Source organism: Eupeodes corollae, chromosome 1, assembly GCF_945859685.1.
Source record: "Eupeodes corollae chromosome 1, idEupCoro1.1, whole genome shotgun sequence".
Lineage (NCBI taxonomy): Eukaryota > Metazoa > Arthropoda > Insecta > Diptera > Syrphidae > Eupeodes > Eupeodes corollae.
The window spans coordinates 35572908-35717086 of NC_079147.1; the positions used below are offsets into that span (position 1 = coordinate 35572908).

General features: G+C 33.9%; 4 protein-coding genes, 1 non-coding gene and 1 pseudogene across 6 annotated transcripts; 3 read left to right on the forward strand and 3 right to left on the reverse strand.

Annotated features, from left to right (window-relative positions):
- Positions 1–4202: 4202 nt before the first annotated feature.
- LOC129942517 (uncharacterized) lies at positions 4203–4764 on the forward strand. Its single transcript, XM_056051498.1, has 2 exons — positions 4203–4298; positions 4379–4764. Exons 1-2 carry the CDS (start codon positions 4289–4291, stop codon positions 4660–4662), a joined length of 294 nt encoding a protein of 97 aa, XP_055907473.1. The 5' UTR covers positions 4203–4288; the 3' UTR covers positions 4663–4764.
- Positions 4765–21338: 16574 nt separating this feature from the next.
- Positions 21339–21443, reverse strand: LOC129943622 (U6 spliceosomal RNA). Its single transcript, XR_008781334.1, has one exon. It is a non-coding gene; the product is annotated as a U6 spliceosomal RNA (small nuclear RNA).
- A 2-nt stretch (positions 21444–21445) lies between these two features.
- On the forward strand, positions 21446–21523 carry LOC129943603 (small nucleolar RNA U3; annotated as a pseudogene).
- A 12894-nt stretch (positions 21524–34417) lies between these two features.
- Positions 34418–35943, reverse strand: LOC129942108 (cilia- and flagella-associated protein 161). 2 transcript variants are annotated; one of them, XM_056050907.1, is made up of 6 exons: positions 35758–35943; positions 35377–35696; positions 34941–35139; positions 34781–34882; positions 34641–34713; positions 34418–34543 (listed from the first exon to the last, which is right to left on the reverse strand). In XM_056050907.1, exons 1-6 carry the CDS (start codon positions 35839–35841, stop codon positions 34434–34436), a joined length of 888 nt encoding a protein of 295 aa, XP_055906882.1. In that variant the 5' UTR covers positions 35842–35943; the 3' UTR covers positions 34418–34433. The 2 variants fall into 2 exon arrangements, with proteins under 2 accessions (XP_055906882.1, XP_055906881.1); XM_056050906.1 differs by having other exon boundaries at positions 34424–34565; positions 34627–34713.
- A 9494-nt stretch (positions 35944–45437) lies between these two features.
- LOC129940606 (pro-resilin) lies at positions 45438–63532 on the forward strand. The gene is made up of 3 exons (XM_056048994.1): positions 45438–45589; positions 60596–60660; positions 60737–63532. Exons 2-3 carry the CDS (start codon positions 60631–60633, stop codon positions 62999–63001), a joined length of 2295 nt encoding a protein of 764 aa, XP_055904969.1. The 5' UTR covers positions 45438–45589; positions 60596–60630; the 3' UTR covers positions 63002–63532.
- A 41196-nt stretch (positions 63533–104728) lies between these two features.
- On the reverse strand, positions 104729–138311 carry LOC129939360 (high-affinity choline transporter 1). Its single transcript, XM_056047345.1, has 10 exons — positions 137104–138311; positions 123203–123425; positions 123030–123137; positions 122809–122964; positions 122442–122740; positions 117618–117747; positions 117178–117499; positions 116822–117094; positions 116644–116755; positions 104729–109982 (listed from the first exon to the last, which is right to left on the reverse strand). Exons 2-10 carry the CDS (start codon positions 123366–123368, stop codon positions 109758–109760), a joined length of 1791 nt encoding a protein of 596 aa, XP_055903320.1. The 5' UTR covers positions 123369–123425; positions 137104–138311; the 3' UTR covers positions 104729–109757.
- Between the last annotated feature and the right edge of the window lie 5868 nt (positions 138312–144179).

The following is a 144179-nucleotide window of genomic DNA, read 5'->3' on the forward strand; positions in this document are numbered from 1 at the left end:
ATTCACTTAGTCCATTAAATTTGGTTTCGGATATAAACCATGATGTACATTTATTAAGGCTATGGTTTGCGGGCCATAAACTTTTAGTCAGTAACAAATCCAAACTTATGATGGACTAAATGACATACAATTATTGTTCCATGCAACGTCTTGCTCTAGTTTTAAACTCTTCAATAGCAAATGTCTAGTATCTCATTTAATAAATACCTTTTATTCTGAAGCAAACTGCTGCAGTACATGCTTCAATATAGAAATAGTGAGAGATTTTAAGTATTTAGGTGTCAAAATTGACCAACATTTAAAATGGACTGAGCACATTATGGATATTAAGCAATATCTTCTTTCAACCGTAAGATGCTTTTATCGGTTAAAATAATATTGTTCATTCTCCCCGTTAAAAAAGGTTTACTATGGTATTTTCCACTCGAAGTTACAATATGGTTAAACAAAATCCAACAATTAACAGTTCTTCAAAAAAGTGTCCTAACAAAAATATGCAACGCTGCTCGCCTCACTCACTCTGCAGATTTATTTAGACAAACAGGTATTCTACCAGTAAGACAATTGTTTTATTTTAAGGTTTTGAAAATATTTTTTATGAGGAGTGATTATTTGGAAAGCCCTATGAGTAATACATATAATATGAGAAATTCTAACTCGGTACGATTAAACATTTTTCGAACTACACTTTTTAGGAATTCTTACACTATTGTGTCTCGCAAATTATACAACAGTCTTCCAGCTGAATTACGAAGCATTAGAAACCGTCCACAGTTCTTAAAATCAGTTAAATTATGGCTTCTTAATTTCGATACTTATAACATTAAATCTTTGTTAAACTACGTCATTTGATAATATTTATTCCCTTTGTTTATTTACGTATATAATAATTAAAATTTTATTTATGCAGTTCAAATCAATCATAGTGATCATTTCATAAAAAACTTTTTTCTCTGTTTCTGTTCTTTAATCATATTCGTTATTTATAATCTGTCCACCACACAATATAAAAATTTGTAAATGTGGCATTAATTCAATTTTAACTTAAAATTCAAATGCTACAACCTCTTCCCTCTAATTAATTGTACAAAATACATATATTATTAAATTAGAAATAAGATATCTAAAAATTGTTAGGAGATATATGATATTAATAAATAATAATAATAAAAATGCTTTTGAATTATCATGTGCTTACTTTCTCCTAAACGATGGAAAGATTTGTTTCACTGTTCGGTGAGATAAACCATGAGATCACCAGTGGACCTATTTCTACGAAAGCCATACTGCCGGTCATTAAAAAGCTTCCGTTCTTCAAGATATTTCTTAAGCTGATAATTAATCAGCGTTTCCATTAACTTGGAAAGAAGGGACGTGAGTGCTATTCTCCGATAGTTAGAGGGGAGGATGATTCGCCTTTTTTAGGGACAGGCTGTACAAATGCTGTTTTCCATACGTTCGGAAAGAGACCTGTAAAGTAGAAAAGATGGAAAAGCTTACGCAGTGGTTTTGCCAGCGATGAAGATCACCACTTCAGAACAATTGGGGAGATACTATCAGGGCCAGCGGATTTGTTTGACATACACAATCCGCTGGCCCTGATAGTATCTCAGTAGTCTTACAACTGCACGAGTGCCTAAGAAGATTCGTCCCATAGTTTACGCTCTCAAGAACAGGAGGACTCATGACACTCTCCGGTAGCGTTGAATTAACAGCAAGCTGTTCTGCAAGCAAATCGGATTTATCGATCGAGCTTACATAGGGAGTGTCATTGTGGACAAGCGTTGGAACCGAGGATGACGTGGTGTTTCGTACGTTTTTTACAAATGACCAGAAATGTTTACTACCTTTGGGACATTGCAGTATTTATTGCCTTAATTTTTGGTCATGCAAAAATTTGGTTCGTCCAATGTGGCCGTTACAAGTCTTTCTAGCTAGTTTGAACTTATTCCAGTTTTCCTCAGTTGGATTGGCTTTGTTATTTCGGAAACTTACATTTTTGATCCTAATATCCTCTTTACAGCTCGAATTTAACCATGAGTTCTCTTTAGGTTTGATAAATTTTACCCTATTAGAAATAAAATTTCTCATTCCACAAAGAATTAAATTTTAACCATATCTGCGCTGGAATCCACGTCACTATCGAGGAAACATAGTGACCAGTTAAAGTTCCTGAAGAATTCATTGAGACCGTCCCAGTTGGCTTTCTCATATTGCCAAACGGTTCTCATAGGAGTTTTTTCTTTAACTGGGTTTTTTACACATGACAGATTTACAAATAGATACAATGATCCGATGTGCTTAGAGGTGGTCATACACTGATTGTGTATTTATTAGGATCAGAAGTAAGAAACAAGTCTATGGTGTTGGCGGTTTGACCTGCACTACTTTTATTTTTTTTTTTAAATTGTTATCAACACTCAGTTAAATTTTGATTAAAATCTATTTAAAAAAAATAATAAACTAACAAAAAAACAATACTAAAACTTGGTAAAAATTTACTTTCGAATCGAAAAGCTTTTTTAAAAATCAAAAATATTGTATGTTTTCGATATTCAGTAGCTATTTTTTTATAAAAATTGAACAGTCCGTTTTTTCATAACAAAAATTAAACCTACAAAAATAGTACGCAAAAATTGATGTTCGGTTCTTGATATCTCTCAAATTAATTTCATTTATCCAATTTGCACAAATTTAAGAAATGCTACTAAAATTTTTAAACATTTGTTTTCGACTAAAAATCTATTTATAAAAACAAGATTTTGAAACTAAAGTATTTCTTGATATGAAAAATATTGTTGGTAATTTTAAAACTTTTATGAATAATTCAACGGACGACTTTTTTAACCTAACTCGAAAACCTATAAACTTTTAAGCAAGACAAATTGACAGACGAAATGGGAAGTTATCAGTGTGGGTCGCATCCCACCCTCTTTTTTTATAATAAGCACACACTCGAGGGGATGTTACTACTAGAGAGGGTTTGAAAGGACATGTCGGTGCACATTGGTTTTTAATTCCTGAATATTGCAATTACTAGGATAAACAGAGTGTGGTAAGGCATTTCACATTCGCGTGGTACGGCTGAAAAACGAATCTGTGTATTTGACAGTACGGCCGAAGTTATACTCGAGGGTAGACTGATAAGCAATCCTAGAAGCGCGAGTATTACGGTTGAACAGTTTAAGGGGAGTATGGATGAGGAAACAGTTCTTCACCTTCTCTGTACATACCCTGCACTAGCTCTAAAACGCAAGAACTGCCCAGGAGAATTCTTCTATGACGATATAAATCTTATAAGCATAATCTGCCTTTCATGTTTCGTAAGGGACTTAAACTGGTTTCATTGAGCTTAAAAGAAAGCATCAAGATTCATGTGGTATGACAAAGGGCTATTAAACTGGCCTAAGAGTGTCCTACTCCATTACTGACAGCCACTTTAACCTAACTTAACCTATTCTGAGAACACAGAGAAATCGACGAGGCTTAAATTTGTATTATATATGAATATGTATGTGTCAAAAATATGCTTTTAGTCTCATCTTGGTCTAGCCTTTTATGGTTATCACTCCAAACACCATTTTTCTGCAGAATTAAATCACAAAAGGTTAACATAGCTGAGAAAATACCTTAAAATCCTTTGATTGAGGAATTGATTTCTAACTCCATTTGACTTAAGAATCCTATGAGTAAAGGATCCGAAATTCAATTATCAATAAATTCTAAATGATTATCACTCTATTCGTCGCATGTCTCATGCAACATACAAATATTTGTTCTTATTATTTATAGTAAGTTTTAATAGAAGGAAAATTGTATAAAACAAAAGTAAACAATTTAACGAGGACAAGAAATCAATTATCTTAAATTCATAATTAAGGTGATGGTATGTTTGAAATGAGGTTACCAAGGACGAAAACAACAAACTATTAATTTTTTGTAGACTAATAACATTTTTGAAACAAATATTTAATTATTTTCTGGCAAATGCTTTAATTTCCTTAACAAAAACCAATAAAAAGGAGTGGTCTTGTCAAATTTTGTTCTAAAATGAAAAACCTCGAAATTTTTAACATACTCATATATACGCAACACAACTTCTTATCAATTAAAATCTTATTGATGTACCGTCTTTAGATATGTTCGTTAAGAAAAAAAAAACACGATAAGATCTTATCAATTGCTGATTTTATCTTCAAGTATAAAAAGGTCGATCAATTTTTTAAAAAAGCACATATCAAGTTTTGTCATCTTAAAACGAATAATTCAAAACAGCTATTGAATCATAATGAAATTCGGTAAACCTTCAATTTTAATTTTTACATCTTGCGAGTAAATTAATTGTTATCTAAATAATGTTTATAATTTATCATTTTAGCAATTGTTCTATTTGTTCTTGGCCTCTTTGTTGTAACCATTGCCGCCGATTACACTCATGGTCATAATGGACAATCAGCGTGTGAAGATTCAAGAGAGTACAATCAAAAATTCCAAAACAATAATGACCCTACAAAATACTGGGTTTGTGAGGAACCCAATGAGCCTGCAGTTTCGCACAGCTGTGATGATGGCACAGCATACCAGCAATCAGTGAGAAATTGCATTCCCTGGGAACACTGGAAGTGGACTGCTCCCCAAGACCCAATAACTATGGTTATGTAAAAATAACTGCAGCTTAATATTCTAAATATGACAAAACAAGTTGTAAGGTCCAAAACAAAACTTATGAAGAAATAAATAAAAACATATTTAAAGCAAGATAAATATTTTTTACTCCATAAAAACCCGCCTTTGTTCCAATTTCCCATAATAGTCAAAACCTCTCTTTAATTAGTTACCGTATGCATGCAATTATATTTCAATACCATCCTTTTCAATCAATCAATCGTTATAGAAGCTCGAGGCAATTTTATAGCCCAGACAATTCTTTAGATATTTTTGATCGAAATTTATGCTTAGTAATTATGGTATAAAATTTTTTGTGGAACATGGCTGCAAAAATAAATCACAGCAATTGGTTTTACAAATGCTTGACCTTGAAATGATCAACACACATTTTTGGTTTTGAAAATATTAATTTAGACCGAATTTCTTCAAATTAAAAGTTATGAATCTGAAAGAGTGCCACTTCAACACACAAAAGTTGACTTTTAATTGCTTCTTTAAGCAGCACTAAGCAGTGCCGCCACCGCCGATAGCATCATACCGCTCGTCTTTATTCAAATTCATTTAACCATTTTATATAGATAATAGGTTAGGTTAGGTACTAAGCCGATATTAAAGCCTCTTATACGAATTAATCGGCTGTATTACGTAAAAATTAAATTACCACTTTGCTAATTTTACCTAAAGGCGTTGCCGGGTATACGAAGTTGTTGAATCTTCACGTATAACGGTTCCATAAAGTCTTCTTTTATCTGCCCATTTTATATATATTTCTTTTAAATCATCTTTTAATGAGCGAAAGAAAGAAAAACTGACGAAATTTATTTGAATGTGCCAAATTTGAGTGTAATTTATTTTGACGGTCCGGTCGGCAGGTAACATTTGATACGGCCTTTTGAATTATTAAATTGCCTTCATCTTAATTTATTATCCGAGACTCAGACTCAGACTGAAGCTTAAAAGTTGTAAAACTAAAATTGCGAATTAGATACATAATGTTTACCTTCTTAAGTTTAATTTTAGATTAGGTACTTTAAGTATATAATTTTTACAACTCTCGGACAAGAAAATAATAATAGGTATTGAGACGAAGAGCAGATGACCTAGCATCAGGTAGGTGGAGAGCTGACTTTCGAATCACCTAGACCTAGGTCATGAAGTTAGAGACTTTGGACACATTTACTGCTGCAAAACATAAATCTGATACATAGCTAAGTTCCATTTAAATTCTATGTGATATATATTAATAAATAAAACTTTCACGAAAAGTTGTATGTTCAACATAGTTAAACAACTAATTTTAAATTCTAACGAACTTCAAGTCAATTTATTCAAATGTCAATTTATTATGCGTAAAAGCCTATTTTAGCATTTTAAAGTGTCTTGTGATTGAATAATGTCGGTTAGCAAAAAAAATCCAATTTTTCACAAAATTACAGAATTGTTCAATTACATTGTGCGTAGAAAAAAAAGAAGTTACCTACCGCAAATATAAAAAAAACAGGTGGCGCTACTTGAAAAGGAAAACGCTTGGCTCAGAATCGAACAAATTTAAACTGATAATTCGGTAATTGTCATCCAAGAAAGACCTGAAAATAATGTTAAACACAATCTTTATTGAAAATCCAGTCGGGAGAGGACTTTACTTCTCAATTGCCTTCTAAGTCCAAAGAAGCAGCGATTTGCAAGAGTTATTCTTCGTTTGATTTCAGCGCTGATGTCGTTGTCTGCATTAATAGCGGTGCCTAGGTAGACAAAGTCCTTAACTACCTCAAAGTTATAGCTGTTCATGGTGACGTTTTGTCCAAGACGTCATCGTTCAGTGTCCTTTTTTGATGACAGCATACACTTGTTCTTGCCCTCATTGATCACTAAACCCATCTTCTTCGCTTCCGCGAATGCTCAAAAACGCTCCACTGACATCACGCTTTGATCTTCCAATTATGTCAATATCATCTGCGTATCCAAATAAATGGATGGACCTTTGGAAGATTGTGCCTCTAGTGTTGACGGTTGAGTTTTGCACAATTCTTTCCAGAACGATGTTGAAGAAGTCGCATGACAGTGCATCACCTTGTCTAAAACCTTTTTGACATCAAATCCATCGGTAAGATCTTTTCCGACCTTGATAGAGCAGCGTGTATTCTCCATCTTCATTCTGCACAAACGGATAAGTTTGAAAAGGATGCCAAAACTAGACATTGCTCGGTAGAGCTCTTCCCTATAGATGCTGTCATACGCGGCCTTACAATCGATAAAGAGATGGTGGGTATCGATTTGAAGTAATGGGTTTTTTCCAAGATCTGCCGTAGTGTGGATATTTGGTCGATAATGGACTTTCCTGGTCTGAAGCCACACTGATAAGGACCAATCAGGTTGTTGACGAATGGCTTCAGACGTTCACATAATACGGCAGAGAGGATCTTATACGCAATGTTAAGGAGACTGATGCCTCTGTAGTTGGCGCAGTTTAGAGGGTCTCCTTTCTTATGTATCGGGCACACTATGCTGAGATTCCACTCATCATCATGCTTTCTTCAGACCATATTTTGCAGATGAGTTGGTGCATGCTCCGTACCAAGTCATCGCCTGCTGCCTTGAATAGTTCGGCAGCGATGCCGTCAGCCTCAGCAGCTTTGTTTGACTTCAGTTTAGATATAGCTATCTTCACTTCGTCAAGGTCGGGTAGACGGGATTGTTGATCTGCGTCGCCGAGTTTTAGTGGTTCTATCTCCCTTACAGCGGAATTCGGAGAAGTGATCTTTCCATTTTCTCAGCATCGACTGCGGTTCTACTACGATGTTCCCCTGGTCGTCTTTACAGGCTTCGGTTCGTGGCTGGTACCCTTGGGAGGTTTTTTTTACCTTTTGGTAAAATTTACGAACCTCGTTCCTGTTGTGACATCCCTCTATCTCCTCGATCGCGCGCTTCTGATGCTTCCTTTTTTTCCATCTAAGAAGCCGGTGTTTCTCTCTCCCTTCACAATGACGTATTTCAAAAGCTTTTCCAGACAGGAATCTCGCTTAAGTTTGATACAGTGTTTCAAAATGTATACAACGGGGAAGAACTTGTCGACATGCAGTCCAAGCATTTAAGAACTGTTACTCCACTAATTATTCCGAAATAGCAACAGATGACCCAACATTTTGAATATGGAGTGATCTCCACGGTTAATTTGTTTAGAGAAACCGAATCTGAAAATTTGACAACATTTTCATCAAATAACATCGCCCGTTCCCCAGAAACATTACCGTTCACTTCTCCAAACATTGTCAATGTCTATAGATCATCGTTCAATAGTAAAAAGTCATCAGGCATTTATAACATTTCAAATTTTATTTTAAAAAATGCCCGTTCTCTCTGGACACGGTGTTATCAATTGTTTTTAACCAGTGCATTAATAATGGTTATTTTCCGACATCATGGAAATAGGCAAAAGATCTTACCAATATCAAAGAATAAGGCAAGTCGAGAGGTTGACAGCTTTCGACCGATCTCGCTTCTCTCAAACATCGGTAAGCTTTTTGAACGGGTGCTGGCTAACCCCTTAAACACGTTCTGTGAAGATGAATACATCATTCCAAGAAAACAATTTGGTTTTAAAAAAGGCAACTCCACTGACAATGCATTGCCTCTTTTTCAAGATAAAGTAGTTCACAATCTTAGGAAACGTGTACAGTGTACTTGGATATGACCTTGAAAAAGCGGTTGATTTGCTTTGGCACTTTGGTCTTATTTTTAAACTCATCCAACTGAATTTTCCGAATTGGCTCATTAAGTTGATATTAAACTTTTTCACTAACAGAACTTCTACAATATATATATGTTCTGTACACCCCTTTTTCCCCGTTCAAATTTGTCCAATCTGACATCTCGAGGGGGGAAGGATTGCTGCATTTCATTTATTCTTCTTCTCAATCATGTCTTCTATGACAGAAGACGGTCTTCCTCTTTTTCTTTGAAACGATGGACCACACATACAAAGACTTTTAGCGATTTCCAGTTTAAAATCTTTTTATTTAATCACAGTTGGTTCATTCCTTTGCTCTCCCACCCTCTTGTGCAGTAGCCAGCTATTTATGGTGGCCATGTCTAGAAAATGCTAAAACAAACGCAGATACCATTTTTTAGTGCGCATTTTTATTTTGTACTTCCAAAGAAAAGAGTCCAATAAATCCACTCCCCCCTATGCTTATTATAGATTTTTACTATTTTGGGACAATCCACTTCAATATATTTTTTGTGTTTTTAGCAATATCGGCTAACCTTTTCAATGGGCTGTTGGCCTACAAAGGACGACGACAAAACAACACGCTTATTATCATACCACTTCACTGTGCCAACTTCCGTGCCTTCTACATCAGCTACCCATTCTTCTGAATGCCCTCGTTCTGTTTTAGTACTCTTCAGGTCTTTTAGGAATGGGATTTTCAAATCTTTGCCTAGTCGACTTTTGTTGACCGTTCCCAGTGACTGGATACCTTGTTTCGAAAGGAAAGAAATAAGTTCAGCTGAAGTGTAGTATTAATCGAAAAATTATTTATATTGTTGGTATCTCGGGATAGTTCATGCTAGGCGGACTACTATATTACTACTTGCACCCAAGTCAGGCTCATTAGCATAATATCACAATTCAGAATTATTTTCCATTCCAGAGTATATCTCGAAGTCGTACGCTATGCCTCTATCGTCAAATAGCACGAGAAGCTATTTATGCGGTTTGTTGGGAAGATATTGACGTAGGAAATTTGCAGCTTTCGTTGCGCATACATCTGTTCGTCCACTGATAAAGTCTCCCTCTTAGGTATAGTTTGGTATTTCTTTTTTAGCCTTATTTTATGTAGGCGATCATGTCTTGGATGACATGATGGTACTTGAAAGAAATTGTCCTTGAAGTGCAGGAACTGTCTTATCTTCTCAAAATGATTCACGGTCATAGTCTCTCTTACTAAAGGTATACCTAACTCAGATTCCCAGTGCATCCGTATATTAGACAATGGAGCACAGCGGTATTATTATTTGTAATCCGATTTCTGGTAACTGGCATAGTGAATGAACTTCTACTTTGGCGTGATGATGTACTTGGCTCTGAAATTCTGGATTGAGGATCTGTTTCGGTGGAGGAGTGGTTTTCGGAGAAGAGAGTTCTATAGTAAATAGAAGATAATGGTGGATGCCTGGTAGGCTCATAGAGTCACTACGCCATGTCATCATCACTTTCCGCACTAGAAAAGTCTAGACCGTCTTCGCTCCCCGTATATCTAAATGCTGCTCAATCAACTCATTAGATATTACCTTCTTCGCCATTATCTGTAATAAAATCCAACCATGCATTAGTTCACTTCTAATATGTTATTTATTAGAAGTGAACTAATGGTGTACCATATCTGGAACGGAATAATTAAAAAATAACTTTCCTCGTTAAGTATACTTAATTTCCAATGTTAACTTATATTTTTTCACTTAGAAATATTGTTACAACTATTTTATTTAGATTTTTCAATTTCTGTAAACCACGAATTCAAGTCGATCGTTAAACTTCTGTACGAAACAATATCAATCGACAGCTTGCGCCATCTAGTGCATACATTTGTCATTAGTAATAGTAAACCGGTTAGGTTAGGTGAGGTTAACGTGGCTGCGGATTAAAAATTCACATACTTAGGCCAAGAGAAAGGCCCGTTGTGATACCACATGAATCTAGAGAATTACTTCTAACTAGTCGAACCATTTTGAGCTTTTTATAAAGCGAAGAAGATATTTGATATCCTTTTTAGCTAGTTTACTGGGATTATCAAAAGAGTAGTCCCCCATATGAAGTTTGCATCTGAGTGAAAGAGCAGGGCAAGTGCATAGGAGATGAGAGATTGTTTCCTCTTCTTCTTCGTCCATGCAGCTCCTAGTAAACCGGTGCTAAGAGCTTAAAAAATATTCCGTCGGTCAATAGATGTCGCTATGTATCTTTAAATAATCAGGAGACTTGTTTGTTTTGTCTGTACCAGATATGGAACAGTATGCATTGTAGAGTTAAGTCGAGCAAAACTGAATACTATTATAACTGAAAACTGATTAAATATATCTCAATAAAAAAAAAACAACCGAAGCATCAGTTTTTAATGGCCAATACTTATCAAAGTGGTTCCAAACGAAATAAGGAATTAGACAGGGCTTTACACTCAGTCCAAGCTTGTTTGCACTCTTCATTGAAGATATAGTCAAAGCATTACCAGCAGAAATCGAGTACGCAGGCGTTAACGTTAAAGCTCTTCTTTTCGCTGACGACATTGTCCTGCTAGCGTATACCTCGCAGTCCCTTCAATTCAGCTAATGATAAATAAGTTTGCTAAATATTATAACAGCTAGAAGCTAGTCGTAAATTCAAATAAGTCCAAAGTGATGGGTTTTTTGAATAGCGAAGGAAGATCGTGTGGGAGTGGGTAAGTAATGGCGCTATAATGGTGAAAGAATACAAGTAACTAAGAGTCTGATTTACAAAAAAAATTAGCATGGAAAAAGATCTCACTGACAAGCTTGTCAAGGCAAAAACAGCATAAAATGTTGCATGGGAACAATGCTTTAATAATCACGAAATTCCGCATACCAGGTTCTTCGAATCTGTATCGAAATCAGTTATGTTTTATGCGGTGCAAGTGAAAAAAATACTCAGATTTTACATACAACGAATTATTCACCTTCCTTTTAAATACGCCAAACTACATGATCATGTTGAAAACAGGTCGATCGCCTTTTTTTATAAAAACACTCAACACACATCTCCCAAAAAGAGTAGTTTTTCAAACAATCCAATACCGAAGTGGATAATTAAAAAACTGAATAAAACTAGCCGAGCAGTACAGCCGATTTACAGTAGACTAGACTACGATCCTCGGGAAAGAAACTACTTTCACTACAAATATACCATTGAACAACTTTCGTGCATGTTCCGACTAAGATGTGTGATATTGAGAGAAATAAGAAGACTTATATAAAATATGTTTTTTTAGTTGGAATTTTTAATATTTGTATTCTAAATATATCTCGGGATTTTCAATAATGCTTAAATCATTGTAAAATAGCTATTTAAAGTTTTTTTTTGCATAACCAAGTTCAAGCTAAGTTTTTGGTTTAGGGAGATTTTTCAGCATGTATTTATGTATCCATCAGTAACAACCCAGATCTTCTTCACTGAAATCAAAACATCAAGGAGCGCCATCATCATATTGTCTAACGCACATGTCTTAATTTTTGAGAATCCAGTACTTACAAAATATTCTTTTAAAAATCCCAAAAGATTTTTCGATTACACCTCAAAAAAATTGCTCTGCTGAACTTCTTGGATAAAAAAGTGGTGTCATCAAATAAGATTTTTAAGGACAAACCGAATCACATAGTTCCTCCACAAAACCAAATTTGAATGAAACCTTTCTAAGAGGAAAAGTTCTGTGTTTGCATTTGTCTGTGTCTCCAATTATTGAAAATGTTTGCATCAGATGTTGATACATGGGTATCTTGACATTTGCAATATTTGTAAATATTATTTACGCAGGAATAACTTTTTATATCTCCAACAACTTTTCCATCGACACCACCTAAATGTAACAAGCATTAAGACAGGACATCATCATATTTACATTCAATCTTTTAATCATAATTAACAGGAGACTTGATTTGCAAACGACTCTATTTTATGAAAATCTCGTTTTTTTCTTGAAATACCAGCTGAGCATTTAGGAAATGTTATATAACCGTTTGAAAGTCTAGCAATTGCTTTTGACACCTTAGAAACTATTCTAGAAACTGTCGAGACATGCATTCTACCAAAATCAACCAAACTTAGGAGACAGTTTTCCGTTGCAAAAAAATAGAGAAGCGATTGAACTATTAACAAAAAGGAAATATTGTTTAATTGAATCTTATAAAGTCAAGATGTTCGTAGAATACATTCCAAAAAGCTTTCTTTTTTTCCCAAACAAAATTATTGTTAATTCTCGTGTTAAACAAAATATGTTGTAAAAATAAATCTCATGAAAAGTCTTTTTTGATACACTCTAAGACTTCTTTCCGTTCCACTTTTTCTATAAGCTAACTAAAATCTATCTACGTGCAAAGTATAAAAAGTTTTCAAACGACTATAATAAGGTCAATTTTGTTCAGGCCTTTGAGTGCCATCTTCGTCACGGGTATAGGTAGACAGACTTGATGGTATTTATTCTCCACCTCAATTAAGAGCTTAAGTTTTCAAACGACTGCACTGTTTTGTTGTCAGTTTTCGTTCCATTGACAAGAAATATACCCAAAAGTGTCCCACATTCTGACTTTGACCCTTAAATTCTTACATAAATTACATTTGGAATATCTTAGGTCACATAATGGGTTCATTGACCGATTTCGTATTTATTTTTACTAAGTTCTTGATAGTCCGTTCTTCTTGTTCTCCTCTCACGTAAATATTGTTTTATGTCATGAATTCTCACTTCCGAAATTATCAGCTTTTTTATATTGCGAACATTTTCTATATCCCCACAAAAACGATATAACTATCAACACTATGTGATAATACGAGATAAGTCTTTTATGAAGAGGTGATTAAAGTTACAACTAAGATTACAATTGTTACCTTAACTGTCCTTTTAATGGTTTTTGTTTTTAAGTAGGAATTTTAATACCCTCTTTATGTGTAAACAACAAACTTATTTTAATCATGCGATTAATTAATTATAGTAATAGTAACTATGCAAGTTTTTATGTTATCTCCCTTCATAAATCTTTTTTGTTTAATTATTTGGTTTGTGGTTTAAAAATGAAAAGAAATTAGCTCAAAGCACAAAAATATACTCTTTTACTTTTGGTAACAACGACATTTTGACATTGACCATTGGAATTCGTGACGAAAAACCAATATGTCATAAGGAAAAAACATAATATTGTTCATTTAGACGATATTGTTTATTGCCTAACACCTAATCGAAATAATGTTAAATATATAAAAGAATTTTGATAGCAGGAAGGTCACATATCACATTAATTATTATATTAGAAATATCTTCCTTCTTCTTTAAGGGCCTTCGTTTTATAATGGTACATCACTCATAAGTCAAAACCCTTGATGATGTTACACAGGTGTAAACTGTACGTACATACATACATACATCAAAGTAAATTTTTAAATCATTTGCGGCAAGAAATAGGTAACCGTGTCATTCTAGTTCAAGAAGACAAATACATATTTGCGTTTGATGATTTGAATTTGTAAAGGGTAAAGATTTGATTTGCTATATGAGTTTATAACCTTGGGTTTATTTAAAAAAGTTTTTTAATTTTCTTTAAAATAAACATCAAGCAGTATTGGATTTGGCGGTTTGAAGTTACTTTTAATTTTCAACTATTTGTTACAATTTCAAAAGGGGAACATGCTTTGTAAACTTTTCAAAACCTGCCACTTATTTTACTAGTAGAATTCAAAATATTCTGATTGTTTTTTTAATTTAAAATATTTAACTGACTATTTTGTTTAAGTTGGTATTTCATAATGCACAGTGAAATATTTCATAAACAAAATTTCAGATACATTTGTAGTAAACCTACAGTAAACAAATTTCAATGCATAACTCAAGCTATTTGAAACAAATTTGTTTTCTGTTTTTTTTTAGAAGAATTCATGAAAATTATCGTTTATGTTACTTAAATGACATGATACTTATAAACAAAACGTTCCGTTCTTATTTATATTTTGTGTCCTTACCAATATAATATTTAGTTTTACAAACTTTTTGTTGATGTTTCCTATCGAGGTTTTATTAATTGATAACTGTTCCTGCAAGTTTTAAAAGGGCAATTATATATCCATTGCACAAAAAAGGATCATACGATAATCCTGAAAATTACAGAGGCATCTCGTTTTTGAATACATCGGCGAAGCTATTTTGTGCTCTGTTTTTTATTAGGTTAACGCAGTGGGTAAATAACAAGGAAATACTATGCAAATTTCAAGTTGGGTTTAGGAGAAACTACTACGCCTTAGATCAATAATTCTCCCTCTTTAATATTGCTGAAAGCTTCAAACGAAGGAAAAAAAACTGTATGCTTTTTTCGTCGATTTTCGTTCAGCTTTTAATACAATCGCACGTGAAGTACTCTTTTATAAGCTATATAAAATATAAATATCTTCAAAAAAAGTAGTTCTATTAAAAGAAATGTACGAGAACAATGTGGCGTATGAATAGGATGGCGAGTATGTTTCCGAGGAGTTCACTATGACTTTCGTTGCAATAGGTCCACTGGTGATCTTGTGGTTTATCTCACCGAACAGTGGAACAAATCTTATTATTGCACTTGATATTTCAAAAGCATTTGATAGAGTTTGGCATCAAGCTCTTTTATCGAAAATGCGTACATTTGGTATTGATGAATCCCTTCTTCGTTGGTTTAGAAATTACCTTTCGGACCGTTCAATTCAAGTAGTATTGGACGGGTTAAAATCTGATATTCACAAAATAAACGCTCTTGTGCCCCAGGGCTCCGTTTTGTCTCCAACGCTCTTCCTCATTTTTATAAATGATCTTTTGTCTGAAACTTCTAACCACTAAATTGTTTAGCGGATGACAGTACCCTCAGCTTTTCATATTCATTTTTAGATTCTCATCCTTGTTCTTCGGATGTGGACTACCAACGGCAGCGTATGATAAGCTCATTAAATTCAGATCTTGACAGCATTGTTCAATGGGGAATCAAAAACCGTGTAGAATTTAATGCTTCGAAAACTCAATGCTGTCTACTGTCGCAAAAGCGTAACCCTACCCCAATGCCACTATCCATGAGTGGTACTTGCATCGAGGAGACTGAACAGCTATCAGTCCTAGGTATGTGCATTACAAACCACTTGTTGTAGAGTGATCACATATTTGACATCGCCAAAAATGCTGCTAAGTGTTTAGGTTTTCTCCGACTATGCAAGAAGTTTTTTACCCCTTCTGATCTGCCTATATTCGTCCAAAACTTGAGTACAATTCCCATATTTGGGCAGGTGCTCCTATAACCCACTTAAGTCTCTTGGACAGAATTCAAAAGAGGGCTGTAAAAATGATAGGTGACCATTGTATAACTGAAACTTTTGCATCTCTCGAGCACTGTCGTAAGGTTTCATGTCTCTCATTATTCTATCGCTACTTCCGTAAGCAATGCTCTAATGAAATAGCCAGTTGCATTCCTCCCCTCAAACAATTCAACCGTAATACTCGTTCTTTTAGGAATGCCCATCAGTTTACCCTTGAGCCCAATTTCGGCCGTACTGTTAAGTTCAGAGATTCTTTTTTTACTCGCACTACACGAATGTGGAATGCTCTACCAGACTCAATATTTCCCACTCATTACAATGAGCAGGCATTCAAAACCAATGTGCAGCGGTATCTCCTTTCAAATCCTATCCTCACTTCCTAATTACTCGCACTGTTTATAATCATTATAAGGGTATTCATATTCCCTTGAGTGCGCGTAGAATTAAAAAAAAAAAATATTCCGAAACATGGAAAAAAAATGACGCCACTACTTGCGGGACATTCTGTCGATGGCATACCACAACCGTTGTACTGTATCACAGTCTTGAGACAAGCTACTTCAGTCGTGTGCCCATTGTGTTCTATTTATCCGTCTTCGTGAGATGTAAATAGTTAGTTTAAGAACATAAACTGTTTTTTATTTTTGCTTTTCCACTATAGAACTGGATTTTTGTATCACTGGACCTGTAATCATCTTGTCCGTGCTTAGTCCTTAATCTTAATTTTTGTAAATATTTGAGAATTGTATTGACAGTCTAACATGCCAATATATCGACTTTTCGCAAATCGATTTATAAAGAATAAATTGAAATTATTTAAAATAATTATCAAAGAATACTCTATTATATTTAAATTTTATGTTTTTGAAAAATTGACTAACAACCTTTCCAGTGGGATTAATTTTTATTTAATAACTTCTTTTCCAGTGTATATTTAAAAATCTAAACAATATCCAGACTCAGAACACTCAATACACACTTTGTAACTGCGTTGAAATTCCTCAGGCGTAGAAGGTGTATAAGTTTTCCCTTTTTGGGTACCGTATAGATTCGTTTAAAAGCAAATTATCAGCTTTGGTCCCAAAATCAAGTGAACTGAAATCAAAATCGAATTTTGAAAATCGACTGAAATTGTTTTAAGGGTTTTTACATTGTATTGATTTCATGACTTCGAATACTTTTCGGAATCACTTATCGATAAATAATTTTGTTCATTATCCCTTTCTTACCATCTAAAGTTCAAACATGTCTAAAATTTCACAGGGCCCCCATAATCAAAGTTTGTACCAGGTCGTCCGTGAGAATTTTGAGAGCAAAATATTATTTTAATCCAAAGTTTTTACTCAGACTTAAGCCCACAATCTCGAGCTTGTGTTCTTTTTTTTATAGTTTTGGGTAAAAACTGTTATTACATACATCATAAATTTAAAAAGTGTGATAATATTATGAAAGGTAAGTTATTTTGATCAAAATAGAAAAATAATCATCAAATAAAAGTGGATGGTACAATAGTGTACCATTCGTCCTGCATGTTGGTACAAAACCGTTCGGAATTTTTGGCTACTGCATTATACTACCACGAAGAAATTGAAAGTAAAGACTATTGAATGATGAAGGGAAAAATTCGGGTGGAGCAGACTTTTCTTCTGATAGTAACGAATTGTTTCGACAAGATCCAAGTAATGGATCCCAAACAGAACCTCTGGAGAACATTCAAATGAAGAGATATCTGTTCCTGAAATCGGTAATAAGAATCTCGTGAAACCGGTTCTACAGGTGATACACAAGCTGAGGATGTAATTTGGACTATAGTCAACGGTGTATTTTTTCCAAAAAAAAAAAACAATCTTTCCTTCACTACCATGTAATATATCACAGACCATTCACCGATCGTTCTCACTCCTTCAAATTTTCCTCAAACTTTGGCCAAGACCTCTCTACATATTTTTCACAATGCACAAACGAACGCTTATATATTTCCAACCAACGCTGATGAAATAAAAGTAATCATTTGTTGTATGTTTACAATGTGCCACAGCCGGGTGCCAAGCCTAAAGGATTATTGGGAAACCTGGAAAAAATGCAATAACTCCCGAAAATGTATTTCACGCCACCCAAAAAGCCAGCTGACTAATGTAAAACTTACTATGTCAATGATCTAGTTGAATGCTTGAAAAAAAAAAACTTTCAAAACGTTATCTTGCATCTTGCATCTTGCGCTTATCAGAGCATCGACAAGTCAATGACTAAATTCAAATGCAATGCCCTAACTGGGTATGATTTCAATATTTATAGTGGAAAGAGTTAGAAGCACTTGAGGGAACATTGGTCGAGAGAGTCGTTAATAAATTGGCTAGCACGATAAATGAAGTAGATGCAAATGTATGTATTGACCACTTTTTTACATCATCGGTCAAATTATTGGAACCTATTGGATATTGGTGGGTTTTATGCCTGAAATGGCAAGATACCAAAGAGGTTCAAGTGCTTATCAACTGTCAAAACAATGATATGGAAGTTGTTACAAAAACTGGTGAAAATATTAAAGTTCCTTGCCCGAAAATGATTAAGTTTTATAGAGAGATAATGGGAGGCGTTGATCTGGCAGATCAAATAAGCGGCCTCTATGTATACGACCGAACATCTGATAAATGGTGGAAGAAGATATTTTATCGGCTGATAATGATGGCAACAGTGGTTGCCGAGGACTCAAAAAACACCGGTACGAAGGTCGGACCTTCGAGGTCGTCAGCCAACGGGAGGAGTAAGGTCTCGACATTTGCCAATCGAGGGCACTTCCACCACCGTTGCTTAAATTGTGCGAAGTCTAGACAACAAACGCCCACCAAAACAATATGCAAGTAATGCTCAATTCCATTATGCAAACATTGTTTTGCAACATATTATACTTTCTCTATCATGCAAGATGACAAGGGAGAATTCGCCCTGCTCCATGGAGCTTGACCGAACCTTTCGATTTTAAAAAAGGGCAATGGGGCTTTTGTGAGTGTTGAGGCAGCTGCGGCAAAATAAATTGTAGCGGATAATGAGGGCAAAACGTCTCGGTCAAAATGTCACCATCACAGATGTAACTTTGAAGTAGTTTAGGACTTTGTCGACCAGTAACTTTGAAGTAGTTTAGGACTTTGTCGACCAGGTCTGCGATGAATGCAACCAACAACGAGATATTTTTTCGGCTAAGAATGCGATTTTGTAGTTAAGTTCTCTTTTAAGCTAGCAGAGTGTTGCTTTATAAGATAGTGTTGCTTTATAAGACAGAAATGTCTTCAAATCCACGCCTAGAGGACAACACAAAAAAAAAACACGCACAGGACACGCACGAGTTGAAAGTGACCGCAACCAACTTGGATTTTGCATTTGGAGAAATCTTGTTAGAGACCGAGAATTTATTGGGTAAGGCCCCACTTCATAAAAGATTTTAGTACCAACTTATGTAAGAAAGTAAGCAAGTAATTAGCGGACAATGTTCGTTTATAAATTTAATTAAGCTTACTAAGCTGTTATATGACGAATTGCTTTCTTGAGAAATTTACTAATTTCCATACTAAGAATTCAATAAACAGAATCTTTAATTTTTAGAAAAAGTCATCACTTCATCTAAATGTATCGATATTACTTCGTCAGATCATTTTAAAATTAAGCTAAAACATCTTAGGCAGTGCAACTTTATTGCACGTTTTAAGCATTTGCGTTAGTCTAGCATGACCTTGCATTCGCACCGTTTGAATATTATTACTGCGCAATTACATGCTTTAAATTGCTGAAAGAAAAACAATGCCAGAAGTCGTAAACACATTTGGTAAAAAAAAGTAGGTAATTTTAAGACCACCTATCCCCAACATTTCATCACGATTATAATTACTCAACATACGATCTTGAAGAATATTGAGATCATTTATATCATGAAAATACAAGCATAACAATAAAGATCAAGTATCACAGAAAAGAAACCCTTCTCAAGACAAAACTTAAACATTTTTCTTTTGTGTCAAAGCCATGTTTTTGCACCATTTGTACTCAAAACACTTATAGATATGTAATGTAGGTTGATATACAAAAGATCGAAATCATAACTATAACCAATGTCTGATGATGATGATCAAACTGATTGTCTTCGAAAAAGCCTTCATTTCATGCCAATTGTACAAAGTTTATGTAGTTATAGATTGTAGCTTTCATTATAATAAAGCAAAGCAAAGCTAAAACCAAAATCCAAGGTTATATCAAATCATCAATCATCACTCATCAATGAGAGCAAATTTCTTGCATTGATTGCACTTCAAAAGATTATAATCGGTTTTTGTTTTTTGTGTTTTTTTTTTTTAAATCGTTGTATCTTACTTTGAGAGATACAAAATCGGTATCGCTTTAGGTAAGTAAAAGGCACTTGAAATATTTGTCGACTGCTGCAATGTCATCATCATCACAATGCCGGTGGTATGCGCCATCACCATCACCAATCACAATCACTATCTGTGAGGCCAAACGGATTGTCATCATCATCAACCTACAACTTACTCCATCCATATTATTGTATAACACTTCTTCTTCTTCAGTTTCAGGCTTAAGCTTGAGCTAAGTCGAATGCAGTCTAATCGACAATTAAATTAATTATATAGCTTCGTCATCGTCGTCATGAGGCGCATTAAACAAGAAATAGACATAAACAGAACCCGCGTCGCGTTCGCCTTCACGTTAGCTTGAACAACTTACATGGAAGGCACTTACTTACCTTATACTCGTACCTACTCAAGCTACTCGAAGACCGAATTAAATGGCCGCTTTAACGCAAGGGGCGTACTTTCACTCTCAAGAAATGTTGTATCTTCTTCTTGAGGCTTTGAGCTCAAGTGCTGCTTGTCGCTTTATACACTTGGTCGCATTACCTACAAATAAAAATGATAGCAAAGGTGGTGTTAGCATCGTGGGTCATCTTCTAGCTTCAAGTACCGTGATTTAAGTGTGTTAAACAGTTTTATTTTGTAACAATTTCAAGTACCGTACCGCGTACCGACCAAACTGACTCTACACTAGATTAAAGCTTATGCAGGGGGGTTTTGTACATCTTCTTCTCATATTATGTAGATACTCTTTTCAATTTTAGTTCATTAAAAAACTGCAAAAATTTAGACTAAAACGTTAGAAGATATGGCGCAGTGGATAGCGGGCGCATCTTCACGTCTGAAGTAGTGATTTTTTGAAAGGCACCAGACCAATTCCCCTCATCAGAGTCGCGTTCACTTATTGTTAATAAAATATTATTGCTCTTGAGTGTGCACCATAACCATAACTATAAACATAACCATTATTTTGTGCTTAAATTAACAAATCCAAATTATATTCCCAAAATGAAGAAAACAAAATATATTTATGTACATTATGCAGCTAAGCATCATATATTCAAATTGTTGCGGTGTAATCGTATATACGACTAGTGAAGATGATGGTGGCAGCTGCTGCTGCTATAGCTAAGCTGGTGCCAGAATCGCTGCATGTAATTCGCAACTTCTATATTACCATTATTCCATATAGTGCAGTACATCAGTTCATACTTTTGGTTTATGGTTGCCAAGAGATGTTTTTATATTTTTGTAATAATAACATTGTGGAACGCTTCACGATTTTGCGTGTCATCTTTGCGCAGGGGCCATTCTAATCTTCTCTGTACCGTTCCAGTTTTAGTATATGTTCTGCCGAAGCAAAATTAAGACTATACTTCACAGGATCATTTCTGTAGTCAGTCTTCTCTTACTTTTGAAGAAAGTACGAAATTAATAATAAAATTAATTTTATAATTAATCGTAATGATCCTTTATTTATTATTTATGTAAGTATAACTTGATTCCTAAATTTTACTCTTATACACAACTAGAAAAGAAAGCTTCGTTTCGGGTTATTAAGAGATGAAGAAAAATTATTTGTTTTGTTTTACATTTGCAAAGGAAAAATTTCATTTCACAACAGTAATGAATTTATTTCGATTACAGAAATGAAGTGTAATTAAGTTAAAAATGAAAGCAAATCCAAAATAAATACTGAATCGAAGCGTTATACTTGTCTGCAAATTATCCGTTTCATTGAAGTGCTCTTTGGTAAACCACATTGTCATTGCGAACGCAAGGCGTACCGGAAATTTCAATCATTTGAAGTTAAACGGAAGATCAGTCGAAATCATTGGTATTCGAAGAAACGGCATAAGTCTTTTCACCACAAGTCGAGTACCATTGCAAACTCACAGAGGATTCAAATTACGCATTATAGGATTCAAATTACTAATTATAGGCCAATTTGTAAAATTTCTGCAATGCCAAAAATATTCGAGAAGCTAGTTGGTAACAAACTGTCAGTTTTGTTTCGTAGCCACATATCAGTTTTCCAACATGGATTTGTTTCAGGTAAATCAACTGCGACAAACTTAGCTTTATTGGCTCCTAGGTATTCACTCTTCGTTATTGAAGTGGCTAAAATCATACTTGACAGGTAGAATTCAAAAAGTAAAAATAGATTGCTCGTTCTCATATGACATCATTGTTCCATCAGGGGTTCCTCAAGGAAGTCATTTAGGGCCATTACTGTTTTTGTTATTTGTAAATGACATATGAGTACCTAATGTATTTAATGATTCGAATTGCCTTCTTTTTGCGGATGAAAACTTTATCGTAAAATAAGCAGTGAATCTGATTGTTCCCTCCTTTTGAAGGATCTAATAAGATTAGATGATTGATGCTAACGGAATCGCCTTCTTCTTCATATTTCTAAATGTCAAGTCTTGTCGTGTTTCAGGAATTACAACCCAATTTTGTTTGTTTATAACATCAAACACATAAAACTAGAAAGAGTGAGAACAAAGAAAGACCTAGGAGTTATCTTAGATACGAATTTGTCATTTTTACCTCACTACGACTATATGATTAATAAAGCTAATCAAATGCTTGGTTTTATCAAAAGAAACACCCGGGAATTTTCAGATCCCTATACAGTAAAATCACTATATAATTCTTTTGTAAGGTCGGTTCTAGAGTATTGCAGCATAGTCTGGAATCCTTATTATAATAATTCAAGGGATAGAATTGAGAGGGTTCAAAAGAATTTTGCTAGATATGCTTTCTTTAAGTTGAAATGGAGGATTCCAAGACCGTCCTATAGTGTTCGGTGTTTGCTGTTTGGAATACAATCTCTTCAAGATCGTAGAGTATACTTTTCAGTGATGTTTATTTGAGACATCATAACGTATCATATTAATTGTCCCCCGTTACTATCATTAGTAACTGGAGGAAATGCTCCATCAAGAACATAATTTAATTTGTAGCAGGGCTGATTTTTATTCTAATTGTTCAAGAAACATGTTCAAATCTCTTGTATTAAATAATATTTGAGTAATTTTTTTCCTAATTGTAATTAAATATGTTTTATTTAATGTAAGACAATAAAACATTCTATTTTTAATAGTCGTATGTGTATTAAATACATAGTTCCAACCAACAATTAAATTATGTACTTTTATCATAGTCTAAGAGATTAACTGTAATCTATTTGATGAATAAAACTAAAACTAAAACAATATTGTAATAATTGAACCAACTTTGAGTTGCTAGTTATGTGGTGGAAATCCTGTTAACCACAGAGAGTTCAAAAACTCCGTTTACTACATCATCGGGATGTGTTATGGAACCAACTGATTTGTGTGTCACCAAATAGCAATTGAATGGTGAAGTTCAGTGAGTGTACATCATATTTCCTTGCAGCGAGAATTGCTCCTTGACTCAACCAAGCATAATTCTGATAATTCTCACTAATGTTCCGGAAAACATTTTCAATAAGAACTAATTGATAGTCTACAATTCGTCAAAAGTCGTTGGTAAGAGTAATAATCCATCATGTCGCATCAACTGGCCCTTTTCCATTTCCAACAGCTAACAATAGTTTGGAGAATTGTGTGGCACTTTGATCATTTTTATGTTGAACTTTCATATTAGTTGTTAGCGATAATGTGTTTACGTTATTCCGCAAACGTATTGCCTTGAGGCAAGCATTATTCATCTGCAGGCGTTCCACGGGGAATTACTGGCAACGTCTGCCTGAAATCGCCTCCCAACTATATCATCAAGCCGCCAAAGATGTTGTTACTTCGACGAAGATCCTTCAGTGCGAAATTAAATGCTTCAAGTGATTTCTTATGTGCCATTGTGCACTCATCCCAAACAATGAGCTTGCATTGCATCAACATTTTTCCCATTGCACTGGATCAGGCCGTCTTGATCGAATAGTGGCCATAATCAATTAAATAATAAATGTTTTCCCTGTTCCTCCAGGTGCGCCCAAAAAGAAAAGACCACCAATATTATTGTCCACCCCATACATTAATGTTTCGTATAATTGTTTTTGCTGTTCATTCAGCAACGGCACATTATTTCGAACGAATTCCTGCAATTTATGAAAATTGTATTGCAGCTCTCTATTTATTTCTTGGTTCTACCACCTTACAAAGTCTGGTGTAATTTAAATGTAAATGTATTTCTTGGTTCAATCCATCGTGCATCGATCGATTTGGCCCAATCATTCCTACTCCAATCAGTAGCTTGTCAAGCATTGATCTTCAATCAGAATCATTCCTTCATTGTAGATTTCATCGGTTATTTGCATATCGGGATTATTTGTTCGAATGCGCAAGCGACGTTAGATATCTTCACATAATGTCGCCTTTGTGTTTGTTCCCTAACTGAATTGGTTGTAAAGAGAAACATGTGTTGATGATAATTGCGAACGGAGTTCGTATTTGGCACGCATTTGATGAAACAACTGAATCCGCAAGTCTTAAATCCCAATGAGTATCGTTCTCCAGCCTCCACGAGACATGCTTCTCGTTATGTTTGACACCAGTTGGAAAAAAAACATTAATCATTTCTAGGATGAACAGTGTACATGCGATGTACCCTAGTTTAAATATACTTAAAGAAAGAAATAAATTAGATAACATAGCACAGTGAGTACCATCCTTCACTTTCCCCTTAACTCGTACACTAGATATTTCAAAAGCATTTGATAGGGTTTGGCATCAGGCTCTATTATCGAAAATGCGTGCTTCCGGTTTGAATCCCTCCTTCATTGGATTAGTAATTACCTTTCGAATCGTTCAATACAAGTTGTATTGGATGGATTCAAGTCTGAAAACAACAAACTAAATGCTGGTGTGCCCCAGGGCTCCGTTCTATCTCCAACACTCTTTCTCATTTTTATTAATGATCTCCTGCCTGCAACATCTAATCCAATACATTGTTTCGCTGACGATAGTACTCTTAGCTTTTCATATTCGTTTTCAGATTCCGAGAGATAAATTCCGACCTAAACAGCATTGTACAATTGGGAATAAGAAAACGTGGAATTTAATGCTTCGAAAACGCAATGCTGTCTTGTATCGTTAAAGCGAAATATACCCCCCCCCCTGCCATTATCCATAAATGGCACTTGCATCGAGGAAACTGAACATCTCGATATTCTCAGTATGTGTATCACCAACCACTTTTTGTGGAACGATCACATACGCGATGTCGCCAAAAATGCCGCAAGATGTTTGGGTTTTCTAAGGCGATGCAAGAAGTTTTTCTCCACCTCTGATCTGGCTGTTATTTACAAGACTTATATACGTCTAGGTCTTGAGTATAACTCCCATATCTGGGCTGGTGCTCCTGCAACTTACTTAAGCCTCTTGGACAGTATTGAACGTAGAGCATTTAGACTGATTGGTGATATAACCATCATAAGATCATTTACGTCACTTGAACATCGACGAAATGTTTCTTGTCTCACCCTGTTTTACCGTTATTTTAATGGTTTATGCTCTAGAGAAATAGCCAGCTGCATTCCTCCCCTTAAACAGTTCAACCGTAATACTCGCGCTTCTATAGGAATGCTCATCAATATACCCTCGAGCCCATCTTCGGTCGTAGTGTCAAGTACAGAGATTCGTTCTTTGGCCGTACTATGCGAATGTGGAATGCCTTTCCACACTCTGTCTTTCCCAGCTATTGCAATATTCAGGAATTCAAAACCAATATGCACCGACATCTCCTTTCAAACCCTCTCTCCCTTTCCTAGTGCTCACACTGTGTCTACATAATAAGGGTAATATATCCCTGTGAGTGTGCGCTTATTATAAAAAAAAAAAGATAGAGCTTGGTGACTTTCAACTCTCAAATATTTTTGTGTACGAGTCATTCCAGGGACCTATAGTTTTTTGCCGAATCGAAAGCACTTTTCATGACAAGAATCATTCTTGGAGAATTCCTCACAAGAGGCAGTACCCGTGAAAAAAACTTTTCGGTGCCACAGACAGAGATTGTATCAAAGGCATGCCAGTCATATGTTAAAACCATCACGCCACGGGTACTACCTTAGGTTTCTTTAAGGAATGTCAAAATTGCAATTTATCAATTTAACAACAAACACAAAACAAGACCCGGCTATCAGCATATCAATAAGTTTTAGTCTGTGCAGATCCCATCCAAACCTCCTCAGAGCAAATCTCAGTTACCTTTTTCTAGTGCGGATTTGTGACAGGCATAATTTGGTACTCAGACTGGCAGAACAACTCTCAAACAAAACTGCTTTACAACACAATGATGAGAAAGTTTTTGCGATTGCCACTTAATCCAACCAAGAGTTGGATTATTAGTAAAGCTTGTATAGTTATTGAGTTAGTGCCTTGTGAAAGTTTAAATTTCCCATTGAATAGCATATCAAAGAAACGCATTTCATTGACACAATATAATGATTCTTCCACAAACAGATAATTAAAAGAAATTACAGAAGCTCTCTCGTAAAGCTCATGATACTTAATTTAACAGCGTTAAGAAGCAGACAATTACGAACACACCAATCAAAAAAAGATCACATTGCAATTCTTTACAATCACGAAAACTAGAAATAGTAATGAAAATAGTAAAATGGTCGGCATAAAAGATGCACTTAGAGTGATTCAACAATCAACATACATGTTAAATTATTTATAAATTAAATAAAAAGAGAACAGGGCCAAAATTACTACCTTGTGGAGTTCCAAAGTTAATTAAACTTGTTTGAATTACAACCATTAAAAAGTACAGCGTATGAATTATCCACTAAATTATATTGAAGCCACCTTACGAAATGTAAGGACGACTTCCCATGGCCTTCCAATTACTTTCCCTTTCATGGGGAGCACAACGATCCAAAGTGATCCAAGTGAGAAGTTTTCTCGAGCCCTATACAGATGCATCACCCCATACAACTTAACTATTGACTTAACCTCGGAAAAACACTATCTCAGCTATTTTGTATCTCTCATTTTCAAAAGACTTATCAGGAGCAAAGTTAATCTTCACAGATAATCTTAGTATTCTAATTTACCTTACAAGTTTACTTAATAAATTCCAGTACCTCACTACAAAACATAAGAAGTATACTGAATTCCTACGAAGATATTGTTTAGGCTTGGGTACCTGTACAATGTACATGTTGGCATTAAGGGCAACCAATATGCTGATACTGCAGTTAAAAACACTTTTAATTTCCTACTAGAAGTTGAAATTTCGGACTACCTTCATCTAAAGCATAGAATGCTTCATAATGCCTTAGATAGTGAACTATCTCGTTTATAAAAAGAATAGCCAAACCTTATCAGAATCATTATAAGCGAGCTTCACACATTGAAAACCTAACCAAGGTGATCTGAATAAAATTTTTCTACGTAAGAGAAAAACACTTGTCAGCAGTAGACGTTAGTAGAGCGGAGATAATCCAGAAACATGCAATTTTGGTAACATGGAATTGTCAGTCTGGCACGTTCTAATTACCTGCCTCATTTCGAAACTAACCAACTAAGGCAACGATATCGTTGTATCCTTTAAAATATAATAACATATAATTATTAAAATATAAATAATATAATAATAATTAACCGTTCATAAAGTTTTACTAACCTGGCAACAATAACACCAAAGAGTTCAGAGTATATTTTGGCATCAGGTGCGATGCTTCTTTATGATAATAGCTATACGATGCGACTTTATGTCTGTTTCTGTTAAGCATCTTAAGAATTACAAAATATTCAGATAAGTAATGTCTTAAGAAGAACGACCGACTGACTATAAGTCGACTAGTAATGCCGATGCGACTTCAAGACGCGCAAGGCAAGCACGCAAAACAATAATAATTATTATTGCATGAAACGAAAACTTCTTCAAACTCTTTATTCCTAAGAATTAGCTCAGGAACTTTAAGTTTAAGTTATACATAGAAGTTCTATTGAAGATTTAAGTACATTATGTTTCTATGGATCTGTAAAACCTATGTTAATCTATTGGGATTGTTAATTGTTTGCTATTTATTTTATGTTGGCTAAGTGTATTTTTATATACCCACATATGTACCTATAAGACATAGGTTTGTTACCTTAGTTACAAAATTTATTTAGTTGCTCGTATTATTGAAGTACAAGTAAGGTACATGATGGGAATTTTGTTTTAGTAGATGGAAAATGGTAGTAATATAATACATTTAGGTTAGAAGCAAACCAAAAGCAGATATCTGATGATGTTTTACGAAAATAAACGCCTTTTGCAACATTATATTGACAGGATGTGTATTATGTTTATTACTTTTACATAAGACTTCCATTTAGGAGAATAAAATTTACGACTTGCTAATATTAACACAAATTCGTACTTCTCTTTTTATGTATTAGGCGACTACAGCTCAGACTCAGAGATATCAAGAATCAGTTCTCACATAAATTTATATAATAAAGTAATTTGGTGTAAGACAATCGAGACATATAATAAGTAGTTAAGGTCTTGACATCCACGCAAAGATTTGTATCAAGACCGAAGTTTACAATGTATTGTGTTTCTGGCAGAAGCATTGAAGTCAACTTGAATTTCTTACCTGTAACTAAACATAGATTTTGTAATTTTCAATTTTGAACTTTCGCTATTTTATGTCCAACATTTGTATTAAATGACACAAATGATAGACGTGTGGCTTTTAAGAAGAAGTATACTGAAAAACGCATAAAATGTAATGTTATTACCAATAATTTAACTTTATTATAAGGATAAGGATTTGTTATTATGCTTTCAAAATGATTTCGAATAAATTCCCTATTTTTCGAACATTTTTTGTAGCAATTCGGGCCTAATGTCAGCAGTAAAGCGTCAATCATCTCGTCGTCATTGCGCGGTGGTGACTCTAGATAGTGCACTCACCAAAAGATTCGTTCAATTCGTTGGCTGGTAACCGAAGACCATTATTTTGGCACGATTTGCAAACGTTTTTCTGAACAAAGTTTTTTTTTATATAATAAGCGCACACTCAAGGGGATAATACTAGCTGAGCACTAGGAAATGGAGAGAGGGGTTGAAAGGAGGTGTCGGTGGACATTGGTTTTGAATTCCTGAATATTGCAATGGCTTGGAAAGATGGAGTGTGGCAAGGCATTCCACATTCGCATATTATGGCTAAGAAACCAATCTCTGTACTTGACAGTACGACCGAAGTTGGGCTCGAGGGTATATTGATGAGCATTCCTAGAACTGTTTAAGGGAGGAATGCAACTGGCTATTTCTCTAAAGCATAAACCATTAAAATAAAGGTAAAAGAGGGTGAGCAAAGAAACATTTCGACGATGTTTAAGCGACGCAAATGATCTTATGATTATTCTAAATGCTTTTATTAATCTAAATACTTTACGTTCAATACTATCCAAGAGGCTTAAGTAAGTTGCAAGAGGACCAGCCTAGATATGGGAGTTATACTCAAACTTTGGACGTATATATAAGTCTTGTAAATAACAGCCAGATCAGGGGGGGATAAAAACATCTTGCATCGCCTTAGAAAACCCAAATATCTTGCAGCATTTTTGGCGACATCGCGTATGTGATCTTTCCACAAAAGGTGGTTGGTGAGATGTTCAGTCTCCTCGAAGCAAGTGCCATCTATGGATAACGGCAAGGGGGTATATCTCGCTTTAACGATAGAAGACAGCATTGGGTTTTCGAAGCATTAAATTGCACGCGATTTCTTATTCCCCATTGTACAATGCTGTTTAGGTTGGAATTTAATCAGCTTATCATATTGTCGTCGATAAGCTAAGAGTACTTTCGTCACCGAAACAATGTATTGGATTAGAAGTTGCATACAGAAAATCTTCAATACAAATAAGAAAGAGTGTTGGAGACAAAACAGAGCCATGGGGCACACCAGCATTTATTTCGTGGTTCTTAGACGTTAATCCATACAATACAACTTTATGGAAATATTCGAAAGGTAATTACTAATCCAATGAAGGAGGGATTCATGAAAACCAAGAGCACACATTTTTGATAAGAGAGTAATCATCTTACTTTCTCCAAAAAGATGTAAATATTTTCTCCACTGACTGTTCGGTGAGATGAACCATGGGATCACCAGTGAACCCATAGCTCAGAAAGCCGTATTGTCGCTGGCTGGACAAATGTGGTTTTCCATCCACTCGGAACGGGACTTAAGGAGTAGGACAGATGCAAAAGTGTAAGAAAAGGTTTTGCCAGCGTTAAAGAACACCTCTTCAGAGCAATAGCGGGGATACCATCCAGACCAGCGGATTTATGTGTGTTTAGATCTCTAAGGACTCTTGTTACAGTACGAGTGCGAGAAAAGATTGGCCCCATAGAATCACTAACTCGCTTAAGTACAGGCGGAGTCATAACACTTACTGGCAGCGTTGAATTGGCGGCGAACTGCTTAGCAAAGCGAATAGCTTTCCTAAAGAGCTATCAAATGGAGTGTCATTGACAACGAGCGTAGGAACCGAAGAAGAGGAAGAATTCCTCATATTTTTTACAAATGCCCAAACATTTGTGGCCATCCATAGTTGCGAAGCACCAACAAGCCTCGGATACGGACAGATTTACTGGTGACAACCTACACAAACGAATTAAGGACAACGATCTTCGGATATGCACTTGGAATGTTAGGTCCCTTAACAGACCACGTGCGGCCGAAAAATTAGCAGAGGCACTAGACTGCTATAAAGCAGACATCACCGCCATCCAGGAAATACGATGGGATGGGCCGGGTAAAAAGAGGATGAAAAACTTCGATATTTACTATGGTGACTGCCGCCATGAAAACCAACAGCGCTTATTTGGATGAGGCTTTGTCATTGGAGCCAGACTTATTCGGGATAAAAGTTCTCATTCCCAGGGGACTCAAACTTGTGATCATATCAGCGCTGGCGTCAACGTCGCTATCGAGGAAGCATAGTGACCAGTTTAAGATCCTAAAATAGTTATTGAGACCGTCCTAGTTGGCTTTCTCGTATTGCCAAACGGCTCTCTTGGGAGCTCTTTCTTCAACTGAAGAGCTTTTACACGAGAAATTTGCTGATATGACACAATGGTCAGATGTGTTTAAAGGAGATAGAACACTAAGTCCTTATTTATTATGAAACGGCAAATCAAACTGGGAATAAATCAAGTGACATCTGTCAAAAATATCAACTCTGAAAAGAGTATTGCCAGAACTTTAAAAAAATCCTTTAAAAAGATAAAAATGTAATTATTACTTTGTTTATAATCTCTTATCTCCGAAAGTTCTAAACTTCTTGACGGAACTTTGCATTTGCAAAAAGAAATGTTAGACATAAAACAACACTCGTTTTAAGTAGATAACAAAAATATTATATTAAATTTATTACAAAAAATGTACAGCTTTGTTTGTTTTCTTAACATATTTATCTTAATAATTTACTAAATACATTTTTTACTATTTATTTCCAATACTTCGGGGTAATAAAAGCATTCTAAGTAATATTTTAATTTGTTTGATTTTATTATAAAGTTTTGATCTGGCAATATCATATTAAAATATCCATAAACTGCAGCAAAGCGATTCCGTACCGGTAGTTTTCAACAACAAATTTGGTCGCACTTTTTGGACAATAACTCGGCTATTACTTAAGTTATTTTTATGTTCAATGCGTCTTATATGCTGCTCGGGAATTATTTGTTTAAGAACAATTTTTGGTGTAGCCCCAACAGAAATAAATATAATAGTGTCAAATCGTTTAACCTTGTTGGGCAATCGACGTCCCTAAAACTTTATTAAACAACCACGAAACTTTTCATGTTATAAATTCATAACAATCGTATTGTGGGGCATGTTTCCCCGTCTTGTTGAAACCACATATCGCCCATCAGTAACATTTACACTTCCAGCTTTAATACTTTTGATTAAACGTACATTACGATTATACATACTGTCGTAAAAAGCAAGCATGCAACAAATATTATATGTCATTTCAAATGGCAGCTAAGTTTCATAGATGTCAAATTCCAGTTATACTTATTTCAAATCAAGAAATTAATGACCCCTACCATTTCGTTTAAAAGGCAAGTAAGGTTATTGCATTTGTTTTCTGATAGGTTTTACAGATTCTCAAACAGAACGAATCTTCTATTGAGCATTAATGCTATTGTTCAAAAAACTTTCGTGCAATATCAAAAACTAATCTTTTAATTCCTCCCAAATGTTTTTTGATGGGATTAATCAATATCCTTCTGGAATATATATTTTCTTTGATGTACGCATGGAAGCATGGTAAATAAAAAGACCCAAATACGTGTTGTTAAGCATCCATCAGCAGACCAATGTGTAACAGAATGTGACAGTCTAAAAACAGCTGAAAGATGTCAATGTGAAATCGCTGACCAGTGGCAACTCTACCCGTTATCAGCAATAACTCGATTACATTCGCCTAGCATTCCAATAACAAACCGTTTAATATAGTCTTATCCGGAATATTTTCATTGGCACCATGACTGAAGAAGAATTTGATTGAAAATAAAAAAAAAAAATGTGTTGCATTGCCTGAAAAATTTAACGTGTTCTTAGCTGAAATATGATGGTAAGGATCGGGCAAGTATGAGTAACACTGTACTTCTCTATTCCGAAAAGAAATCTGAGAGCGCTTGGGAAGCTGGACACACCTCGCCGAGGCATCATTTTTCAAATTGGAGACATGAATGCTAAGGTTGGAAAAGCATAGAGTTGACATTTGCAACGACAATGCAATGGTGAGAGGTTTGTGGGCACAAGAATAAATAAGCTGGGTATCGACGGAAAGACAAGCTTCTCCCAACCGAATTGATAATTTCACGAATCGACGCTCCAGAAGCAGTCTCTTGGATGCCAGAAATTGATCTGACATGGGGCTTGCCCAGATCATTATCTTATTGTAACTTCCATAAGATTACGTACAACATTAGTTTGGAGATCGAATTTCAACAACAGAATGCCCAAGTTTCACACCACCCTACCACTCACCCACAATTTAGGGACCACTTCTCACAACATATAACAACAATCAGCAGAACTAAACCCCAAACAATAGAAAACCATTACCGTGCTGTGAAAAATGTTTTCATATCAGGTGCTGAAAGAATAGTCGGTCGTGTGGAAGGAGAAACAACACCCAGCTTTGGGAGGAGACTTGGGTAAAGATTAACGAAAGAAGACGGTTAAAAGTTTATTTAACAGCTGCTTGACTTGAAGAAAGAAACGAGCTAGAATACTCACACGGTATGACAATGAAAGAAGTTTTAGGTAGCGTAAGATGCGATAAACGCAATGACACCAAAGTTTGTTAAGTTTTTGACAGCAACGTGCACTTTACACCTTTTGAGTTGCCCGATGCAAACAGATTTCCGAATACGCACCAAACCCCCCAGGAAAGAAGAGACATGAGACTGAAAAAGAACAAAACTGTAGAGGTAGACGGTACTACCACAGAATTGTTGTACACAGCACCAAGTTCATCGAGCGAATTGCTACAGCAGCTCGTAGAAGCTGCATGGATCTCTGAACCCTTCCCGAAGAGCTGAAAAAGTAAAAGCTCCAAAAAAATTAAACCTGATGAAGTGCAAGAACTGTAGAGCTATTTGTGTTTTGCATGCAGTGGCCAAAATAGTTGTGAAAACTATCTTAGAACGTGTGAAGGAATACCTTGGAGCAATACTCGAAGATAAACAAGCAAGATTCCGCACTAGATCCTCTTGCGTGGACTATCGATCACTAGTTCACGTGCAGTTCATCAATTTTGATATGATGATTTTTATTTTAAGATCTCCATCAAACGGGCGGAGAGAAATTGGAGTCTCGAGGCTGAAAATCAACATGGGAAAAACTTAGATACTCAGCCTTCAAACCTTCCACTCATCCTCTTTGGTAAACATTGCACAGCAACAAGGAGAAAAATCAAAAAGTTTATTTCAGTACCTGGAAAGTATGTTCTCTACAAAAGCCGGAAACGAAACCGAAAACAAAAATATGAAGTGCTCAAATTGTAGTTAAATAAATAAATAAAATGGGTGGCGCAACAGTCCATGAAGAACCAGGGCCTAGTGAATTACAACTCTCAACCATTCCTGTGTGCGAGTAATGTTGTCAGAGATAGAAGGGACCTGCAGTTTATATACCGAATCCAAACGGCTAATTTGAGAATGCGCTTTTCATGACAAGAAGGGGCAATACCAGCGGAAACTTTTTTTTGTATTTAAGGCATATGAGGAATTGAACCCAAGACCCCTTGCATGAAAGTCCAACACACTAACCATCAGTCCACGGGTATCCAAACTGTAGTGAATTGAATTAAAAACAAAAATATTTTGCAGTTTTCAAATTATTTATTTATTTCATCAGGCAATTTTTCTTCCTCCGAATCCTTTTTATTTCCAATTGAAATAATCCATAGATTTTTAGGACTTAGTCTTCTAGAAAAATCGATATAATTTTGAACCGAAACAAGAAATTCCTGTGAGATAAAAACAAAAATAATCAAATACTAATTGTTTACTATATTTATGCAAACAAACCGGTCCAAAAAGTGTTTGAATAAGAATATTTTCAGTTGATAAATTTCGATTTGTTGCCAAATGTGTTATTATAAGTGGACAATTTTTCTAAAAAGAAGAAAAAGAAAATATTAAATTTTCCATTTGTTTCTAAAAACACAGGATCAAACCATACCGGTACAGGCTGACCTTCTGTTTCAAAACGCTTATTAGGATCTGAATGATAGCAACGCCATTTTGAATATGCATATGGGATATCTTTGCCGGGACCAATGTTCTTAGAAAATAAAAAGAAATTCTAGATTATTGTTACACTAAATCAATACAGTATGAACCTTTTTCAAGCACAATGCAACTGAAAGATTAATTTCACCACGCTTACAAGATTCAAAAGTAGTCTGGGCCATATATGTCAGATTAGCAGACTTCTGCATGCTTAATAGCAAAAGGGGCTGTTCCTCCGCATCAACGCATTGTATTATAAAATGCTCACCAAATCTCAGAGGTTCTCCATTTCGATCTCGATTATCAGCGCTATTTAGAATTAAAAGAAAATATAACAAATACAACAAAAGTAACCCGAGTGAAACCCTAGAGATTTATATAAGTTTAAATAGCTTTTCACTTGAGATAAAACAATTCATACCAGATAACCAAAAATGATTTAAAATTTCTTTTAACGAAAAAAAAGGTAAATATACGCACCACTGCACCACAAAGTAGCTTTCTTTACCTTAGTGTAGTCAAGTTCCATAAGACTCTTTTTCTTACCTCATAATTTTGAATGTATTTCTCACACAAGGTTGCACAGATGGCGCAACAGTCAATTCACATAAATCATTGATTTTTAGACGACTTTTTCGTACAACTTGTTCATTGATAATGACAGATAATGCCGATGGAAAATTTGGATCACTATTGTCAGGACAAGACTTCATACATGACAGAAGCTGAACCACTGCCCCAAAACGAATATGATTAGGTGAACTATCTATATCGACTTTGGCATGAAAATTAACAAATAACAAACGAGTCTTTTGGATTAGTAGTTCACTTTTATGACGTTTACGAAGAAATGTCTTAATTTCATCCTAAGCAATACAAAAGACAATAAATATAGTTATAGAAATTATTAAAGGCTGTCATATTTACCTCTTCAAGAGAAAAGTCTTCATACCAATTACCAATACGCACATTTCGCCCATAGTGGATGTAATTTTCAGAAGCTCTTCTCATTAGAAATTGATATTATGTTGATTTATTTGCTTATGCTTATTTTCGAAATAAAAAACATTCAAAACTCAAACATACAGAACTGACAAATATTAAGAAGCATAAATCAAATGGCTATGTTTTTAGAAATAATTCTATAAGTATTAAACAAATTGAGTTGGTTCACCTTTTGTTTTACTGAATTCTCCATTTTTCATTAAATTAAATTTTCATTCAACTCAATGGTATCAAAAGCTCAATTAAAAAAAAGTATAAATTTCATATTTTTATTCAAAAACTTTAGCAGAAAAATTGGTGTTTATACATCAATATGACATCTTCAAACTTACATAATTGTTATTTGGAAAGAAGTATAATTTTTCATTTGCGTGATGAAAGTATTGTTTATATCGAAAATGTTAAACAAGCGCAGGACTTCAGGAGCCAAACAAATAAAATAATTGCACCCCATATATACCCAAAGATTGCAATAAAGTTCACTTAAATTTAAAAGTATCACATTTAAGTCTGAAGACTTCAAGTAATAGATAATAAATGAACGTACATTTTCAGGTAAGGAGCTGGTAGCAGAGTTTTATGTGAGAATTTTTTTTAATTCTTATGGCAAATAAATATCTGTTTGATAAATTTCTCATTCGATAGATAAGTAATAAGTTTTGCTTGTTGAATTAAGAAAACTGCGGATTCAAGTGAACATTTCGTATATTATACTTTTAAATAGTTGCGAATCAAACAAGTGCAAAAGTTAACTCTGGGATTCCACAAGGTAGTCATTACGGCCCTATTTTCTTTATTTTATTTAAAAACGATTTACAGTGTGTGTTGAAGCACTCTAAATGCATTATATATGCCGACGATGTAACAATTTTTAAACTGGATTCAATTTCTCGTGATTGTGAAGAATTGCAACTAGATTTTAACTCGTTTCTTGATTGGTCTGTTTCTACTTGCTTACTAAACAAACTTCTCAATCTAGCTCGGTCCCTAGCTTGATGCTTTCAGGTTCGCGCTCCAGGTTGGGTGAGGTCATTTTCACTTGTGCGCCCCAACTGATCCGCGGTCTTCCTCTACTCGGCTGTCCTGTGGTTGTGGAGTCGAGGTGGCTAGTTCTTCACGTTTATAAATGTAAAACTATATGAGCTTCATGAATTTTAATTTTGTGTTTGAGGAATTGTCAGTGTCACGAGTTAATGAAATGTCTATCTTGTCTGGCTGGACATTAGATTATGCTTGTCATAAATCTAAATTTGAACTGGTACAACAAATTTCCTTCAGATTTGTGCTGACGAGCTTAGGATGGCTAATTCCTTCTAATCCTTTTCAGCACAGACTAAAACTTATTGATATACCGAGTCTTGAGAGCAAACGTTTCTACTTAAGTTTTGTGTTTATTTTTAAATCAATTAATGAAAATATTGACTCTTTGCACCTTTTGCCTAGTATAAACTTTAATATTTCCCAAAGAGGATATGTTTAATTTTGATAGCCATAAAATAAATGCTGGTATATCATAGGGCTCTATACTATTTACAATACTCTTTCTTACATTTTTTATTCTCTCATATTTCACAATTCGAATCCACTTACCTGCTCATGACAGTTCACTCAACTTTTCTTATTCATTTTCACAAACCTGCTCTTTGGACGTGAATTTATTTTGTACCTTTTGATCAGAATATACCCTTTAAGTCGTATGTATATACGCCCTTCGTTCCTAGCTTGCGTAGAACTCGCATTTCTGAGTAGGGTATAGAACTTTCCTTTAAGTTAATTTTTAATGTTTCAATGATTTAATCGTTTTCAATGAAAAACTGATTTTTGATTCATAATTTAGAATGAAATCTTTCTACTAAAAGCGTTCCATTTTCTTTGCATTCTCAACTGTCAGTTTGGATTTCAATGATCATCTCTGTTTGACATTTGTTATTGTTTTGTTTAAAAAAAATTAAGTTTATATGACGAGATTTCGTAAACAAATACAAAACTAGATTTCATCTCCTATTTGCCAAGAAAAATTTGAGATTTTTACACAAAAATATCAAAAGCAATTAGAAAACAGAGATTTTGACAGAGTCAAAATCTTGTTATTTTGATATTTAAATGATTTTTTGGCAACACTGAAATAGGAATTCAATCTTAGGCAAAAAATGGATAATTTGATGGCACAGTTATTTTATTATAATTAAATTATTGAATAAAAATAAAAATCCCTTTTTGTTATGGCATAATTACTTTGAAAGTTTTATTTTAACTTAAAAAAAACACAATTTTTAGAACTTAAAGTATTGATAAATTAGTAGAAAATGTAGCCTCCTTTAGCATCTATGACATTTTGAAGTCGTCTTGGAACTGATACTACAAGTTTCTATATCATTTTTTGAGGTATTTCTTCCCAAAGAGTTTTCACCTCAACAATAGTCTCATCCCTCAATGATGAATTCCTCTTTCCTTTTATATAAGCCCATACGTCATTTTGTATGACATTTAAGTCAGGGCTTTGGGGTAGCCAGTTGATCTGATCCACCACCATGGGACATGGTCTGCAAGACTCTAGCAATCTTTTTATGCATTTCTTTCCGCATTCGAACAGATTTCTTTTTAGGTGATCCATGAAACTGAAATGAACTTTCATCAGTCCATAAAAGTTTTATCCAGAAGCTAAGAGGCTTATTTAGATATGTATTCTCTTGCAAAATTTCAATCTTTTTAATTTGTTCTTAGAAGTTATAAATTGTATCCTTCTAACGGGATACGTCCCAAAATTATATTCTTTGAGACGTAAGTTCTTTGCATATTTGTTTAATAGACACCGGAATTAAATCTTGCGACAATAGATGCACTAACCTCTGCCGTTTTAACCTTTTTTGCACAAATTGGAGCCTTAGTGAATTATTTTAACTTACCAAACATACAGAAGATTATTTGTAAACATTTTGACAATTTTCGCGGCTCCATGAGGACCCCTACCTTAAAAATAAAAGTTCGAAAGACTTCCACATTTCACAATTTTGATCTTTCAACCATCCATATAAACTTCAATTTCATGAACGGCGACTGCCCACATCTACCAACATACTCCAATATGTCAAAAACTTATCCGAAAGCGAAACCCAAATAACAAATGCAGATCGATGCACAAATGGAAAATCAGGAAAAAAAGTTAATGAGCATTTATTTCAAATAATAAATCAGGTACATAATAAAATTCTTTCTTAAAATATGTAGCATTAAAAAAAACCTGGACAAAGTAAGAGAGCAAAGCTTGCTGGACTTTTACGCTTGTTTTGTTTTATTATCTGACAGTTAGACAAGTCTACCAACTTAAAAATAAAATAAAGCAGCTGCAGATGTGCAACTTCGGACGTTTTTTTAGGAAATCAAATTTGGCTGCCGATAGCTATTGCCAAAAAAACACACCTGATGACAGAAATTTTTAATGAAAGTTAAAACCAACCTGTCGAAAAATGTCAATGATTGGTTTCAAGTAGATATTATCCATTATTTATGGTTTTAAATATTCCTTTAGTGGATATAATCGATATTTTGTCCTAAAAATATTGAAGATGTAATATAATATGTTAAAGAAAGTAAATGAAGTTTAAAACAATATTTATTTCCTGAGACATTAAAAACAAATTAAAAAACACCAGACGGACATTAGAGCGAGTTTAAGTGATATGCTTACTAAATATTGTTCTCTTACAAAGTCTTATAAAGGCTCCTTACGTTCAGTCGCTAATGAATAACTGCCAAGCCCTTTTCAATCTTAACAACGAAGAGGATGATCTTCATGAGCAACGAGGCTCATTTTTATTTAAGTGGTTACATCAATAAACAAAATCTTTGTTTCTGGGAAAATTAAAATCTGTAAGTCATGCACGAAGCCATTTTTTTTTAGGGCTCCATCGGAAATACGGTCACTGTTACTTGTGAACACTACGGGGTCGTCATAAACGTCTTTTTATAGGCATTGTTGGTTGAGCGGGGCTTTGTGATGTTTCAACAAGACGTTGCAACTCTTCATACATAGCAAGGGTTCCAATTTATATTTTAAAGGAACGCCTGATTTGAACATCTCAGACTTTTTTCTCTATACTACTTGAAGTCGGGAGTTTAAGTTAAAAGAAAAGACATATCTACCAACTGTGTTTACAAAAGTCCAACATTTCTTGTAACTGCCACCATCACCATCATTACATCAAGTTCTCTTAAATTTTATTTTGTTATAAGAATTTATAAACACAAGATGCAGTCTCTAATGCAAAATGATACATGTGCGGTGCATGTGCAATATGGCAATATGATCATTAGTTTTTAATTTATAGAGATTACCAAAAGATTTACACAGATTACTTGAAGATTTACAGCAATATTTAGTGCTGGAGAATGAGGATGAGAATGACTGATGAGTTTCGTAATTTGTGGATATTGTAAATTTAATTTATATGTACTTAGTCTAGTCTAGACACCATACGTATCATCAGGTAATACTTTCTATTGTGATATAGGTTAAGAGACGATATCACCAAGAAAAGTAATAGTTGACCCATATTATTTTAATAATATTATTGGATATTTGTTTAGTCTGTAGAACAATTGTAACGTCCATATTTTACAAATCGTTAAGATGAATTTTAAAGTGAACATTTAAATAAATATACAATCTACATTTCTATTATAAGATTACAAATTTAATATGATTTCCAACAAGAGGTTTCCTTTTAAATAGCCAGCTGCTTTGACAGATATCACTTTTAAAGCTTTCATCTCGTGTTAAGTATTTGAACCAGTCAATCAGCAATTCATTACCGTAATTGAAGGATTGAAATGCGGGCAATGTGATGACAACTTGATTGTATGAAAATGCGACTATTAATACGAATTGCGAATTGATTCTCAGCATTTGTCTTAAAGAATTATATATACCCTTTACAAACATTTCAAACTTCAAACACTGGCACCTCCTGCTGGGAACCTTAATCTTTCGGGTTAATAAATAAAGTTCTATAATCGTAAAGTGGTTTGTTCTTTTCTCTTAAAATAATGGCGCTGGCCAAAAAAAAACATCGCGAAACAACACAAGCGGGGAAGGCTAAGCAGACTAAGAGACATCTCTTAGGCAGAAAGAAGTTGTAAGAAGATTACTGGACAACATTTAATGACGCCCACTAAATAAACTCATCAATGGAATCAACAGAAACCAACGAGAAAGATTTCCAAAATCTCCTAAAATGAACTCACCAGGAACGATGTTCGCTTAAAGGTTCCTTGAAATGAATCACAATGCTTCAGATTTTCATGAGAAAATCACTACAGAAATGAAACCCGAGCTGCTTACTATGAAGCAGTTGGGAGCCTCAATGACATAATCAACGAATTTTTCACAGCTGTCCATGAGACCGTAATGTCTCAATCAGCACAATCAAGTGAACGTTACCGACGCTGCAAGTACAAACCTTCAGCGGATAGTTTGACGAGTGGCTGAACTTTAACGACATGTTCAAGTTGTGTTATAAAAGATAAAATACTATCTGATGTGCAACGGCTACACTATCCTAACTGAAACCTAGAAGGCAATGTAACAAGTGTACTGAAAAACGGGTCAGCAATAACTATTAGATTGCATGAAATATCTTAATAGGCCTCTTTGACAACCTTAATGACGTTGTTAAGAAAGCCTAACTTATGACCTACGTCATGTTCTCGATGGAATCATCGAAGCCGTAAGCTCTCTACAACAGATAGGATGGCGAACAGGCCAATGGGAATTCTTAAAAAACCGGTGTACATTTCAAAAACTTAAGAAATATCTCATTGGTCCTATGCGGGCGCTCTAAGTTAATCCAATATCTTATACCTACTGCCTTACGGCCTAAAAATAATTATAATACTAAATAACAATAACTTAATCTAAATAAAAGAATATTAAAAAAAATTGGTATTTACCACATTATAATGCTTAAGCTTCTTAAAACTAACCAAAACCAATAACATACTACTTGAAAGTACTTAAAAACTAGGACAGCCGCAGTAAGCTTTTTAGGTTTATTTTTATTTTTTATTTTTGGTGCCACCCTGACTGTTCATAAAATAATCCTTAAACCTATGTAAGCCGGTCAAGACCAAACGCAACATGGCCGAATAAGGGCCATGTAGCAAATTCCCTTCACCGTGATGTCATGACGGCTGCTAAATAACAACCGTTTTGGCTGCCCCAGCTCTGGCCAGAGCAACACTCATATGTCTGTCGAAATACAAGTACTGATCCAACCAGATGCCAAGGTACACTTTTATTCGCCAGTGACTGTCGATTTGGTCCAACGATCACTAGACTTTTCCAGTTCTTTCTTGTATCCCTTTAGGCTACATACAGCGTAGTCCTGAACAGAATAGTTTGACATTTCTGAATGTTGATATTCAACTTCCAGTCATTGCAAAATTGCTGAATCTTTTAGAAGTCACCCTGCAAAAGTGTTTTGATAGCCTCAATTTTTGGGGCGGTTCCGTACGCAATCAGGTCGTCGGCATACGCTATTGCCTGAGTCAGACTTGCTATCAAATCACTGGTGTAAATGCTGCATAAGATCGGTGAGTTAACCGGTCCCTGTTGAAGACCATTTTAAATATCAAAGGTTTTGCCAATTTTAACAAAAAAAACCGCATACCATCAAGCATGTCATAAAGCATATACAACAGTGGACAGAGCTCTATTTATAATCTTCTCGAGTACCTTACTAATACTCGGCAGAAGACTCATCGGAGTTTCACTGGATTGGAGTTGTCCTTCCCCTTTTCCGGTACCACAGCTGTCTTCCAACGGACCGGATAGTATGCATTATTCAGAACGTTGTTAAACAGAGTGGTTTAAATGTCTACAGCTTCCTGAGGTATATGTCGTAGTAAAATCGACAACTCCTGATTTCTTTTTCTTTAATGAATCGAAGATAAGCAAGAGCTCTATCTTCGTGATACAGCTTTGTTCGGCGAAGATATCGTTTGACAAATTTTGAACAATTTGAACCTGGTAGAACCGAGGTTCTCGAATCTCCACTGCGTTATGTCGCTACGCAGGTAGAAGTGGTGCTGCAGGGATCTATTCTCCAAGTCGCAGTAAGGGCGAATGCTAGAATTCATTGTACACTTGCTGGAAAGCAGCAACCACCTCCTCTGCTTTCTCCCGTGGATATTCGACAACAAAGAAGTCATCGTCCAAGACGGCGGCGGCGGCGCGACGTCTCCTAGATTTATTCCTGCTTTTAGAAGTAATGCCTCTGTTCTTGTCATCCTCTGAAGCTTTAGACAAGAAAGGTTGTTCTGATCATTCCTCCTAAAGATCTTGTTAATTTGCGGACACATACTCGGGTCACTAGAATTCACAGCCCGACTTTTCTTTGATCAATTTGCTTACGTTTTTTATCGACGACTCCAATGTCCTAATCTCCAGACTGTTTGGGTCCATAAACCTCCGGTACAAGAGTTTAAGCCTTGTCAGGGTTCTACTTTAGTACCTGTGCAGTGCATCTGTATTCGCGTTACGGTACAAGTTCGTAGTGTATCGTTCCTTATATTTCGGTATAGTTCTATCCATGGTTCGTATGCCCAAATCTACTAAGACCTTAAAGATAGAATTAGTGAACTTATCCAGGGCACACAACCATGCGAAATGGTCTTGGAAAATTAAATTGTCAAATGCATACTTATTGTATGCATTGTTTTTTAAAACGCGTTATTGGCTACCTTTGCAGGACATATGATATCAGCGAGTCAGATCCAATTTCGTCCCTATTTCAATTTTCGGAAAAGTTGTACTTTTGATGCACTTTTTCTCAGAAACGCTGCCACTACGTATACTGACAGACGAACGTTTCTGTTTTCACCTTTTTTAAAACTACCTTTAACTTTAAAATCAATTGGTTTCTTTCACACCAAAAAACAAGCCCTCAGCTATCGGTCTATTTAGGCTTTAAAAGCAAAAGGATATTTCTCTTAATTTGAAGAATTTTCTAAAGGCTCTGAGATAATTAATAAAATTTTTTTTTTGCAAATGAAAAATTAAATGCTTCATATTCCATACACTTAAATGGTTTATCTTAATTTTAACACTCTAAATATGTACAATAGAAATGCCACCTCTTAGTGGAAAACCGCAACTCTTTGCCTCTTGGAATTTATAATATAAGATTTTGATAATCCAAAAGCCGAACAATTTCAATCCCTTTAGAGCTTGTCTATCAAGAATTATTAATTTCATAATTTGGTTTTTTAAAATAATTCTGAAAAAAGCCTCAACGAAGAAACACATTCTCGTACATAGTTGAATTGAAAACAATTTGTGATACTAGAAAACTATTCTTTTATTAACTTAATTTTACTAAAATACTGCATAACTTGCTCCTTATTGCAAAAATTAACATAAAATACAAAACTCAAAGTTAAATCACATTCTTAAAATCATTAAAATTCGTCTAAATTGCAAAGCACACATGAGATTTAACAAATAACATGTCTTAAATCTTGTTTACAAAAATCCGTTACCACATTTCCTTATTTCTATTCAAATAACGAACATAACGACCATAAGCACTTTGTCAACTTATTGCACCTGAAGATGAAGCTTAAGCTAAAGCTAAAGCTGAAGCTGAATTTAAAACTGAACCTAATGATTTATGATGACAACGACTCGCCACAAAGACCCCAAAAACTTATTCTCATAGAAGAAAAAGAAACAATTAAAAAAAAATAAGTCTCTTCATTATTATCCACATTATTATCCACTACACAACTATTACTTGGTACACCAATCGTACCTCTGCTGGTCCTCTCATCTTCGCACATAAATATTCAATTAATTCAAACTGCACTAAGCCACGAATTTAAACAACAGAAAATTACTAATTAACTGTCAAACTTTACCCAAGTACCTTACACCTTATGAGTTAGGTATAAAGTTGGTATCTATACGAATTACAGCAGCCGAACTATCTTTCCAATTAAAGTCGCGCTAAAGTATCTTAAAAAGACTCATCATCTCAGCTAGCGTTATGGAGTTAAAGATGCGTATAGTCGCGTGGTGCTATCTGTTATATGTCTTTCTGCTCTAATGCTCTTTGCCAAAATAAAAGATAGTTTATAACAAAAGTATCTGATAGCTTGAGTTGCGGTTGGTGGATTACCCCCATCCCATCATCATTGCTGGCATTCGTTGGTCATTTTCTCAAAGAGTAAGAGACTAACTTAAGGTTTAAGCTAAGCTGAGCTTTTTTCCCCAACTACCAAAGCTATGCTCGTCTTTCGTCTAACTATCTCAAACCGTTGTTGAAATTCAAAAAAGATGCACTTTTTTCGTTTTTCTTTTTCGGTCTCTAACTCTCTTCAAATGATTGAGGTATGACAGAAGATGCCTCCAAAGTCGCACATTCAAATAAACACAAAGCAAACAAACAAAAAGCTAAATTAAAAAACATAAACATAAACAAAAATATAAGATACAACAACAATTGCAAGAAATATTACTAAAAGTTTTCATTGTATTCAAACAAAAGTAGGGAAATATGCAATTTTGGTATAAAATAGCTCGATGCTCGGTGTAGGCTATGTAGTTTGCATTTAACTCTATCGGAATAAAAACCAACCTTTAAGCCTTGTTTCTTATTAAGTTTTCTTATATCCTTTTTATTCCTTTCTTCAAATCGAATTGAATCGAATCGAAACGAAACGCTTAAACGGAGCTTGAATATAACATTTATTTCTGGTTAGTTACGTTGTTTTTTTAACATTTTCTTAATATTCGAAAAGGGATACATTTTAATGATATTTGAAAATGTGCGATCAATGATCCTGATACTGTTGGAATTAAGTGAACTTTTATTTCAAATATTGTGTTATGAACTTTAATTACATAGTGTTTTGAGATTATGATCTTTTGAGATCGAAAATGTGCATAATTGTGTTAAAAAAGTGGAAAGATATTTAGATTTTATCTACGCATTGCGTGTCAGAAATTAAAATTGTCTTAACATCGCTCGAGAGTTTTTAGAAACTCCATGAAAACGTTTGCATGTTGTTAGGATCGATCGGTGATGGTTCTTAAAATGTTGTTTAAATTGTGGTCTAGTTTTTAAATCCAATATTTTTAAATAACCTCTTTTTATTTAAAAAATTTAAAATTGAAATAATCAAAACAATTAAAGTGGAATTTGATTTAAGTTGGGAAATTTCCTTAAGATTGGTTAACGTACAAAGATTCTATGAATTGAGAAAACAATTAAAACGGTTTTTTAGTTGTTTTTTTTTTTGTTGGTTTTGCAGTGAAAGTCATAAAAAAATTCTGATTCCAAAGTATTGAAAGTTAACTACTTTTAATTCTTTTATTTGTTTCAAATTGATTTAATAATGATAGGTACTAACCGAAGTATTGTTTTTTAAATGTCTAAAAAAATGTAAACTTTCATTTAATGCGGCCTTAGACTTACCAATTTTTTCATAGTGAGAGTTGTTTTTCGATCCTTTCATTGGAAAATTTCACTAAGAAATGTCCTTTTTTAATACGACAGTGCCTCAAGCTAAAGCTGCTTGAAGATCAAATTTTTGTTTGAAAATGTTTATAAAGAAGTATTTAATAAAACAATGAAATGAAACAAATTATTAAAAAAGAGGTTCCCGTTTGTCTTTTCTTCTAAAACTTTAAGAAAATATTAATACCAATTTTTTTTTGTGTGAGAAAATTTTAAATCAATATTTTTCTTTTTTTTTGCTCATAATACTTAAGTCGAAAACCATTTTTATCAATTTTTGTTTTTTTTTTTTGTAGGTGTTCGTTTGTTTCAAAAATAGTTGTCAATTGATTTATTCAAAAAACTTAACTTAAAATTAGCAAGTATATGTTTTTTTACCAAAATTTTTAGTCGAAAACCAATTTTTAACAACTTTAGTAGCATTTTTTTAAAGTTTTTATCTAAGAAAAAAGGTTTTAAGAAGAAAATTTACTATAAAATGAAATTTTGAAGTCAATGTCTTTTCTATTCTCAAGATATTCGAATCGAACATCATATTTTAAAAATTTTGAGTATTATTTTTTGTATATTCTTTTTGTTTATAAAAAAAACTGGTAGTTGGATTTGTCTAAACATTTTAAGAAAAAACAATATTTTAAGAAAAAATTGGATTGATAGCAATATCTTTAATTTTTGAGAAGGTCCAACATCAACTTTAACCAACTTTTATTAATGTTTTATTTAAGGTTTTTATTTTTTATAAAATAAACTTTCAATTCGATTTTTTTCAAAAATTTTACAAGAAGTCAAAAACGTTATTCTTCGTTGCATACATTTGATGGAGGTAAAATAGTTTTTAACTTCCCATAAGAAGTTATTGTAATGGGTCCTATTTGTCAAATTGAAAATTTTGACCTTCCTCGACGTTTCAAGGGCCCTAGAGTCGAAATAAAATTGTTTTAGAACCTACGTCCGTACGTTCGCGACGTTGTTTTGTTGTCCCTAGCTCAAGAACCAGAAGAGATATCGACTTTAATTGTATTTTGTTTATACAGATAATAATGTAGAAAGATGCAAAAAGGGCTCTCAAGAAAATTGCGTTAACATTTTGGTTAACAATAAATATCTCACAACTAATGAAGCTAGAGACTTGAATTAAATTGTATGTTATATATAGTAACATGATACCAAACAAGTATATTTTTTGACAAAAATAAAATTAACTGTTTTTTTTATAAATCAAAAAAACTAAAAAAAATTTGTCACCTCCAAAAATTTGCGAATGAAAAATGATTTCATTTCCAAAACAATTTTGTGTAACGAAAAATAACGTTCTTAGCATCTGATAATTGATAGTTTTTTTATAAAAAATAAAAATCTAAAAAAAACATTACTCAAAGTTTGTAAAAATTTAATTTCGACTCATATATCTTTTCGCAGCTTTGAAATATTGGCTTTAATCTACTTTTATCTTTTAAAAAATATTGTTGCTAACATTCAATAAAATTTTGAGAAAAATCGAATGGACAGTTGTTTTTACAAACAATATAAACCCAAAAAAAAATTAACAATAGTTGGTAAAAATTTTATGGACGACGAACAAAGCTTCTTGAATGTACGTACACACGCATTCGCAAAAACTCTCTAAAAATCTTTGATTAAGATTCTATGAACCTTGAAGTGTCGAGAAATGTCAATATTTTCAATTTGACAATTCGGACCGTTTACAGTAACTTTTTATAGGAACTTAAAAACTTAAAACATATAAGTTCGCTGAAATTTGTGATTTGTTTTATCCTTTTTTAAAAACAAATTGATCCAAATTTATGTAATCATTTAAAAAAGTATTTTTTTTAAAAAGAAAAATGTAGATCAGATTTTTTTGTGTATAGATCAACTATTATACATTTCTAGGTGCTATAAAAAACTTTGTTTTTGAATGGAATTTCAATCATCTTAAAAAATTGAACACGAAGTTGTGACGAAATTTGTAAAATACTGTTTAGGCTTTAAGTTAAGTTTTTTTTTCATTGAGTATCACTAAATATGGTTTACAATCATTATCACACTTTAAATTTTCACGTTTTTCAAATATGCAATAATTCAGTTTTTTTTTGAGAATTATGTTCAGTTGGATTTCAGATATTGCTGAATTTTTGGTTTAAATTATATGTTTTTAAATTTAAAACTATTTAATTTGTGAATTCATGCAAATCAATATTGGTGATTCGAATAAAAAATATTCGACAATAGAATCATTGGAGCATAAAACAACGTTTTTTTGATTTGAAAATAACAGAATAATATTACGTTTGCCGTTTTAACTATGTTTGCTTTATTTTTTAAATTAGTTATTAGTTTAAAAAAACCTTCATCCGGTTCTGAGTCTTTTAAATTCCTTAGTCAAAATATTAAGCTAGGTTTCGAAAATCAAGTGAAATTAAATTTAAATCTAAATCTAAATTGAATATTGATTTAAATTGTTTTCATGGTTCTATGATTCGATTGATTTCAAAACTCCGAATCCTTTTCGAAATCAATTCAAGTGGAATTAAAGAAACTGACAGTAATATCACATCAGACGATAAACAATTTTGTTCACTGCTATAATTTGTATAATTTCTTATTTCTTATATTTGTTTTGTGTTTTTTAATAAAATAAATATAGAATATCATTGTTTATATTTGCACCGTCTTGATGTACATTTGCTGCAGATTTGCGGTTCATTGCGATAAGCAGTTTTTAAATATCGGTTAGAAAAGCCTCTAGTATCAAAGTATAATTTTTGGATGTGCCTTCAAAGCTGCAACTTCTCGCGAATCATATGCATTTATAAAAAAAACTCAGCGTTTATTTCCTTAAAATGAAAATATTGCAGTCTTAAAATAATTTCCTCTTGTCAAATTAAAGTAAAATTTACATTACACACCAAAAATGTTTACAAAAATCATTATATGGCAATTGCCGTCTGCCAGATTGACAACAAAACACATAAATGTAAAAAGTCCTTAATATAATTACTTTTAAATATTAAAATGGTTTTTATAATTATTTAACTAAAAACAGTTCATGATAGATTCAAAATAATTTAAAAAAAACAGTGAATAAAACACAATCAAAAATTGACAACATCCATTTCATTCATTAAACTTATCACTTGATCTTCCGATAAAAAGTCCTTTCTAAACACATTCCTTTGGTTTCTCTGAGAATGAGGCATTTTCCCAAGAAGTGGACAATATCCTTTTTTTCTGATAAGTTGAGCATATTACACTCTAGGGGTAAGCCAGGTCTGTGTGGAATGAAATTTAAATCTATTAGTTCACTACGTAGTCTGACCATCATAGAAATCACACGGACATTATTGGAATCCTTAAAATAGTTGTTCTGTGCAAGGTTATGATTTAATTTGATGTAAGTAATTAGACACATCAGCAATATATTCAATTCTACATTTCTCATCAACCTTTAAAATGACTTCATACAAGATGTTTTTATCGGATTTTAAATTCTCGATGGGTAAACTAAAATTAACTGTCAAATTCAAATCACACCGACTTTATCTAATCGAATTCAAATCACTTGAAAATCGCAAAATATCGAAATTCACTTCGTTTTAAATTTGAAAATGAATTCAATATCGAAAAAAGTGAATTTCAGAACTCCAATTTTTTTCAATTTCATTTCGAGTGAAAGTGAAATGTAGAACGTAGCTGATAGTTGACTACTAGAGCTAAAATTTTGCACTTAAAATTTCGACAAAACTCAAGTAATTCATTCAAACTCTCAACCAAATTAGGAAAGGTATATTAAGTATTTTTGACGAAAAATCTATAACACTATGTTTGCCATTTAGTTGCGAAAGTCAATAAAAATCGACGGAACGGACGTCTCGATTCTGTTGATGACATTTTAAATCACTTTTTTGTACATTAAGTACAATTACTTGAGTAATGGGGGTTCTTACACGCCTAGAGGTCAGAGAATACTCTCGTAAGCCCAGTGCTTTACAAAGTACAAAAAAGTAAAATTACCACTACATTAAACTTCTTGGCAATAAAAAAAGTCATGATCTTCATTAGATAACCAAAAGGTTGTGGTTGACTACTACTACCTTTTTACTAAGTTGTTATCAAAATAGAGTGTTATTCAAATGCTTGTTTATTTTCGTAAATGACGCACATTGAACTGAAATTATGGCAGTCTATATAAAAACTGAGTTACCCACGCTATCAAATTCGAAACAACGACAAGAAGCCATAGACAAATTATCGCAAGTACAAGCTTGGATGACAATTTAAGCTTAGAGCCCTGATTTCTTAAAGTAACTCCTCCTAGAAGAATAACTAAACCACTTACCAACTAACAAACAAGATGCAATGTATTCATGGTTTTCTTAACGTCGTCGTCGGCGGACTTGTAACAAAACAACAAAACACCAAGCAAGGTTCATGATTATACCATAAGTACCATTTGTAATCTATTGTATACGTTTATGTTCAACACTTCCTCTTCCATATAATAATAAATTTATCAAACTGACCTGTCTATCTTTTGTTATTGAGAGTTGTGTTGACCTCATCATTACTTGAATTGTATGATTGACTAAATGTCTATCATAAAAGAGCATCAAAGAAAAACATAGATGTAATCAAGTGATTTATTATTTTCTATTTTTCTTTACTACTTAAATCTTAAAAGGCTAACAAAGCAGAAAATAAATTGATTTTGATTTATTATATTTATATCAATTTTAATTTCAAACAATTGCATTACAATATTATTGCCTAATATAACAATACGATTTGTAGAAATCTAATTTTAGATTGAAGTGCAAATGCAGTAGAAAATATTTGTGTAGTATCTGAAGTATGTAAGTTGTGATGTGATCTTGAACGTTTTAGCTTTGAACTTTAAAATTCTATACCCTCGATCATATGTGCAATTTTTAAGTATCAAAAGATCAATAACGAAACAGTTCAAGTATCCCAGAATAGATTTTATAAACAGGGTCAACTCTATACCAGTTATAACAATACACTGATGGACAGTTAGATATGCGGCTTGCAATTTGTGAATACTGACGAAGTTCTTCGAGAAACTCCTTCATATTTGATGATCTAGAATCTTACTTACTTAATTAAGGTGGCAGTCATGTGTGAACTAGGGCCTCACCCAACAAACTTCTTCCTCTAGAATCCAGTTGTCAGAAAACTTCACACATGCCTTCTCATTGATTGAAGATTGCTTCTTTTAGATCCATGTGGGTCCAGGAGGTCTTTAATTGAATTTCGTGAAGATAGCTTCTTTAACCTAAACTAAGCTAAAGTATTGAGATTTTAAAGCTGCTTTTATTATCATCATCATCATCGGCTCAACAACTGAGATCCGATTCTGGCCTCATACAATAAGTCTTTCCATTTATACCAATCGCTTGCTTACTGGCTTCGGCCGGCCGTCCTGGCCTACGCTATCTCTTTAGCGTAAGCATGGTCTACCATAAAAATGTATAACAAAGGACTTTCCGATGTGGTTCCTTTTATTTGAGCTACCAAGCTTAGTTTTTGTAACATTATAAACTTCGAGATAGATTTCATACGGTTTTTTTCCTAAGGCGTCTCCGGAAGCTTCCTTCTTCACATAAAAAGCCATCAATTATCATCAAGACCTTCCACGTGAACGCTACTAAAAGTTTCGGATTTATATTTGAATACTAGTAGATCTATCGTCGAGTACAGCACCAGCTTTGAAGTTATGATAAGGCTTCAGGATTTAAAAAGCTTTGAAAGACTGAAGTAGGCTCTGTTGAGTTTTAGAAACCGCCCATCAGGGTATTTCTACTTTAAATTTATCATCCACTGCCTTGATTTTTGACAAAATTGTCTGCTAAACATAAACTCTTTTAAGAAACACTCTATTCTATATTGCAAACACTATCCAATCCATCTACTATTTATGCTGCATGTTCTCAAACTCTAAACTGTCATCTGTCAAAATGACATTTTTAAGGAAAGAGCTGCCAACACCTTACAACTAAGATGGTGGCAAACTTGAATTTGTTGGGACACCCAAATACAGCCTTTTCAAATAAGATTCTTCATGTTGATGAAAAGTGAGTACTTTTTATAAGAAACAATTCTAAAGCATTGTTATAGACTTTATTTTTCTACTGGCTTCGAATAAATAGACCTAAAGGTGTATAATCGCAAGATATCGACGGTCAATTGTGATCACCTCTTCGGGAAATAACACGGTCAGAAAACTTTTTTTCCTGGGACTTCAAAATTATCACAATTTTTTAAGTGAATTTTAACAATTTGAATACGTTGTTGAAGTGAATATACATAGTTCCATTTTTAATAATGGTGGAGATTTTGTCAAATGTCAAAAGTGACAACTCCCAAAATAGTGGGCTATTCAAAATGAAAAATCTAATTGGAAAAATCTCTAAGTTTTGTTTACACATAAAACACCACTTTTAAAACGATTTCTTTCATAAAAATCTTATTGCCCAGTGGCTAAAATATGTATCAACGAATCAAGGTGAAGAAATTTGCAATGTTCATTATTGAAACATGATATTATACTCATCATGATGAGCCCGCCAACCATTTCAAATAACATTTAATTAAAGTTGCACCCAAATGGATAACATCTGTGTTTTGTGTAACTATAATGCAACTTATAGTTTTTCATAACAACAAAAACAAATAATAAACAGTGAGTAAGGGGCTATAAGTAGCTTGCTTAAGAAGCTCAAGAATAAACATTTTGTTTTCTATTATTCTATATACACCGAGATAAAAATCATTCCAAGTTTCATTTCGCACGAATTCAAAAAATTACCATCATCAACTAGGTTTGCATTTTAATCGTCATCATCGTCGTTGTCGTCGTCATCATCATAGTTGCAACTTGTAATCCTAACTATTTGTGACCGAATAACGCAATGCAAAGTCTGGCCACCTACTTTTTTAAACAAACCTTATGTTATGTAACCGCTTTACGATTATTTAAATATTAAGCGTTTACTTTATGCCTTTGCAAATGTAAATATGCAAATACATATCTCACTTTGTATTTATTTTAATTTATGCTAAAAGAATAAATATGGAATTGTTTACCTTTTTTACAATAATATATTTTACAAACAATAAGCAACTTGTTGCCGATGCGTACATAAAAATGTTGCAAATTATATTTGATTGCGTTTTAGCTTTCAACATAGAAAAAGTAAAATCGTGCAAGGAACTTCTATTCATTTTGTTATACAAATTAAAATGGACCACAAAGGTTTGATGGACTTGCTTAAGTCTTTAAGTTTAAGTTCCCCGAAAAAACAAAATTTGACAGTTTTTAGCTTACATCATTTACATACAAATCCGCAAGGTAACTCGGAATATCTATAATTTTTGCAAATGGCGTTAAATGTCATTCTCATTTCTGCAAATGGCGTCAAATTTCATTCTCATTTTTGCAAATGGCGTCAAATGTCATTCTCATTTTGACATTTGGGATGTAAGAAAATGTCAAATATATGTCAATAGGACATGAATCACTAGGCTTCTGGAGGTCTTCTGGCACACAAAATTTTAAAGTTTCTAGCTTACATCTGCGAATGTTATTCAAAACTTATAATCTAGAAAAAAATTTATGAGAAGATGCTTAATTTGAGCAAATGGCGACAAGTGTCGTTCTTACTTAGACATTTGTGAAGTAAAGTAAACGGATGTCAAATAAACTTCAATAGGACATACTATACAATTCTTCTCAAGGTATTTTGAAATACAAAATTTTACAAGGTTGCTCAAAATTTCTTATCTAGAACAGAAGTTTTTGGAAGATGCTATAATTTTGCAAATGGTGGCAATTGTCATTTTTACTTTGACATTTGTGATTGTGCGTCAATTATACTTCAATAGGACCATGAATCACAATTCTTCTCAATATATTTTGAAATAAACAAATTTACAACTTCTAGCTTACATCATGTATCTTATCAAGGTTGCTCAAAAGTTCTTATCTAGAACAGAAGTTATGGTAAGATGCTATAACTTTTGCTAATGGCGGGAGTACTTTGAAATTTGTGAAGTAAAGAAAAGTTAAATAGACGTCATTAGCTTATGATTAGCTAATGACGTTTATTAGCTTTCACTTAGTGACCACAAATATTTATAAATGTTATTATTTTGATCAATTATTATTTAACGCATACTTGACTATCCCTTAAATATACTTAAATAAACTTATGAATGAAAATATAATCTCCTAAGCAATCTAAGAATATAAAAAGAAAAGTATGGGCAAATACGTCTTTCCGCACGAAACCGACCGACGACGCCAACAACGACGATGACGACGACGCGGACACGACATTGTTATGAATTGCCTTATTATAAAATGATGTCTTGTATAGAAAATATAAAAGCAAATACATCTTAAGTCGCGCAATTGCAACATTAGTCAAATTTATTCGGCAGCAATGGCGAAAGCGTATATTGAAAGCAAATATAGGAAAAGAAACTTCAACTGATGCATCACACTGCAACTTAGCGGAAATCTAATGTTCATCCATGAGATAAAAATACTTTACGCTTATTGTATAAATACCTAGATATCGGAACTTATATTAAGTAACCCAAGTTGTAGATGATGAATAATTGACAGCTAATACCCTTTAAGATGCGATACCTTGCCGCATCGCATATAATAGATAGGAGATTTTTTGTGATGACTTTGTACTATGACATGAGTTGAGGTAAGCCTGCCATAGACCCTCACAAAAGTGCAATGCTGCATCTCATTAAGTCAAAAAATGAAGATGCCTTCACATCACATCTCGACAACATGAAAATATCTCGAAACATAGTACAAACTTGGACATTACATGCACTTACACTTTCAGGCTAAGAGTGTCTTCATGTATAGCCATAAATCAAACACTAAAACACTATAGGGAAAAAGAAAAGTCTGACGTTTGACGTGCCATGTCAGACGTCATCAAATTATATGCTGGTAGATTACATAAAACATTGTGTAGTTCTTCTTTTTGCCACATTTTTATTGATATACGAGCAGAGTTTTTCTCATGGTGGTTTGTTTTTCTTCTGAATTTTAAGGTCGATAAACATTGAACTTAATTTCATTTGTGCAACATAGCAAGGCTGAATAATATCTTCCCAATTGCATAATAAGACATTCCTGAATCTTGACGTTTTCATAATGGAGAGGGTCAAGTTAAACCATGGAAGTATATCTTTGCAAACAGATGTAAAAAGAAATTGTTCGGTTATCATTAGTCCAACATATTTCGGTAATATTTGAGGAAAAATAAGGCTGAAAGAGTTTAAAACAGCAGTAATCAATATAAGTTTTAAAACAGGCAATTCTTCATCTACATTTGGTATGTTATTGTTAAACTCCGAAATATTGCAATTTTCCAACAAAATTGGTCAAATTCGGTAATGTTGTATTTTTATAATTCACTCTGGACTTTTCCAAAAAGTGTTATTTGATAACAATACCTATCGGAATCTCAAGATTATGATTTTCCTTCTAGGTCCTCTTATTCGTTAACTTGTCAAATAGTCAATGATAGAAGATAATAATTTATAATTTTGACCAAGTTGATGTTTATGTTTGATTTGAGAACAATTAAGTGGTGATTAAGAATCACCATAGAAGATAATAGTAAATATTATCAGTATCAACTATAAATTCAATTGGTAACTGTTAAATATCAAAGTCTTTCATTTAAGCGGACAATTTGTAAGAGTTTTGATAATTGGTAATCTTTCAAACTGCCATAGAAATAAGAAAATGTAAAACTCAATTTCTTATGAAATAGATCAAATATTTTTCAACTATCATTGATCGACAAATTTACGTTTTTGTCTGTCCCACAAACAGAACAATACTTATTTAAATGATTAAGACGTCCTTAATTTGAATCTCGGGTTAAAATTTTTCTTTCACATCGGATTTTTAAAACAAGTTAAAAACAAAAAAAAAACGGATTTTTTAAGGCTAAGTTCAAACTTAAAGTATATTTTTAAAATTTATTGTATGGATATGATGATGTTGTAAAGTACAAATCTTTCTCTTCTAGGTATAATTAAAATAATTTGGGTGTCTATCCTACTTATGGCTGAATCACAAACACGCTTCTGCTTCGGCTTCACCTGACGTTTACGAGTTCAGCCATAAGAATTCAATGCATGCTATCACAATGGAGCTTCGACCTCACGTTTCGTTTGACAATCGTAAGGAAAAGAACGTAATGTGACTCCAAACGGAAGCTCTAGTTCAATTATCTGAACATTTTCTTTGTCTTACAGCTCAACAGCTGTAAAAAAAATGTCAACAAAGAAAATATTTGCTCTTTGGAGTGATGAAATAATATAAATGTCATTCAAAGCAACCACGAAGCAGGGTCACCGTAACGCAGACAAAGTCGAAGCTGAAGCGTGTTTGTGATTGAGAGTTATAAGTCACTAGGCCCTGGTTCACAACGGACTGTTGCGCCACCCCATTTGATTTGAATTGGCAAGGCAACTGTTTAAATATTACAAAAGCCAGAAGTTATTATGTTTGTTAAACAAATGGAAAACCGGCATAGTCTTAGGAAATGCAATTTTGTTCTTATTTCTGTAATAGTTATTAAACTTTGATCCTTCATTAATAAAGAATAAGCTATTGATATTTTGTGTAACGCGGAATGTGCAGTACTTTATTCATTGGGAATACTTACATTCATTTATATTAAAGTTCTAATTTTCCATTGGAAGTTATTGTAAACGGTGCGATTTGTCGAATTGGAAATGTTGACATCTCTTGACGTTTCAAGGTCTCTACAATCTAAATCAAGGATTTTTAGAGAGAGGTCTATGCGAGCGTGTTTTTCGTCTTCCATATTTCAATAACCAGTAGAAATATTGACTTCAAAAAAAGTTTGCTTACAGATAATAACATCGAAAGATGTAGAAACAAGTAGAGTTAGTGTCTTTAAGAAACGCAATTTAAAATGAGGGGCTGGAATGATTTTCGATTTCGTTTTTTCTAAAACCTTAACAAAATTTTAATAGCAATATTTTGTTTGAGAGAAATAAGTTTGATTTTATTTCTTATAAATCAAAATACCAGTTGGATTTTTCTAAAATCATTATTAAACGTTTAAAATACCATTTTTGTAGTACCCGTGGCGTGATGTTTAGTGCGTTGGACTGTCATGCCAGAGGTCTTGGGTTCGATCCCTGCCTATGCCATCTAAAGTCTTTTAACGGGTACTGCCTCTTGCGAGGAATTGACAAATTCGCCAAGAGTAATTCTTGTCTTGAAAAGGACTGTTGCGCCACCCAATTTATTTTTTAATAACATTTTGTATACAAATTTAGTCAATGTCTTCCTTTTTTCTCCACATATTTGAATTGAGATTGAACGAAGTTAAGTTAAGCTTTTCTAAAGAAATTTATAAATTTTAAAAATAATAAATGGTGGTTAAATTTGAAGGGCCGATGTTGAATTCGAATAAATACAAAATATTTGTGACATTTTTGTCATTTCTTTTTATTTTGATAAAATTAGTATGATTCAATTATACAATAAAGAAAATATTGGACTAATGCACAACCACGATGGCACACCTCCATCTGCTGGTAAACATTTTCCATGAAGCTGAGGCATAATCGAGATAGTATGCCGTTAATGTGTCAAGTTATCTCATCTTTTAACTCATGAATAGTACACGACATACACCTTTCATTTCAAATGACCGCAATGAAAGAATCTCAACGGTGTCAAATCATATAATTTTGGTGGCCAGTTGACATCGCCACCACGCGAGATAACTTGAATTTGTCGGTTTATAGAGCACTTGTTTAACTAACTGTGGCAAGTAAAAACCACATATCGTCTACATCCATATCCTCCCATTGGGACCATATAAAGTTTGTTATCATCTTACTATAGCGAACACCATTAACAGTAACTGTCTCGCCGGCTCCATTTTGGAAAAAAATAGGAGCCGATAATGCCGCCAGCTTATAAACGACACCAAACATTAACTTTTTGTGGGTGCATTGGTTTTTCGACAAATACTCTTGCATTATCATTCGTCTAAATGCGAAAATTCCACTTATTGAGGAATCCGCACTGAGATAAAAATGTGCATCATCACTGAAGATGATTTTCCTTGAAGATTGATCATAAACTGTTGCCATTTCTCACCACTATTCTGACTATTGACGACGCTTGAAATGTTCAAAAAGCTTTAGTTCTTGAGTCTATTGCACCTTGAAAGCGTGTAAATGCAAGTTTTTATGCATTATAACGACGTGGATGAGGGGTGCAGTTGTTGGACACAACGACGAGTTCAGTGCAGAACGAGCTCTACGAGCATTCACTAGTATCTTAACATTTTTAAAGACCCGATTTTGTTAAAATTTTTGAACAATTTTTCCGATTGCATTCACATTTGGACGATTAAATTGACCGAAAAAATCACGAAGTTTACGCTATGCATTTCAATTTGAACGCCCATTTTCATTATGAGCCCGAATAACTTTAACACTTTGCTCAGTAGTTTATTTTCCCATTGTTCAAATTGAATTAGTCGAAAATTAAAAAGTATTAAATTAAATTAAGAATATAACCTGACGTTTAGGCGTGGTTCACATTCGACATCCGCCCGTAAAATTTAACCACCAATTTAATCATATTTTATTAAAGTTCTAAGTAAAATTAAATATTAGCTAATGACATTTGATTTTATTTTCCACAGGGTGGAAAAGTGTAAGACTAGTTTCCGAGTATTCCGAATAAATCTTTCAATTGAAATAAAGTACTGAAGAACACTCTAGTGGTTTTGGTATCTGTTTAAGGGTATATATGTACATGACTCTAAAAATTGGAATACCTTTTGCTCTCTCAAAGAAAATCTTAAACTAATTATCATCCAAGTGAAATTTCCAAATATCAGTGTCTGGTACTGAAACTTCAGCTAGTTATCATATTTAAGCTTTATTTCATATGAACTTATTTCTTAACACAGCCCAACTGCTTTGGGCTGAAAATACACTTTATCTTAAGAAAAAAAATTAAATCTCATCTGAAATCTCAGTGATATTAAAATTTGAAATAGCTAAATAGTTTTCGAATAATTATTTACAATTAACATGTGCTAAAAAAATCATCTTCTCAACTTCTTCAATCATAAACTACAAATTGTTAGAAACCTTGAAAAGAAAACCGCAAAAACCGCACAAACCTCATGAACTTATTTTATTCGCCTAAGTACTTTGGCTAACCTTAACTTTGAAGTCTGACTGAAGCCATATTCCAAATTGTAAATAAATGCAATAAATCAAGGAATTCATGGATTAATCCGTTGAAGTTTCTCAAAAGATCATGTGGGCCAATTTCAATGTCACGATTTCCCTTACAACAATAAGTTGTTTTAATTGTTAAAAAGGAACATCGATTTCACTTTCCTTTGAATATGTCAAAGCACAAAAAACATTGTCCTGAAAATGAATCTATTATGACCAAAATCACAATCACGACTTGAGGGTGTCTGAATCACGACTTTTCTACTATAGAGCCTGGAAGTTTTTAAGGTGCTGACGGAAGCCCGAACCCGTAGCTCCGAACTTGCAACTGTTACCGCAAGCATTAAAACAAAACAAGGTCTTTTGCTTAAACTCTATAATCATATACCTAAGATATCTGTTTGTCTGAACCTACTTTCGCTTTTGTTATGGCAAAGGCAAAGAAATAAACAAGACAACAAAAAATAAAGTTGAATGAAAGACTGATGAAGAGAAGCTTGCAACTTCGGAATGGAAGTCAATTTCACTTCATGTGATGCGGTCGGGCGCATCTTCCTCGGAGAGCACAAAATGACAGTTGATTTGTGCGCAATTGCCACCACATTCGTTGCCATCATTGCGGTCGCGTCGTAGAGCATCAGAAATCAATTAACTTTGGCTGAGGAGCGTTAAATAACGCAATATAATTATACGGGATGCGGTTACGCATGCGTAAAAATTTAGTCGCTTCGATTCGCAGTAAGCGCAGCACAGCTGTAAACACTAAACACTCATGTATTGCATTAAATTTATGAATATATATGTACCTAAACAGAGCGGGCCTTACGCAACGTTCCATCCATCATCGTGATCGTATAAAGTCGACTCTGATGGGAGTTATAGTTGGGAGGCTCTTAATTGGACTAAATAGATCTGATCTAGTATTTCTTTTGTTGCAGGTTTTAATTCTGTGAGAAACTAGTTCAGTTATACGATGAGGATGATAAGGTTGACGGCGGCGGCGGTAAGTTTCCACGATTGTTTCATAATTTTGAGCTTTACAAAACTATCATGAATGTGTATTTTGTGTCTTTCGTCAGGTACTTTGTATCACAGTCTGCAGCATGAGGATGGTGCTGTGTGAGCCTCCAGCGGCATCGAACGGCTATCTGCCTCCGACTTCTGGACAAAGGCCATCGACGAGGTATAATGCTCCATCTAATTCTTATCTTCCACCTCCCTCTGGGCCAGCGTCACCATCACAAAGTTACGGTGCACCTTCGAGGCCGTCGGGCAGCTATGGTGCCCCACCTTCACAACCTTCGTCCAGCTATGGTGCCCCACCATCTAGACCGTCCAGCAGTTATGGTGCTCCACCATCTGGACCTTCTTCAAGTTTTGGCGCTCCATCCAAGCCCTCGGGTAGCTATGGTGCACCCAGTGTAAGCCGTCCATCATCAAGTTATGGTGCCCCACCAGCTTCTCCGCCATCTTCGAGCTACGGAGCACCCAGTCGTCCATCTCCCAGCTTTGGAGCACCACCTTCGTCCAGTTATGGCCCACCGAAAAAGCCATCTTCCAGTTATGGGCCACCAGCTTCACCCCCAGCCTCCAGCTATGGTCCACCAAAACGACCCAGCTCAAGCTATGGACCACCAAAACGCCCATCATCCATGTACGGAGCACCACCATCAACACCCTCAGGAAACTACGGTCCACCCAAAGTATCACCACCAGCAACAAGCTATGGAGTTCCATCAGCCCCATCTCCCAGCTATGGAGCACCTTCGAAGCCTTCATCGAGTTATGGAGCTCCATCTCGTCCATCTTCGAGCTATGGTGCCCCATCTGCACCAAGACCATCGTCTTCTTACGGAGCGCCTGCTGCCCCATCACGTCCATCTGGTTTATATGGTGCCCCATCGGCTCCAGCACCTTCTTCAAGCTATGGTGCTCCTTCTGCCCCTTCTCCATCGTCTAGTTATGGTGCTCCATCTGCACCTTCAGGGAGCTATGGTGCTCCTTCTGCTCCATCTTCCACCTACAACGCTCCAGTTGGTCCAAGTTATAGTTCTGCTCCATCCTCCAGTTATGGGGCACCTTCTCCTGGCGGCGGCGGCGGCGGTGGTGGATATGCTTCTTCAGGTAGTGGATCAGGCGGATACTCATCATCTGGTGGAAGCTCCGGTGGATATTCTTCCTCTGGCGGTGGTTCGGGTGGATACAGCAGTGCCCCATCGTCAAGCTATGGAGCTCCAGCTGCACCATCCAGGCCATCATCTAGCTATGGTGCCCCTTCAGTGCCATCAAGGCCATCAAGTAGTTATGGTGCTCCTGCACCTTCGAAGCCATCGTCAAGCTATGGCGCACCTTCAGTATCAGCCCCATCTTCGAGTTACGGCGCTCCGTCTGCACCAGCTCCCTCATCTAGTTATGGTGCCCCAACTGTAAATATTCCATCAACAAGCTATGGAGCCCCATCAGCTGGAGGAGGTTCAGGTGGCGGTGGATACTCTTCAGGTGGCTCAGGAGGTGGCGGTGGATACTCTTCCGGCGGATCTGGTGGTGGTGGATACTCTTCAGGTGGATCAGGAGGATACTCATCTGGCGGATCTGGTGGCGGCGGATACTCTTCAGGTGGATCAGGAGGATACTCATCTGGCGGCGGCGGATCTGGTGGCGGCGGATATTCTTCAGGTGGCTCAGGAGGCTACTCATCTGGCGGTTCCGGTGGTGGTGGTGGCGGTGGATATCCATCAGCATCCCAACCATCATCCAGCTATGGTGCACCTTCTTCAGGAGGCTCAGGGGGATACCCATCAGCTTCAGCACCGGCACCAGCACCATCATCGAGCTACGGAGCCCCTGCTGCACCATCAAGACCTTCATCAAGCTATGGCGCTCCAACCGGACCAGCCCCATCATCAAGCTACGGAGCACCATCCGCACCTTCACCAAGCTATGGAGCTCCATCTGCTCCAGCACCACCATCCTCCAGCTATGGTGCACCATCAGCACCCTCATCAAGCTATGGAGCCCCCGCATCTGGTCCCGTGCCTTCATCTTCATACGGAGCTCCTTCAGGTCCCTCACCACCATCATCAAGCTACGGAGCTCCTGCTTCCGGTCCAGCACCAGGATATTCTTCCGGCTCATCTAGTTACGATGCCCCACAAGGACCAAGTGGTGGTGGTGGCTACAGTTCTGGCGCCGTCGGCCCATCTGCCCCATCGTCCAGCTATGGTGCCCCCACAAATGGCGGATCTGGTGGTGTTCCTTCAGGTTCATATGGTGCTCCCAGTTCTGTCCCCGAAACAATTCCCCAAAACTACTCCCCTGATGGTGGCTACAAATACCGAAAGTAGACCATTACCCGGAAGGTGGTGAGAACTTTCACCAAATTCACCATACAAGTGCCTTATATCAAAAACCTTTGAACGAAACCTCCGTTATGCGTTATGTGTTTAAATTAAATTCTCTCTAAACTCTCTTCGAGAGTTAAGTGCTCTTACTCTATCATCAATCACCTTCAGTATTTAAACGATAAACTGATAAACGAACATACTCTCTTAAATAAGTCGATAAACGATACGATCATTTCTCTTAAAATGTTAAATTTACAACAAAACATAATGTTTTGTTAGAATGTAAGATTTAATTTTTAAAAAAGAGTTCTTCATCTCTGTTTTCTCATTTTATTATTATTAAGTTTTCTTTTATATATATTTTTGTTTTGCTTTAGTTTTTTATTTACTCTTGTATAAAAGTTTTGTAGAAAATTAAAAATTATTATTATTTAAGCTGCCAACTGCCAATGAATAAAACCACAAGTGTGTAAAATACTTATTTGTTTGTATTTAAATAAATCAAGAAATATGAGATATCATTTAAGCCAATCTTTCGAATTTTATTGATAAGAAGAAACTGGAGATTATTGAGAAATGCTATCATTGAAAGAAATATTTCTTATTGAAATAAGTTAGAGTTGATCTTTTGGAAGTAAGTAAGTAAGTTTTCGTCAGTGAAAGCAATCATTGCAATTTGTTTGAAAAGTCGATTATAGCTATCATTGAAAATGTCTATCATTGGAATAAAATTTCCTGATGGGAATCAGTTTATCATTGGAAGTAAAACTGACAGGTAGGAATACAAACAAATTAAAACACTTTCAGTGGAACGATAACGTTCCAAAATGTGAATTCAACTATCAGCTGGTTTTTGAAAAAGTCATCATTAAAAAATTAAAAATGAACTAAAAAAAGAGTTCTGAAATAAATAACGTATGTTTTATAGGAGAAAAAATCTGCAACAGATCAGCTTCATTTTGACACCTAACATTACAAAATTGACTCCCTTAGTCGCTTTCAAATGACGAAACTAAATGATGAAAACCAATAATAGCTATGGCTGGCTATGCCTGACACAAAAGTTCTGGGTTAAATACACGGTCCGGCAAAAAGATCTCCCATATTTTAAAAGGCAATGACTAATAAATAATTAATTTAACAGAAAAAATGTATTGAATTTTTTAAATTAAATACTATGCCAGAAACATAAACATTGAATCCGTTTAATATTGTCCTCTATTATTAATGCATTTACGAAGCCTTCTCCGGAAGTTTTTTTTGTCGAGCGATTGCTGGTGTAATAGCTGCCACTTCCTGAGTGATTGCTTCCAAAAGATTTTGGGAGATGAATGTAGACTTGGGACCTTAAATGTCCCCAAAGAAAAAAATCACAAGGTGATAAATCGGGGGACCTTGGTGGCCAGTTAATGTCTCCTCGTTAAGAAAGAAGATGGCCTGGAAACAACTTCTCAAACAGCTTGAGATGCCTTGATTTTGAGCATGTTTCTTTGAAGATGGGTGGATTGGTATAATAGACCTTATGAATAGCCCATTTGGCAAGTTGAATATTCACTGCATTTGGTTGTTCGTGCAACCCTATCCACAGTCTTTCCCTATATGCAAGAGAGGACAATAGTCCCCAAGCTGGTGGTCAAGAGCATTGGTCCGATGTTTGGCTCATATAGGTGTATTGGAAACCGATGGGATGACGTTACTTCTTAGATGGATACTGGATTTAAAAGATAGTGGCTTCAACAGTGTGTTGACCCCAGAGTGCTCCTAAGGAGAAACTTTCGTTACATATCCGAAAGGTGACCAGTAATTTCCCGAGCACTCTTCATCAAGAAGTACACATGCGTAGAGCTTTAGTGTGCGTTCTAGCTCTGTCTTGGCTTCCTGGGATAGAGATTTGTGTTCAGGACTGACGGGTGGCCAGTCGTTTCCAGAAATTTCTTTCAATTCTTTCAAGGTTGATACAAGTGTAGTCGTAGGTGTTCAAGTTCTATCATTTCGTCGCAAGTCAATTTTATTAATCTCCTCATCGCCCTCTTACAGTTGGATATCTTGCCTGGAAGAAGTCGATAATCCCGATAGGTTTCAGCTTGCAATGGATTTAAATTCGCTGGCACTGTCAACTTCAACATAAAAATGCCGTTTTGAGCACATGTCGTATTGTTGCAAATCTACAACATTGTTATATAACTAGACAAAACCCAGATATATTCGATATGGTATAGATAGATAGATAGATAGATAGATAATTTTTATTCATTCAAGTAAACTTAAAGCTAGATACAATTTAAATGTTTTTAGATTGAATGAAATTAGTGAACATTTGGTAACTATAAAAGTTAGTGTTGAATGACACGCCAAATAAATTAATTCAAGTAATATCTGATGTGGGGTGACAATCAGAGTTTAATTATTTCAAAAAAAAATGAAGTTAATAATAAAAGTAAACTTGAGCAAAAATTAAGTAAATAAATTATTTCAAAAAATAAACTTAACAATTCAAAAATAATATACTGTAAACAAAAAATAAAAACAACAAGCAAATATTTAAACTATGTATGTTTGTGCTACTTAATAGGATAAGGTTCTCAAAAAGGATTCGATGCATTCATAGTCATGTGTGAATAGCCAATCTCTAACTTTTTTCAAAAAAGATCTAAAAGAAGTAGTTTGTCTTATAAATAACGGTAATTTATTAAAAAGTTTTGGAGCTGTAACTGCGAAAAAAAGGGAGAAATGTGTTCTACGTGCGAGTGGTACAGTAACAAGATGTGAGTTATTTATACGTAGACTGTAAAGCTGTGAGTTTCTAGTTGGAATATTTCCACTTTGTTTGAAAAACTCTCTTAAAACTTTGAAAACATAGAGATGTCTCATTGGTAAAATTTGCAATTCTTGGTATAAAGGCCAACTTTCAGCAAAACGATTTTTATTACAAATTATTCTTATTGCATGTTTTTGAGCTAACATAAGGGGTTTAAAAGTAAAAAAACCTTTGATTGTGTACTTTTCGCACAATGCGACCAAATAGCAAAAATGTCCTAAATGACTAACACTTTTGGGCGCTAATCAGTTCATGATGCGAAAGTGAAGATACACTTAATGAGATGGTAATCCTAAATTTGTCCCCCAGAAAAATAACTATTTAGGGAACGAGGAAAAAAACTTGAATTCAATCAAGATCGGGTAAATTTTTTAGGCAAAGAGGACCTTTCATACAATTTTCTGGAATTGGAAACGCCAAACCAGTTTTTTGCTTATTTTTTTACTGAAGAAATTGTTGATCTTATACGCGATTAAAACCAGCATATATAGCTAACAAAAAGATCAATAAATGCTGTAAATACCGATACTCGTCAATTTATTCGAGTATAGTTTCATATTTAATACATATCCATTATGTATGTATGTGGCAATGAAAAAATTACAAAACAGTTTGTCAGTAACTGATCACGAGATCATTTCGCAAGACATTTCTTTTAAATAAATTACTTTAAAAATATTAAAGTCTTGTTTCAATTCTCAATATAAGAAGTTACTAGTTTTATATAATGGGAATATCATTAATAATCAAAGAAACTAATTTACCACTTAAAAAAATTAAAGCATTTGCAACAAACTTTGCATTTTAATGACAATCCAAAGATGTTGCCTTTCCAGCAGCCCAGAAATGCTCAATAAAGAATGCGTTTCAAAAGTGGCCTTAGAAAGGTATTTGGCGGTAGATCTATAAAGTTCACTTCGACAACTATTAACCTTCTTGCTGCTTAACGAATGTTGAGGCATTCATTGTCATAGGCGTTCAGTGAGGACAAATAAAATTCCATTATTATACAGATAATAAGGCAGAAAGATGCAGAAAGGGCTCTCAAGAAAATTGAGCGGGTGGTTTTTTTACCATAGCAGTTTGAAAAAAGGTGAAAATTTTGGTTAACCCTAAATATCTAACGAACCAAAACCGCTAGAGACTTGAATTAAATTATATATAATATATTGTAACGTGATACCAAACAGATATATTTTTTGAAAAAAAATCAATATAACGGTTTTTTTATAAATCAATAAAACTAAAAGAAAAACTTTGTCACCTCCAAAATTTTACGACTGAAATATGATTTCATCTCTAAAACAATTTTGTGCAACGAAAAATAATGTTTCTGACATCTGATAAAATTTTGAGAAAAATCGAATTGACAGTTTTTTTTATAAAAAATAAAAACCTAAAAAAAACATTACTCAAAGTTCGTAATAATTGAATATCGATTCAAATATCTTTTCAAAAACTTGAAATTTAGGATTCAAACTTATTTCATCTTATAAGAAATATTGTTTTCAACATTTTGAAAAACGTTGAGAAAAATTTTTTTACAAAAAATAAAAACCTAAACAAAAATGTATAAAAGTTGGTAAAAATTGATTTTTGACTCAAATATCTTTTAAAAACGTTGAGATAATAGCTTCTAACTAATTTTTTCTTATAAGTAATATTGTTTTTAACTTTAGGACAAATTTTGAGAAAAATCGAATTGACAGTTTTTTTTAGAAAAAAAAAGCTAAAAAAATGTATAAAAGTTGGTAAAAATTGATTTTCGACTCAAATATCTCTTCAAAAATTTTAAATATTGGCTTTAAACTAATTTTATCTTATAAGAAAAATTGTTTTCAACATTTATTAAATTTTTTAAAAAATTCGAATTGACAGTTTTTTTTACAAAAAATAAAACTCTAAGAAAAACAATACTAAAACATGGTAAAAATTGATTTTCGACTCAAATAGCTTTTCAAAAATTAAAAATATTGGCTTCAAACTTATTTTATTTCACAGAAAATATTGTTTTCAATATTCAGTAATTTTTATATAAAAATTCAATAGTCCGTTTTTTCATAAAAATAAAATCTACAAAAAATAGTGCGCAAAATTTGATAAAAATTGATACTAATACATAAAGACAAACTTTTAAGCAGAACAAATCGACAGACGGGATGGGAAGTTATCAGTGTGGGTCACATCCCAGCCTCTGTTTTATTTAATGTTTTTATGTGGCAATTAAATGTGTATTTTACTTTTCTAAATAATGTTGCTAAAATACTACTTTTAACTGAGGACTGGACCAAGAACTTAATATGAATCGGAAATTCAACCCTATTCCAAAAGCACTGAACAAATTCATCAACTTTTTACCAATGGACGATCCTGGGCGGGGTCATATAAGCCATAAAACTAAACTAAAGATTTGTTAGTAATTTAATGACATTCACCAAAATGTGGTTTGAAACTAAGGTTTTCAACCGATTAGCGTTCTTATGGCAAGTTTTGCATTCGTGCAAAATTTTGAACTCAAGATTCTAATCAAACATATTACGATAGTAGAGAAGTAGAAAAATTAATTTAAAAAAACCGCTCTAATGATTTGCAAACAAAAAAAATTAAATCAAGGGTTTTTTGATTTATAAAATGGCTTTTAAATTTTTGAAGACAAAATTGTTTTTCGGGTAAAATTTTGAAACTTAAAATAGTTTTTTTTTCTACTTATTTTAACTACGCATGAGCCCGAAAGAGAGCATTATTTTGACAAAATTGTAAATACATTACTAACTTTTATCCAAATTGATGCATTTGGTACATTTTAATGTATTTTTATAGGTATCTATAACTATTGTAAATACCAAACGATGGCCGTCCGTGTAGCGCCACTGTATCGGATTAACGAATATGATATATTTAATCAACAATCTATTTTCAAGTATATATCTAGAAGTATTATCTTTGTTTCTTTGTATATGTGATTTTAAAATATTATTCTTTACGAAAAATATTTTACTTGCCTTCGCCTATATAAAAGAAAAATTAGTTAGTACAAGTTTAAGAAACGGACCAGAAAGAGTAGGTATATGTATTTTCTATTAGAATCACTATTTTAACGTATGCATGCACATTATACCTGTATAGGTGTTACGTACAGCTATTGCTTAGCTGTCATTTCATAACTAAAATCCAAAACACATAAGAGCCTGACTGTAAACAACACATGAATAGCAATTTCTTGTACTTTTTCGTATGCTTGCTTCTATTAAAATTTAACGAAAAAAATAAACTGAACGTAATAACTCCATATTCGCGCTTAAAACTTGTAGGAAAGAAGGAATGTGATTTTATTGTAGTAAGTACATTCTACCAACTAATAACATACCTTCATTATTATCATAAATATACCTGAGCATACCAATGAACTATTCGTTATTCGTTTTAGACATCTGCCCAACTACACAACCAATAGGCGATCGCTTCACAGTTAAAACATACATGTTCTTCCTCTTTCTTATCTTCAGATAATTTACTTTCCATCCTGGTCCTTCTAATATGAAATTAAAATAAAGCTATCCAAAGGAAAAATCTTTGAACGAACTAGTTGAATACACAAACAATTGTTTTCGTTGAGTATGCTTACAAGTATTTTTCATTTCCGGGATGAGTTATCCTAGGATGAGTTGTGTCTTGGGATGAATCACAGGTTTTTTGACCAATCAAATGGCATTTATATCTTTCAAGACAAACTTATTTTACAGGTACATTTTTAAATCATATTTTGGTATTTTTTTAAACAGACTCTTAGCATACATGAGCAAGTTCGTGTGACCCAGTCGTGCATCTTATTTTAATACGAAAAATAACGACAGTCCCCATACAAATTTGTTGGTTAAATATCGAAAATTCGATTTTTTCAAAAATAGATTTTTTTGTTCTTTTCTACAAGAAAAAAAATATTTTGATATTGCTTCAGAAGGGTACCCTTCATAAAACCGTTATTTTATTTTTTAAGTTTTCTCAGAAACTAAAGAACCGATCTCAATAATCTCCTCTATCTCTATTTAAATGTTTATAATGTAATAATATTTTTAACACAAAATTGAAAAATCAAAATGGTTTTGGGAAAAAAATTAAATTAATCTAGGTTTTTGAGAAATAAAATTGCATTTACATTTTTAAGAAAAACTTATTTTGCAGGTACATTTCTAAATCTTAAATTATAGGAAACATTTTTAAACAGACCTTTTGAAAGATATTAGCTAGTTCTAGCGACCCAGTCGTGCATTTATTTTCTTTCAAAATTGATTTTCTGTTGAATACACAAACTTAAATTAAAGAAATCTAAATTTTGAAGTGAATTTTTCTTTAGATTCAAACACGACTTTCAAGAATCTAAATGTCCCAGAAAAAAACAAAAATGACACTTTTGTTAAATTAATGGCTTATTGATAACACAATGAACGTTGCATATCTATTAGTATTAAAGCTTTGAATCTCTTGAGAATTGAAGTGAAAAGAAATTCTGAAACGTGTAATTTGTGAGTGCCACACAAAAGTTTCCTCCCAACTTATTTGTTTACCTTTATTTGTTTTTGTTAAACTTTAAGAGAAATTATGTACTTAATTGCACCTATTTCCTTAAATTCAAGAACCAAACATTTTTCTCTCTACAATTTTAAAGTTTTATTGACTCCTTTAAGATCAAAATATTCTCTGGTATCAACGAGTAAGCAGATCATAACGATAGTAATAATAGATTCCCGAAATTGAGTTCGAAAAAAACTACGTCAGAAAATTCTTAATATCAGATTCTTTCTCGTTTTCTCAGTTTTTAAATTTTTGTTGTGTTTTTTTGAATTAATAAAAATGGCAACAAAAAAAGAATATATTATTTTTGGAAAAAAGCTACGTTTCAAAACAAATTCTTACATTTTTGAGTGAAATACACCAAAAACCTTCTAAACTACTGTGATTATTAGAAAACTGTTGAAATCTTGGAATGCTTTCATATGTGAGGAGTCGTCTAAATTAAATAGTCAAACTAAACCTTGATGGACAACAGTGTTCCAAAATAATATAATAACTAAAGTTATCACTTCAGCCCTTGAAATGTGTAAATTTAAGGTGTATATACACATTATGTTATTTAAATTTTTTTAAGTTCCTTTATAAAATATTGAAGATTATTTTTAAGCGGTGAGTAAAACCTAGTCTAAATGTTAACTTCGTCCCTGATTAAAAGGCTGGATCCACTCTTCCATATGTTATGGATAAGTTGGACTCTTATTGTTCCATATATAATATTTCCTAGTAAAGCGTTTATACCATTTAAAAGCAGTAGTTTATGGAAATACAGAACTTTTTAGAAGTTTTGACATCTTTTGTGAAGATTATCTGCAAAATATTTTAAAATTTAAGAAAAATCCCTTTTGCATTTAAATCCCATTGATCATTGCATTAATTGTATGCAATTAAATAATTAAGTCAACTCCAAATTGGCCAATTCCCTTCTTCAAATGTTGTTGGTGGTGCATTAACTTAAAAGAAATAACATGTAAATAAACAAGAATATTTACCAAGTGATCTCCTTGGAATAAAGAAAAATACAAATGTACATATTTCTCAGATAAAAATCTATCTTCTGGGTTTTCCAACAGCCCCAGCCCAGTAAAACAATGGTTAGGGAGGGTAGGCGAGGTTTTTCTTTTATTTTTGCCCCATCGGAACTTTTAGTAATGCGATGCACAGAATATTCCGAAATCATGTCGCTTCAACACAGAGTCAGTGCGGTGCGGTGTAGAGCAGAGTTGTGTACAGTGAGTATGGCATTTTTTGTTGTTGTCTTTTGTTTGTTTGACTTGGGATCTTGAATCAATCTGATGTAGTGCAGCAACACACAAAATGTATGCATGATGAGCACATAGTTGACTCCATAGAGACGAGTATAGAACTCACTTTGGAGCCGGAATGGTATTTTCTGCCACACTAGGAATCTCATAAATCCTACTAACTATGTATAAATCCATTGAAATGGATATAATAAAATATCTCGTGCTTAGATTTCAACAAATTGTTTTAGAGCGAAAATTTATACATTTCCGTAGTGGGACTGTTTTTGCCTTTTGTCAGTGTAAACTTCAAGGCGGGAACAAGAAGTGAGGTTGGGTGGTAAAAGATAGTTTACCATCAAAAAAATCATTGCATCAAAAAAATGAATATAATGAAAGTTTGTATTGTTCGTTCATTTTCGTATTTATAGGTTATCAATGATTATTTGATGGATGATAAAAGCCAAATGCTGTTTTTATTAAACAACTAATTAATGAATTAATTATTTTTATATTATTATAAAATAAAGAATATTACAAACTAACTGAAGAGTGCAAAAAGTACGATTCATTTTCAAAATAAAAGTCTATTCTAGCAATAAGATTTTGAATACCCAACAAAAAACAAGTCGAAGATGGCATATCCAGTGTTCCAAGCTCGAACGTAGAATCCTAATAGCCATTCTAGTGAATAGCTTTTGGATTCGCTTCAAAACATATATCTTCCAAAGTTAAAATAAAATGATCTTAAAGTATATAGAGTAAGGCCGGAAAACCTACTGAATTACTAATGGTTTATTTCGAGCTGTGAAGAGGTTATTAGAATCAGAGATTTAAGTTTGCGTTGTTATACACATTATAATACTGAGATAAACCGGAATAAGCTAGAAAGACCATGTAAGAAACATGACCAGACATTATTAAAGTTAGTAAAAATGTCTGGTTATTAATAAAAAACCTACGTTACACCAGGTCATCTTCTGTTCCAGTGTTCGGTTACAATGACATTCCTTATGTAAGCTTGATCGATACAGCCAATTTTCTTGCTGTTAATTCGACGCTGCCAGATAGTTACATGAGTCCTCCAATACCTGAGTGTGTGAACTATTTTATAGAACAAATATTTTTTCGCAATCATGCAGTTGCAGAGTACTGAAAGACCTTGACATGCACTAATTCACTAGCCGTGATAGTATACTACCTATTCTCCCCAAAAGGTGTTTTCTAACGCTATTAAAACCACTTCGTAAGTTTTGCCATCTTTCCTGCTTTACAAGTTTCTCAAGTCTGCCCCTAAAAAATTAAAATCCTATACCCCCCAAACTTAGTAAAATGAAACTCACGTCCCTTCTTCATATGGTCGCACTTCCAGGAATTCTCATTTGTTTGCCCTTGAGCTCTGCTTTGAACGTATTGTCAAGTATAGAGATTCTTTTATAAACCGCACTTCGATAATGTGGAATGCTTTAGCCAGCTCTGTTTTCCCCTTTCCTGTTGGTCTTCAAAATTTTAAGTGGAAAAAATAAAATTAAACAATGTTAAGGTCATTCTTCAAACAAATGGAAAATCAAAAATTGAAAAAGACCTAGGTGACTGCCTTAACCGATACTGGAATTAACATAGTGAAGTTATATAATTAATAAGTAAATTCTTGGAGCCTGACTCAACAATTGGGTGGGTAAAAGATATTTTCCAAGCAAAAAACACCTCTCAAAGAATTTATTTGAAGCCCACAACGTTGTTGGTAAAAGATATTTAGATGTAGATATTCTAATGCGCACCCTAAAGACTATTTTACGGAGAAGAGATATTGATTTGTGAGTTAACCTTAAAACCTTATCACTTCCCATTCTTGGCTAAGTATATGTTTTTTAAGGTGAACACTTTAATCAGGAGTTTACCTGCTGACCGATTAAGATTTTTGATTTCCATAAGACGTGATCTATTCGACCAAGTTTCCACAGATATGATCATGAAATCTTGGAAACATTAAAGAGTTTTGGACTGTTGTGAGGTTGCGGAAGTGGTATATTGACTATTGCCATATTGATTTCTTCCAGGATTCTTGGCTCAATTAGTTGCCATTGACCCTCTGTTAGCATTCGATTGGGCTTGCCGAAGTCTATATTGGCAACTTGATGATGTCCTAGGGATATCTTTATTCTTTTACTCATCCTTTGCCGGGAGCTATTTGGCGACTAGCTTAAATTGCTGAATCTTTTTGAGGAGTTCGTCGATGGTTGCTGGTTCGATTTTTCTTTTTTTCATACGTTGGTGTTCGTAGTCAATTTAACCACCAATTCGATATTCTCAGGGCTAATTTTTCCCTCTTCGTTAAGGTCTCGGTAATCGGTATATCTGTCAGCAAACTTATGAACAATCCTCTCAGCGTTCAGCCTTTATCTGCGTCTTATGGCTTTGTCTATACAAATTTTAGCCTTGCCTTATTCTCATGACACTTTCCTGGGTGTCAACTGACCGGTCTCCGAGTTGAGATGAGAGGGATATGTTGTGTTTACGCATTTCGCTGGTGCTAGCAGTATTGCCATCATCCATTCCTTCATCAATTCTTCCATCTAGGACAACCACAATGTTTTTGGGCAATCAGGGATTGGAGTCCTTTGGTGTTTTCCCTAACAATGTCACTTGTAGTGTCAGAACAATCCTCTCCCATCTTATTTCTTGTCTTCACCGCCTTGCAAGATAGTGCAGTAGAATTAGTGATAAGTTCGGTGGTGGAACCCAAGGGTCCGATGATTGGTGGTTCGTGCTCTTTGTCAGCCCTGCTATGAACAGTGGTGACCCCATAAATGTCTTCACAGATACTTTCCTTGGAAAATGTTTTGGATTTTCGGTGGTTCACGAGCATTCTTGTTCATGAATTCGTAATTTTCAATTTCTCTTTTTAAGATGTAAGTTGCATAGGATATTTTCTATAGTGGGATTTCAAGCATCAAATTATGCCTTGATCAAGAGGCTACATGCGAAGTTATATTTGCAGGCAAACATTTCACCTTAATGTTATTTAATCCAGTCAAAACATGCGACGGGGCATTGTCTGTAAACAGAAGAACATTTTGATTTTGTTTTTACATTTTTTGGAATAAGATAAGATAAGAAGGCTTGGATGAATGCAATTCATCCAAGCCTTCTTATAAGTTCTTCTCTAAGTTAATCCAAATACTTTTTCGATGTCAATATTTTTATCTTAGCGGCTCTTCCTGTTATTTTTTGGGCACGTTCTCAAGTATCTACTGCGCTACAAAGTAATGCTATTGTTAATCTTTTCTTCGATAACTTTCCACTACTACATGTTTTATTTCTGAATTGATTTTGAAGGCGTTGCTTTGAAAAATAACGCTGTTCCATTCAATTTGAAAATGTTTTCGAATAGAGTAGATAACATAAACATCTGCGCCTTTTCGATTTATAATTTTAAAGACAATGACGCAAAATTTCAAACGGTTAAGTAAAACGTTAAAGCCATTTTAAGCAATTTACTATTGTTAAAATAGGAAAGTTTTAAACAATTTTAACATCTTACTACCTCTTAACATTTTGCTCAAGTTAAAATCAGGGAATGGCTTCTTTAATTTTTATCAATTTTTATAATGCGCATGACATCTATCATCATCTTATACATAGAAACGGCTTCTACTTCAATTATTGCAAAAGATATTGTAACATTCTTTTGTCTAGTTAAGTACAACCATTTGAATATCAACTCATCAATTTCGGCAAAGAAACACATGATTTTACACGTTTTCCTTTCAAATCAACAAATTTTTCAAATGAGGATTTCATATCCTTAGGTTGCCCCATTATAGAGTGACTAGCCACAATTCGAATTACACCAGTCATCTAAGTTATTCTGATAATTCAGGGCTGTCATTAATGTACCTCATAAGACAATGAGAAGAACTAATAGTATCGGAACTATAGTTACTAAGAAGTAAAAAAAAGAACTGGTCCTAAATGACTTCCTTGAGGGACTCCAGAGGTGACACATGTCTGATCAGATATTAAGTTATGAATACGTACATATTGAGTACATATCTTTAAAAAAAACTTACAAACAAACTCAATGTATTGATATGAAAGTCTATGGAAAACATTTTTTTTAAGTTAGACTGTAATATTAACCCTATATATGAATTCATAAGTAGCATAAGAGTCAACTTAAAAAGCCAATAAGTAATTCCAATCTCAAATATTGATTTTCATTCAAGACTTTGGCTCTTAATATTATAAAATATGCCAATTTCCTTAACTTTTAAAACACCACCACACCTCTATTCAAAAACTTGTCGTACATGTATGGCATCTATTAAATATCAAAAGTGTCATAATTTTAATTTGAAGAAATATTAAATTGTTTACTTAACAAAAATAAAACTATCGATGCATACAATATGCCCTAATGCTTCCATAAGATGTAACACTTGTTTAATTGTCTATTGTACCCATAGATAATTATACAAGGAACGGTGCAACTCCCGCTGCAGTCATACAGCCATCGCCATCGCTGTCTCATAAGAGCAGTAAGGAAAGGGAAATTATATTATATATGCAGTTACTGGCGATAATTTGTGGTTTTAACTTGCAAATACTCCAACGCCAATTATAACTGGCAACAACGGCGGCGTCGCTCAAGCTTCAAAGAGTACACGTGCGAGCTCACATAAAGCAGCTGAATTTCAAAGTCAGCTATTTGTTGCAATCTTCTACCACGATCATTACCGGGACGACCGAATATATCTAAAAAGATGGTATGACAATTGATATGGCATTGAGGCACCCACTTTGTAATATAGGGATGAATAGACTATAGGATGATCAAAGTAGAGTCTTGCTTTGTCACGAAGTTTGTACTCGAAGTGACAGTAATTTTCTCATAATTCATAATTTAACTAACCTCTTTTTGTCAGCGTTTGGGTTATGGTGTTATTCCTGCTTTCCGCACTATGTACTTTAAAGTAAGTTTGGATATTGCAAATTTTTAACATTTTACGTCGGTCGTTTTAGTTTGTATTGTTTCATATAGTAAATAGGTCTCCTTTCAGATAGCTGAAAGTAAATAAATGATGTGACACCAGGGCATATGCTTAGGTTTATTAAACGTAGCTTTACGGTTTTTAAGTATCGCACCGTTTGTTTTCCAGAGGACTAACTATTTAAAATATAAATATAATTATCATATTCATAAATATAATTTATGAAACAAAAGTCAATATACTAGTATTACTTTAGGTTAGATATTTCATGCTGAACAGTGCTGAAAACAAAACCTAGTTGCCAGGTTAATGCAGAGGGCTGTTCTTCACTCGTTCTTCAAATCGTTTTTGAAGCTGCGCGAAAATGAACTCCAGAGGCGGATAGCAGACAAATAACAAATTGGCTCTGTAGAGCAAATACAATGAGGTACATCAAACAAGCACATCTGTTGGATGCCAATAAAAAAATTTTATCGTAAAGATATGACGGCTTCGTATTTAAAAAAAAAAAACATATTCGCAAATAAAGACTTAAATTTTTTCGTAAATAATTCTGTTTATCCAAATTATGCAAACACTTTACATCACATTGCTTTAATTTTTGAATTTAAAATACTGAACTTTTTTAAACCAAAAACGCCTTTTAATTATAGAAATAATTTATCCAAAGCGAATTTCAGCAACATTGCGAGTTATATCAATAATAATGTAGCACTGCCTTTAACTTTATTTCAATCTTGAGAATTATCAAGTTTTTATAACAATTTTTTTTAGTTCTCTTGAACGGCTATCGATCTATTTGTTCCTAAAACTAATTTGGAAAACGCTTCGTAGCCTCCTTGGTATAACAGTCAATTAATTAATCTAAATAATAAAAAGAATAAAGTTTTTATATGTTTACGAAAGTGTTATTCAGATTTTTCGAGTTTTATTAAAAATTTCAACAAATCTAATGGATTAACAAATTTACCATCCAGCTGCGATATCTTTGCTAAGTTTTTTAAGTCAAACTATATTGCTTCTAGTAATTTCACTAATACCTCTTTTTGCCAGTCCCTAAATAGTCTAAACATAGGTAACTTAAATGTTACCTTATCAGAATTGGAATTGGCACTATCTGGTGTAGCTAAAGACAATTATTTTGGTCCGGATGAAATTTCATCTATTGTTTCAAAAAATGTTCCGTTGCTCTGTCTAGAGATTTGTGTTTTGTCTTTCATAGTCCGTAAAATATGGTGTACTTTTGCCAGAATGGAAAACGTCCTTCGTTACTCCTATTTACAAATGTGGTCAAAAACAGGGAATAACAAACTACCGACCTATCTCTGTCCTCAATATTTAAAGTATTTGAAAAAATTGTTTCCGATAAATTGATTTTTTTTTAATTCCAACACGGTGTTCAACTGCCACTAACCTAACCATTTTCAAGAATTTTATTCTCAATTAACTAGAAAAGGGTTACCAAGTGGACGTTATGTACACCGATTTTGCAAAGGCATTTGATAGGGTGCATCATAAAATTTGATCCCAAATATTAGCGTTTCATTCCAACATGATAAAATGGCTGACAACTTAACTAACTTATGTTTTTCGTTTACCCGTTGTTTATTTTGTTACAAATCGTTTACGATTACAATATGCAAAATCATGTCCTTGATTGACTTTCTATTTAAAAGGACCTTTGAGTAATTTTTGATTACAAGCTGAACTTTGTACATCACACAGAATTCATGGTGAAGAAACCCAACTATATGTTGGGTTTTATTTTTAACTTCCTATAGGAAGTTACTGTAATGGATCCGATTTGTCAAATTGAAAATTTTGACATTTCTCGACGTTTCAAGATCCTTAGAGTCGAAATAAAAGATTTTTAGAAAGGTGTCTGTGGGTGCGTGTGTTGTGTACGTACGTTCGTACGTCCGTACCTCCGTACGTTCGCGACATTTTTATCGTCCTCCATAGCTCAAAAACCAGAAGAGATATCGACTTCAAATACATTTTGTTACACAGATAATAAGGCAAAAATATGCAGAAAGGGCTCTCAAGAAAATTGCGTAGGTGGTTTTTTTACCATAGCAGTTTGAAAAAAAGGTGAACATTTTGGTTAACCCTAAATATCCTACGAAACAAAAACGCATGAGACTTGAATTAAATTTTATATAATATATTGTAACGTGATATCAAATATATTTTTTGAAAAAATCTATATAACGGTTTTTTTTTATAAATCAAAAAAACTGAAAAAAATGTTCACCTCTAAAATTTAACTACTTAAATATGATTTCATCTCCATAACAATTTTGTGCAACGAAAAAAAATGCTTTTGACATCTGATAAAATTTTAAGAAAAATCGAATTCACAGTTTTTTTTATAAAAAATAAAAATCGAAAAAAAAAAACATTACTCAAAGTTGGTAAAATATCGATTCAAATATCTTTTCAAAAACTTGAAATTTAGGCTTCAAACTTATTTTATCTTATAAGAAGTACTGATTTCAACATTCTGAAAAATGTTGAGAAAAATCGAATTGACAGGTTTTCCCAAAAAACTAAAAACCTAAAAAAAATTAATAAAAGTTGGTAACAATTGATTTTCGGTTTAAATATCTTTTCAAAACTTTGAGATATTGGCTTTAATTTACTTTTATCTTTCAAAAAATATTGTTTTCAACATTCAGTAAAATTTTGCAAATAAAAAATCGAATTGACAGTTTTTTTTACAAAAAATTAAAAACCGAAAAAAAATTAACAAAAGTTGGTAAAAAAATGATTTTCGACTCAAATATCTCTCAAAAATTTTAGGTTATAGCTTCTAACTAATTTTTACTTATAAGAAATATTGTTTTCAACATTAGGACAAATGTTGAGAAAAATCGAATTGACAGTTTTCTTACAAAAAATAAAAACCTAAAAAAATGTATAAAAGTTAATAAACATTGTTTTTCGACTCAAATATATTTTCAAAAATTTTAGATATTGGCTTTAAACTACTTTTATCTTTAAAAAAAATATTGTTGTTAACATTCAGTAAAATTTTCAAAAAAATCGAATTGACAGTTTTTTTGCACAAAATAAAACTCTTAAAAAAAAAACATTACTAAAACTTGGTAAAAATTTACTTTCGACTCAAATAGCTTTTCAAAAATTAAAAATATTGGCTGCAAACTTATTTTATTTCACAGAAAATATTGTTTTCGATATTCAGTAATGTCTATATAAAAATCCAACAGTCCGTTTTTTCATAAAAAATAAAATCTACAAAAAATAGTACGCAAATTTGGTAAAAATTGATACGAGTACATATAGACAAGCTTGTAAGCAAGACAAATCGAAAGACGGGATGGGAAGTTATCAGTGTGGATCGCATCCAAGCCTCATTTTTCCTTGGTACTGCTAATTCACAAAGTTTATTAAAATAAAACTGTATTATATCAATCAAAATACAAGTTAAGATCATATTGCAATTCTTAACAATCTCGAGAACTTAAAACCGTTTTGAAAATTGTAACATGTGCATAAATGATGCACTTAGAGTGCAAGCAATTTCTAAATTCTTCCTTTCTCGTGTATCTATCTTTTCCATCCCTCAAGATCATCATTTTGGACTCTCCAATTTTAAGAGTCATAGGTTTCAAAGATCGCAGTAGTGCTATAGCCGTTTCATGCGCTGTATTACGTCAACTGATTCCGAGAAAGAGAATGTCATAGTCGAAAATAAGACACGTTATTCGTAAACCTCTGAACTCAATACTTCTTCCAACTTCATCATTTCTGTATATACAAAAGAAAGAGCAAAGTACTCAACACACATCCCCGTCTTACTCGCATCTGTATTTCAAAGTCTTCCAACATAAATTTTCCGTCCCAAACAAAAGACACACTTTTTCCATTTATTTTGGCAGATTCACAACTTTCATCGAAGACATCTCGGAAATCTAAGAAAAAAGCATATAGTTTCTTCTTTTTGCTTTTAAAGTAAAATCTTATCTATAGTCGCTTGGGTTCCCTAACATGTTGAGTATGTTCTAATTGTGAACACACTCTGTGAGCCTTTAAAAAATAAGTGTGCTGAATAACCTTGCTTAACTTCTCTTTGTGAAGTAAACTTTGTTCCACGGGGAACAAGTGCAAATCGGTACTCAGACGTACAAATAATATAGAGGGGAACCTGTCATGCTCTTGGGCTTTACCAGGTCTAGTCATTTATAAATCAGCCGAAATTCCAGGACTGTTAACGGTGAATCAAGGGTATGGTTTAAGAAAGCCGAATCAGCATACTTTTGTGGGGTTGAAAACTGTGCAGAGTTTAGAAGCTTTCTAAATTACTCCTCAAACTCGGATGCCTGATTTGACGACCCAATTTTACGAGGTTTTCCGATAATTGGTTTAGCCGCTTCTCAGAAAGCGCATATCTGCTTACGCTTGACACAGCGTGTTTGTTTATTTTCTTTGTTAGCTGATGCATACATAATCTTAAATACATGAAAGTTATGTTTTCTCAGAAGCTTCAGTACATTTTTTCCTTGGTTTAAAACATTCCAAATCAAATAATTCTTGCTCAAAATCATTCTTCTGTGTTCAACTATTACCTATTGGTGACTGCAGCTGCAGATTGTATTATCTTAGTAAGTATAATCATGTTTGAATTATCAATCAGAGTGCTACGTTTACTTAGTTCCTTATTTAAATTAGTTTGGTTAGCCCGTTAAAAACATGAACTATTACACCAATATAGCAAAACTTTCGGCAAAAAGTGCAGACTTCAGTCGAAGATGGTTTTATGGACGTACACAGCCGTAGTACGCCCAATCTTAACATATGGTTCGATTGTGGGGTGGCCTGGTCTTAGCAAAGCCTATAATATTGATAAGCCAAAAAAGGTGGCATCACAGGGGCCATACGTACTTGCCCAACGGACGTCTTAAACGTTATTTTGGATCTTCTACCAATCGACCTTTTTATTGAATACATAGTTTCCTGCAGCGCTATTAGGATGAAGGAATCAAACAACTGGTTGTCAAAACCTTATAGTCACATCAACAAAACGAAATTGATTCCCTCAGATATTATCTCGGTAGACACTGACTGCTGCACTCCTACTTTGAGCCTTAGTAAGGGTTTTAAGGTTATTTTCACATCCAGAGAAGATTGGGAGGATAACATCGTGTCGATAGGTTTCGACACAACCATCTTTACTGACGGCTCAAAGATGGAGTGCGGCGTTGGTTCTTTGATCTTTTCTGAGTCTCTTAAAGTAGGTAAATACTTTAGGCTTCCTGACTTTGCTAGCGTTTTTCAGGCTGAACTGCTGGCAATAGGGAGGCATGTAAGATACTTAAACAAAGACCAAACCAAAACCGAAATATGGCTATCTTTACAGACAGTCAGGCAGCTGTCAAAGCCATTAACTCGGTCACATCCTCATCTTAATTATTGGTTCAGCAATGTCGCGATGAGCTTGCGAGCCTAAATATTAACCTCGGTGTCAACTTGATCTGGGTTCCGGGCCATAGTGGTATCGTGGGAAATGAACGGGCTGACGAGCTAGCCAGGCAAGGATCGGCCCTTCATAGCTCACTTGCGGAAATTGTTAACATTCCTCTTGGTGTTATGAAGAGTAAAATCTTTTCTATCTACCAAACTGAATCAAACCGAAGGTGGAACAATTTCCCCAATTGCATTATATCTAGGAAGATATGGCCCACCTATAACGAAACCCGTACAAACGATCTTCTATGCAGGCCAAGGCAAGACATAGTCAGGATTGTTGCGGTTTGTACCTTACATTGGCCTATAGGAGTTCATGCAGAGAAGTTGGGTATCTCATACAACACCTTTTGCCGTGGTTGAAGTGACCAAAGAGAAAGTGAAACGATAATCCATTTCCTCTGCAAATGTCCTGCTTTGACAAACACTAGAATGAAATACTTTGGAAAAGCATTCTTTCACGAACTTGATGAGCTATCTGAGACAAAGATTAGAGACCTAATCTTTTTTCTCAATGCGACAAAATGGCTCTTACATAATCGCTATAAAGCTTCTTTCTAAATCTTTCCTCTTCTATCACAGGTCAAACGAGTTTTTGGTATCAAAACGGCACACTACAGCGCTAATTGGATCTCAGGCTAGGTTGCCTTGAGATAGCCATTTCTACCTACCTACACCTATAGCAGAACTAAAATGTGATTTCTGAGATCATATAGGCATTTGCAATAGCAGATGGTTTGTAAAAGTTTTGGACTTTGGTGACTGAGCCATTTCCTCCTAAAACTAAGGCTTAAAAACAAAACTACAAAATTGCACTGATACATATTGTATTGTTTTAGCCTCAATACATAAAAGTATCCCGTCGACCTAAAAGCAAATGTTTATTTTACATGTAAAAAGATTTATTATATTTCTTTTTTATCGTTGCGCAACCAATCTCATTGAAAAATAGTTCCCAATGGAGCTGCATTTTTGTATTTCTATAGGCAGTTGTTTTTCATATCCAGATCCGTTTCAAATATTTTTTTCAAACAAAATTCGTACAATAGCCTACATATTGATAAATATGTGTTACAATTGTGGCATTTAAATCTCTTGTTATGTTAATATGAAAAATTGGCAAAATGATTATAGTTTTACGTAGACTATTTATTTGTGTCTTCTTTTATGGAAATGCATTTTAAATTGAATTGGCATTAAAGTGATTGACAAATTGATTGTCATGTCAATATTAATGGCTAACAGGAAGGTGTAGGGTTGGTCATAAGAAAAGCATATAAATAAATGTGACAATTTCCGCATTTTTATTTTTAAGTTCAACTTCTTTTAACTATCTAATGTATAGAGGGGTTTTCAATAAAAGCTTTCGATTTAATTTAAGAAAGTGGGGTAGTTTTCTTGAGAAATTAATGTACTAAAACTAAAAGAACTTAAATAAAAAAAGAATGGAAAACAGAACAATCTAAATGGCTAATCTCATCTGTGAATTTTTAAAAGGATCATGAAGCATCGACAATATTTACTATATTTCACTTAACCACATCAGTTTCACTATTGTCAGATGATTCATGACAACGGAAAAAGCAACACATTTAGACCACGTTGTGATACCACATGGATCTAAAGACCTATCTTAATCCTTAATCCATTTAGAGCTAGCTATGAAACGTTTGAGACAAAAGATGTGGACATTTGTTAGATCTTCGTTTTCGTCTTTGTGACAGGGCAGAACTTGAACATAGGAAGTGAGACACGGTCTCCTCTTCTTCTTCATCCTTGCAGCTGCTGCAAAACTCGTTTTAAGGAACTCGTATTCAACTAGCATTTCCTGTAATGACATCCAATAACGTAACTTATGCGTAATCTATCAACCTAAATACAATTCACTAGATGTCAAAAACGTTCTTCATCCATAAATTATTGCAAAATTATTTATCTTATTGTAAAATGTCCAACGCTCAATTGCACTTATTTTCTTTCTTTTCAATGTCATGGAAACGCTAATCAATTTTTGTCTTAAGAAATATCTCGAAGGACAAAAGCTTCTTAATGGCTGCTAGTATAGTTTTCGTATAGAAAATGGTTCATCTAACCGAACAGTGGAACAAACTTTTATATCGTGTTAAAGAAAGCACTTAATATTTCAAAGGCACTTGATAGAGTTTGGCACCAAGCTCTTTTGACGTAAATGTGTGCTTTTGGTATTGATGAATCTCTTCTCTTTGTTGGATTAGAAACTATCTTTCTAACCATTCGAAACAAGTTGTACTTTATGGTTTCAATTCTGAAATTCATAAAACAAATGCTGGCATTCCCAGGGATCCGTTATCTTCATAAACGATCTTTTGTCTGTCACTTCAAATCCATTAAACTGTAATGTTTCGCTGACGACAGTAACCTCAGGTTTTCAAATTCATTTCTAGATTCACATCCTTGTCCTTCAAACCTTGAACTTTATAGGCAGCATATGTTTGGTTCATTAAGTTCCGATCTCGGCAGAATTTCCAATGGATAATAAAAAACCATGTAGAATTTATTGCTCTAAAAACTCAATGATGTCTCCTGTCATTGAAGCGTAACCCTATCCTGATACCGATATCTATAAGTGGCATTGTATCCTGGAAATGAATCAACTTTCTGTACTCGGTATGTGTATCACAGATCCTTTCCAAGAAATGGTCACACATTCGACATTGCCAAAAATGCTGCTAGGTGCTTAGGATTTCTCAGACGGTGCAAGAAATTTGTCAGCTCTTCTGATCCGGCTGTAATTTAAAAAGCCTTCATTCGTATGAAGCTTGAATATAACTCGACTTACACTGGGCAGGTGACACAAAGACAAGTTTAAATCTCTTGGATAGAATCAAAATGAAAATGACAGGCGGTAGAACCTAAACCGAAACATTTACATCCATCAAAACCGCCGAAATGTTTCATGCCATTCGTTATTTTATCGATATTTTTAAAAACAATATTCTGTCGAACTAGACATTTGAATTCCATCAGACAATTCCGTCGTAACATTCACACTTCCAGGAATGATCATCAGTTTACCCTTGAACTCAATTTTGGGCATACTCTCAATAGAGGATCTTTCTTAAACCGCACATCAGGAATATGGAATACTTTGGCCAATTCAGTTTTACCCTACCATTTTGATATTCAGAACTTTAAGACCAATGTGCACCGGTATCTCTTCTTAAATTCTTCCCTATTTTCCTAAAGCTCGCTATTGGAATATTGAAATGCTTTCATATGTAGGTCTTGGTGGACAACAGTATTGTAAAAAATATAAAATTAAAAAGCCGTGTTTTTTTGGCATTGTATAAATAGTATATTAGAAAATTCCCAAGAAACCCCATCGGCAGTAACCAGATTTTTGTACTTAAAAAACGGTAGACCTGTCTGAATAATAATAATAAAAAAAACACAAATCTAGAAAAAAGTTTTGTGAAAATCGAAAGTTAAAAATAACTTCAGCAAAGAAAATAAGTGAAACTAATCAAATGGACAATTTTCAAGAAGAAATGGTGCTGCCAAGTTAATCACTTTTATATCTTCTTGTGCGGTCGAAACACCAAAAAGATTTATTTAATATAAACTGAGTTAAACCTTTGGTGGAAACATAGCAAAATTTATTATCTTTTCTATTATTTTCTTTTACAAAATAAGCAAAATTAGTCGATTTTCATTAACAAAACTAAAAAAGATGCTGGGCGGACTATTGGATTTTTATAAAAAAAAAACTTCTGAATATCGAAAACAATATTTTCAGTGACATAAAAAAAGTTTGAAGACAATATTTTTAATTTTTGAAAAGCTATTTGAGTCGAAAGTAAGTTTTTAACAAGTTTTAGTATTGTTTTTTTTGTTAGGTTTTTATTTTTCGTAAGAAAACTGTCAATTCAATTTTTCTCAAAATTTTTCAAAATGTTGAAAACACTATTTCTTATAAGATAAAATAAGCTTGAAGCCATAATCTCAAGTTTTTGAAAGATATTTGAGTCAAAATTCAAGTTTTAAAAAAATGTCGATTCGAGTTTTCTCAAAATAGTACCAAAAGTTAAAAACGTTATTTTTCGTTGCAAAAATTAGTTTTTAATATAAAATCATTTTGTAAAATTTTCGAGGTGACACATTTTTTTCATTTTTTATATTTATGAAAAAACCTGTAATTGTTTTTTTTTGAATATATTTGTTTGGGATCACAATACAATATATTATATAAATTTTAATTCAAGGCTCTAACGTTTTTGAATCATGAGATACCAAAATGTTCACCTTTTTTTTAAACTTCTATGGTAAAAAAACCACCAACGCAATTTTTTTCCGATCCCTTTCTGCATCTTTCTGGCTTATTATCTATATAACAAAATTTATTTGAAGACTTGAGCTATGGACGACGAAAAAAACGTCGCGAACGTACGGATATACGAACGTACGTACACACGAACGCACAGACATCTTTCTAAAAATCTTTTATTACGACTCTAGAAAACGTCCTTAAAACGTCGAGAAATGTCAAAATTTTCAATTTGACAATTCGGACCCATTACAATAACTTTGTATGGGAAGTTAATAATATCAACAGTAAAAGATTGATTTTCTTCCACAATTATTCCAAATGCACAACTACTCAACGAACCCAGCCATCGAGATACAAATGCAATATCAATTGTACCAACATTCGAGAACAGTGTGAAATTAGTAACATAAACGCTCTAAATTGTATTGATAAAAGGCATCTAGGAACAAGTTTGGACAACAATTTTTTCCGTCAAACTCGTCGAGATAACTGAATTCATATATGGGCCCACATCGGTTTTACGGAGTTATCCACATATTCTATACAAATTTTCCCGACAACAGCAGTCGCGAAGATTCTTCAGATGATGAGCACGCGGTAAAAAGATGCAAAAATCTTCCGCTTCTATATATTCCAGTGTCTGGTGTATCCGATTGGAAATTAGAATATAACATTTCTCTATCCCAGATGGACACTATCTCGATACTTCTGTGAAAAACGTTATGAAAAAACTGCCCACGTAACAGCAATGGAACTTGAACAGTTTGTTGGAATATGCCTTTACATGTCCATTGAACAGTTACCATTAACTAGGCTTTATTGGAATGAAAGTCCCAAAATTAACTCTGTAATGTCATGTAACCGGTTCGAAGAAATAAAAAGGTTCATACATTTCAACACCAACTCGACCCAAATACCCAAAGGACAAACGAGGACATGATTCTCTTTATAAGGTAAGACCATTCTTGGATCAAACAAGGCAAAGACTCCTTACTGTTCCTAGAGAAGAATATATGGCAGTAGATGAAAAAATTACACCAACCTGGGTTCAGATACGACTTTGAACTTTATACTTGAACCAAAGGACATGTACAGTTGTACACCGATTTGCCAAAAATTAGTACATTCAGTGACGTTGGTGTTCGACTGCCGAGAACTATTCCCGACGGATTCAACTACAAATTTGTATTTTGCAACTGGTACACGTCCTTACCGCTGTTGACTTATCTGCGTTTTACCGCTAGGAACCATACAAGCCAATCTGATTCCGGGTTATAAAGTTCCTATCGAAAAGGAATTAAAAAAAAGGAAGAGGTGCAACTGTGGAAAAACTGTCGACAATTGATAACCTGGATATTTCTGTGGAAACATGAAATAAAGGTTGTAAGGTTAAGATGCACTTTTTATATTTTAAGTCTGCATCCGCCTTTGTCTGAAACCATGGATTTACATATAAGGGACCTTGAAAAGTGAACAAATGGCAAAATTTTGAATTCTACAAATCCACTAATCTATTTCATTGAAAACATATAAATATTAGTTAGATTAAAATATGTATGAAAATTATTATTTTCAGTGTTATGCTTCAACTAAACAAACTTAAGTGCAAAAACTATGCAATTAAACTCCATTTTTCTAATCGTTATTGATTATGACGATGATTGCTTTAAGATTATACAACCGAACAAAAATAAATTTATTTTTTCGAGCCAATCCCAAAAATACGAATTCGATAATTTTTAATAATAGAAACCAAATATAAACCAAAGTAGTTAATTACAACTTTGACTTAGGTCTAGTTTTGAAAGTAGACTAAATACCTACTCTACTCAGTAGAATCAACATTGAATGTTAATGATTAGCTTTTGGTGTTCCATAATTGCTTAACACAAGTCGGCAAAGCGCCGCCGCAGTAAAATAAATACTATTTGCATAAAAGAAGAAAATTTACCTTCTATCGACAGAGCTCATATTTTACCGCCGTCTAAAACAATAATTACCGTAACAAAAACCTCAAAGTCAATCTATCTCACGAACTGCCAAATACTATCTTTAATTTTAAGAACCAACAAAACCATCTGTCCTAGACCATTGTTTCATTAATTGACGAAATGACGACCAATCTTTGTCTTTGACGATCAACAAATTATTCGCAAATCTATGAAGTGAAGAAGCAAAAGTGGTGTATTATTTCCTAACAAAGAGAAGTCCCCTTTAGCACAGTGCACAGCTCTCAAGACTAATTGACGCATTCGTCATATGATGAAATCTTGATTCTTTTGCAACATTTAAAAGCATTCAACAAACCATGTGTCCTAGGATCCCATTTGCAACAAAATTCCACTATTGACCTCTTCCCCAGATTGAAATGCAAAATTAATCTGATTGCATTAAATGAAGAATAAGATACATTTGATTCTCATTAAATTGATTCATATCTGAATACTGAAATAATTAGCAAAAATACCAAAACGAACATATGATGAATATGACGTATATCTGACAGATTCTTGTGTCAATAGCATTCCCATTATTATGATTTTCATTGGAATTTTGATGCCATGTTGTACTTTTAGATTCAAAAAAGAAGAATGCTTTAATCTTCTCTAAGTACGATAGATACGGTAGATATATTGATATATTCGCATAGATAGATTTAAGTTGCAACTTCCTAAAGATGAAGACGCTTTGGCTTAAGTTAGATGTTAGATTTAGATAAGATTCAGTGCACTGCTCCCTGAGCTGGAACAGAACAAAGCGAACAATCAAAGATTATTATTAGTTAATCTCGACGATTATAATTACATCAATTATGACTTTATATGATGATATGCATTATGTACGACTTGAGTATCTTTATACATAGATAGGTACGAATATATGCTGACTTTTGACGATGATGGTTTTGAGAATAAACTGCTCGTAAGTCGTAACTTTGGATTTTTGTTCATCATTATATTATTGCACTGACATTGTAGGTCGTTTATGGAATTGTGTAATCTGTATACCCATAGATAAGCTTTTAACTTTTATTTTCTTGGTTTTGTTATAAAAATATGTTTTTTATTCGTTTGAGCGAAAATTTGTTATGGTCATCATAACTTTTCATACAATTGAAGCATTGTGTTGAGTATGGTACGTCTCATATTGTGCCTGAAATCTTCCAAAACAATGTAACAATATCGATCTTATTACATGGCGAATTATAGGCACTTAAAATGAGACTCTGTTGAATGTAAATTTTGAACTCCAAACGTGAGCTTATACAGTAAGTCTCTTACTTAAAAACTGGATATTTGGGTAATCGTTATAAAATCAAAATTTTGAGAAAGCTTTTTTTCAACTAGGATTTAAATATTTAGGACTTTCTGTGTCTGCATTTCTTGCTTCCCTGAGCAAGCAAAAAGTTGACATTGGTTTAATTATAGAAACATGCCTCTTAATGATAAATTATCCAATAGTGATAGAGATGAGTGAATGATTTGACTTAAACAAGGATTCACGAAAGCTATCCTTGTTCAAGTCAAACTTTTTTTGAACAGATACGGGACCACCCGAGAAGTATAAAATTTTTATATAAAAAGACATTCGAGAATCGAATTTCAATATCAATATTTTTTATTATTTTAGTATTCAAAAAAAGGAAGTAATTTATATTAAGTTCTGCTCATTCTCTTATCAGTATAAGTATACGTTAAATAAGTGGCTTCTAACGGAAGAAACGAAATTTTTGACTACAAAATTAAAATTGGACTATGTTTAAAAGCCAATTGAGTTCAAAGCTAAAAAATATTCCTTATCTTCATTGAAATATATCCACTTCGAAAATAAATCAAAATTTTACATGGTGATATAGAAAGTTTTGAATTATTTGTTCCTTTGGAATGAATAAGATTTAAAAGCAAGACGATTCTTCATCCTAACCTAGTTGAACTTATTCAAATCGGCAACAGTTTCAGGAGAAGATAAATACGGGCGAGAAATAATTATTTCTTAACTAAAAATAGCTTTAAACAAAAGAAATGGAACCAACAATTAACAGGGTTAGAGGCAGGTGGAAAACCTTTCTGGAATGTTGTTAAAGTTATTAAGGAGAATAACTTAAATAAACCTGTATGAAAAGTCGAAAATGGACTAGAAACCTTGTCTAATTCAGAAATGGGAAACGTTTTAGACAAAATATTAGCCGACATCCATACACTTTAAGACAAATGTCAATATGGAATCTTTAGTTTTGCAATCATTGCATCTGATCAACTCAAGCAACTCAAATGATCAGAAAGAGTATAATATAATTAAGGAAGTTATTTATAAAGTTAGTCAGCTGAAACTTTGAATTTTGAATTTGAAAAAAAAAACATATTAAAAACAAACTTATGGCAAACACAGTACAGTTTCCCAAATCGATTGAATAACCAAAATCTACAGTCCTGTGTGAACTAGAGCCTTACCCAACAAACTTCTCCATCTATCTCGTTCCCTAGCTAGATTTTCCAGTTTCTCGCTCCCAGTTGGGTAAGGTCACTATCCACTTGTGCGTGCCACCTCTCGTAGTTCGATCTTCACCCATCCAAAATCATTAAAACCAATTTCACGAATGATAAAATTACCCATATGGTTTTACTTGACGTTCAAAAAACATTGAATTTTTTCTGGCATGATGGACTTTTACTTTCTTTTCTGGAAATTTAGTTCTCTTTTTTAAAAAAAAAAAAAACAATCTTCCGGAAATGTTATTATTAATCCTGTTGCAAAACTGCAACTGCAAGCTAGTTTTGTAGATGGCAACTGCGTCTTTTCCTCTAATTCACTTGGTTCCGTTAGTTATTCCTGTTTTGCTAAATTATCGAATACGTATATCTCAATACTGCCTTTTTTTAGCTGACCGGGCTCGTGACAATTTTCCTCCGATTGACTTGAAATATATAATACAATTTGAATTTCATGGTTTATTTTGTTGGATTTTGTTTTATTGTCCAATTATAAAATTGATAACTATTGCGGTTTTGCTATTACCCAGTTTACACAGAGGTATGGATAAAACGAACTTAATTCTAAAATTTACTTTTTAATAAAAAATAATTAAGTAATGATAATTAAGGACATTTTTTCACAATTATTTTTAGAAATACGCGTTTTTTTTTTAATTCAACGTACTTCAGAAGCATATATTTTTTTAGACGCGTGTCTTTCAATCTGGCAATACTTTTCTTAGTTGGTCTTTTTAACAGCTGATACTTGATTTATTCTCTAACTTACTCCTGAAGAACGTTTGCAAATCGATCAAATTTATTATCAAAAGAATATATCAGTTAGCGTGACGCAATGAAACAATCAATTTACTGAAGGAAACTTGTGGTGAACACATTATCTATCATTATAACACCGCTTGAGGGTTGACGTCTTGGAAGAGAATGTTCCATATCTTAAAAAAAGTAAAGGACCTGGGCCTCAACCAACAAGTGTCTCCAGCCAGCTCGGTCACTAGGTAGCTGTCTCCAGTTTCGCACGCGAAGTTGGTTGAGATCCTCTCCCACCTGCGTGCGCCACCTGAGTCGCGGTCTTCCTCTACTGCGCCGTCCCTCGGGATTGGATTCGAGGACCTTTCGGGCTGGAGCGTTGATGTCCATCCGCTCTACATGACCTAGCCATCTAAGCCGTTGGACTTTAATTCTGCTAACTAGGTCAGTGTCGCTATACAGCCCGTACAGTTCGTCGTTATATCTTCTCCTCCATTCTCCATCTATGCGTACGGGACCAAAAATCACCCGAAGAATTTTTCTCTCGAAGCATCCTAAGACGCTCTCATCTTTCTTTGAAAGGGTCCAGGCCTCAGCGCCATAAATGAGAACCGGGATGATGAGTGTTTTATAGATGGTGATTTTACATGCTCGAGAGAGGACTTTACTTCTCAATTGCCTTCTAAGTCCAAAGAAGCAGCGATTTGCAAGAGTTATTCTTCGTTTGATTTCAGCGCTGGTGTCGTTGTCTGCATTAATAGCGGTGCCTAGGTAGACAAAGTCCTTAACTACCTCAAAGTTATAGCTGTCCATGGTGACGTTTTGTCCAAGACGTCGTCGTTCAGTGTCCTTTTTTGATGACAGCATATACTTGGTCTTGCCCTCATTGACCACTTAACCCATCTTCTTCGCTTCCGTCGCAATGCTCAAAAACGCGCCACTGACATCACGCTTTGATCTTCCAATTATGTCAATATCATCTGCGTATCCGAGTAATTGGATGGATCTTTGGAAGATTGTGCCTCTAGTGTTGACGGTTGAGTTTTGCACAATTCTTTCCAGAACGATGTTGAAGAAGTCGCATGACAGCGCATCGCCTTGTCTAAAACCTTTTTTGACATCAAATGCATCTTCTTTTCCGACCTTGATAGAGCAGCGTGCATTCTCCATCGTCATTCTGCACAAACGGATAAGTTTGACAGGGATGCCAAAACTAGACATTGCTCGGTAGAGCTCTTCCCTATAGATGCTGTCATACGCGGCTTTAAAATCGATAAAGAGATGGTGGGTATCGATTTGAAGCTCCTGGGTTTTTTCCAAGATCTGCCGTAGTGTGAATATTTGGTCGATAGTGGACTTTCCTGGTCTGAAGTCACACTGATAAGGACCAATCAGGTTGTTGACGAATGGCTTCAGACGTTCACATAATACGGCAGGGAGGATCTTATACGCAATGTTAAGGATGCCTCTGTAGTTGGCGCAGTTTAGAGGGTCTCCTTTCTTATGTATCGGGCACACTATGCTGAGATTCCACTCATCGGGCATGCTTTCTTCCGACCATATTTGCAGATGAGTTGGTGCATGCTCCGTACCAAGTCATCGCCTGCCGCTTTGAATAGTTCGGCAGCGATGCCGTCAGCTCCAGCAGCTTTGTTTGACTTAAGTTTAGATATAGCTATCTTCACTTCGTCAAGGTCGGGTATGCGGAATTGTTGATTTGCGTCGCCGAGGTTGAGGTTGGTTCTATCTTCCTTACAGCGGAATACGGTTCGTCATCGCCGTTATATAATTTGGAGAAGTGATCTTTCCATATTCTCAGCATCGACTGCGGTTCTACTACGATGTTCCCCTGATCGTCTTTACAGGCTTCGGTTCGTGGCTGGTAACCTTGGGAGGTTTTTTTACCTTTTGGTAAAATTTACGAACCTCATTCCTGTTTTGACATCCCTCTATCTCCTTGATCGCGCGCTTTTCATGCTCTCTTTTTTTCCATCTAAGAAGCAGGTGTTCCTCTCTCATCTTCTGCTCGTAGAGCTCGTGAGCAGCTCTGGTCCTTTTGTGCAGCGCCGTTTTGTATGCCTGCTGTTTCGCTGCGTGCGCTTGCCGGCATTCGTCGTCAAACCAGGGGTTTCTCTGTGTTGGCCGTGTGAAACCTAGCGCTTCAGAGGAGGCATCTCTGATGGATGCGAGGCAATGTTGCCACTGGTTTTCAATGCTTAGTGCAGGCAGCATAGGACTCCTTAAGAGGTTATTAGAGATTCGATCGGAAAAGGACATAGCAGTCGCTTGCGATTGTAGACGTCTAACGTCGAATCTTTTCTCAGAACTTCCTTGTTTTGGCTTGGATCGGGATATCCGTAGCCTTGGCTACAACGAGGTAGTGGTCCGAGTCAATGTTGGCCCCTCGGAATGTTCGGTTATCCTGTATATTGGAGAAGTGTTGTTCGTCGATCGCAATGTGGTCAATCTGGTTGACGGTTGATTGATCAGGAGATTTCCATGTAGCTTTGTGGATATTGAGATGTGTGAACTGCGTACTAGCTACCAGAACGTCTCGCCCCGAAGTGGAGGTGGTGTCGTGCAGGCTGTATCTCCCGATTATGCCACCAAAGATGTCCTCTCTTCCTAGCTTGGCATAAAAATCTCCTAAGACAATTTTAATGTCATAGCCAGGGCACTGCTCATATGTCTTGTCCAAGAGCTCGAAGAATATGTCTTTGGTGTCTTCATCTTTCTCCTCTGTTGGGGCATGCGCGCATATGAGGCTTATGTTGGCGAATTAAGCCTTGATGCGGATTGTCGTGATGCGCCCGCTCACACTGTCGATAACCAAGACTTTTTGCCTAAGCCTAGTTCCAACAACAAATCCACACCCAAATAGACTCTGTCTTTGTTCTCGATAGCAGTCGCCGTAGTAGATATCGCAGTCTTTTAGTTTGCGTTTGCCCGGTCCATCCCATCGCACTTCTTGGATGGCTGTAATATCCGAAGTTCGTTGTCCTTATTTCGTTTGCGTGGGTTGTCAACAGTGAATCCGTCCGTATCCGAGGCTTGTTGGTGCTTCGAAACTTAAGGTATTTTTACGTGGCCAGAAAGTCACCCCGACGGCACAACCCCCAACCTGGAGGGCCAGATCCTTAGTATAACTCCAAGGAAGGGGAGCCGGATAAACAGCTCCTTACAGGCCTGGGCTCCAAATATGTCGAAGAAGCCCTATAAGGTGTTCACTAAGTAGTTCAACCTTACTGGAACTGTAGACGTCACCGTTTATTCTATCTCGAGAATTCGTCCGCTGCCGCCTGGATAAGGAGAGGTGCCTTAGTGGAAACACCTCTCCCCCCTCTCTCGTTTGCTGCCCCCAACAACTTTCCAATGGGGTTGGAACCCAATCTCCAGTTGAGGTACTAGGCACCCGATGTTCACTGCGGGGAGGTGAGAGTAGGATTTTGTTGGTTTGGCGAATTCAAATAATATAAACTTTATTTAGAGAAAAACTTAGAATGAAAATTAGAAATTATACAAAACAAACTTCGATTTGTTACAGTAAAATTATAGCAAAGTAGATATTCTAATACCGCCTCTTAATTTTATCAGTTATCAAATTAGTAACAAACAAACAAGATTATTAAAGCTATACATTCTAAAACTCAATAAATTAATATTTACAATTAAAAAAAAAACAAATTTCGTTTAAATTAAAGTAGTTGGAAAAATTAGTTAATATAGTCAAATTAATTAAGATTTAAATTTAAGCGATGCTTTTGAAAAAGAATTTTTGCAAGACCCTTTGTCATTATATCAGCAACTTGATTGTTAGTAGAGATGTATTTGAGTTTGATTTCTTTATTTACAATAGATTCTCGAATGAAGTTGTATTTCACATCAATATGTTTCATTCTTTTATGATCACGTGATTCTTCAGCTACCTTGATGCACGCTTGATTGTCTTCAAATATTGTTGTTGGTGAATTGCAAGGATGTCCAATTTCTTTTAAAAGACAGCGCAACCATTTTGCCTCACAAATACATTTTGCTAATGCCAAATACTCAGCTTCAGTTGATGACAGGCTAATAGTTGGTTGCTTTTGTGATAACCAACTTACTGTATTCCCAAAGACCTTGAATACATATCCCGATGTTGATTTGCGATCGTTCTTATCACCAGCCCAGTCAGAATCGGCGTATCCAGTCAAAATATCAGCCTCAGAATCACGACGATAAACCATTTTCATATCAGATGTTCCCTGTATGTACCTTAAAATACGTTTTGCATACATGAAGTGTTCATCTGTAAAGCAGTTTTGAAATCTACTAAAATAGTTTGTCGATGCACATAAATCTGGTCGAGTTGTTTGAGTAGCATATGTTAAGCATCCAATGAGTTCTCTATATGGCTGACTAGATAAATTATTGCCATCATCATTCTGCAAATGTAATCCATTTTCGATTGGTGTTGCAGCCGTTTTGCAGTTATTCATATCAAATTTCTTCAAAATATTTTTCAAGTAATTTGACTGGCTTAATTGAATTGAATAATCATTTAAATTTCTTTCAATAGAAATTCCAAGAAACGAATTGATTTTACCAAGATCCGTCATCTCAAATTCTTTTGACAATTCAGTTTTAATTACATTTATCATTTTTGTACTGTTTGAAATTATTGCTAAATCGTCGACGTATAAGAGTATGTAACAGACAATACCATTTTCAATTTTCATGTACAAACATTGATCTGATTGACAACGATTAAAACCAATTTTAAGAATGAATTGATTAAAGCGCTCATTCCACATCCGTGATGCTTGCTTTAACCCATAAAGCGATTTGTTTAATTTGCAAACCATAGATTTTTCTTTCACAAATCCTTCTGGTTGTGTCATGTAGATGTCTTCCTTTAAATTTCCATTTAGAAAAGCACATTTAACGTCCATCTGATGTATATCGTATCCAAAATGGTTAGCAATGGACAATAAAATACGGAAGGTGGTCAATTTGGCTGTTGGTGAATATGTTTCGTTGTAATCGAAACCTTTTTCCTGTGTGAACCCACGAGCAACAAGTCTGGCTTTATACTCGTCGATGTCACCAATTGACTTATATTTCAACTTGAAAACCCATTTACAAGTGACAGCCTTTCGACCAGTGGGTAACTTACACAAAGACCAAGTACGATTCTTCAACAACGAATAATATTCATCATTAATAGCCTTTTCCCATTTTGGCCAATCAACACGCTTCCTTGCATCATTCATCGTGACCGGATCATTCTGTACAAATTCCTCAGCAGAAAGTGCAAAGTTTGCAGACCATGCAGCACGTCCATATCGATCTGGTTTATTTTTCTCACGAACACTGCGACGCAAATCATTGTTGTTATCAGCACTATTTGAAGCACTGTGGACATTGTCACTGATGTTACCGATGCTTTCCAAATTTGCACCGTGGATTTCTTGTTCACATTTTTCATCGATGTCATAATTAGCTACCTCTGAATCAAATATGTTGATATAATTCAAACGATCAAAAATTGATTTTTCATTGAACGTCACATTACGACCCATGACAAGCTTGTCACCTTCGATGTCCCAAAGACGATACATCTGTGAAGACGAACCATATCCAAGCATGTAACATTTAAGTGATTTTGCATCTAACTTCGTACGATTTTCTGTTGGTACATAGTTGTAACAAATCGACCCAAAAACAAGAAGATGAGATAAATCTGGCTTTTTACCATACCAAATTTCAGCGGGTGTTTTATTTGCAAATTGTTTGCCAACAGCACTAGTTGGTGAGCGATTTTTAACATAATTTGCATGTAAAACTGCTTCGCTCCAAAATCGACGACTCAATCCACTCGACAAAAGAATAGTCCTTGCTTTTTCAACTACTGTGCGATTGAAACGTTCAGATACCGCATTCATTTCCGGATTGTATGGCACGGTGTAATTCAGTCGAATACCTTTATTGACACAAAAAGATTTAAATTCGTTTGAGCAATACTCACCGCCATTATCCAAATGCAATTTCGAAATTTTTAGCCCATGTTGTGCTTCAGCCATAGAAACGTATTGTTGAAATTTTTCGAAAACTTCACTTCTCTTCTTCATGAAATATACCATGGATGCACGTGAAAAATCATCAGTAAAAGCAACGAAGAATCTGGAACCATCATGTGCCACTTCATTCATTGGACCGCTGACATCTGTATGGATGAGCTCCAAAATACGTTCAGATCGGATTTCCTTTCGTGGTGGATATGGTAAACACGTCTGTTTACCAAGCACACACGATTCACAAAATTTGTCAGCACTATTTATACCTAATTCTAACAATCCAGTTGCCATGTTTTGATTCACCATCTTCTTCATATCATTAACATTCAAATGAGCTAAACGAAAATGCCATAACGTTTGCGAAGCTTTGCTCAATTTTTCCGCACCAGCAATTCCAGCATACACACTTCGTTCAACATAAAAAGTGACTTGGTACAGTTGACCATTTCGACGAGCGGCGAACATATTTTGACCATTTTTGGAGATAAGGGCATCAACACCATTAAAGGTGATCTTGTAGCCTTTGTCAGTTAATTGACGAATTGACATCAAATTACATTTTAGATTCTTAACAAACAAGACGTTTTGAATAGTTTTTGTTGAATTATCTCCATTAAAGAAAGTCTTGACCGAAATGTCGCCTTGCTGCTTTGCTACCAAGGAATCACCTGCTTTTGCTGTTGAAATATTTATTGGCTCGATTGTATGTATATTGTTGAAAAAAACTTTATTATTAACAATATGATGGGTAGCACCCGAATCAAGAACAAAATTAATTTCTTCAAAGCCCTCATTACTATTTCTTGACGATTCACTTATACAGCTAGACGCAATTTCATTGTTGTTCACTATCGCCTTTCTCTTTGATAACATTTGTTCTTCACAAAGTAAGAATTCAGGATCTTCATTTTTTCTTGCACAATTTGCACCTGCAGTTTTCTTACCATACGAATCAATTTTCTTCGACAAATTAACTTTACATTTCGATTTGATGTGGCCTGGCTTTTTGCATCTGTGACAAATTATTTTCGAACGATCTGCTTGCATAGCCATTGAGTCGCTTGATTTTATGGTACGCCTACAACTACTAGCTGCACGCTTTCCACATTCATCCAAAAGACTACTTTTAACGAATTCAATCGTTAATTTAGTTGTATCCATCGTTTCCAGTGCGGTAATTAAGCCATCAAAAGATTTTGGTAAAGTTAAAATCAAATGACATACCACATCCAGCTCTTCTAATGTTGCACCAATCGATTTCAACTCACGCACTACATGATCAAACTGAAGAAAATATTCATTGATTTCATCTCCATCTTTGTATCGCATCGTCAATAATTCTTTGCGCAGAAGTAATTGGCCAGCAACACTCTTGCGTTCAAATACACCAATCAATGTATCATATATTTCCTTTGCGAAAATTTTGTCTTTGATATATTCCAATTGAGAATCACCAACACATTGAACTAAGATGGATTTGCATTTCTTCTCTTCAGATTTCAACGATTCTTTGGCCTTGATACTATTTTCATTAGCAGGAACATCCTCCAACAACGATTGCAATGTATTTGCTAGAAACTTCTCCAAACCTTTTTCTTCCAGCAAAATTTGAATTCGGTATTTCTAGTTAGAAAAATTCGTCCCATCAAATGGCTTCAGTTTTTGTACATTATTTTCCATATTGTTTTATAATAAAGAAACACCGATTCAATGCGCCCAATTCAATAAACGCGTGCGATTTTTATTTAAATAAAATCTTCCTTTAACGCAAACAAAAATTAAAAATTTTTTTTTATTGAATTTTCTCCTGGGCCCATAACCTGTTGGTTTGGCGAATTCAAATAATATAAACTTTATTTAGAGAAAAACTTAGAATGAAAATTAGAAATTATACAAAACAAACTTCGATTTGTTACAGTAAAATTATAGCAAAGTAGATATTCTAATAGATTTGATAGACAGAGGTGGGTTTTGAGAAAAACCTGTGGACGCTTGTGTCCTCTTGAATGCACTTGTCTACCATTTAAACATCAGGTGACAATAACTTATATTTATAATAAATCTACATTCTTTTAAACAACATTAAATAATATGCCTTTAAGAATACCAACATTAAATAAGACGCCATTGCAAAAACGCTGCACAGCCGTTTGCAATGTTAAAATAAGTCTGTTTAAAAATATTATTGTAAGCCGTCACTGATATTTATACAAAATCCTGTTGCTCAACCTCGATTTATTTTGTAGTAATACTGACAAAAGAAAACTCCAATGGCTGCCTAAGCCTATAAATCATTAAACTTTTTTCCGAGCATAATTTTATTACAAAAGAAAAAGAATTTGCAAGCAATTCATCACGAATAAGCTGCAAGGCCTGTAAAACCCATATTAAATAAACCAATGAGAACTAAATTTTAAGTTTTGTTTTAATCTTAGAAATTGTATACAAAATTTGTACCTTGCATAATTTTTGAAACAGTTAAATTTTCTGCTAAAATTAATTTAAAATAACTTTTGGAAGATCATTTGTGGGCTCACAATTCCTTTTCAATAAACTTAAATATTGCAAAAACCATTGGAGCTACAAATTGAAGTTTGATTATAAAAAAAGAAAATATTTAAGTGTATCGTCTATTTTTACCAGAATTTTGAATAAAAACTAAGATGTTATAGTTAAAAAATGAAAATCTTTGGAACATAAAATCATTTAAAATTAACAAATTTCAATGATCAAGTTTAACTTTATTCATTATTTAAGCTTTTGTCCGATAGTTTCATAATCTCTATAGAATTTGAAAAGGAGGAATGAGTAATTTGATAGCAAAACCACTCTAGACTTTTACGACTAACCTGAATTGGGGAATTATTTTGGCAAATATTAGAAATTTGAGAACAAGTATTCTTAATTTTTCAAAATCGTCTTATTTAGTTAACCAAGTAGCGTGGTGGAGATTTTGGTGGACTTTATATACATAACTGAGAGTAAGTTTCTCCGTTGATTTCAGTGATACAATTTCATAAATTTATTATTTGGAAAATGAACCTATCATTCATAGTTCACAAGTTCCTAAAATCGATCGAACCAAAGCTCACCAACATCATTTCTTTATATTCTTTTTTAAAATTATAGCTATAAATTAATAATATTTTAATAATATTTTAAATGGGAAAGTCAATTTGTTTGTTTGTTTGCCCGTCCTTCACGTCGCAACTCAGCAATATTATGACATAATCATAGTAAAAGATCATTTGTTTTTTAATGGAAAAGAACATATTTGTAATGAGCAGCATGGTTTTATGCAAGGTAAATCAACTTCAACAAATCTCGTGCTTTATTGTAGATACGTCACCGATTCTTTTCAATCTGGCTATCAGGTTCACACTATCTATACTGATTTTATCAAAGCTTTTGAGCCAATTTGTCATAAAATTCTTATAGCTAAACTAAATGTTTTCGGTATTCATGCTTTGATTTTGAATTGGATATCTAGCTCTTAATGACGGAACACAAATGGTGAAATTGGGAAATTTTGCTTCAAGTATTATTAAAGTTTCATCTGGGGTTCCTCAAGGACGTCACCTTGGACCACTTGTTTTTAATATTTTCGTTAATGAAATCCCATTTCTTTTAAAAAATGCTTTATGTTTAATGTATAATGATGACATTAAAATATAACTTTGCATACAAAATAAAATTGATCATCAAAATTTCAAAATGATTTAAATATTTTATCCGTTTGGTGTGAAAGAAATGTTTTTCCTTGAAATATACAAAGATGTAATGTTTTTACTGCACATCGAACTTTGGTTTCAATGATAAACAACTACCAAATTTTCAATCAGATTTTGGATCGCAAATCTGAGATTCGTGATCTTGGAGTCATTTTCGACTTAAAGTTGTTGTTTTCGTTACATTTGGACTATATTATAGCCAGGGCAATGATTTCTCTAGCCCTTATGATTTAAAATCAGTTCACATGTTTTTAGTTCGTCCAAATCTTGAGTATTGTTCAATTTTATGGTCTCCTTCTACTTATATTAGGATAACACGTATTGAAAGAGTGAAAAAAGCTTGTACAAGATTTGTAGTTAGACCTATAAAATGGAGAATTGACACTCCATCATATGTATCTAGGTGTGCCTTAATTAGACTTTATTCATTAGAAAAAAGACGGTCTATTCAGTGTTTGTTGTTTGTGCATGATGTATTTTCTTATCGTATTAAGTGTCCACCGATTATTACTTACTTTGAAATCTATATTCCGGAGAGAGAATTGCGGCTCCGACATTTTCTTAATAATCCAAAACATAGATACAATTATGGTTGCAATTAATCATTTTCTAGGTGTACTAAACTTTTCAATTCTTTATGTAATGAACTTGATCTCTAAACAAGCAATTATTTTTTTCAATCTATTCTTTTTTTTATAGCACTAATTAGTATCATATTATTAGGCGCTACCTGCTTTCAGGCCTATCATCGTTGCCTATCGTTTGGAGTTTCATTTAAGAATAAGATATGGGGGCCGATATAAACCAATGCCGATTATCATGTGACACTATCGAAAGATTATTGTAATTAAGTACAAAATAATTTTGAATGAAGCAACATACGTCATGTGTTATGATCAATTTCTCTGTGTCACACAGCTTGAGCCAAACATCAATAGTGATAATATCCTAATTAATTAAGTAATTCCAGTTCAAAGGTTTTAACGAACCATTTAAGTTAATTTTGCTACGACAATTCTTTGACGTTAAACAAGTAGGACTTAAGTTAGAAACTGATCGCACAAACACAATAAACTTAAGACGTTAATATTAAATCAAATGTGAATTTTTCTATCTTATTAAGTCTTGAGAAAATATTACTACGATATTAAGCAGTTGGTCTAGACTCAAGTTGTAGTATTAAACCAAACGTCAAATAATTAATAAAACGTAAGTACCAACCTAGAAAAGGCCAGCTTCATCACTTTAACAATAATCAGCGTTGCTTTTGGTCCCTCTTTGTTAACTTCCCATAGGAAGTTATTGTAATGGGTCCGATTTGTCAAATCGAAAATTTTGACATTTCTCGACGTTTCAAGGTCCCTAGAGTCGAAATAAAAGATTTTTAGAAAGATGTCTGTGCGTGCGTGTGTACGTACGTTTGTACGTCCGTACGTTCGCGACGTTTTTTTCGTTGTCCATAGCTCAAGAACCAGAAGAGATATCGACTTCAAATAAATTTTGTTATACAGATAATAAGGCAGAAAGATGCAGAAAGGGCTCTCAAGAAAATTGCGTGGGTGGTTTTTTTACTATAGCAGTTTGAAAAAATGGTGAAAATTTTGGTTAACCCTAAATATCTTACGAACCAAAAACGCTAGAGACTTGAATTAAATTTTATATAATAGATTGTAACGTGATACCAAACAGGTATATTTTTTGAAAAAAATCAATATAACGGTTTTTTTTTTAAATCAATAAAACTGAAAAAAAAAATTTGTCACCTCCAAATTTTTACGACTGAAATATGATTTTATCTCTAAAACAATTTTGTGCAACGAAGAATAATGTTTTTGACATCTGATAAAATTTTGAGAAAAATCTAATTGACAGTTTTTTTATAAAAAATAAAAATCTTAAAAAAAACATTACTCAAAGTTCGTAAAAATTGAATATCGATTCAAATATCTTTTCAAAAACTTGAAATTAAAGCTTCAATTTTATTTTATCTTATAAGAAATATTGTTTTCAACATTCTGAAAAATTTTGAGAAAAATCGCATTGACAGTTTTTTTTACAAGAAATAAAAACCTAAAAAAAAAATTTATAAAAGTTGGTAAAAATTGATTTTCAACTCGAATATCTTTTCAAAACTTTGAGATATTGGCTTTAATTTACTTTTATCTTTCAAAAAATCTTGTTGTCAACACACAATTAAAGTTTGAAAAAAATCGAATTGACAGTTTTTTTTACAAAAAATAAAAACCTAAACAAAAAAGTTATAAAAGTTGGTAAAAATTGATTTTCGACTCAAATATCTTTTCAAAACTTTGAGATATTGGCTTTTATTTACTTTTGTCTTTCAAAAAATCTTGTTGTCAACATTCAGTTAAAGTTTTGAAAAAAAAATCGAATTGACAGTTTTTTTACAAAAAATAAAAACCTAAAAAAAAAATTATAAAAGTTGGTAAAAATTGATTTTCGACTCAAATATCTTTTCAAAACTTTGAGATATTGGCTTTAATTTACTTTTATCTTTCAAAAAATCTTGCTGTCAACATTCAATTAAAGTTTGAAAAAAATCGAATTGACAGTTTTTTTACAAAAAATAAAAACCTAAAAAAAATGTATAAAAGTTGGTAAAAATTGATTTTCGACTCAAATATCTCTTTAAAAATTTTAAGTATTGGCTTTAAAGTAATTTTATCTCATAAGAAATATTGTTGGTAAAATTTTTAAAAAATCGAATTGACAGTTTTTTTTACAAAAAATAAAACTCTAAAATAAAAACAATACTTAAACTTGGTAAAAATTTACTTTCGGCTCAAATAGCTTTTCAAAACTTAAAAATATTGGCTTGAAACTTATTTTATTTCACAGAAAATATTGTTTTCGATATTCAGTAATTTTAATATAAAAATCCAACAGTCCGTTTTTTCATATAAAAAATAAAATCTACAAAAAGAGTACGCAAATTTGGTAAAAATTGATACGAGTACATAAAGACAAACTTTTAAGCAAGACAAATCGACAGACGGGATGGGAAGTTATCAGTGTGGGTCGCATCCCAGCCTCTTTTTTCTTTTTATGTTTACTTGCCCCTGGAATGTCTCTATGTGATAATTAGATTTTCTTTTACCGCGCTAGTATTAAAATAAATCCAGAATAACTGCTACCCGTTTCCTGAAGTTGAAGCTTCTAAAAACAACTATAAAACTCACCTTTTGATGTATCGAAATTCGTAAAATCAGAATTTCTTTCACTTTTTTACCCAAAAAAAAAATAATATTAAAAAAGACGAAATTGCATCAACAAGGAAACCAATACATAATTTTGTTCTTTATTTTACTTTCATATTTTTTTGTTGTTTAATTAATTTTTTCCACTTTTAATAATATTTTTTGCACAAATTATTCATTTTTTGTTTTGTTTTATTAATAATTGTCAAACAAATAGGGTGGTTTTTTTGTATGTATATTCTTTTTACATATTTTATTATTTTGTAATAATAAATTTCAATACTGTATTAAAATATTAAAGCAATTGGTAAAAATAACAATAAAAATACAAACACAACTTATTTAAATTTAATAAATTACATATTATTAATTGATATGTTTTGTTTTTTTTTATTTTATTTTCTTCTTATTATTTTTTTAATTATACATAGAACATTAAAGTAACACCATTTTTAACACCAATATTTAATATGAATTTGTTTGTATTTAATAAAATAACGCAATAACAACACATCAAGATAGTTAAATTACTTACTTGAATTTTTATTAAAGATAAATATATTAGTTTTTTTATTTAATTTAAGAAAGAAGAAAAAACAATAATAATATAACAAAAAAGATAAAATATTCAGTTCAATTTAATATTTCATGATAAAATTTTATTAACAGTTTTTTGTTTAGAATAAATTTGTATAAATATAAGAATCAAAAATAACTGACTGGATTCATAAATATTTTATTTATATTTTTTGTATTTATTTAACACTGTCATTTTGCAACATTTTTTATTTCTTTAAATCGTATTGTTATTGTTTTGTTTATTTTTTTAAGGTTTTGGTATCTATTTAAGGTTTAGGTATAGGTACTAATCAGCTTTTTTCTTTTTGTCTAATTTTTGTATAATATAATATAATTTATAATCTCACTATATTTTTATTCTTATAACATCTAATATTTTTGAATCTTGAAAGATTTTGTTTTGTTTATGTTTTATTTTGTTTTGCTTTGTTTTTTTTACACTATAGGTACATTTAATTAATATTAAGTTTAATTAATTTTTTGTATAACAGGATTTATAATTTATTTTACATTTATTTATATAATTATATATGTATACTTATCTATATAAATATAGTATATAGCTATTCACATTTAAATGATATGTTTCGTTATTTTTTGGTTTTAATTTTAGCAAAGAATTTTGTTTTGTTTTTCCTTTTTTGTGATATTTTGCATTGCTTACTTTTTGCATTCTTTTTTGTTTTGTTTTTCTTTTTGTAGGAAGGACACAATTAGTGATATGTATTTGTTTTAATTTTTGTCTTATCATCTTTTATAAATTCTAATTTTTAATTTTGTAGCTTGTGTATGATTTTTATGCTTAAGAATAAGTTGTGATCCAAATTGACATTTAAATGTCTACATTGTAACTTTGATCTACTTTTTTTGCGTTTTTTGTCGGAAACTAAATTGATAAAAATATTTTTTAAATTGAAAACTAAAGTACAGAATCTTTTTGTGAAAAGATGACAAAAAAACTGTTACATAAGAGTCAGCCAAAAGTCGAAACATTTAACTTAAAATGGGAATACAATTCAATAATTTTATATTTTAAGAGGTTAAGTAACATGAAAATAGAATAGAGCTGTCAAATTTATCGTACATGAGTTCTATTATGGGAGCAATGAAACAATCTTTTAAAAATTACATGTTTTATTAATAAATGTACTTTATTGTACTTTTTTATTGTATTTAATTTTAGAGTTTAATCAATGGATTGAAATTTTTTGAGACATTCATTTAAGGTCATTGCTTTTTTATGTTATCTTTTTTGACGTGAAGTCATTGCAATCGCTTTCGGAAAATGGCTGCAAAGACTTGATTAGCGTAAAGCGTTTATTAATTAATCAGGGATGGAGGGGACCTACAATTGTATGCCAAAAACGAACGGCGAATTTAAGAAAGAACTTCTCATGACAAGAATTACTTTGGAGGAGGAGTCAGTTCCTCCTAAAAGGCAGTTATCGTCCTTTTTTATATTGTTCGCGAACTTAAGAAGTTATGAATACCATAATAATGATTAAACAAAGTGCGAGCAATTAGAAAAGGAGGACAGTATTAAAAAGAATATATCGATGCACATTGCTTTAGAATGTCTGCATATTGCAATGAGTGTGAAATATTGAGCCTGGTAAAGCATTCTACATTCATGTAGTGTGGCTAAAGAAAGAATCTCTTTATGTACAGTACGTCCGAAATTGGGTTCAAGGGTAAATTGATGAACATTCCCCGAAAAATTTTTTAAGGAGAGAAATACATACAAATACAGTATTGTTTGTGAAAATATCGACACAAAATGATAGGCATGAGACCTCACGTTCAAAAATGTCTCACTGTCAATAACAACTGTCTATAATTTAAGAGCTCTCCTTTCAATTCTATTTAAAAGACTCAGGTAGATTATTGGGGCACCAGCCTAAATATCAAAATTTAGTGACCGGTGGTAATCTACATCCGAAGGACAAGGATGATAAACTGAATATAAAAAGCTGAGGGTATTGTCATCAGCTAAACACTTAAATGAGTTAGAAGTTTTGCACAAAAGATCATTTAAATAGGTAAAAGTTTTGGAGACAAAACGGAGCCTTAGGGCACACCAAGGATTCAGATTTAAACCTGTCCAAAACTACTTGAATTGAACGGTCCGAAAGGTTTCTAACCAAACAAAGGAGAGATTCATCAATATCAAATGCACACATTTTAAATAGGAGAGCCTAATGCCAAGTTGTATCAAATGTCTTTGAAACTTCAAGTTTCAATAATCTTACTTTCTCTAAAACGATCTAAAAATTTGTTTCACTGTTCGGTGAGTTAAACCATGAGATCACCAGTATATCTATTGCTACGAAAGCCATACTGCCGGTCATTAAAAACCTATCGATCTTCAAGCTGAAAATTGATCAACTTTTTCATGACCTTGGAAAAAAAGACTTTGTTGCAATTGCAAGAGAGTTGGAGCATGAGGAGGATTCGCCTTTATTACACACAAGCTGGACAAAAGCTGTTTTCTATCCATTCGCAAAAAAGACATGTAGAAAAGGTTATATTTAAAAGCTTACGCAGTTGTTTTGCCAACGTTCAAGAAATTTTCTTCAGAACAATCGCGCGGATACTATCCCGGCCAGTCCTGTGAATGTCAACATTTGTAAGTACTATACGAGTACGAGAAAACATTCGTCCTACAGAATCGTTTAAGCTTTTAAGTACAAGACGAGTAATTTCCTACTCATTAACTATCACTCCACAGCTCTTCATTAAATACTGTCCAAAAGGCTTAAATAAGTTGCTAGAGCACCAGCCCAGAGATGCGTCTAATACTCTCCAAATGGTAGCCTTCTTATAACGCGGCAGGTATCAAATGCCCTGTTTACTCTCTTAACGGGTTTCATTGGCATTCTTTTCTTGGAAATAAAACAAAGTTTTTTGGCAAATCTTAGGTTTCAGAAGATCGTTGATGTTTTTATTAAAACATGTTTAAGTATAAATGCTTCAGCGGTCTTTTAAGGTTAAAGAACTTACAAGTGATGAGAAGAAGTTGTGAATTTGGAAAATCAAAAACAACTGCTTTATGAATTAACATAGCCTCAAAAAGCCTAATATGAGTTTTTTTTAATTCGAAAAGGTTGTGTTTTAAAAACCTGAAGTGTAAAATTTGTTTTGAAGTGGGATTCGAACTACGGCAATCAAAGTCCTTGAAAAAAGTATAATTTGATTTGGATAATCTTTTATTATTTAAAAGCTTTTCTGAAATAACCAAGCTAGGAACAGTTCAATGTTAAATCAGCACCTAAAAATAGTTACAAGATCACCGATCCTCATTCTGATTTTGAAATTAAACGAAAAATTTTGAAAAAAAAAATGTTCGTTTGCTTTTCTTTTACTTCCTAAAAATTGTTATAAATTAAAAAGTTTATTTGAGAAATGTTTGCCCCAAAAGAATAGAAAGGATTAACGGGGCCTTTAATTTTACTAGCTTAAAAAACTCAAAGTAATATTAATAAACTAACTCTGAAACACAAAGCTATTGCCTCTAAACATTTTAAAAAATCGTAAAATATGTCTGTTCCAATTTGTTTCTTGACTGAGATCGAATATCGAAATAAAGTTTAAAAAAAAATACGAATTATTTAACGTTAATGTGGTCTTGAATCTAATTTGTTGAATGTTATTAACTATTAAGTTTAATTTTAAAATTCTTCTTCTAACATTCTTAAACATTAAGTTTAATATAAGAAATCCTGTAGTTGATTTGATTTTAAAAGGTTAAATTTATCCTTAACGTTAAAATTAAAATATTTTATAATTAATTAGTATTCACAGTGATATGTTCAGTTGCAGTGGCTTGTTTCGTATTTGGTTTTATTTTTGTTGTTTTTGTTTCTGTATATATTGCAGTTTGCAGATATGTTTTTTGATTTTTATTTTTACATTTTTTTTAATAGTAGTATATTGTAGGTAGTTTATATATATTTTTAGGTAGAATATTTCGTTAATGAATTCCTATGAATTTAACTACACATAAAAAGGAAATTCTTAAGACAAAATTTAAAAATAAAATAAAACAACATTTACAAAAAAATATAATTTTTGCAATTTTTTGTTTAAACTATTTTGTACTAAATATATAAATATTTTCAAAAATAAACAAGTAATATATTAATTTATTATATCCATCAATAAATATACCTGAGCACTTAACATCTTTCCATAACGTTTATTCACAAAAACCAATTAAATGCAATTTTAACAAATAATTAACAAAACAATAACAAAAATAAATTTGGAAATAACTTTATAATAATATCACTTTAAAATTTAAACAATTACAAAAAAATATAGAATTTAAATATTTTGTATATAAAAATAAAATATTATTTAGTTGTGTAATGCTAATAATTTTTCTTAGTGTTTTTGTTTTAATGAGTTTAGTTTTAATCTGGTTGTATAATATTATTATGTATATTTACGTCTTTTATTTTAATGATGGCTAATGATGTTCTTTTTTAATAGTTTGATGTCTCTGTTTCTCTCTATTAGAAGGACGTATTATCCTCAGCAGTTGGCACGGCTATTCCTGGTTGAACTCCACCGCCTCCGCTACCGCTTCCCATTGACAGTTGAAATTGACGTTGCGCTTCGGCAACTGGCAAATCATCGTCTGGTTCCAGGGCTGGATTTATTCGGCCATTGCGTTCATCTTTTCCAACCATTGTTGCCGCACCATAGGATCGTGCCAGTGGACCCGCCATCACAGAAAGCTGTTTATATGATTTTGTTGGTTTTGTAAAAAACTATAATTTTAAGTTTTCTTGTGACACATAAAGTGTCTTTTTAATAAAGATTTTTTGAAAAAGTCCTCTCATTTTCATGCATACAAAAAACAAAGCTAAGAATACAAATCATTAAAATTTCAAATTTTATTACATTTTATTTGAAAAATAGGTGCATGCATTTAAAGTGCAATTTATTTTATATTTTGTACATAATAGTGGTTCTGAGTTTAAATTTGTTTTTGGGAACGGTGATCATTCGAACCACAAAAATATAAACTCAATTTTTTTTTGTTCAAACATTGGAAACTTAAAGTGGACAACATTTCAGAAATGCTGATTGCTTAGAGAAATACATTGGAAGAAGTTTCACAAAGCGAACGAATTATACGAGGAAAATAAGTTACCACACATTTTCTAGAATAATAAAGCATAAACTTAATAAAATTAATTACAATATCATGCTATTTTTAGTCGAATGAACTATTGTTGAAATTTTAACCATCTGAACCACATTGATTTAAAATAACAATTTAACCCAGGAAAGGATTGAGGCCCCGGGCCTCCACAATATATGAAGAATCGGTGTTCTTCAGTTCATGGAAAAATCAAATATTATTCACTAATTGGTAATTTGTCCATCGGCTGTTTGATTCCTTGGTTTCGTGGAGAATTTGTTCACGTTTTTCACAGAAAGTACAGAGCGGCATCGAATTTTGATTGAGAAATTATCGGAGAAGAAAAGCGGACAGTTTTTAGTCTTGAAAAAGTTCAGCGACACTCGTTGGCCTTGTCGGGCTGAAGCTACGAAAGCCTTAGTCAACGGCAATTTGGAAATCGGTAAAGCTCTAATTAGCATATCTTTCAATAAAGAGCAAAAAGGCATCGTGAGGAATGAAGCAACGCACCTTCTACAGAAAATGAGTGGTCTCGAAACCGCTTTGTTTGCAACATTTTAAAACGATATCTTGGAGCAATTCAACGCTATAAACAAGATGTTTGTAAGACCCGAAAATGATTCTTGAATTGCCAATGCGTGCACTAGAATCATTGAAATCATTCGTGGAATCCAAACGAAATAATTGTGATAAATACGAGGAAGCAGCCAAAAAAAATACTCCATACTAGTGAATATGTACAACCACGAAACCCGCAAAAGAACGAGAAATGTGAGGTTGAATCCGCTCGATTACGGGAAACCACAAGACGCAAGTCTGTCACCCAAGAAAAAATACAAAGTATCCGCCTTCATCCCAGTGATTGTCCAGCTATCCGTTTCTCTTACTAAAAGATTGCATGCCTATGAAGCTGTACGATCGATTTGGATTCCTGAATCACATCGAGAAGATGGATGCTAAAAATTTGCACGCTGCAACAGAGGCATTGGTGAAAGTGTATCCGGATGATTTAGGGCCTAGTCTTGGTAATGAGTTGGTTCAATTTGTGTCTTTGATTGACTCATACAAAAAGGAAAGGACTACCAAATTCTCGAAAATCAAAATTTTAGAGCTACATTCCCAAACATCGAAATTGCATTGAGAATGTATTTGGTTTTGATGGTAACAAATTGCACTAGAGAGCACTCATTTTCAAATTTGAAAACTATAAAAAATAGGCTTCGAACCACAATTGGATAAAACCGTATTTTCTCTTCTAAGCATTAAAAGCGATTTACTCCGAGAACTAGATTTCAACGAAATCATCAACGATTTTCCGGCGAAAAAAGCTCAAAAGGTTCCGTTCAATAACGCTACAATTTTAGATAATTCTTTTTTTTTCCATTTATATTAATTTAAAAATGTTAGTTCAATACAAAAGGAATCTACTTGGTTTCACAATAAATTATTTATTGAACAACTCGGGTGAAAAAAAATGGTTTGCTTTATTTTTAAAATAATTTGGGGGCTAGGGGCCTCAGCTTTTTTACTGCCCCAAGGCCTCTAGACTTCTAAATCGGGCCCTGATTAAATCGGGTTAATACTCAGAAGGCTATAATTTTGAATAAAACAAAGTAGTTCAGTATTTTACATTTTGTATTTTTAAGATTTCTGTGAAATTTTCCAGAGCAGCAAAATCAAATATATACATACATATTATATACACACTATAAAGTTAAGTATTCAATCTCACTTAGAAATCAAATAAAAGAAAGAAGAAAACTCTTTACTCTGATTGGGATTACAAAAAAGAAAATTACGTAAGATCTCTCCAAACGAATATCTTTGAGAACTTTCTGTAGGAATTTAGAAGTCAACTCAGAGGTATCAAGGCTACGTAAGATCTCTCAGAAAATCCAGCTATGCTTTGTTGTTCAAATAACACTGATGGTTAATAGACAAACTCAAGCCAAGAATTCCTCAACTTGCCTTGGATGCATACTTTCAAGGTGGTTCCCTTTTTGCTGACAACTCTGACATCAGTAGTTGCATCAATAACTTAACTCCTCCGCAAGCTTCGATCCATACAATTTTGCTGGGATAGATACAATAATTCCAGCGGAACTTCAGAAAAATTATGATATTCTTATAATTATTCTTACCAACATCTGGAATATATGAATGGTAAAACCTTTGAAATCCATCCCAAGTTAAGCCCCATATTTTTGGCAGACCATTTTAAAAATTTGCTATCCCCAATTCATGAAAGAAAAAACTTTCATTTTGCACATCTGCATGAAGTTTTAGACACAGATGTAACCAACTAAGAAGTAGATGGAGCAATGAACAAAATGAGGAATTGAGGATTGGATACCAGCGAAATTTTTATGTATGGAACCGTTGAGTAGTTAATAAGCAAGCTTAATGCAGTTTACAACGAGGTGTTTGGAACAGGCATGATTCTTCAAGAATTTAGTGAATCAATCATTTTTCCGATCCACAAACGATCTGAGATGTCGAACTATCGAGCAATATCTTTTTTAAACTCGTGCAATAAAATATTTACAGTCATTCTGCAAACACGGTTTAATAATTGCATTGATGAAAACAAGCTGTTGAAAGAATTTCAGGAAGGCTTTAGATCTGGTTACTCAACAATACATTATATCTTTGTTCTGAAAAGCATTGCGGTTTCATTTATAAGAAGAAGGAAGAATTTAGACGCGTTCTTCTTAGATTTTAAGTCTGCATTTGACACGGTGAATAGGCAAGCTCTTTTCAATAAGCTTTTTGGTACGGGAATCTAGTTATAGTTTGGAAGAGTCCTGGATACTAATGCAGCAGTTTGGAATGGTACAGAAAGGTCGGAATTGTTCAGACCGAAATCAGGCATTAGACAATGTTGTACGATGAGCCCAAGCCTATTCGCTCTACCTCTATCGAAGACTTAGTAGATTACCTACCTGCTGGTATCGAACACGCTGGAGAATTAATTAAAGCACTGCTGTTCGCGGATGATATTGTGGTTCTTGCGTCATCTCCAGAATCACTACAGCTTATGATGAACCAAATTTTTGATTATTGTTAAATATGGAACCTAAAAGTTAACATGAAAAATTCCAAGATCATAATTTTCAAGAACAGATGAGGTAGAAACTGCCTTAATGACACTCTTTTTTTAAGGTACTAGCAGAATCAATATTGTTCTATACAGCTTAACAGCGAAACAATATGAAGATGTGGAAAAATTGTTATGCTTCTTCGTTAAAAGAGCCTCCCAACTGCCACCAAATACGCCGATATATAAAGTTATTTTGGAAACGGGATGGTAGCCACTCTTTGTACGAACACTTCGAATGCAGATTGATTATGTCATCAAAGTCATGAATATGGATAATTACCGGTTACTTAAAATAGTGGCACTTCAAACTATAAGAGAGAGTTTAGGATGGTATACAGAATGAATGAAACTTGCTAGTTAGTGTGACAAGGACCTTTGATTTTAAACTACTGGAAAGAGTCACTGTACCACTTTATTGCAAAAGCGGATGATATGTTATGGAGAAAATGCTTCAATAAAGCAACTGGGTCTCTGCAATGAGTAATTTACAGTGAACTCAATCACAATTTGGAGGCGAAGAACTATTTTCGTAAACAATGTAAAATATTCAAGATGAGCAATACAATATGATCTATATATCCGAAGACATATAAGCCTATCATCATATCTTCTAACAACATTTGAATTTCTGGTAGGTATCCACTTGAGGCCAGACATTTTTCAATGCTCAACATGCATACAATAAAAGGAAATTTGTAGACATTGCTTTGCATACACAAGTTCGAAATATCGATATTATCAACTCAAAACTTGGTGCCTTTACTGCACGAAGAAATATCAATAGAGATACCCCGCATTGCAGTGTCTTTTCTCCTCTTCTCTAGAACCTAGTAGTGAACGAACTATTAACAATGTTAGAGAAGGTGTGGTTTGGATTAATTGCTTATACAGAATAAGTTGCCATAGCAGTATCTTGTAAGAAACTACAATAAGGTGCTTTAAACAAGGTCATTACCAGATTGGTGTGGACTTGGCGTCAATCCGTGCAAAACCGAACTTGTCCTCTTTACTAAGAAATATAAAATCGCCCACGTAGTACACCGCTTAAATTTTTAGACAAAGCAAAATACTTGCGTCTTATCTATGTCGTTAAACAGATAAAGGGTAATTTTTTAGCTTTTATCTTTTCGTGGTCTTTGTTTCACTGTTAAACATCTTAAGTTTGGTCTATAATTTAAACATGAAACGGCTTACAAAAGAACAACGCTTGAAAATTATTGAATTTTATTATCAAAATGCGTGCTCTGTTAAGAAAGTTCATCGCGCGCTTCTTCCATTTTATTAGCAAGTTACTAAAGTTCGCACCAAATTTACATTGTTGGACATTAAACCACCAACAAGCTTAATTAGAGTGCGAACTGAAGAAAATATCGCAGCTGTATCGGCTAGTGTTAATGATGACCATCAATTATCGATTCGTCTCCGTTCGCAGCAATTGGGCCTCTGTTACTCAACAACATGGACAATTTTGCGGACTCCACATTAGAGACTTTTACCAACAATAATCCTAGTGATCAATAACATTCCAACATCCCAAACACTTTATAGCTAGCGCAAACTGGTTCAACAAATATCTCTTAAAATCCATGTGGTATCACAACGGGCCAACTTTTGTTCTAAGTGTATTGGTTTTTCCGTCAACAGGCACCTTAACCTAACTTGACCTGTCCTAACATAATCTAGAAATCATATTGGTTTGCATTTCTCTTCAACCATTTTGAATTACGCGATAGAAATATTAGAGATTTCGAATCATAAAACTCTGTTCCCAGATTTCTGAGAACACAAAAATCTCTGAGAATTTACAAATATAAAGTTAATTTTTGAAAATGAAGTTAATTTTTTAAAAAAAGCGTTAAAACTTTCAAAATTTATTACAAAAGTGGTGAAGCAACTTTTTACTATTTAATGTTGGTCGTCATAATAGACTGAACACGCAAGAAACCTGTAAAATTGTGAAACGTTACTTATGTATGTATGTCTCCTCATGGAAAAGTATTAATAGTTCAAAATCAAGTATTGCTGATGATTTATCGATTGAAGAGAAATTGGTCCTAAAAAAATCTGCTATTTCCAATACTTGAAAACTATTAAATATATCAAAAAATTAGACAACTGGTATGTCTTAGTTTTATAATTAAAGTAAATGACAGCTTAAATATTTTCAGAGAAACGAATTTCTCAACGAAATTCCCGCTAGGAATTCAAAATATCCAAACTACAAGCACTATTTACAGCCTTATGGTCGAAATTCTTGAAATTGGCAGACAAACTGTCCGTGTTTTTGGAACACTGTTTAAAGTTTTAAAGAATGTGTTATTTTATGTTCATTTCTACAAAATTTTAACTGACAGCTGTCAAATTATTTTGATAAAAGTTCCAAAATTCTCACAATTTTCACTATATCAATATTTTTTCCTAAGTGAAAGACAAAATTTTCAGATTCGAACTTAAATTAAATGAAAACTTTTTTGTAATATTTATAACGTGAAGTACAGGTGTATAGTACCTACATACACATTAAAAACAAAAATATCTTTAAAAACATTCATTATCTTAAACTCGAACTTCCAAAATCAAATTCCAATGATTTTTATTTTCCTTCTTTTTAGTTATGACCTCAATCCTGAGTTAAGAGTTTGTGTCTATACAAGCAAATACAATTTCTGAAAAAGACGCTTATTTATAAACTAGAGGATGCTTTAGTTCTAATTTTTTGTAAGGCCAATTTTTTTATCTTTTTCCCACGGGTTTCATAAAATGGCTGCTTCAAAACTAACAATGTCTTGAGAATTCAGACAATTTCTAAAATTAGTCTAAGAAATATATTTTTTCACCAACTACGGAAGTAAAATTGGAAATTCAACCAAAAATTATAATTGATCCAGTTTAAAAATCATATTTAAATTTCATGCATAAGCTCTAAAAATTATATCTATATATAATTTACATACTTTAAAAGCAACTAAAATCATTTAAATATTTTCGAAACAAAACAAAGCAAAATAAATTTCAGATTTGTTTTTAAACTGAGCAACTTTATTTAGGTAAAACACAAAACAAATAAATATCCAATTCAACTTTAAAACTTAAATAACAATTCATAACTTTATGTATAAGCAAATTTCTAATAAGATCTCAGCATTATTACCTGCTCGCCAGCTTCTGATGGTTCTCCAACTCTTACAATATCTTCAGGAATATTGACCACGCATTTGAAATAATCATAATTCGGTGGAAGTTTCCCAGATTCAAACATCATTCTAATTTAAAAAAAATAAAATTCCATTCCATTTCAAAATATTTTATAAAAATTTATAAGTACGTACTTTGTCCACCAGGATACAAAAACTAATGTAAACAGACTCATTATCATTGCCATTGTTCGGAAGGGAAACAATTGAGTTTTAGTTTCTTCATCAAAACCAGGATAATAGATGAAAGCATCAAGACCCATCAAGGGCTCTCCGCCTGACAGCCGCACAAAGAAGGCCACCAAATATGCTGCTAAGCTGCCATAAGTGTTGCAGTGGTGCTTAAAATGCACCACCATTAGCAATTGTGGGAATAGAATGACGTAAACCAGATCGGAACACATTGACCTAAACAAATACAAAAGAACCAAATCTTCAAAATACCTGAATCTTCGAAATCAAATATTTACGATATGTTTATGGATACGTACCATAGTCCATAAATTGAAGGAATCGTTAAGGCCATTACAGTCGACATTACACCAACAACAAGAATACCAACTCGCATAACCCAAATTATTTCCATTTCGGATGCATTTTGACGAAATACCATTTTGTATACGTTGCGGGCAAACATGGACGATGCCGATAGAACAGACGAATCAGCTGAGGACATCACAGCCGCAGATACAGCACCAAGTCCGAAGAACGACACAAAATCAGGTGTCAAGTATTGCAGCACCATAGGAAGTATCATACTGGTCTGGTCAACAGTCAGTGGGTATGGACCCTTATAGTCAGTTTCGTTCCAAGCTTTTTGATTGAAAAATTATTATTGATTTTTTTGAATGAGTTTTTGAATGCAAAGAAAGGCGATGACGACGGAGGTTTTGGATAAAGGGATTTTTGTTATTTTTATATATGTACGTACCAGTTGATTTTGCAATTGCTCCAATTAGAACCGGTGGGATGGCCATTAAGATACAACCGAATGCTGCAACATAGGATAAAATTTGTGCTCGGCCAGCAGTCTTACTCGATAATACTCGTTGGAAATAGACCTGCAGATATGAAAGTAATAAGAATAAATATTAATTTAATTTCTAGAGAATAAATGTACTTATATGTACATAGCCCAAACTTATCTTTAAAGATTCTAAGGGCAGTTGACTAAAAGATAAATTATGGCAATGTGCTGATGAAAACAGTTTTCGTTGAAACATAAAGGATTAGTTTTGTAACAGCGATATATTTTCAAGATTCACGGTATTCTAACTTTTTGAGGTCATCTTTATTTACTTTTTCTTACAGTTGAATTGCTTGAGGAGAGGAATCCAACTTGTTTTTTTTTAAAGCGTTAAAGCGACGGTAAAAAAGAGTAAGACAAGAAACTGGAACACGATTTTCAAAAGTAAATGGCTCACCGATGATATCTTTATCAACAAATTTAAATGCATTTCGGTCAATACTGCTAAAGAGTTTTAAGTATGTTGCAGTAGTATCATCCTGTAGTACCCGTGGCATGATGGTTTGTGCGTTGGACTGTCATGCAAGGGGTCTCGGGTTCAATCCCTGCCTGTGCCACCTTAATTTAAAAAAATTAATTTTCGCGGGTACTGCCTCTTGCGAGGAATTGACAAATCCTTCAAGAGTAATTCTTGTCATGAAAAAGTGCTTTCTCAAACTAGCCGTTCGGATTCGGCATAAAATTGTAGGTCCCCTCCATTCCTGACAACATTACTCGCACACAGGAATGGTTGAGAGTTGTAAGTCACTAGGCCCTGGTTCACAACGGACTGTTGCGCCACCCCATTTGATTTTTGAGTAGTATCATCCTAGAGATGGATTTATACTCAATCCTTGGAAGTACATTAAATTTATAGATAACAGCCTTATAAGAAGGACAAAAAAACTAAGTTGTGTTTTAACGACAACATTGAGATTTCGACTCACTAAATTTGACTGGATTTTTGATTCCCCACTGTTAGACATTGGCGTTGAAGATCCACATTTTCAGAGAAGGATTGTTTTCTTAAAACGAATACGAAAAGCTAAGGGTACCATTGTCAGGGAAGTAGGTAAGTGGATTAGAAGTTTCATTTTTAATTAATGATTATAAAAAAGTGGAAAGAGTGTCGAAAAAAGAAGAGAGCCCTGGTTAGGTTAAAGTGGCTGTCCATGATGGAATCGAACACACTTATACCAGTTTAATGGTCCATTGTGATACCACATAAATCTTGAGGTTTTCTCCTTAGTTCAATGGAACCAGTTTGAGTCCCTTACGAAACGTGAGATTCTGATTATTCCAATATGATTTAGATCGTTAAAGAAGAACTCTCCGAGGTAATTCTTGCGTTTTTGAGGTATAGGAGCCCATGTGCAGAGAAGGTGAAGAACTGTTTGCTCCTCTTCTTCGTCCATACAGCTTCTGCAAATGTCATTTGCCTTCTGCATAGCGTCCTGAATTAACAATAGTTTACATGTAGCGATATGCCAAACGTGGTACTATATCAATCCTGGCGAGTTCATCTGCCTTACAGTTTTCTGAAATGTCTTCAAGGCCCAGCACTCAGCAAAGATGAATATTAAACTGTTGTGCCATCTCCATAAGAGATGGTCGACAGTTATGGACTTTTATAAAGTTTGTCGAGACAGAGTTCTGAGAATTGATAATAGCCCGACTATCTGAGAAAATACGGATATCAGATGTTGATTTCACGTTTTCTTTAAGCCAGGACAAGATTACTTTTATCGCCAAAAGCTCCGTCTGGCACACTCTTAAGACACGCTTGAGACTTAAATTTAATCGTTCAAAGTACACACCTCCACCAAACCCTTATTTTATTTCTGATCCATCAGTATAAAAGTGTACTGAGTTGTCTTCCAGGAATGCCCTATCCTCCCAGAATGATCTGGAAGGTAAAGAAATCTGGAAGTTTCTGTCAAATTGCAGTTTGTGTGTGCTTTGGATTTGATGAACGTGGGACTTTATTTAATTTGTCGCGGTATATAGCTTTCTCTAAAGCAATCCAGCATAATGACACACCGTACATAACAATCGGTCTAATTACCGATGTATAAAGCCAATGCGTGATTCTGGCCCAGCCACACCGATCAGCCCAAAGTATTAGTCTCTCTAAGGCATTTTGTAAGAGTTCTTTTAAGGTGTTAAGATGCTTTCCCGATACTGTTATAGCAACGTCGTCCGCATAGGCGATCACTCTGTAACCCTCCGAATCCAGGCTAATTGGGATTTCATTCACCACTAGGTTCCAGAGTAGAGGGGATAGAACACCACCTTGCGGTGTCCCTCTACTAAAGAATCGTCTGCCAGAAGCGTTGCCCAGTTTTGAGTTAATTATTCTGCTAGTCAGCATTGAAGGAGTTAACTCGCCAAGCGAGCTCTCTACGTTTAGAGATGTTAGTGCAGATGTGATTGCAGATGTGTCCACGTTGTTAAATGCACCTTCGATGTCAAGGAAAGCAACAATAGTGAACTCTTTATGATGGAGGGAATATATGATGGTGCGTACTAAAGTCTTTAAGGCTGTTTCCACCGATTTACCTTTACAGAAGGCATATTGAGACGCAGACAGAAGTCTTGTATCAATACTTGCCCTTAAATGGATATCAGTCAATCTTTCCAAGATCTTAAAAAGGAATGATAATAGACTTATTAACCTGCTTCGGGTATAAAAACATCTTTAACTTCTCTACATGCCGATGGAGTATGGACCAGTTAAAGACAGCTGTTAAAAATTGCCTCAATGATTGGTGCAATTATATCTGATGTTTTTTGTAGTTTGGCTGGTATTATTCCGTCTGGTCCTGTAGATTTAAATGGTTTGAAGCTGTTGAGAAAACATTGTAGCTTGTCCCTTGTGATCAGACCTTGTGGATATGTTGTATTTTACCTTGAACGAATATGATTGTTGCAAATTTAAGTTAGTGAACTACCAGGAAAGTGAGTGTCCTAGTAGCAAGTACAGCGCCTCGTTACTTGAATTTTTTTAGGAGCCGTCTGCGTTTTGCAAGCCGATAGGCATTGCTGAATAAGTTGAAAGAATTGCCCGTAACCTGAAGGCTTCAGAAGTTTCTTCTATCGTGCTTCAGAAAGATCGCCAGGAATGGCGCTTAGATTTCCTTAGTGCCTTTTTTTAAATTCTTAGGGATTCTTTGTAAGAATCAAAGTGAGAGGCTAGTCTTGCGGCTTTGGCTTGGTGAAAGAGTTTTCTACATTCTCTTCTGAGCGAGTCAAGCTCTATGGCCCCGGGGCACACCAGAGTATATTATTTGTTTAAGTCATGAACCCATCTAATACTCCTTATTATTTAATGGAATTATTATTTAGTCGAAGGAAGGATTCGACAAAAGCAAATGCATTTTCAATGAGAAAGCCTGATGCTATACTCTATCAAATCTAACATTCTCCAAAACGATTTGTTTCGATGTTCGTTGAGAACATCAAATCACCGGTGGACTACTACGAAAGCCATACTGCCAGTAATTAAGAAGCTTTCAGTCTTCGAGATATTTCTTGAGCTGAAAGCTAGTCAGGGTTTCCATGACCTTGGAAAAAAGGTACGTAAGGGCGATTGGTCCTATTTTTTTATGGTAGAAGGATCCGCTTTTTAGGTATGTATAGGCTAGACAAATTCCCAATGATTTGCAAAGTAGGATAGTTGAAAAAGCTAACGCAGTGATTTTGCCAGCGTCAAAGAACACAGAAAAAATAGCGGGGCGTTTCGGCCCAACTTGAGAAATCTTTTTCGTAGCTCCAGGAAACTAAAGTCATAATTGGTTGTGCTGTGTGGATTGTTTACGAGACTTCCTTTCTCTTAAAATTTCATGCCAGTTTTAGTTTTGATCAATTATGACACCAATAAGCATCACGTAATGGGTGAACATTTGCAACGTTTGAATAACTGTTTTTAAAGTAAGTTCAATTTTGATGATACTTTATCGTAATTATATACAGCTGAGTTTGACAGGTAACAAATGCCAGCGAATTCAACTAAGAACCACAAATGAATGACCCTACATTTCGCTTGTGCGCAAATATAGCCTTTAAAGAATCAGGACCTAGTGATTTACAACTCTCATCCATTTTTGTGCAAGAGTTTAAATCAAAGATGAATAACTTGCGACATCACTTTTTATGACAAAAATCACTCAGGGAGGATTTGTCGATTTCTCGGAACGTTTTTATGAAAAAGTGCATCAAAAGTACAACTTTTCCGAAAATTGAGATAGGGAAGTAAACCACTTCAAATGCATTGCATTTCGACGCCTACGACTCTCTAATTTTAACTATGGTTTCAACAGACGTGAAGGTGGCCACATTTGTCCTGCGGAGGTAGCCGAGAACGGGTTTTTTGCGCTTTTAGACTTTTGAGGAATAGTTTGAAATTGGTCTCATCTGGAAACCTTCGGTGGCGAATATGTACGTACATGCCAGGCGTCTAGGTGGCTGCATTTTCTCGATAGACTTCGCCGGAAGCGGGAGCGTTCGAAAACCCTCGACTTACTAAAAATAATTAACTTATTTGCTAAATTTGTGTTTGTTTTTTAAAATAAAATGAAGTTTTATTTTGACGGATATCTTTTTCTTAAACTTAATTTCGATGCTTAGAATTTTGTATTTGTTCATCTTTTCAGTATTGCACTGTACACATTTTAAGGTAATTATTTGATAGAACTGGGGAAGACTCTAAGTAAAAAAAAGATTGGTTTTATAAATCAAGTTCCTATTTACCTGCCATGGAATTCCTCCGAAAACCAACAATAATCCGTAGTCTATGTAGAACCATTTCATTTCAGGTGCAACTGATCCAATCCAATCGACATCCATTGATGATAAACTCTTGACATGATCATTAGCCCATGCAAATGGAATGCACATCCACAACCCAATAAAGATGCAGAATAGCTGAATAACATCTGTATATGCCACCGAATATAAGCCCCCGAAGAGAGTGTAAAAGACAGCGATGCACGATGAGAGGACCACAGAAGTCCGATGGTCCATATCGATAATGACTGATAAAGTTGCACCTAATTTCGCATGAAGAAAGGGAAAACGGTAACTATAAACTATCAATTAATAAAATTAATTGACCTACCTAGAGCAGCTAGAATTCCAGCAGCCCAGAACACCTCACCGCACAGAGCTGGTAAGAACAGCAACCCACCCATCCTCTCGCCAAACGAATCTTGCAAGGGATCAAGCATAGTAATATAACCTTGCTTCCGCATGGGATTTGCAAAGAAGATGCCACCTGTATCAAGAAAAATGTAATTCAACCGGAAACATTTATAACTCCCTTAAGCACATTTCTCTTACCGAATACCAAACTGAGTGCATAACCAAATGGAGCCTGACACCACACCAGTCCTTGAGTATAGATCGCTTCAGCTGTCCCATTTATATAACCACCTCCGACCCACGTAGCTGCAGGAGAAATGGCATAACCATATCAAAGATGCTTCCATCTCACATAGAGATTTGTTGCTTACCTGTCATTGTGAATATTCCAACAAATAATCCAATCGATCTTCCTGCAAGCATAACCTCTTCTTCGGAATCATTGCCAGCTTCTTTCTTCCGACCCGCCCAAATACCTACACCTAGGATAAGTAGGTAAAAGAGCACAATGCTCACTACTCCAGCGATATTAATCATAGTTGCGAAAGTAGTTTTGGAGTCTTGGAGATAGTTTTAGTCTTCTCGCAAGGATACCTACAATAAAGGTAAATATTTATTTTTATTCATATATCTCTCTCTGTAGAAAAAAAAGATATAGAAGGTAAAAGGATTTGAGTTTAAAATTAATAAAAAAAAAACTTAAAAATAGGTCGAAAAAAGGGATTCAAATGGCAACCATTTTTGTTCCTTTCAATCTGTGTTTGCACTTCGAAAAAAAAGCAAGACCTCTTTTAATTTTCTTTTGAGGGAGTAAACGAGAAAAACGTGATGGAAAAAAACCTACAATCTTTAAGACTTTTCTTTAAGGACTTTTGTAACAAGGGTACAGGTACATGTACATTATACATTATAAAAGTAATCCAGCTAAATTACCATTTTTTTAAAGCAAAACAAATATTGAGTCGAATATTAATGAGCAATACGTAAATACGAAGCCCAAATTATTGGTTTTCTAGAATTAACTTAGAATAATAAAATTGAAAACACGTGCCTTATAATAAAGCCTTTCAAAAGTAACAAATTTTGTCATTTATTTATTGTTAATTGGCAGAACAGCAAACTAATTCTATTGGAAAATTGCTTTCACATAAAAATAATAGAAATAATGAAATATTGTAAATATCGCAGCAAGCTAAACAAATAGTTCGAGAAATAGTGAGAGAAATTGATGGTTTTTCTTGTCAGTTGTTTGATTGCTTACTTATTTATTTATGTATTTGTATTAACCTTGAACTTTTTGTAAAACTTTTGTGATGGCCATTGGCTTATTTGGTATGATGACCGGATAAGTTAGTTTTGAACGTGAAAGCCCAACACACGTCCAAAATTTCGAAAAATTACAAATTAAAAAACAATTGATATCATTTGCAACTCTTCTTGGTATTTTAAGTTTACATAAATGCAGTACATTCTTTTTTTAAAAATTTACTGACACTCAAGGGGTTATTAGTACCCTTTATATGTTTTTATGTAAACACAGTGCGAGCGTTAGGAAAATATGGAAGGGTTTAAGAGGAGATACCGGTGCACATTGTTCTTAAAGTTCTGAACATCAAAATGGTAGAGAAAAACAGAACTAAATCATTCCATTTCTCGATGTGCGATTTAAGAAAGAATCTCTATTGAGTGTGTGCCAGAAGTTGAGATCAAGGGTAAACTGATGAGCATTCCTGGAAGAGCGAGTATTACGGTGGAATTTAACTGGCTAATTCGACAAAAAATTGTTTGTAAAAATATCGATAAAACAACGAAAGCGTGTGTTACGCTTTAACGACAGAAAACAGCATTAAGTTTTCGAAGCATTAAATTCTACACAGTTTCTGACTCCCAATTGGACAATGCTGTCAAGATCAGAATTTAATGAGATTATCATACGCGAAGGATAAGGACGTGAATCTAGAAACGAGTATGAGAAGCTGAGGGTAATATGGTCGGCGAAACAGTTTAATGGATAAGAACAAGAAGTGGCAAACATAAGATCATTTATGAATATAAGGAAGAGAGTCGGAGACAAAACGGAGCCCTGGGTCACAACAGCATTTATTTTATGAATTTCAGACTTGAAACCATCTAATACAACTTGTATTTCACGGTTAGAAAGTCAATTTCTAATCCAACGAAGAAGAGATTCATCAATACCAAAAGCACGCATTCTCGATAAGAGAGCTTGGTGCCAAACTCTATCAAATGCTTTTGAAATATCAAGTGCAATAATCTTACTTTCTCCAAAACGATGTAAAGATTTGTTCCACTATTCGGTGAGATGAACCATGAGATCACCAGTGGACCTATTGCTACGAAAGCCATACTGACCTTAGAAAGAAGGGACGTAAGTGCAATTGGACGATAGTTTGAGGGAGAGGAGGTTTAGCCTTTTTTAGGGACAGGCTGGACAAATGCAGTTTTCCATCCACTTGGGAAGAGACCTGTAGAATAGGACAGATGGAAAAGCTTACGCAGTGGTTTCGCCAGCGTTGAAGAACACCTCTTCAGAACAATAGGGGGAATATTATCCGGGCCAGCGGATTTGTGTATGTCAAGGTCTCTTTCGACGGTACGAGTTCGAAAGAAGATTCGTCCAATAGAACTATTTACGCTCTCAAGAACAGGAGGACTCATGACACTATCCGGTAGCGTCGAATTAACAGCAAAATGTGCTGCATGCAAATTGGCTTTATCAATCGAGCTTACATAGGGAGTGTCATTGTGGACGAGCGTTGGAACCGAGGATAACGTGGTGTTTCGTACGTTATTTACAAATGACCAGAAATTTTTACTACCTTTGGGACATTGTAGTATATTTTGCCTTAATTTCTGATCATACAAAAATTTGTTTCGTCGAATATGACCATTACAGGTCTTTCTAGCTTGTTTACACTTATTCCGGTTTTCCTCAGTCGGGTTGGCTTTATAACAACGGAAACTTACATCTCTGAACCTAATAACCTCTTAACAGCTCGAATCAAACCATGAGTTCTCTTTGGGTTTGATAGATTTCACCCTATTTGGGATAAAATTTCTCATTCCAATAAGAATTAAATTTGTTACCATTTCTGCGCTGGAATCCACCTCAGTATCGAGGAAGCATAGTGACCAGTTAAAGTTCCTGAAGAATTCATTGAGACCGTCCCAGTTGATCATCTTATGAATCAATAATCGTGCAGAAATCGACCGGTAATTTTATGCATCCAGTTTCTTCTGTAGTAACTTTTCCGTCGTCTGTATCTAACAGTTGTTTTGAGAATGTTTCAGGGGATGAAATTAGAAGCATTTGAAAACGCATATTTACTTTCAGTTGTACTTTTTCAACATCACGCCACACTTGTGGTTAATTTAAGCACTTATTGATCTAATCAGCGTACGTTGAACGCTGTTTGTCTGAAATCACCTGTAAGGAGTAATGGAGTGTCGCCAAATAGTCTGACATTTCTTTTGTAAATTTTTCAATGTCCTGTTGAACGCCTTAAGCGTTTGTGTGCCATAGTGCGTAAATCCCGGATGATAGTTTACACTGTTTCAGCACTGTGGCCATGGATGAGCTGTTCTGCCTCAATCCAATAAAGTTGCCGTAATGCGAGAAGATGCAACAGCCAATGCGATACCATTATTTGATCGTATTCTAGCAAGAACTAGCGACATAAGGAATGCGAAAAAAGAATGTATTGTAGTTGACGATTCAATTTAGTGTCTATTAAATCCTTAGCCGATTCCACCCCAGATCTTGTTGAGTATGACCTCAAAGATTCGATTGGTAAGCGAGTCGTATAGTTTTCGAAAACTATCCAAAAAAATGAATGACCAAGTGCGATTGACACCTTGTAGTACCCGTGGCATGATGGTTAGTGCGTTGTATTGTCCCTTGTCAGTGAAGAAGGTTGAACTTCAGCTCCCTTAAAAGGGAAATGTAAACTCCAACCCGTCAAATCTTCGATCGATAAGTCTTCTTCCAGTTTGGGTTCAAGGGGGTTCATGACACAATTAATGCTGCGTCTAAACTAGTTTCTGATATCCAATGGAATAAATCAAAGCAACAATGCACAGGTGCTGTTCTGGTTGATTTGGAAAAGGCCTTTGACACCGTATGGTTAAAGGGCCTTTACCTAAAACTGAGCAGGCTTGGCATAAGCAAATCATTGTTGTATATTTTTTATGATATGCTTTACGGTTTTTTGTCAAAAGTAGCAACGTAACTTCCACCACAACATTCCAAATTAACAATGGTCTTCAAAAAGGATCGGTGAATTCGACGATTCTCTTCATCATTTATACCAGCGATCTGATAGGTAGTCTTACAACAAAGGTTGAGGTTATTATATGTAATTCTTTTGCAGCGTAATTTCGACAAGATTCAGCTATATATAATAAATGGCTATCAAAAAGGTTTTAACGTAAAATTCTAGCTAACGGTTTATATTTTAAGATTTCGTCAATATATTCATATTTTGGATAAATACACTTTAATTAGTCCAGTAAGAAAGAAATAAGTAAGTTTTGTTTTGTATTTTACTGCTGTTCAATTAAATTACAAGAAATTCAGTGTATTCATATTTTGGCACAGTTATTTCGATGAGCCAAGAATGCTGTCTCCATGTATTTTATTCAGTGGTGAACAAATGTTTATATTTTTAAAGCATGAAAATATTGCAGCTAAGGCTATTTTTGGTTAAAGTAAATTATAGTATGTTCCGGGAAAAAAAGTTGTAAGGTATAGATGAAACTAGCTCTCGGTGTTTTGGAAAACCTTTTAAAAGAAGATATTATTCTTCCAAACCCTAGCTTTTGTTTTAAAATCGAAGTTTTAGCTTGAGATGTATTTTTTGAGAAGAATTTTGAATTTGATTAAAATTAAATTTGATTAGAGTTGAATTCGATTATTGAAAGGAATGTTTGTACCATAAATCATTATTAAGTTATCACTTAAAAAGTCTGACAAAGCTTTAAGACCGTAAATTTGTAATAATATGTGATGAATCGAATTTTCCCCAATATTTTGTTTCTTAGTATTCGATCTAACAAAATGCATCTGTGGTTTAACTTCGGCCAGCATTATGTGTTTGCAAATTTTAATTTTCAGAAATATATTATTACGAAAAACAAGAGTATTAGATTTCAAACTTTAAAGACTTAAATATTCATCAAATCCAAAATCAAATCATTTGATTTTAAATAATAGACAACTATTACTAAATAAGTGAAATATTAAATATGAAAACAACATGCGAGTGATAACTTAACCATAAACTGAATGAATTCTCTATAAAAACACATGTTTTCTAAATATGTACCTTCGTATCATCAAACTACAAATCAAAAACAAAGAATCCTTTTGAAATAAACTATGAACTTTGAGTACGGGAAGCTAATTAAAATTCAAACCTTCAATTGAATGAGTTTTCCTCAAGCGTGGTTACATAGGGTGGAGGTTTTCATGATTTTCACAGGAATACAAAACAAAAAAAAACTAAATTAGAATTACGTAGAAACACGAGTTCATATCTGATATCAGAACAGAACGAAATTCATAGGAATCTTGTTAAATAGCGATTCAAAGAGGATGACCTTCAAACATTCTGGACCCTTCTGGTAATTTAATTTTAATTGCATTCATGGAGATACGTATTTGACCTTTGGCATATGCCATCAGAGATGATTTTAATAATAAAGGAAGACCTTTTAAGTATAATATATCCCAGTTTATTTTTATTTTATATCAAAGTAGATTTAATTTCAATTAGCGGAGGCGTAGGTGGAATGCGGATATGATACATACATATACATATTAACAATTTTAAATTTCAGATGTTATTTTGATTTTTGAAATCAGAATCCTATTTTGGTGGGTGTAGGAAATAGTGTGATAAAAAACTAGATCAACACAGAGGAAGAATACCAGAAGAATAAAATGAACTTACCAGACTAAGACATTATTACATTTTTAGATACCTCGTATTGCTGCAAGTAAACATAATCTTAGATAAATTACAAGTCCCCTCACTGGTTACTGCAAGTTGATAGAAAGCTTTCTAGGTTTGTTTGAAGAGCATTGCTTTCTGGAGCTTCTGTTTGTGTATAAGTCAACTGAAGTGCCATCATTCACCTGAGACACTGACAGATCTCTTAGAAGATAAGCACCTTATTTGGAGGGCATACTGTAGAATAAGCGTTCTCACGCAGTTCGTAAGGAGGCAAGATAGGTAGGTATATCTCTAGGTTACAGTGCATCAGTATCTTAATAACCTCTCGATTCATTCATTCTTCAAATTTGTACCCCAATTGGTAGATTTACGAGAATTGATCGAAATGTAATAATCATGTAAACCAAAAATTTTATTAAATAATATGGATCTGGGTCTTTTACATGGTTGCCTTCTTTGACATTACCCGTGTTTTGTTGTACAATCTGTTTATACTGTGAGACGACATCTAACAGATACATCGTGATTGCACCCTAAGTCAAACATAGATCTCATTCCTTTTAAACTATCTTCCTCGTTTACATCTATTCCTTCATTCTTACATTCCCAAAACTATGTCTGCATTCATTCCCAATTAGTATCTGATAGAATAAAGTTCATTTTTAATACACAAAAGACAATTCTTTACCTTTTTATTAATTCATTTGTGAATCATAAGATTACATATACCATAGTAGGATTTTACACGAATAACAAAACCAATATCCGCAGTATGAATACTACCGATAAAAGTTCAAGTAGAATCTTTCTACAGATGAGTTTTTGACATTTGTACTAGTATCAAATGAATCTTATGTGATTTCGTTCTCAAATGTTGGTACGATTGATGTTGCATTTGTATCTCGATGGCTGTGTTCGTTGATATGTTGTGCATTTGAAATCATATGTTTTCCTTGGGGAAAAAGAGGTTTACGAGTATCTCAGTTTAGATCAAATAAATCTTTTTGGTGTTTCCACTGCACAAGAAGATTTAAAAATGACTAAGTTTGACAGCACTTTCTAAAAATTTTAGGAAAGCATCTTAGGCCCATTTGCTGATACTCTTTCTTAAATCTGTGCCATAACTAAGTACATCTTAAATTCTAAGGATATTATAATTTATTTTTGGTTGTCAGAAAATTTTGTGTTTCACTTTACTAAGTTACACATAAAATGAAACGTAGCTATCTTTGTTTATATGTAAAATGTCTAAAAAAATCTAATTGTGTAAAAATATGGGTGATTTAATGAGAAGATTGTGAAACGTTTTGCGTTTGTTCAAAATTAATTAATAATAGCTGACATGAAAAGGTTAAGAAATCTATTCCTTCATTCTTACATTCCCAAAACTATGTCTGCATTCATTCCCAATTAGTATCTGATAGAATAAAGTTCATTTTTAATACACAAAAGACAATTCTTTATCTTTTTATTAATTCATTTGTGAATCATAAGATTACATATACCATAGTAGGATTTTACACGAATAACAAAACCAATATCCGCAGTATGAATACTACCAATAAAAGTTCAAGTAGAATCTTACTACAGATGGGTTTTTGACATTTATACTAGTATCAAATGGATCTTATGTGATTTCGTTCTCAAATGTTGGTACGATTGATGTTGCATTTGTATCTCGATGGCTGTGTTCGTTGATAAGTTGTGCATTTGGAATCATGTGTTTTTATTTTATTTTATATTTTAAATAAATCTTTTTGGTGTTTCCACTGCACAAGAAGATTTAAAAATGACTAAGTTTGACAGCACTTTCTAAAATACATTTTTCTGGATGTTCAGGAAAGCATCTTAGGCCCATTTGCTGATACTCTTTCTTAAATCTGTGCCATAACTAAGTACATCTTAAATTCTAAGTATATTATAATTTATTTTTGGTTGTCAGAAAATTTTGTGTTTCACTTTACTAAGTTACACATAAAATGAAACGTAGCTATCTTCGTTTATATGTAAAATGTCTAAAAAAATCTAATTGTGTAAAAATATGGGTGATTTAATGAGAAGATTGTGAAACGTTGCGTTTCTTCAAAATAAATTGATAATGGCTGACAAGGAAATGTTAAGAAATCCCAATTTTTCTCTAATAGAAAAGCGAACACTTCTAGAATGTGCTTTTCAAGAATAAACAATAATTGAAAATAAAAAAAAAACAGATGGAGTTACATACGTGGAAGGAAAAAGAAACAGCTTGGGAGAAAATAACATCCCATTCGGATTCAGCACGCTACAAGACCGTTGAAGCACTCAAAAAATGTTACCAAGGATATAAGAAAGAAATTATGAAGTTGGCAGATGATGATATAGCTATGTACATATGTAGATGGAATTTTAATATATTTAAAATACAGCTTTGCAATTCGTATGGCAACTCTTGAAACAGTTTAAAAATGCATCCCTCCAAAATATAGCAAAGAATCGTAGAGCTACCAATAGCTGGTTTTTGGGTGCAATTGAATTATTTCTAGAAAGTTTTGTTCCAAGTTTTGTTATAAAAGTAAAGTATCAAACCTGTTATGAAGCCGTCAAACGAAATCTTTTGTAGAAGGCCAATTCATCCAAACTAAAAAAGTAATCATTTCTATCGTAAACCTGACCATCTTCCAGCAAATCGGCCAATTCAACATTCATTTTTATTATTTTATTTTAGTTTGAACAAAGAACTACATAGTTTTTTTGGCACAATAATTTACTGAAATGTCATCACACAACCAAATCTCTAGTGAAACTTAAGGTGTTTTGCCGTACTATTTCTTCCCCACAAAATAAGTTTTACTTAGGTTCATTTATGTATGTCAAACTTTTAGTTATGTGCAAACCATTAGGCAGAACTAAGTAACTTATGTGGAACTTAAATAGTAATTATGAGTCGTATCAGCAAACGGGCCTTAATAGTCTAAAAGAACTCTTGCTCTAAAGAAGCCTATAAACTGATATATACTTCACTGGCTAATCTGTGTCGATTAGTTGAGAACCCTCAAAAAACCGATTTAGGTTTATTAGATATAAAATGCCCAATATTAACCCTCCTTTTATGAAAGCTATATAATTAAGTTTTTAGATGAAGCTAAATATCTGGGTCTAACAATCACAAACGAAATTAGAAACGTAGAAAACAAGAAAGTGTCAAGAAATCTCCTGAAGCTCTCTTTTCCTGTTAAAAATCCATTGGTAATAAATATGATTTACAACTCTGAATCACGCATTGGTAAAACACATCGGCAATTAGATCGGGTTTTACTGTATTGTGTGGCAGTATGGTTGGCTGAATTTGACAAAGGTGTAAACCGCGACAAAACTAAGCAAAGTCTAACTTTCAGCTTTGCCTTTGTATAATTGGATTACTTCGTACGAACCCATCGACGGCATAGGACACCTTGCTTCCCTGGCACTCAGTTAACAATAGCTGCAAGCTCGCCTATTCGCCTCAGAGCTTTATCACAGTAGACTAGAATGAATTCCAAAGTACACAGACTACACCTTCCCCCGACTATAGATCGAAAGAACCTCTCAGAATTCCACACCTTGTGGATCTTTCTGCCAGGATAGGGCATTCCTGTAAGACTAATCAGTACAATTCTAAACAAATGGTTCAAAAACTAATAAGGGCTTAAAGAAAACATTTGATCAACATCTAGATAATATTTTTTTGACATTGTATAGCAACATCTTTAACTAAGAGGGATGTGTGTTTTGGGTCATTATCTTGTTGGAATATAAAATTATTCGTAAGACCCAGTTTTTGAGCACTTGACAGAATATTCTGATTGTGTACATTCAAGTACCCATATTTATCTATCGCACTCTCAATGTAAACTAAGTTCCAACACCGGAATAGGGCATACTTCCCTGCGCCATAACATGCTTTACAGTAGGTTTCAAATTTTTCGTATTTAGGGCAGTATTCGGTTTTCACCAAACCATTCGACGACCACCTGAACCAAATATGTTAAATTAACTTTCGTTCGTAAATGGAACACTATCCCAAAACGAATTCTGCTTTCCTACGTGTTTCATTTCGTTGTCCATTCTAGCTGTCTTATTTCGGCTTTTTCCAGATTACACGATTCTAGAATCCATTTATAATCAACAAATGTCTTGTTGTCTGTGGACAAACATGAATTTCATCTATTGATTTCAATTTACCGACAGTAACAGGAGCACTTAGATAAGGATCTTCTGCGATACTCATTACCAATCGATTCTCAATACGATCAATCTTCTCTTATACTGAATAAATAACCGATGCCTTTTTACAGTTTTTTGAAATTTCGTCCAAAGTCTTTCCTTCGTTTCCCAAGTCAATAATAATTTGTTTGTTATCCATTAAAATTTGCTTCTTTACACTTTCTATTTTTTTTCTTTGTGAAAAATCAAAATTATTAACCCTAAAAACTATTACAAACATTTCCACTTACTCCTTCAAGTTTCGTCATAATAAGCTAAATTTTGTAAAAAGGTAAAGGTTTAAACTAATTTTGTGTAAATAATACCGCTTTCGCTTTTACATTTACTCCTAATACTTTTTTTTTAAAACACTAAAATTATGTATGTATATTTCCAGCCCAGGTACGTTTTCGTTGGTTCCAGTTTTCGATGACTGGACCTCTTAAACTGTTAAAACCACATGTTGTCTAAGTCCATATATGTTAATTCGGGCCAAAATGTATCGGTAATGGTATTTAGAAAATCGTAAGCTTCGTCACTGAAGATGATTTTGCGATGAAAATCATCATCTTGGTTCGCCTCCAGAGCTCAATCGGAGAACTTACAGCACTTTAAGTGGTCCATCGACTTCAATTCTTAAGGCAGCTTGATCTTGTATGAGTTTCCTATGTGCGAGTAATTGCAGGGATACAGGATTACAGTTTGTGTGCCGAATCCGAACAGCACTTTCTCATGACAAGAATTACTCTTGGAAAATTTGTTAATTCGTCGCAATAGGCAGTACCCTGAAAAAACTTTAGGTGGCACAGGCAGGGATCTAACCCAAGACCCCTCGCATGAAAGTACATAAATTTTGTTTTTTGTTTGTGCCGCCATGCCTATTCTTTTAAAACTAAACCCTAAAAATATAAAACAAGTATGCAAGCCGGCCTAGGCTTAGAACCCCATCTCACTATCAAATGTCGATTGAAGCCACCAAAACTGGTTCTCCTGCTTCACCCTATCAGTTCGGTCCAGTTCGGACACAGCCCAACTGAACCAAAGGAGCTCTGCTCCGCCTTGTCCATGACGTCCCGATTATACAGGAGTCGCCTATCCACAGCTCATCGTCTGACGTGGTAGATCAGCGGAACTGCTCATCTATCCTGTATCATACCGCATCTGTCTAAAAAGAGGAATGCCTCTGTTGGAATGAAGCCGCTCAAGCGTGCACTCTCAAAATACTCGTCGTTTGGAAAGAACGCCCCGAAAATTAAATTGTTGGTTGGAAATTAATAATTCTGTTGATTCGAGCCCCATTGTAAAGGACCTCGTTGGTATAGAAAAGCACGAAAGAAGATTTGGCTGTTCGATATAAACCGGTACAGCGTCGTAAACACTACCGCTCGAATAACCGAAACTTCTCCTTCTTCGAAGGGGCAACGTTGAACCGCACAGGACAACTGTCGAAATATAAATACTGATCTAACCAGATACCGAGGTACTTCACTATACTTTTCTCTAATCGCTGCCCGTGAATATCAACGATGACCATCTTGCACCAATTCTTGCACGTGTACCTCGTGGCCCCAGCCAACGGATTCCGACTTCTGGACATTTATTTTCAGTTTTCAGTCGTCGCAATGTCGCTGAATCTTGTCGAAGTCACGTTGCAAGAGACTTCTAATAAACTCAACCCAAAGGGTAGTTCTGTACTCACTTAGATCGTCGGCGTACGCAATTGCCTTTGTAAGCGATCTGATAGGTAGGATCGCTGGTATAAATGCTGAAGAGAATCGGCGAATTCGCCGTTCCCTTTTGAAGACCATATTTAATTAAGAATGTTGTGGTGGAAGTTACATTGCCATTTTTAACAACAAACTTTCTACCGTTAACAGTCGTAGGTAAAGACCCTCTAACCATAAGGTGTCAAAAGCCTTTTCCAAATCAACCACAACAATACCTGTGCATTGTTGTTTTAATTTATTCCACTGCATGAATTGTGCCATGACCCGCCTTGAACCGGAACTGTATATCCGGAATTATTTTGTTGTCCGCAGACCACTTAGTCAGAGCCCTATTGATGGTCTTTTCGAAAACTTTGCTGATGCTCCGAAGAAGACTTATCGACCGAAGATTTGACGGGTTGGAGTTGTCCTTTCCCTTTTTCGGGAGAGGATTAACCACAGCGGTCTTCCAATGTACTGGATAATATGCATTATTCAGTGCATTATTGAAGAGCGTGGTGTAAATGTCGATTGCCTCCATCGGTAAATGTCTTAGTACAACGTTGGATATACCATCGACACCTGCTGACTTTTTATTTTTTATTGAATTGAAGATGAGCTGAAGCTCAACATTCGTCACTAACAAGGGATGCGCTCCCGTTTGCTCGGCGATTATGGCATTTGCCAAGGAATCGTCATCGAACCGCATGAAACAGCGGTTCTTAGATCGCCATTGTTTCATATCATTTCGAAGGTAAAAGTGATTAAGTAGGGCTATGTTTTCTAGGTCGTGGTTGGGGCGAATGCTAACATTAACCTTTTACACTTGCTGGAAAGCAGCTCCCACCGCCTCCCCTTTTTCCTTCGGATCTTCAATTATAGAAAAGTTATCGTCAAAGCTGGCTTCTTATGGTTCTATTTGCGCTGTCCTGAGTACGGCCCTATTCTCTTCAGTTCTGCGGTCCCAGTAATTGTTAATTGATAACCTGTAGTTCTTCTTAGTCAGACAGATTGACATTTTTTATTGACGACTTCAGTCTCCTAACCTCCAAGTCATGTGGTCCTGTAAGTCGTCCGTACAAGTTTTTGAGTCTTGTCAGTAAGCCACTCTTGTGCCTACGCAATGCGTCAATAGTCGCGTTTCTGTAAGCGTCCATTTGGTCCCGTTCTTGTACAATAAATGAAACAACAATGCTGTTTTATGCTTGAAACAGAACTTAAACACGTCTAGGTAATGTCCTTTGAACAACTTATAATGCAAGATTATTGATTTCGCTCCACAAACGATTTAAGACCTTAAAGATGGAATTCCTAAAGTTATCGTGGACATAGATAAGCAAAATGGAAATTGGTCATGAAAAATTTCATAAAAAGAAAATGTTTCTGCAACCGTATACCCGTGGCGACCATTTGGCTGATGAGTTTGAAAATCTCCGTCTTTACAATGAAATAATGATTCCTCTTTAAAAGTACTAGCGTTTTTACTATCAAAATGAAATCCCTTATTGGAAAATCCAAATTATTCCTTCCATCATTGATCTAATTTAGTAAATTCAAAAAGGTATAGAATGAATTTAAAATGACATTCTGACATTTTAATTTCTGTTGACGACTTGAAACCTGAAATGTAAATATAATATTCATACTTTTACATAACTTTCTTCAAAACTCCATATCTAATATTAACATTTTTCCTTTCTTATTCCAACTTATAAAAGAATAAGAACCTGACACCATTTTGTTTTTTTTTTTTTCATTTCGATTCGATTTTTTATCAGAAAGTTCCCATTTTGTATAAGTTGAGTGTATTACTGCGCACATCATCTCCATTTCGTTTTACTTTTCATTCCTGATATTATAATCTCATTCCAGTTATTTTTTGGGGGAGCCTTTTTATTAACCTACAGTCCCTACAAAAACAGGACCACGCGCACTTTAAAACCATGTGATCCAAATATTTGATTCTCTTTAGTTATACCAACCGAACAAAAGTGTGCTTTATTTAATTCATCCATTTCAAAAAACAGTCTAAAAGAAGTGTTGAACTTATTCTTAAAGCTCTCGGCTTATTTTGTTATTCAGAAAATGTTCAATTCTCTTGATTGAAAAAGGCTTTCATTCAAAAACTCTCCGGTTTCTCCAGTTTTTTGTTCGTACATTACGATGTACGAATGGGGAAGTCAAATACCCATTAGACACCCACCTGACTTCCCCATCATTCGTAATTGTAAAGTTGAGGGTTTTATAAAATAATAATAAATGATTTTGGGGAGGGGGTGAAAGGGGGAAGTTGAGTAAAGGTAGTTTGAGAATTCGAAGTATGAGAATTGGGTATAAGTTGTACATAAGTAGACTGGAGAACTGACTTACCTTTTTAGGAAAAGCTTTTCGGTTTAATTTCTTCTTTCTGATTTCTGCTCGTTTTCCACAAATTCGTAACAATCTTATAACAAATTTCTATAATATTTTTTTAAATTTGTTATCATTTTATTTTAATTAAACAAATCACAGACATTTTCACAAACTATTTTTTTAGATAATATTTTCATTAAAATACATATGTAGCAAAATACTTTATGAATTATTTTTTAAACTTAAAGTTAAGACTTTTCTTCACTTATTTTATTAAATTTTTATAAATAAAATATTTCTGTATGTTTTAAAAATACAGTCGTGATTTTTTAGGAAATTGTTAATTTGCGTAAAAGGAATTGCTTTATAGCTTTTGCTCGTAGTTTAGACTTCAATATATATACGAGTATACGAGTTTTAATGAAAAATAAAATCCACACTTTAGCACCTTTTTTTGAAATTAAAACACAACGCACCAACAGCTATCGCCCCAACGCAAGGACGTCTTCTGAGACGGGCTATTTCGGGTTTTAAAACGTAGCCCGCACATGTGCTCGCAAAACAATTAAATTTATATTTATTCCATTTGAAATTTTGAAATTTCGAATATTCAATATTCTCGTTGAAGGCATTAAGAAATCAATTTAAAATGTTTGAAACCCTAAATAAGTTCATAGGTTTCAGGTGTTACCGAGCGACGAACGACGCGACGGAATAGTAAAAATGTTTCTAAGGGTTATGTAATGGTTACAGTTAAAATTATTGCGTGTGTTTTCGAATTATATTTTTTGTTTTCTCTTCTTTTAAAATAACAATAATTGACAAGGACGTTTCAAAGGTTTGAAATAATTCTCGTTTAGTTTCAAAAACAATCCAACTCGATGGATGGACAAGAAATATTGCTATGCTAATATTGATTGGGTCCTCTTTTCCATTTCGAATGAAAATATATACCAACGACTCCCAAAATTACAGACAGTAGAAGAAAACAAGGACTGGGACTTTTTCAGTTGTGAGTCCCACTTTTTTCGTAGGTGGCTTATTAAGAGGAGGGTTGTTTTTAATATGCGAGAGCAAGAGAAACTTAACGCGCACGAGACAGGTGGAAGTCAGTTTGAGAGGTGTTAATGTTGGTGTTTTGGTGATAGCGGCGGCCGCGGCGGAGTATTTTTGTACACGCAGCGAGCTTTTTTCACACCGATCTAACAGGCTCAGTGGTAAACTTGTAACTGACGAAATGCCAACGATTTTCGAAATTTCAAATAATTGTGCTAGGTCTTCGAAATGAAAATCGCTATATCCTGTGCCAGTCTCAAGGGTGATGAATTGGGCATGTACTCATTTTTCAAATCAATTTCGAAAAGAGAAAGCTTTCATTTTGGAAAATGCCAGAGGGTGAGTAAAAAGGCATTTCGCATGAAGAAAAGCTGTTGAATTCACCTGATTTTGGGGGTTGTTTTCTTTAGTTTTTTTTTTTAAGATGGCCCTAGGGGAAGTTTACCTTTTTGACGGAGAAATACAAATTGTAGGCATTTTGTGTTGTGTATACCTGGAGCTGGCAGGGATAGTGTGAAATAACTTAAAGTTTCTTTAATTGCGAACTCTTGAGGGAGAGGAGAATTATAACTTCCGGCGGTCATAGGTGGATGGCCTTTATAAAATGAGACAAATTTGACGGATTTAGAACCGGCAACATTTAAGTGCGTTCACATTTGCAATAGTGTTACCAGTAGGCAAAATAAATAAAATTTGTATTTTACTTTTTAATGTTGTTAGACCTTTAGAAACATTGGAACAAAATCTCAAGTTATTTCGGTTTTAATAAAGATTCTTTAAATGTTCTATAATTCTTTCAAACAATACTATTTTATTAAGCAACAAGGAAGAACTTGCAGCTTTTAAACATTTTGTATGCTTATACAGGAATAAGTTGAAAAGAGACTAACTTTGACAGAGAACTCATCCACCATTAAGTCACAACCGCACACCGAGATTGTGGAATGCTTTATCCAAGTCTGTTCAAAACCTTAAGACCAAAGTCCACCGGTATCTCCTGTTAAATCCCTATTCCCTATTTTACTGAAGCTGGCTTTACATTTTAAACATGTTAAGATTTTGCATAACCTCTTGATACCTTATTAATTATTTAAAAAAAAAAACATAAAGTAAAGACGTTATATTTTCAATATTTAATAATGGTGACGCTGGCTTACCTGAGAATTACAGAGGTATTTCAATATTCAATTCCTTTAGAAAAGTTATTGCTAAAATTCTATACAAAAGACTTATCAATTGGGTAGAATCAAACAATCGCTTAAGTATGCTTCAAGCTGGTTTTCGTGAGGGCTTTTCAAAGGTTGCCCATATTTTTGCTTTATCGAGTATTGTTCACAAATTTTTCCAGAAGAAAAAGGAGGTGTATGCTTGCTTTATCGACTTAAAAGCTGCTTTTGATACCGTCGATCGACAAGCTCTCATTTACAAAATGGCCTCACTTGGTATGTCTAGAAAATTTCCAAATTCAAATCAATAGGGTACAAACGTACTGCAATATCTGGGACCTTAAAATAAACTCAGAGAAACCAAAGATAATGAGGAACGGAGCTGTAGAAGGTTGAGAGAAGAAAGGTGGTTCCTCAACAACCAACCTATTTAAATAGTACAGGAATACAAATATCTAGGAGTGTTGATGACTGCTAACGGCAGCTTCAATAAACATGTTCAGCGTAAGAGTAAAGAAGCTTAAGCAGCTCTCAATATAATGTGGACAACTTTCTTCTTAAACAAAAACATAGACTAAGGATCTAACTACCGAGTTTTCCAAGCAACCATTACCACTTGCTTGTCCTACGGTGTTCAAGTTTTTGAAGAATTTGAGTTGATACTACACCCCTTTTTTAAAAGATTATTTCGGTTACCTAATTCGACTCCAACCTATGCTATTCGATTATAACATAGATAACTGGCAAGATATCTTTTCGAATGTTATCGCAAAATTTGATGAAAATATATATCTTCAACATTTAAATAGAGCATCATCATCGTCAACAAGAGAAATATATAGAAATCTAAACCACTTCTGAAATACTAATGCAACAAATTATTTTAATAATAGATTTTCTGCTATAGGTACAATTTTCAGAGCAAGGGTTAAAGTATTGAACTTGAATTATATTCCGCATCGGTCAGATTTACCTTCCCTTTGCAATTATTGTAACAGAAATGAGCGTGACGATATTTACCATTTCATAGCTATTTGTCCGATACTACAAGAAATTCGAAGGCTCTATTTTTAATATAGGGTCATTTCTAGAGAACAAATGTTTGGTGTAATGAACGGATCCGTTGGGTGGCAAATCTCTTCATGTTCTGTGACCATGCTTTAAATTATCGAAGAAGTTTTTCAACCTTTTAATTTTTGTTTAAATTCTCTTTTCCTAAAAATACATTCATTGACTTCACAAAAGGATTGGGACTTTAAATTTTGCAATCAGCTTATTTCAACTTTAAAAGATTGCGATAATTTTGTCCTTCATAATTAAACTAGTATAAATTCATTGCAATCGTTTGAGAATTCATGCATTGTTTTTCTATTTACTTGAAGTCAGTCTTTCACTTTAAGTCTTTGCGCAAGTACTACACACGAATGCGAAGACTTCAAAGGAAGGATTCAAGTGAAAGCAAGAGAATGAATGAATAATTTTGTCAAATGATTGCATGATCAATCTTTCTAAGACCGAATAATTAGCAATTACAAGAGTGGAGGTGAAATCAAAGAATGTCATCTTTAGGTTGAAGTCAGAAAAAATTCCATTGGAGAAAGATTGCATTTTTTAACAAGCCTGTAATTCTCAGGCTCAGATTCCGCTCTCCTTACGGAAATTATTTTCTGAAAGTTTTAAATTGGAACAGTCCCTTAGCATTAACAAATAGAGAACAAGTTTGAGAAGAAATGTGTTGTAAAAGTCACAGAACCGGATATAAGCATAATTAGAATATAAATTTTGAGACTTACCAGTGCCGTGATATTTGTTTCCAGTCAACTCTTACCCAAGTCAACCGATTATTCTGAAAGTTGGTATTTATATGTTATTTGGCCAAACTTAAAAGATTGGTTGGTTTTTATTTCGAATATAATGATTACTTGTGTCGATTGTTGTTATAAATTGTAAGTTCTATAAGTCTCAAACAATTGGCGCTTTCAATCAGTTTTTTCCATCGATGTTATGCCTCAACGCTATCTTTGATTCAAAATTGGATCACCGATTATTCTACTACGTAATTGAAATTATGCAACGGTACACGTTAAGTGATCAAAGGTATCACAGGGAACGTTCTTAAAGCAATTATTTCGACGGAAACATCAAAAAGAAAAATTGTTTTGTTACCACGTATTTCGATGATACATACAGTTTTCCCCAAACCATTCAAAAGGCTACAAAATTAAGTTTTTTGCTGTCCCAAAAACAAAACAATACTGTTTTAAATGTCCTTAATTCGAAACACATCAGGGATTAAAAATATGCCCCTTTTAAAATTCTAAAAACATTCAAAAACCGTTTTTTAAGGCTAAGTTAAAATCCAAATTATCCCTTAACAATAATTTTATGATGGTTTCGCTAAGTATACAACTTTCTTGTCTAGACACAATTTAGATCATTTTAGTATCATTCTCATTAGTTTTGATTATGAGTCCTTACTTGACTTTATTGCGTTTTCGGTGACCTCTGCAGGACAAATGTGGTCACCTACACGTCTGTCGAAACCATATTTGAGATCAGAGAGTAGTAGGCGTCAAGATGCAATGCATTTGAAGTGGTTTCTCTCCTATGTCAATGTTCGAAAAAGTTGTACTTTTGATGCACTTTTTCTTTAAAAAGTTTCTGTTATCACATTAACTAAGACTACCTACAATTTTAATACCAACTGGTTCCCTTTCACGCTAAAAACTAGCGCTTAGCTCTCGGTCTATAAAGTCACATTTGAATTAAGGCCATTAAAATAGTTCAATCCATTACAAAAGTTATATTTTTTATCAGGAAGAAAAGCTTTCTTAATTTGTGTTAAAGTTTATCTTTAAAATCATTCAGCCACAGCAACGTGTTGGCGGGTGTGCTAGAAATGCTAATAAATATCTAAAACAGCTAACAAGTTTTTCCAGAATACAAATCTGATTTACTTTTCCGAAATACTGTAGTTTTATTACACATTAGGTTTTCCAACAGCTATTATTCTTATAGGAGTCATCTTTTGTCATTTGATAAGTAAAATCTACTACAAAAATAGGTACCTCAAGGCTTTATTAGTTGATAATATTACAAGGAGGCTGCTCTAGTTGCTATAAAACTAGCTAAAAAAAAGGGATCAGTTCAAAATCTGTAAGTGTAAACAGGTCAATCAACGTGACGATAGATCCAAGCCTTAGCGCAATATGTGAAAAAAACGTGACGATAGATCCAAGCCTTAGCGCAATATGTGAGAACAGGGTGATGATGAGTGCTTTATATAGAGTGACTTAAGTTGTAAGTACAAATATGAAGCAATTTGCAAGAATTATTCTCTGTTTGATTTCTGCGCTGGTGTCAATGTCTAAATTTATAGCGGTCTATAAATAGACAAATTTCTATACTGCCTTAAAGTTATAGCTGTCGATTGCGGTTTTTTTTTCCAATACGTTTCATTCACTGTCTTTTCTTGATGACATCTTATACGTACTTGCTGTTCTTGCCTCATTAACCGCTAAAACACATTTTCTTCGCTTCCGTCGCAAAGCTCAAAAACGCTCCACTGACAGCACGCTTCGATTCTCCAACTCTGTCAATATCATCGACGTATCCGAACAATTTGATGGATCTTTGGAAGATTGTGCCTATAGTGATGACGGTTGAGTTTTGTACAATTCTTTCCAGAACGATGTTGAACATCAAACGCATCAGTGAGGTTTTTTCCGACCTTGATAGAGCAGCGTGCATTCTCCATCGTCATTCTCTTGAAACGGATAAGTTTGTTTTCAGTTTTCAGGGATGCCAAAACTTGACAATTATCTGTAAGGTTCTTCTCTGTATATGCTGTTATACGCGGTCTTGAAATCGATAGAGAGATGGTGGGTTTATCGATTTGATAATGTGAATATTTAATCAATGGTGGACTTTCCTAGTCTGAAGCCGCATTGATATGGACCTATCAGGTTGTTGACGAACAACTTCAGAAGTGTTCATAATAAGACTGATGCCTTTGTAGTTGGTGCAGTTTGGAAGGCCAAACTGTACTAAGATTCCACTCATCGATCATGCTTTCGTCCGGAAATAATTTGACATGAGTTGGTGCATCCTTCTTAATAAGTCATCGCCTACTGCTTTGAATAATTCGGCAAAGATGCTGCCAGCCCCAGGAGCTTTGTTGGGCATTAAATAAGATGTAGATATCTTTACTTCATCGAGGTCGGGTTGGTGGAATTGTTGTTATGCGTTGACTACATTAAATTGTGCTATCTCCTTTACAGCGGATTCGTCGTAGCAGACTCGATTCGTCATCGCCGTTATATATTTTATAGAAGTATTCTTTCTACTACTATGTTCCCTTATCCTCTTTCAGGCCTTGGTTCGTGTTTGGTAACCTTGGAAGGTTTCTTTTTACCTTTTGGTAAAATTTACGAACCTAATTCCTGTTGTGACATCTCTTTATCTAATCGATCATGCTCCCTCTTTTACTTTTAAGAAGACGGTGTTACTCTAAACTGTTCTATGCTCGTAGAGCTCGCTAGCAGTTCTGGTCCTTGTGTGCAGCGTTTTATATGTGACTATGTAAATAGCTAATTTTATATTTAAGCTCTCGTACTAATCTTCAACATATAAGAGTCTTGTTAAAGTGCGGTAAGTATGAAATCTCAAGGAGCACTTAGGCTAACATTTGAAATATTCCATTTAAAGCTTTACTTAATATTTTTTTTTAATATTACAACTTGCTTTCATGCTATACAAATGAATTTAATATTATTAATTAATTTACTTTATTTTTATAAAATTATGTACGAGTATTTGTATATTTACATGTTTATAGAAGCCTGATTATAAATTCAAGGCAAACAAACCCCA

Coding starts and splice junctions, on each gene's coding strand:
- LOC129942108 (XM_056050906.1), bottom strand. CDS start 35,841: ATGAGAAGAGCTTCTGAAAATTACATCCACTATGGGCGAAATGTGCGT. Junction 34,883..34,940: donor TTGCATTGTGCTTGAAAAAG/GTTCATACTGTA, acceptor TTATTTTCTAAG/AACATTGGTCCCGGCAAAGA. Junction 34,566..34,626: donor TTCAAACACTTTTTGGACCG/GTTTGTTTGCAT, acceptor TTTATCTCACAG/GAATTTCTTGTTTCGGTTCA.
- LOC129940606 (XM_056048994.1), top strand. CDS start 60,631: ATGAGGATGATAAGGTTGACGGCGGCGGCG. Junction 60,661..60,736: donor TAAGGTTGACGGCGGCGGCG/GTAAGTTTCCAC, acceptor GTCTTTCGTCAG/GTACTTTGTATCACAGTCTG.
- LOC129939360 (XM_056047345.1), bottom strand. CDS start 123,368: ATGATTAATATCGCTGGAGTAGTGAGCATTGTGCTCTTTTACCTACTT. Junction 117,500..117,617: donor AGCAATTGCAAAATCAACTG/GTACGTACATAT, acceptor TCAATCAAAAAG/CTTGGAACGAAACTGACTAT. Junction 109,983..116,643: donor CATCAGAAGCTGGCGAGCAG/GTAATAATGCTG, acceptor TCATATAAACAG/CTTTCTGTGATGGCGGGTCC.